This window comes from Chelmon rostratus, chromosome 18 (genome assembly GCF_017976325.1).
Source record: "Chelmon rostratus isolate fCheRos1 chromosome 18, fCheRos1.pri, whole genome shotgun sequence".
NCBI classification, from domain to species: Eukaryota; Metazoa; Chordata; class Actinopteri; order Chaetodontiformes; family Chaetodontidae; genus Chelmon; species Chelmon rostratus.
Window position 1 is genome coordinate 18,834,008 of NC_055675.1, and position 124,825 is coordinate 18,958,832.

At 41.7% G+C, this 124,825-nt stretch overlaps 2 protein-coding genes across 3 annotated transcripts; both read left to right on the plus strand.

The window, feature by feature from the left end:
- The first annotated feature begins 8,824 nt into the window (after positions 1-8,824).
- nudt14 (nudix (nucleoside diphosphate linked moiety X)-type motif 14) lies at positions 8,825-28,841 on the plus strand. Its single transcript, XM_041959205.1, has 5 exons — positions 8,825-8,961; positions 19,918-19,961; positions 24,064-24,128; positions 24,825-25,116; positions 28,371-28,841. Exons 1-5 carry the CDS (start codon positions 8,881-8,883, stop codon positions 28,618-28,620), a joined length of 732 nt encoding a protein of 243 aa, XP_041815139.1. The 5' UTR covers positions 8,825-8,880; the 3' UTR covers positions 28,621-28,841.
- Positions 28,842-46,275: 17,434 nt separating this feature from the next.
- Positions 46,276-90,356, plus strand: jag2b (jagged canonical Notch ligand 2b). 2 transcript variants are annotated; one of them, XM_041958152.1, is made up of 26 exons: positions 46,276-46,588; positions 47,249-47,569; positions 65,718-65,772; positions 70,374-70,631; positions 71,708-71,768; positions 74,440-74,570; positions 75,809-75,928; positions 76,628-76,741; positions 77,068-77,181; positions 78,894-79,007; positions 79,438-79,484; positions 79,602-79,775; positions 83,087-83,249; positions 83,341-83,502; positions 83,997-84,110; positions 84,274-84,387; positions 84,570-84,683; positions 84,848-84,964; positions 85,182-85,209; positions 85,773-85,858; positions 87,065-87,178; positions 87,350-87,465; positions 88,084-88,341; positions 88,450-88,581; positions 89,339-89,489; positions 89,631-90,356. In XM_041958152.1, the coding sequence occupies exons 1-26, from the start codon at positions 46,520-46,522 to the stop codon at positions 90,173-90,175; spliced, it is 3,792 nt and encodes a 1,263-aa protein (XP_041814086.1). In that variant the 5' UTR covers positions 46,276-46,519; the 3' UTR covers positions 90,176-90,356. The 2 variants fall into 2 exon arrangements, with proteins under 2 accessions (XP_041814086.1, XP_041814087.1); XM_041958153.1 differs by lacking the exon at positions 78,894-79,007.
- Positions 90,357-124,825: the final 34,469 nt, after the last annotated feature.

Genomic DNA, 124,825 nt, shown 5'->3' on the forward strand with positions numbered 1-124,825 from the left:
GTAGACCATATGCAGTTTCTTCTTAAATATCAGCATTTTAAACCAGCATGTTATGATTTATATTCATTTATGAATGTATAAAACAAAAGCACACCTGAACCCAAGGGATAACGTGTTAATGAAAATACTTAACCAGATGTTAAATGTATTGTTGCCATATTATATTTCCACATAAATATAATATGTTATCTATATCTGCATTGCTTGGCCAGACCTCTATCAGTGTATGTCCATTTTTATTCAACAAATTGTCGGTTGGTTGGTTGAATAAGGTGCAATAGAAAGAAACAGACAGACTACACAAATAGTGAGGTACCAAAGCTCCGTAGTGCAGTTAGACAAGAATAAAATGTTTGGCCATGAGTTTAATGTACCTCAGGGTTAATAATAATGGCTTTCACCTGAGCACTGAACAAATATTTGTACCACATATTTGGGTAAGAAATTAACTGTTTGAATGTGCAGAAGCTCATCAGCAGAGTTTTATGCACAGTCACTATTTAAAGAGTCTGAGCTCATTTGCAGTAAACCAACAACCTCTGCTGTAGCTGTATTGACAGCCTGCTAACACCTCCAGTCCGCCTCCATTGTTCCTCCCTTCCTCTGGCCTTGGTGGCCATGTTTGTTCACAGAACGGCTCGGGCCGCGTCTTATCATAATTGTCTCGCCGTGCTGCTGGAGTCCAGCTGCGACCGCTTCAGTCATACAGTTAGAAAAAGATAAAGGCGGCGCAGTTTAAAAAAACAAAGCGTTGGGTTTTACAGCAGGTCCAGAGGAAAGGCCTGCATTGAAGCCAAAACACAATGGATTCATTCTTAAGGCATCACTGCGCACTCACAGCACATAATACTTTCACTAAGAGGTGTAAGAGTGAAGCTGTCCAGTCCCATGGTACCCTGGAGGTGGTGGAGTGTGGAGGCCCACTGTTTATTCACTACTGTTTACTGCTACTGCATAACACAGACAACATGCCTGTTCATGAAGTTTGACCCTGCAAGATTTATTCTGTTGATTTGGATGAAAACAAAGACATTATTGAAAAAGAAGTTCATGTTTCTTTGCTGGTCCTTACCAAGCAGATAATATTATAATAAAAAGGCTGTCAGTGTTGTGTATTGATGGAAACAATCCCATTAAGACTAAATGTCACACGTTGACATATTGCTTGATGTGAGAAACAGTGAGGATTCTGACTTAAATAACTGTATAGAGTAATAATAAAGTAGGTCAGTTTTACTCATATGCAAACATAGTCTCTCATAGCCAGACTTCTATCTTCCATCCTTTAAAACAATGTAGACAAGAAACAAGTGGCTTCAGCCAGTCTAATGGCTGCTTTTTATTTTCTTAAGACTTTTTTAAAATGACTTTTATCAGGTGGAGGTCTGTTTGTGATAACTGTCAACCCAGCCGCCGGAATAAATGTGGACGTTTCTGCAAACCACATTGTCGAAACTTTCTTTACGTACATAACTACCAATTTAATTTGGTGACAATGCTGTGGGTGAGGCACAAAGAACACATGGTTAGAGTTAGGACATAACCAGTTTTGTCAACAATCACGGTTAGAAAGTGATGTCTCTTTAAAATTATCCCATTTTGTTGCCAAAAACTCACATAGAGCACATGTTCCAGTAATCTGAATTATGTCACTTGATACCTGTCGTAGAAAAGTTGATATGATACGTATGAAACATGCAAATTTAATGCATCCATTGTTTGCAGAGTTGTACAATGCCAGCATGTCATTGTGGCGACTGGGCTGGATCACACACAGTTACTCCTGGAGAAAGGCCGGGACTAAATAATAAATCAACATTAGTAGTACGGAGACCTTCTGCAGTGGTGATGACTCCTGATATTGATTACATGCTGTTAATGGGACACAGGGAGTCTTGTCCCTGCACTGCTGACTTCAGGCGTCACTGTCCTGTGCTTCCGTTCATCCTCTCTTCCCACTCAAGCCCTCTGCAGATGATCCTGTTAGGGGCATTAGAGGGCGTCTTAATTGGTCCTTCCAGGCAGGTAATTAGCTCTGATGGCATGTGCTCCCCAAAGAGATGCGAATGACAGGGCCACAGCCAAATCCCCTCACCCCAAACACACCCCCCACCCCCCACCCACACACACACACACACACACAAGCAAACACTATGTGACCCGAGGAGCTGCCACATTCTCTGGTCATTCTTGGGAAAAGACAATAGGTCTGGCTTGTTAAAATCGGCTCCCTCTCAGCAGGGGGACAGAGGAGCCGCGGCAGCTGTCCCACAGCATCAAGCTTCAATGGTCCCAGCAGCCTCAGACAGCATCCAGTCCAGTCCAGAGGTTTTTTTTTAAACTTCTGTGGGGGCATATTTACATCTCATTAGCAGGGGGAATACAAAAGACGTATTAATTTAAATGTTCCCTTAATCCCCGTGCTGTCCTGTGGAGAGACTGTTACACAGCGTCCACAGACTGTTCTTTGAAAATTGAAGCATGAGCCTATAAAATATGCTCAATTAAAATGTAAGGAGCGTTTATTAATCAAATTACTGCAAAAAATGTCTTTGAAAAGCTAAATGTGTAACAGATGTTTCAGAGGGCAGCAGAACTTGAACAACCGCAAACTGACATTGAGTGATCGCACGCATATTACACATACTGGATTTCTTCAAGGGCCTGGTGTGCTCCATCAGAACTGCATGTCAGTCGGTTAAATAGCTTCAGAAACCTCATCCACCCCCGCCCCTCTCTAACAGGGCCTGTCCGACCATTACTATAACTTTCCAAAACATTTAGAGCAGCCTCATGCAGCGACTGGTCAGTTGTGTGGGAAAAAAAGTGTGTAAATTTTACTGAACAGCTAAATTAATCAAGAAAATCTTCATGAATTCTCCAAAAATCATGTAGAGTTTGGTAGATGGCTTGTAAAAAATGTCCTCTCTGATCAGTTGGGTCCTGCTGGGGGGCTTTGAACAGCAAAATCTACAGGCTATGGCCCTATACCGCATTCAGTATGAAATAAGTATGAAACAAAACAGCTGTATATTAATTGTAGGAACATTTGAAAAGACTGTGATTAAATATATGTATATTATGTTTTATAATCTATTATTTTGTGTTTGTGTGTGAATTTGAGTGGTATTTTCTCAGAAATCAACCCAAGATGTGCAAATCTTGTGCAAATGTCACCTTTCCTCCATATAAAACCACTATATCTACCACCTGCAAGAATCTAAAACAACATTCATAACATTATTGATTGTTAAAGCATCATTGGGTCTTTAGAGACTTCAAGGATAAGTTTAATTATAAGAATTTTCTTCTCACGTCCCTGTCCATCTATAGCAACTGACTTCAGTGTAACCTCCAGCTGGGTTATATTGAATTCAAACTATTCTCTGCCACAATAGCTTCACTTAGCTTCGGCCGAATGCCATCTCAGGTCTATTTGTATCCATGGAAGACAAACAAGTCAAAACCAGGAACCCCAGCGAACAGAGAGCATTGTGGGTGAGTTGCCTATTCTCTGGTAGAATAATGACGACAAAACAGGAATCCTGACCTTGTTGGGGGGAACACATCCTGGGGCACGCAAGCGACAAGGGAACAGAACAATAATAGCTTTTCCTAAAAATATAAGGGCCTGACAGAGGAGAGTTTCCATTACAATGGCATTGAGCTTTGGATATAGAGGAGGAGGAGGAGGAGGGGTTTCTCCTGACGAGACAGGAGTTCAACACAGATCAGATCCATTTAAAGCTCTGACTGGAAGAGGAGTACTGATGAAGCTGACTCATCCAGCCATGTGACACACACCTGTCTGGATCATTTTACTGTATGTACTGTATTTTATGCAGTTCTCCAGCGCAAACGCTTAAACGCCAGCAGCGTGTGGCCATTTGAGGTCTTCCTGTCGCAGTTTGTTTTGTGTGTCTTTATTTTTTGAACATTTTCACTTTAAGTCTGAAGTTGAGTCACTTCTTTAGGGGGTCAAGTCTCCAGTAAGTCAGTGCATAGATGAGTCAGTGTGCAGGTTTGCCTGCTGCAGCTTGAAGATCCATATGGAACATTCATAAAACCAAACCTATGAGCAAAAGAAGAAGACAGACTACACATGTATGTATATATAATTTAAAAATATTGATTAGAGCAGCTTTAAGTCTGAGTGAAGCCCAAGTCTCAAGTCCACTGTTCTGAATGTCAAGAAAAAACTTCCACCTGAATATATTTATGTACTTTTATATATATCTTGAATGTGCCACAGCATAAAAACCTGCCTGATCAGTTTGTGTGGAACTCAATAACCATCATCCTGTCACCATCATGTCTCACTGTCTTCACCAAGCATCCACCACACGACGTGCAGATGTCTGCGCTGCGTTATCGAGCGCCCTTCTGACACACGGCGCTATTTTGAAATCCAAGCTAGCGTGGGAGGATGCAGGAGCGTCTCCTGGACGAGGCGAGTGGCGGCTGAACGTCCAGACTGCAGGACGGGTGGATGCCGGCCATCTTGACCCACACCCCGAGCCTGCTAACAGAGGTACAGCAGCCACCTTGGCTAAGTGCATTCCCCGAGCCACTGGCCCAAATCCCTGCTTGACCCTGGCTGATAAACTATGCTATGGATAGACCACTGGAGAGTTTTTCCCTTTAAAATGAGGGTAAGTCCAAAGTTTCCACAACAACAAATGGCTCTTTGGGCTACTGCAGTTCATGATGTGGCTATAAAGGTTTTTGGAGCCCCCAAAAAAACACATACTTTCCAACTGACCTAGCACTATGAATTTTATATCAGTCTTTATCGACATTATTTTATTAATGTATTAATATCTTCAAACAGCAGTTAATGGGTTTCTGGTTGATCTCCACAAACGTGAACCGCATCCACACAAAGAAACTCCACAACATTAAAAAAAGCAAACTTCACTGAAATCAAGCTTCAAAATAAAAATAATCATCATCAAAATGTTGCATCAGAGTTGATCTATGTCACATATAAATCAGGATACTGCTGATAATTTGATTTGATTGATAACAGACTAACACTCTAAGATCGACTTTGTAGTTATCGAGATAAAATGACCAATAAATAAGCGAGTATAGAGTATGTGATTAAAGTATTGAAATGTGGTAATATTACTGTAAAAATTCTGATTTAATGGAACAAAAAAGCAGAAAAATGAACATGGGATGGAAATGATTAGATGATTGTCAGACATAAGAAGACAGAGCAGGATGAGCTGTACAGACAGACAGGAAGAGGAGGTTTGGTGGCTTCAGGAGGCTCCAGGTTTGGCGTTGAGCTTAGTCCGGTTAAGTCTGGCCTGCGTCAGCCGTCTGCAGACGGTAATTGTCTGTGACTGCGAGGACCCTGGACCCGCATGTTCATGGAAGGATGGGATTAACACTTTATGGGTGCCTCAGGACCCGGCTGAGGAGCTGATAAGATTTTTGGAGGCCTTTTTGTGGGTGATGCTCAAATGAGGCCCCGGAGAGGCTGCAAGGAAAAGACAACTCCACCATGTAGAATGAAAAACACAGAAAGTTTCACATTGCTTATGGTGACTCTGTTGCACTGAAACAAGTTCAGATGCATTTACAAGTTTCAAGTTCAAAAAATATGATGCCCATAAGACACCAATAAACCCCAGCCCTCTAGCAGCCAACAAGTAACACACTGTAAATATGTTTGGATGCACCACTTGGGTCATGCGGAGGGGTCAGTGAAGACATGTTAAGCAGGCTTTATGTTCATCGCATTTAAAGGACTGTTTCGTCAAGTTAAATTCCACTTTCCTTTCTTTCTTGCACTTTTTTCACTTTCCATAAGTGTCCTCCAGATGTATATAAACACAGTCTGTTTCATGTATTTTCTGCACACAGCATTGGACTGCAGAATAATATATATCAGTGGATATTTGTTTTTAGAGTTTCTGGGTACGTCGGCTTTGAAGAGTCCAAAAAAATCAGCCTTCACAAACCCACAACACTGATTGGTAGCAAATACTTTGACGATGGGACTTACTCTTATACTTTTTTGTGGCTTAGTCTTATTTCATTCTTTTGCCATAGTTTCTCTGTGCTCACTTCTCTGAGTGTGGCAGCAAACCAGAGCAGGGCGACTCCCGCATAATGCTTCAACTCGGCAGCCCCCTCCGTCTTATCGTGCCCTGCAGCTTGGCTGGATCGGTCGATATAAATTGGACGTGCCCAGAGGAGAGACGCCGGTTCCTCTTTTGGGTCCGCACATTGTTTCGTCTGGGCCTGTATTTATTTAGATGTAAATCAGCTCGCAAAAGAGTGTTACGTCCTGTCCTTGTGTAGTGGGCGGTGGACTGGGGCTCATTTGTTGGAGGAAGTCAGCCCCATCGAGATTGGAGCTCTGCAGATTGTTTTCCATTATAAGGCTGTTATTGATGTGAGGGGGTGACATCATGCAGCCTCACCCTTCGAGGCAGGGTTGGTGAGAAAGAGCCCCCACACCCATTTCTTATTCATTACTCAGCACGGTGAGGATGCTGGACAATGATTAAATTGTTGCATCGGACTTGTTAAAGGAATAGAACGACATTATGGAAAATAAGCTTCCGAGTCGCCAGAACAAACAGTGGCATTGAGCATTTCTGCAAGACACGGATAGGTTAGATTTGTGCATTTCCTACGTATCATATCAGTGCTCCTACAACAGGTAACAAAGTGATGGAGTTCAGATTGAACTGTGCATGTGTATGAGCTGAGTTTCTCATAAGGATGAGGAGGGGATGGTAGTGGTGTGATAAAAATATTTTAAGCCAAAACATGATCGTTTCCTGACCATAAAGAAGAGATTTTCGTACCTGAACCAAACCAAATTGAAAATTGAAGTTGAAACAAAACGTAAAGTTTCAACACATGCGTGGTTTACAGAAACAAACAATGCCACTGTTTACTCTGGCCATTGAGTTGTTATCTTAGCTTAGCATAAAGACTGGAAGCTACCTCTGAAGTTCATTAATTAACACGATGTGTTGTCCAATCTGTGCAAAAACCTGAGTGTTGTGGTTTTTGCAGAGGGTTTATGATGAACTGTTTTTTGGCCAGGAACACTAACTTCCTGGAGTCTCCGCATGGTTGCCAGGCAACCTGTCCCTGCCAGGAAATAGTCTGGCACACAACCTCCTGTACTACAACAAATCTTCATCTTTCTCTTCATGTTTAAAGGACAGATATGAAATCGGTATCAATCTTCTCATCTAAATCTGGGCAAGAAAGTGAATAAGCGAATCCCCCAAGCTGTCGGAGTATGTCTAACTACTGATTGGAAAGTTTATTCTTGACCTTGGAAGTTGTTCGACGAAGACATCTTAGAAACTACATTTGTGGAGCTTTCAGCTACATCTCACAGTCTTATATCTGCTGATGAAGATGGTGAAGACCAGTTAAAAGCTCCACCAACAGCCAGTAAGTGGATCTTGTTTCAACCAGTTTTGTGTCCATTTGTAACATTTGTTACAAAGTACAGTGAGCAATAAATAAATAAAATACATAGATTTTAGTCACGACCAGTTGAGAAACACACACAAAGCAGATTTTTCATCTGTTAAAGGGCTTTAATTATGTGGAAATAGATTGGCTGTAATTTAAATGGTCAAAAGCATACACACTGAAATCTTGTTGCATTGCATTGACTGAAAAGGTGCAGCTCATTCTAACACAGAATAACACACAACAACGCTAAACATGCTGTCCTTGATGAATAATGCACTCCCCTTTGGGCCAATTAGTAACAGTGACGTCACCTTTATTTGACCTGTGACTGGTTGTTCCCCTGAGCCAATCAGAGAAACGTTAAAAACACAAGAACCCAGCAGTGTGATGCAGCATCAGTCCTTTGTCTTTGTCTTTAATTCAGATCATCGCCTGTTCATTCTGAACATTTTCGTGATTGCAGACTTTATCTTTTTTTTAAATCATGCCTATAAGACACAGCACCCAGTGAGGATTCAGATGTGGAGTACAGCTAGAGGTGTGGTCCACCAAACTTAACACTGCGCACAAATAAATCTGTACAGGTGGTGCAGTGGTTAGCACCATCAGTGGGACAGTTCTTGGTGCAAAATCCACCTGCTGTCACTGTGTCTGTGTAGCTCTAAAGCACCCGTAGGTGTGAGTGTGAGTGTGAATGGTTGTCTGTCTATATGTGCCTGCCTTCCAACAGACTGGAGACACGTCCACGGTGTACCCAACCTTTCCCACAATGGGAGTTTGGCTCAGGATAAGCAGGCAGAAAATAAAGAAAGGATGGGCGTATAAATGTATGTGACTCTATAGTGGTTTGTAATTGAACCTTGCAAAGGTGAAACAAGAGTTCATAAGATGTTAGCTGACATTTCCATGTATACAATGCGATGTAAAGCGCTTGAGCTTTGAAAATGGTGCTATGCAAACACAGCTTATTACTATCATTATTATTTATAAAAAAAACATTGTTAGAAAGGGGTCAATATGGTTAAATTGTGGTAAATTTAGTTTACTATAGATGATGAAAGACATTTATTTTTATTTTATTTATTTATTTGGATGAAATCATTTACATGTGTCATGTGATTCATTTCACAGACAGATTGACAGTACAAATCAATCATTGTTATTTCAAGTTTTTTTTCATATGATGAAAATCAAATTCTTTTGAACATTTTCATTATCTGTACTATCTGTAATGTCCTTCCATGAATAGCTTGAATCAATGTCCATATAATAAAATTAATCCATCCCTATGATGCTCCTTTCACCTCTCACGGTTCAGTCTCATGTCCTCTCCAGGCTTCCGTAGACATTCCTTCGCTGTCAGTTAGTGAGCGGTGACAGACAACCATCGGTGAACCACCAATCCAGCTGCAAGTGTGAATTATGGAAGAGATAAATAACATTGAAGTCGTTCCGTGCACAGATTCCGACTATCTGAAACCGTTCAGGGTGCACTATAATCAGGTGAGTAATGTCTGCCTGATAACCGGTGATAGAGGATGCTGGATGCTGTAGGCTAGCCCAACCCCCATTCATTTGGCAGCTAGCAGGCTAGCATAACATGAAGGCTAAACTGACCTTAAACACAAACGGTGACAGCAACAATTGGCTTTACTTTAAACGCAATGACAAAACCGCCGTGTTAGCTATGTTTTCACGTACGGTGGTTCAACAGTTGCCTCTGCGCTGGTCATGAAGCCAGAGACAGCTCTAAGCTAGCATGCTAACGTTAGCTTGAAGAGGCTTTTGGTTGAGCGTTACATTAACGTTAGCACATGCTTCACATTGGTATAAGGAGGTGTAGATAACGTGATTTAACAGTGTTGCGTGACAAGTGGAGATGTTTTTAGCGGGTCCGGTGAGACTTGTAGCTGAACTGTCAAATTGACTCCCATGTGAATGCAGCCTGTGTGCTGTAGTGTCTGTAGGTCAGAGGTCTTGACAGTTCAGGTTTACACTGAGCTACATTGCTAATTTGTATGTGGAACGTTGTAGAGCCTTGCCTGTCCATGTCCTGTTGGGAATTTAGAGTTAACACTACTCTAAATGTCTGTTTTACCACACTACAGTAAAGTACAGTACAGTACAGTACAGTCAGCATGAAACACTGCAGGGCAATGTGCATACAGCTCACGACAGCTGGAGTCATTTACATACATATCAAATTATTTAAAGGCGCAGATTTAGCAAGTCTCTTGGTGCTGCAGTTCTTCTCAAACCTGCTTATGCTGACAGACGGCAGCCTCTTGTTAGTTTTAGTTGGTCACTGATCACTTATTGCCAAGTTTTGTTTGGTCTTTTCACCATTATGCTGATTGAAGTCTGAAAAAATGTATTTTACATAGATTAATGAAGTCATGGCATCATATCATTAGAAATAATGAGTATCTGTGCACTGTGTGTTGCATTTTATTGACATTGAATGTGACTGCATGTCAGATACTGCACCTTCAAACCCAAACACATTTTTGCCTGAATTGAGCCTTCAACTATTGCTCACTGATGGGTGAGAGGGTGGACTGATACAGTATGTTTACTTTGGCAAGATTTGTTCTTCTCTTTAAGATGGTATTACTTAGAGTTCGGCTCTGATAGCAGCCATATTAAGCGGACTGGGTATCGGCCATGATGCAACAGATCCACATTAAATGCAGTTGATTTGTCAGTGCCATTATAAAATATGGTGTTATTATGATGTTGTGATAATCCCAGTAAGTTCCACGCAGTGAGGTAAAGAGAAAAATTTGGATTGATGCATCTCTGGTGTGTTTTATGTTCATAGATGCATATGCTTTTGCAGTGCTTCTTTTATAGATTCAGTCATCCTGTGCACCTATTTTTGCACACTCCTACCAGCATATTCTGTTGGTCTGTTCTTCTGGCCTTGTGGGTGCAGGTATAGTTGATATCCATCTATCCATGCATTCGTTAATCATCTATCAGGTTTTAGCTGCCTATCCAGGTCATGGTAGCACAGGCATGGCGGGCCATCTGTGACAGACATCCCCTAAACGATGCATTTTATCTGAGGAGTTCAAAAGCTGTCATATTTCATGTTAACCTTGGTTTGGTTAACAGTAAATGCTCTATATTGTGAACTGCATACAGGAAATTGAAAGGCATGAGACAGTGATCCTGAAGCACGACTATCATTAAAAATCTTTTTTTTTTTTTTAAGTAGGTCTTCCTGCTAAAAGAAAACGCAGTGTGATGACTGTGTGTCCTGATGGTCTCCCACAAAGTGAGAAATGCTTCCTCACCCAAACATAGGCTGCAGTCCAGGATGAATTTATTTTTAGGTTTCAAAATATTTGTGCATCTCTGTCCCTGGCTTTTGTTGTGTGAAATCTGGGTAGTGACTGTGGTGCAGAATAAGAATAATGTGAATAATCGATCTTGAAACTCAGAAAATGCATGGACTTCTGCTTTGCTCGCACTGCAGTTGATAAGATGTTATTTAACTGTCTTACTGTTGAAGTACAGTTCACGTCAGGAGCACAGGGGAACTTTGTTCAGTCTGGGCTGGTGGAAAACACTCTAAATTGTCCTTGCAGTTTATGTTGTTAAGTGACATACAACATAAAGAAACTACAACTGGTGTACAGCTATGATTTGAAGGTGCTCTTTTGTTGTGTTACTTCAGTTTAATCAGAAAACTCAAGTACCGAGGCGCTCATGTAGAGGGGAGCTCAGTGAGGAGTTTTTTCCATTTGGGGTTCACACCTGTGACAGCAGTGGGGCAGGAGGGGGGTGCTAAGCTTGTCAAGAGAATGGCGGAACGGCTAAGACAGCAGATGGACAACAAAGGAGATGATGGTGGACTCCCTCTCCGTCATGTCCTCCCTTTCATCCTCTTCATCTCCTGTGCAGCTCGGGAGGGGCTGTTCAGGGACTCCCCACAAAGGCTTTTCAATCACAGTGAGGGAACATCTCTTCCCCAAACCCTTTATGTTCATCAGTACATCTGCAGCTTAGCCACTGGTCACTAACCAAAACCTATTCACACGCACAGGAACACACTAAAAGTAGATAATGTCATGCATAAGAGGCTCTCTTCATCATTAGTGTTTACTGGTGTTTTGTCTCCTCTCCCTCGTCGCTCTCTACAAAGCAGGTGATTGTCCCTCGTTGACTCTGGGAAACCCCTCTTATCTCTGTTGCCTCTCACTTACCTCGAATCGCGGGTTGCTACTTAGAGCAGGATAATTACCTTCCATTTATTCATTATAATGATTTGAATTATTCATCTGGAATTATTTATCTTGTATAGCTTACAATCCCGGTGGCCCCAGCACTCCTTCAATGAATATGAGATCCATTATGATCTTAAAATGCACATTTTCTCACATGAATAGTTATTTATAAGCTCGACTTTGAATAATGGCAGTAAAATTGTCCTAATGTGTGTCAGTATATGTTTTGTAGAAGGAGAGATGATTGTCTGCATGTCTTTTCTTTAAGGCACGGCAGTAATTCAGTATGATCATTTATTGCCTTTGAACAAAATGAGTTTTTGAAAGTCTGGTTTTACCCAGTGAACATTTTTGTTTGAAGTAGTGAATAACAGGGGAATACATGCTGCCTTAAAAATCCAAGTTACCTGAACTGAAGTTGAATAGTTAACAGCTGTTTTGTTAAACTCAAGGTTGGAGTTACAGAGAGGATTGGCAGAGTCTGAACCCCCTAATTAAGACTTGGACCCACCTGAAAGATGTGATATCAGCAGGTCTGGGAGTTGCAACCTCTATATGTCCCTCGTATCCATAATCAGAAATAATACAATATATTTCCCATATTCATGCCTGGAAGAATCTTGTAACAAGTGTCTACAGATGAATGCTAATTTCAGCTAGTTTCTAACTTTTGCCTTAAGTTGCAGTGTAGCTGACGTGTTAGCTAGCTCAACAAGAAATCCACATTCTACAGGATCTTTTCCACAGGATTCATTTATTTTTCACTTCTGAAGTGTTGTGAAAGCTACTGAAGATGAATAATTCAATATAGTTGCTATTTATGTCATTTACAGTTGAAGTAATTACTTCTGAGAGACCGCTTAAAAGTAATGAGTTACGATGAAAAGTAACGTTTGCGTTACCTTTAAATGTCTGCCTCAATTTTCTTATTCTATATTTTCACATAAGACAAAAGTAACAAGTAACAAAGCCCATTTGAATTTCAGTCACTGTAATGCTGTTATTTAATTTGAAAGAGTAATTAGTTACATTTCTAGTTACTATCAAAAGTAGTGGGATTACAGTAATGCGTTACTCCCAACACTGCCTCTGACTGAGGAGGTCTTATCTTATCTGCTCTATTTTTCTGTTAGATTATTTTCACAGTGAGCAAATATCTGACAATTTTTAATTCCTTTAATGTTAGTCAGGCTCAGGCCTAGAAGCTGTATGGCACTAATATATCTGCCTACCTCTTTGGCATCTTGATAGAGTCTTTGGTCCTGGTACAGAATTGTGTAGGCCTGTGTTTGAGCAGAAATGACGTGTGTGTTTGTTTGTGTGTGTGTGACTTGCTGGCAGTTGTTTTGCTGTAGAAAACGTTCTTGGTGACCCCTGACTATAAGTTGTCGTGTGGTACGTGCCCCATGAACTGGTGCAAAAGCTGTGATCTCTCATAGCCTACAGTGTGTATGCTGTATGATGTTCTACAGTGCTGTAAATTGCCATCAGACATCTGTGCGATCTTATTATATGGGATTTTTAGGATATTTTGCCTTCATGGTATAGATTAATACTGGGAAATATAGCGGCAATAAAAACACCTGACAATTCACGAAGACAGACATTGAGATAGGATCATGAAATGTCAAACGTTAGTGAAAAAGGGCCTTAACAATTTTCTAGAAATTTCAAATTTCCAGATTCCTTGTTTTTTTCCACATATTGAATTTACAGTTGCATAAACTAGGGAAAAGAGGTAAACTTTTACATATGAGTAAAAGTTTGCCATTTTTAGCTCCACTACAAGCGTGGCTCTTTGGTACGGCTTGAAATATTTCAACAACAGTTGGGTGGATTGCCATGAATTTTTGTACAGTCACAGTTCCAGAATGATCCTCTGGCTTTTCTTTTAGCGCCACCATGAGATGGTTTGTGTCTCAACATCTATTAGCTGTATTGCCATGACATTTTGTTCAGACATTCATGTTTGTCTCAGGATGAATCCTAATGAGTCTGGAGTTAATTAGCAGATGTTAGCATGCTAACAAATTATAATAAGATGCTGAACATGCTAAACATTATACCTGTCAATCGTCAGCGTGTTAGCATTGTCGTTATGAGCATATTCGCTCAGTGACATGAGCATGACGATGGTTTAGCCCAAAGCACAGCTGCTAGCATTGCTGCAGACTCTTGCAAAGTCTTGTTTCTTGACAGATGACCACAGTGATTGATCTTTTATCAAAATAGTTGTGATAAATGCTACAGTACTTTACCAGCCCTATGCTGTGAGAAATTAAAACCTGCATGTATTAGGTTAAAACAGAAATAGAGTTTGGTCTTTTCCTCCAAGTAGTCAGTTTGCTTAGGAGGGACACTAACATGTAAATTGACTTGATTTGATTTGAGGTTCACATGCTTGCTGTGGATTTCACTGGAGGACACAGTCACATGAGTGTGTACTTGACGAGAGTGTGTCCTTGACACTGGATTTGGCACTCAAGGCTGGGAAGCACTTACGGTTGTTATAATGCTGCATATCTGTAATTTCCTCATTACTAGTCTATCAGTCGATGCAGGTGCAGATTCTTTTGTCGTTGTGCGTTTTTAAACTCTGCTGATCATTGGCTCACTGGTTGTAATGTGGTGTGATAGCCCTGTCACCTTTGCTGAGGCTGGTGAGAAGACAGAGACTGAAGCTAAAAAGAGAAAAAACTGGAGAGCACATGTTGAGGTTCAAAGAGTGCTATTGTATTTGAGGATGGTCGTTGATTTTTTTTTTCTCCCGTTTCTGCTGCAGCTGCTGGCTTTATCGTGTAGTTAGCACAGGAGGTGTGTGTGTGTGTGTGTGTGTGTGTGTGTGTGTGATGGTTGTTAGACTTTAAGCACCTAAAAGATCAAGACCATACATCCCTCCCTACAATAGCCATTCACACAGGAGTCTGTCATTTCTGATGCCTAAAGCCAGAGGGACCACATTAATTTCAAGGTCCTGTGTAGCCTGTTCCTGCTTCCTTTCCTCTCTCTCTCTGTCTGTGTCCGTCTGTGTCTCTCTCGCCCTCTCTCCCCGTGGGCTAATCTCTCTGTCGTAATCCATGTCGGCCATGATTCTCCATCTCCCCTGGGCCATTCAAGATGTCCCCGCCCCCCTTCTCTCAGCAAGTGGCCCGAGTAATGAGGGGAACCCCACCATCTGTGAGTGGTGACAGGGTACTAGAGAGAATGTGTGTGTGTGTGTGTGTGTGTGTGTGTGTGTGTGTGTGTGTGTGTGTGTGTGTGTGTGTGTGTGTGGTGATGCATTCATGCTGAGTAGTATTACAGTGTGTGGTTGCTGGAAAAGGATCGTGGCATATTTTTAGTGTTTGATCGGTGTGATCAGTCATTGCCAAATTAATTGTGATATCTCCATTTGATTATTGTAAACAAACTAGACCATAATTAAGACGGTTGTTAATCTTTCTCCTAGTCTCTCACTGATATTATTGGCATTGTCGGCGCTGTTGTTTTCCAAAATTAAGACCACATTTTCTTAATCTTGCAGCTTCCTGTTGGAAAGACATTGTTCTGACTTGTTTCCCCGCCCTGGAATCACTTTGGAGGATTTTGTTCTCTCTTCTGCTTTTCACACCTTTCACCATCTGCTGTTACCAGAAATCTGAAATCTGTAGCTCCCGTTTACACTGCAAAGAGAGCACACGCTCCTTGTTTGTGCTGTAAAGCGATCTCTCACTTTGTCTAAGGTGGCTGAAATTGAAAATGCATCTTTTTCTCTCCTCTCTGGCCCTCCAGTCAAACTAAGATTGAGTTTTTTCACGTTACAAATTAAGTTTTTTTTTTTTTTTTTGGCAAAGACTTGATAAATGTGAAAGTGCGGGCATTGTGTGTTGGTGTGAACATGGAAACCAGAACTTAGAAGTGTATCCTGCTTATATCCAAAGTAAAATGATCAGCAAACAGAGTTTTCCATTGTTGTTGTTGTTGTTGTGGGGACATTTCCATGTATTTGCTACACGTCCTCAGATGGTGGCAGTACATGAAGACTTGTGTTGCTTCTTGCAGCCAACAACAGAGAAATTACCTTCTTCGTGTCCCTGGAGTCAGAGTTATAGCGGGGAAAATAGTAGTTACTGGATGCAACTCCAGTTCTATGAGTACCACATATTTTTGATATGCTAAAACTTTTATCACAGTAATGACAATATTGCAATCCATGTGGTAGCTGAACGTGACACCAGTGTTGGTGACGGACTGATATACTGCCCACCCCTTGTGAACCCTTAAGTTTCAGCGTAGTGCTGCTGCAACGTGGACGCGGCACAAGACTTCCTCAACACAAATACGACACAGATCGTCGAGACCGAAAGCAGAAAGTTTCTGGACTGTCAGCCGTCTGAAGTGCTGCTGCATAGCCACTGGAGCTAAGCTAGCTTTCAGTAGCCAGTAGTACTAAACATATCCATTTATTGTGGTGAGGCAAGAGTCAATAGGCTTTTGAGTGAGTTATGAGAGCTGTCAGTGGATGCTTACTAATCATTTACCAAGTGATTGCCTCAACTTTTAACCACAAACCATATGTTTGTTTTCTAAGTATTGCTGCTCTGTTGACTCTACTGAATCCTCCACAAAGCACCTTTATTTTCTCAACATTTATTAAAACAATTACCTAAAGAATGTCAACAAAAGAGGGAAAAGAACATCCCAAAGCTGAGGGCTCCTTGCTTCACTGTTACTCACATGACAACATGATTATATGCTTCCAAAATATCCTATATATAGTACCGTATAGTAGCCTAGTTGTTGTAGCTTCAATGCGCAGTATAATACAGTGTAAAGTGTTAAGTGTGCTATGTAGTAGTGCTATGGAGGAAAATATAGACATCATTTTGACATATACCAGTATTTAATAACTTGGATTTGGTTCTGAGGTAGGGCGGCTTGAGTGTACATCCTGTTAATAAGCTACATTTATCCATTCAAATACCCCACAATTTACCTGTAAAAGGTTCCCTGACAGTAAAAATGATTTGTCTTATACATTATTCAATAAGCACTCTTTACAAAGCAACAAGCCGCAAGAAGTGCGTCTCCCCCGAGTCACGACAGGTGATTTATCACACACACACGCCTTCACGCTAGTTTTTCTTTCACAGAGGAAAAGTGAGCAGGGTGCGGCTGGATTGGCCTCAAGAAGGAATGATGGCGTGTAAGACACTCGCACACTTTGTTGACATGACAGGTTTTTGTCAAAGTAATTACACCCGGAGACTGTCTGCAGGCAGGCAGAGCATCTTTCATGACACAACTCCACAGTGAGGAGTTTGGATGATGTCAACACTTTACTAATGGCTGACAGCGAGAGGAAAGATGAATGGCATCACTTTGGCTTTAGGTTTTACTGCCTTAGTGTATAAATTCCTGCAGTGAGCAGGTAGTAAGCATATGGGCAGACTAAAAGCAAAATGTTGTATCTCTAACACATCATACTTTACATCTTTTCATATAAATGACAGAGAGGGAGCAGATTATCAGATTGGAAAGGGTGACACCTGTGAATATTTTGCAGTTTATTTTGACCTGTGACTTAAATGGTTTATCAATTAAAAATAACTTGTCAGTCTGCTAGTAGTGTCAGCACTATCATGCACTGTGTGTGCACTATCCATGCACCGTGCATGCATGCAGTGCCTTGATAGGCATATTTCAACTATGAGTGATGGTCTGTCATCAAAATCCAAAACCATTTGTGAAGATTCAAAAGCTTAAACCTGCAAAAGTTTAGAGATAAAATTTTTATTCAGTATCAATAATTCAGGCGTGTCACAGCATGTGCACAGCTAAAGAGGAAGAGGAAATTTCTTCTACATTGATAAATACTTGAGCGATAAACGATGCCTGTTTAGATTCAAGTCAGTTGTTTGCAGTCAAGAATTCAGGCGATCTCAGAGAGTATCTCCTCAGCTCAGTGTATAAATGTGCACACAGTAAGCCCATATCATAGACCCGAATAGCTGTTATAGTAGATAAAGGTGATACTATAGCAATACCAGAACCAAACCTACACAAACATTGGCTTCATGCTCTCATTTCACACCACAACATGATAGTTAATGATGCATGAATGGCATTATGCTAGCTTGGCTTCACATTGAGGCCCTGTGGCTGTGACCTGTTGGGTCATGCACCAGTCGTTTGACTGTTTGTTGACATGATTTCGAGGACTTTTTACAAAATGAATCCTCAAACTGAAAACTTAATTGTATGGACTGCAGGTTAGCCTGCTGTTGATCGGACATTGGTCTTGTCAGATGTACTATGGGTTCACACAGCTTAAAAACCCTGAAATGAAGTATATTTTTGAAACTTGAAGTGTGTTGAATTCTCATGTGTTTTTTAGTCTTTTCAGGGAGGAGGTTGTTCAACTTCAACCATTGTTGAGGTTATTGTGTTGCAGTGGAAAGCTGTATGTGTGAGCTTTTTCCATTTAGATATAAATCTGCACATTGCAGCTCTAAGTACATCTCTGGCACAGTGGCACATCCTAACACAAATCCTGTTGCCACAACAGTAGTTTTATTATGTTTGATTCTATCAGTGCAATTTGTTTGCCATTTCTCCTCCTCCCATTTCTTGGGTGGTACTCAAACTGCACCAACACACTTGCATACACGAAGGCACCTCTATTGTAGCTGAAATAAGCCTGTTCTAGTAAAGCTGTCATCCCTGCATCTGAAAGAGCTTGTGGGTGGAGAGGAGGTGTAGCCTAAATTTGAATCAAGGCCATATATCCTCAGGCATTGAAAATGTAGGCCAACTTTACCATATTTATTCAGCATGTAATGTGGAGAGAAGAATATATGCTGAGTTTATGTTTCTGTTTAATTTACATGTCTTTTCTGTACTGGAGTAATTTGCCACTGGACTTCTTTTACCTTTGCTGAATTATGGTAAAGTGACCAGACTCTGCAGGCTCACCCTGGCCATATGTATAAGCTAATCTTTTAAACTTGAAACCAGTAGGCAGAAGTCAGGCCTGTGTGCAGACTTAGCCACAGCTGCAGGCTGCACATCCGAGGATTTCATACTAGAAGCAGTAGTAAAATACGGTGATGAATTCTATATGATTCTAAGTTCTCTTAATACAGTTTTGCACTCTGAGCTGTAAATACCTTTAATCGCTTCACCTGGTTTGAACAAAAATTACCTTGGCTATCGGGACGTTCGCTCGATAGCCCGATGTGTGTGTCCTGGCCCACATGCAGTATTTAAGATCTCTGTATGCCAGAGCAGTTCTTGCTTTCCCTTTTGTGCCAGTCACGCACCTGCCTCGGCAGTTTGATTGTAATTGTGCCGGTGGAAATTTACTGAAGGAGTGTTCAGCTGCACATCTTGCTGATGTGATGATGTGACCACAGGTCATATAAACACTTAGTTGCAACAACTTCAGTCATTTACATTCAATAGTTACAGAACATGTTTTAGTATTTAGTCATCAGGAATCTCTCCCAGCAGCTCAGTCAAGCTTGGACTGCGCATCCTTTTTTTTTTTACTCAGGATACATAGGAAGCCATCCATGTGTTAGCCTCCCAATCACCCACAGTAGTCCATGAGGCCTTGTAAATAAAAATAAGTAAGTTTTGGGGCAATAACAAGACAAAAATGCATAAATTCCCAGTTTTGTTTCACAGGAAGCTTTAAGTTGTGTATTGAATTTGGCAGGTTACCCTATGAGCCACAGCAATGTTAGCTATATATTTCATAGAGAAAACAACACACATGCAATGTTTTTGCCACTGTTTAAAATATGATTTCAGATAATTATTATAATTATTATATTCAGATATTATAACCATTTAAGTCTGCACGTTTCGTTCACATGCTTTTTGCTTAACCACAGTTGATAAAAATCAACAGAGTCCTGTTTGGTGCAGGCACAGTGGTCTTTGCTTTGCATCTGCAGATGTTTCTTTTGGGTGCGGTTTGTGATATTATTTTAACGTGCCCAAGCAAGCATCTGTTGTGGGGCAGCTGATTGCCTCCACTGTAATCATATAACAAAATAAATCAGAGGTCATTTGACATCCTTCCATGCAACAAAGGGAGTGAGAAGTTATGGTGCACTGATTGCATACTTTTTGTATACAGTTCTGTTCTACTCAGTTGTGAAACCACAGTGTTTGAGGATTAAAATAATGTTGATTTTATTGCATTTATTTATGCTGCTTGTTTTGTCTTATTCCTTCACAGAATGGCACAAAGAAATCCTGGGACTTCATGCGAACCCATGACAGGTAGGAATTTCATTCTCTACTGTTGGACGGAAGCAGTGCCGCTATACACTCATTTTATGTTTGGCCACATAAGCATACACAAGAGAGATGCTAACACACAAAACCAGCTCAGAGTGGGTTAGTAACATTGATGTGGAATAGGCCTAACAGCCAGCCAGGCCTCTGAAGGATGTCTGCCAATGAAATAGCTTTGAAATGTAAAAAGCTGCAGGATCAAACTTGTTGCTTGATCCTTGATCTGAAACTGATGTAGCTCTCAGGGATCTGCAAACAAGGATGCATTTGGTGATCTAAGTGGTCTGGAGCTGGATTTGCACCAATCTTGAGCCACACTATCTCTGTATCTCTAAATCTTATATCTGCTCTCCGTCTTTTGCTTTTTTACTTGCAGGATATGTTTTCGTATTTTTACCTATAGCCATTATAAGCAGCTCTCCATTGTATGTATGTATGTATGTATGTATATATCTTCATTCTGTATAACTCTGGCATCTCGAAAAGATGCCAAATACTGGGCTGAGGGTCAAACTTACACAGTTTTTTGGGAACTGGCGCCCTGTTATTCTACTTGGCAATAAATGTCTAAGCTTTGCAGGGGGCACTGTAAGAGAAATATCACACATTTATGTCAAAACCTACTCCCTGTTTTGCCAGGGTACCATAATGCCCTGAGGTAAGTCTTGGGTCATTTAAGACCTCTTTCCTCCACTCTTGACCCCAAAGAGAGGTCCCTGTGAAAAATAGTACCGCTGAGACAAAAGCAGTAAACCTCAAACCTCCAGCAGAACATCCATCTCTCCCCCCCAGGTGGAAGTGTTATTCCCCCTTCAGCATGTATTGAATGGGCCCAGGATTGTTTTGCATTTTTGTTTAAGTGCGCATAGCATTTTTTTCTCAGCAGGACAGTTGTTGTCACATTTCAGGTATACCAGCAAAAAAAATGTGGAAGACAGATTTGTGGATAACAAACTGTGAACTGTTTAAACGAAGAGTTTAGTCCTTTGCTTGTTCCTGAAATGCTTCTAAATGTTGGTTACTTGTGAGCTGCTATAGTTAGGTATAGTTAAATAACAGCGATTTGGTTTGGTTTGTCTCACCAACATTCACCTTCATGAGGTCTGAATACAATTTTGTCACTTGAATTTGTTATCAATGGGGCAAACTGATTACTAAATGTGGATTTCTACGCTTTGGTGGTCCTTAAAGATGTTGGTGTCTCAGTGGCCATTCAGGTGGTTGCTGCTGTTTTACACCATCCATCTATTTCCCACCATTTAACCTGGTTTTGGGTCCAGTGACAACATTGTAAGTGTTTCCCTCTAATGATGTCCTCTGCGTCATATGCCCAAACCACTTAATGTTGCTCCTGTCAACATGAAGGAGATTTCCTTCAGAGCTAAAGACTCACCTTTGGGGACAGGGTGAGGAGTGTGAAGTAAACTCACAATCTAGTTTATTCAGTCATTACAAAGAGTTCATGGTCATAAGTGAAGACTGGAGGGTAGATTGGAAATTGGGAGCTGCACCCTCAGACTCACCTATCTCTTCACCATGACAGTCTGGTACCACACTGACTTCACTACAGATGGCACACCAATCCCCCCATTGATCTCCCACCACAGCTCACCCTCACCCTGAGATACTTTTAATGCCTTCATTTGGGGCATCATATCACTGGACTGGAAAGGGCTAACCCACCATTTTCCGTCACATGTGCCATGGCACTGGTGGACCCTGACCCTCAGTTGCTCGGGTGTGAACTGGAGGTCACAGCCTGATGATACCAACAGAACTGCATTAAACTGTACTGAAATCACCATACTGGATGCTGACCACTCCTTGGCTGCACCTTGATACACTGCATTGGTAAAAAAGCCAAACACCCACCAAGAACTTGAGTCAGTAACTGCCACAAGATGCACAGAGGGACACGGTCATAAACTGCCTCCAAATCTACAAAAACACATGTAGGCTGGATTGGAAAACTCCCATTTCTTTGTTATTTTGACACCTATGTGTTTACGGGAGTGTTTGTGTACTGCTGCCTGTTTATTACTGGAAGTTGCTTTTAATGACAGTCAGTGTATTCAGTTACTGCAGGAAATTTAGAAGAACACAGGCAACACAAAGTGTTTGTCTTTGTACATATATATATATGTATACATATATATATTTCTGCATTCTGCACAATCTTTCAGTTCATTCAATTAAAGAAGGGTTCTAAAAATAAATTTGAAAACCAAAGAGGGTAAATTATGGGAGGAGGAGCGCATTTAAAGACACCTCAATGAGCAAAAGTTTAACGAACAAAAAGAAAATCTCTAAAGTTCTTCTTATTGTCCACTGCCTCATTACAACAAGGGCCTGATGATAACGTCTTGATACCATAAGCTCTGCAGCCCAACCAGTCGTCACTTTAGACCTGTTCCTCATATGTCTGCCATAACCCAGTTTTCCCGCTGTCCAGCTAGAATCCCCGCAGAGAAAGCTTAACGGTGCATGAAAAGTCCTGAGCGTCCGTTAAGCCTGCTTCTTAGTTTAACCATTAGAGATTTTTTTTTTTTCGGCGGGAAGCTGTAGAACAGCAGTAATGGTGTGGAACACCACTACAAGACCCAGACCTGCCTCAGGGGACAGCTTTCATGCCTCAGGCCTGTGTGTCCCACTTTTGAACCAAGTCCTACCACATTATCTTATCCATACTTGTACACTCCAGTGGTGATATTCCCCAACACTTGCAGCTGTAGGTTATCGCTAATGTCAGTACTGGATGTTTATAAAAAGACACTGGGTTTTCACTTTAAATATCTGTATTGAAAAGGGATATTAAATTAGTATCAGCCCAGGCGCTAGAGCAAGAATCATGTTGTAATACCAAAGTCCTGGTCCCGTCTCTCCATGGGAAAGACAGGGCAGGGCTTCCTGCCGCCTCGGACATATCCGCTTTTCCCAACACAGACCCCAGGCCTCAAGTCTCCAGTGGCAGCGACGGTCACACTCAGAGAGTAAACCACCTGTGTGTACACAGTTCACTGGGTGCCAGTGGTGAAGCTTATCACCGTGACCTTCCTTCTTATTTTGTCGCCTGACCCTGCATGTTGAGAGTCGTCCTATAAATCCTGAGTGAAGGCGTCCTCTTATTTCAGAACATTTCAAACTTTATTTAAATGATCACATACTGTAACACATTACTTTTACTTAAAAATGAGTTGACAGTTGAAAGAAGAAAGAAAGAAGAAGAAAGATGAAGTTAGGCAGCACCACGTCATTTTTACCTCGACAGCCGTTGCGGGGATGTGCAAAAGTGATAAAATTGCTGCTACTGTGTTGCGTGTTGGGAAATAGGATCGTGGTGTATTTTGATACGAGTTAGCAGGAAATCAGCAGGCATGGTTGTTTTGACATGAGTCATACAACGCTGGAGTGTGTCGCTGTTCTTGTTAGGAGTTGATCCTTGCTCATACTTTAATTTCAGTTCATTTAACACATCTTAAACCCAGATTACGCTGTCTGCATCTGTGCGGCCGTGAGGGTTAGCGTGATGTAAATTTTGTCATCTGACAAGGACTGCATGTACACACCGTTTGCACAGACAAAGGTGCATCCAGGCACCAAGCGCAGCATAAATATAACCGAGTTTGCTTGACAATATCTGCCCTTGTAGATGCTGTCCAATAGGAATTGCCCAGTAGAAAGGTAAAGGAGGTGGGACAGGGTATTCTGATTGGATGAGACTTCAGTTAGTCAGTGCTTAGTGGTAAATTCAGGAGTTTAGCATGTCCATTTGTCCCAATGATTAGCACTGTTTAAGTGTCTGTCCTTGTTGTGATTGTTGGTTTTGTCAGGTCGGTTTCAGATTCACAAGCATAGAATAATTGTGGACTCACCATCCTGAAACACTGGATGTTCCACTTTCAATCCAGTGACCCCTGACTCCCACTCCCTTCTTTCTGATAGCTTTTAAAAGCTGATCCAGCCATGACCGGCTGCTAATGCTGACAGAGATTACCAGACAAGTGATATATGATGTTGGCAATCTGAAAAAGTTGTACGATTTTATTTAAACTTTATCTCTTCTTTTTTTTACCTCTTCTCCCTTTAGTGTATCAGTGCTGATCTTCAACACCACCTCACACTGTTTTGTCCTTGTCAAGCAGTTCCGTCCAGGTAAGTTTTCACCGCACAAAGCAGGAGACTAATTGTGTCATCTAGTTAATTCATTCTCTTCTTGTCACGGAGCTTGATCTACATTGTTATATATCCACTTTCACAACAAAAGTCCACTACAATCCCTGTTTATTCTGCTGGATCTTACTAACAATGCAGACTCATAAATAGACCACAAGAGGCCCCGTTACAAAGCAGCCTAACCTCCTTTGTTAGGAGTCGCCAGGGACTGTTCCACACCGCAGTGTGCTAAATTCAAGGAAGTCTGGGCATTGATATATTTATTTCCTCTTCTCTCTCATTGCTGTTGGGAAAAAAAGAAAGAAAGATCTGAAAGAAATCAGTTGGTCTACAACCCAGAATGACATTTGTTTTTAAACAGGGAGTGTACAATATATTGGGCAGCTTATTGATATCAGACAATAAATGTTTAGAAATATGTTCTTGGTGCAAGGCCAATAATGAAAAATCACTATATTCAGTATATATTCAGGTTACTGTGATTTTGTGCTTGTATTTGGTATCTGGATGATTACACGTGAATAATATATTGCCTGTGCTAACATTTAAATTTCCCAAATGATCGTCGTGTTATCATGTCTGCATCTGTATTAAAATTCACACGTAGTGTAAACATGTGTGCTTATTCTTACTACCGTGCAGATATAACAGTATTTTCTCTCTGTTCCACACCAGCCGTATACATGTGTGAGTGGGAAAGGACCAAGACGCAGCCGCCTCAGTCTGCTGAAAAAACCGAGGAGGGCGCCGCCGCCCCCGCCCCTGAGGCTCAGGAGGGCCAGTCGGGCTCAGAGGGGGACAGCTCTTCTCAGTGGCCCCCGGCCTCAGCGGGGGTCACCTACGAGCTCTGCGCCGGGCTGGTGGACAAGCCTGACCTCTCCCTGGAGGAGATCGCCCGGCAGGAGGTGCTGGAGGAGTGTGGCTACGATGTTCCTGCCTCTAAACTGAAGAGGATTACTTCTTACAGGTCAGCTGATTGCACATTTGTGTGTACTCAACCTGTAGGAAAACCTTTAAGTTAAAAAATGGTATGTGTAAATAAACTTACTGTATTTTTTTTCGGGTATGGAGCTGTCCGTTCCTGACACACGTTTTAGGACAAGACTTTTTAGTGTCTTTTGAATATCTGCTTTAGTCACTCCCACTGGATTTCTTGTCCCTTAACAATTAATTTTCTGTTGTCCTATTTTGTATCCTATCCCTTCATTTATAATCTCTGAACCACCTTGAGCTATGTTCACTCAGAAATAGCCTACATTTGCAGCTTTGTTTCTTTAGTTTGACTTCTCGTTCTAAAACTCCGGGTAGCATTAAAGCGTCTTTAAAAAGTCTTCCAGTTGAAAAGCTTTCGTGTGTCAAACATTCTCATCGTGGGCTTTAGAGGTTCAGTGTGTAGGATTTAGCAGCATCTAGCAGTGAGGTTGCAGATGCAGCCTGCTGAACACTCCTCACCCTCCTCTATGGTGGACAATAAGAATGCAAAAAACACAAAAAAGGCCCTCTCAGCCAGTGTTTGGTTTGTCTGTTCTGAGCTACTGTAGAACATGGCCGTGCAACATGGCCCTCTGTGGATGTGAAGAGCTCATTCCAAGGCAACGAAAACTACAATTCTCATTTTCAGGTAATTAGACACTAATGACAACATAATTCTGCATATTATGCTCCTTTTCTGCTAATGGATCTCCCTAAATCCTACACACTGGACCTTTAAAGGATGTAGAAAAGCATGCAACGGATTATCTGCGAAAGTTACCGGTTTTCATGGTGGAAAACAAGAATCTAAATATCTACAGAAATGTATGAAGCCACTTGTGCTGCATAATCCACTTCTATACACTCGGGATGTAGGCTGGTTCCAGACCTCTGAGTCACTGCCCACGTCTCCAGCTTCATCACCTTCTTGGCTCAGAGCCAGAAAAAGAGCAACATCCATGAGAAAGCAGTAACAGAAAAATGCCCAAAAACATGGCATGAGACATGGTAGATGAGACTGACGCAGCTTTATATGTAGGCCGACTTACTGAACTAACCAAAATGATGCACTGGACATGTTATTAGCTGTCTATATTACTTTATGGGCTCACAGGTTACATTAGAAAAATACCTGTTCAGGACCGACACCTTCACTGTTTGTGGATATGTCAGCCTGTGAGCCAAAAGGCAACAACTTTGTTTGTTTTGGGGAAGCCAAACATGGATTAGGTAACATTACATTTGCCAGACTCATGGCTCATTCCTCGTATCCTTTAATCCTTCTGTCTTGTGACAGTACAGCACACTGACTGAAGGTATGAACAATAAAGCATAGCCTAAATCTGACCACTAGATTGCCTGGCCAAATACGTTTTTCTTCTCTTGTAGGTATCCAAACAATTCAAGGGATAATAAAGGAAAAGCATTTTAGGTAGCCTGCGTTTTATTATCTTTTATTTTTCATATCATGCTATGGGGCAAACTAGCTCTACACTAAAATACATAAACAATGCTGCTCCCTTGCACCCATTATATAGATCAACATCTGGTTAGGATGCTGGGACATGTAGCTTCAGTCTTAGTCTGTCAGCAGTAAATCATATTCAAGACACTTTTACATCATATAGTTTAAATTTATCTCATGAATCCAGTTTGAAAGTTACTTACATGTAATATATCAAGGTGTGAAAGCTAACTGTCTTAAGTTGGTGAATTTTAGAGGAAGTCACATGCTGATAGGAGGTTGGACTGGAAAAGAGAAACGACAAGTGCTGAGGTTATATAAGTGAGCTGGAAAGAAGCATCAGGGGAGCCGTCTGTCTTTTTTTTTTTTTTAGCTCACTATAACTTGACACAGAAGTTGAAAGATCCAGGAAAAGAACAGTCCCACATTAAACAGCAGCACCTGGACAGCTAAGACTGACAGCTCTCATAACGGTGCTTTTGATTTGACTTGAACGCCTCCTCCGGTTTTGTTGGTGTTGTCTATGACCATTGTTATGTGTGGGCTGCTTCCATTAAATACATGGGTATCGTCTTAACCCTCATGACCCCCATGAGGGTGTGTTTGGCAGAAGCGTCCCATGTAGTCAAGTTCTGTGCTAACAGTAGGCAACCTGAGGTCAGTTTGGTTTAAAGGGCACAGAAATTCCTCGATAGCACTGGTGTGTGTGTGTGTGTGCCCGCGTGGGCTTTACAGCTTTCAGGTGTGTCTGTACAAAGAGTGCACACTGTGTACTACACTGTGTTTATTTAGACACAGTGGATTTCTGTAGTCTAGTGTAGCTCTGATCATTTCTAATTGCGATGCAGTATTGAACCTCAAAGGAGTAGTTTGACATTTTGGGGCAATGAGCTTATTCTCTTTCTTGCCAAGAGTTAGATGAGAAGATCCATACCATCCTCACATCTGTGTTCAGATCTAAATCACATCTAAATCTTGCTAATTCACACAGTGTACTTCTTTCAGGTTAGATTTCATTTTGTGTAAACAGGCCTTAGAGGCTCTGACAGGTGAATTTTCAAAGTTTAGACAGAGCCAGGCTAGCTTTTCCCCCCCTGCTTCCAGTCTTTATGCTAAGCTAAGCTAATCACCTCCTAGCCCCAGCTCTACACTTAGCACACAGATATGAGAGTGGTATAGTTCTTCTCAGCTAACTCTTGCCAATGCAGTGAGTAAGGATTCACTTAATGCATGTTGAGTATTGAGTGAAATCTGTGCATAGCAACAAATATTCAGAGCTGGCAGTAAAGGCTCTGTCGGATTCTTAGCCTTGCTAGTTTTATGTTTTCTCAAATATTTCGTAGTTTAAGACAGCTGGTAGAATTATTTAATGGCTGCTTTCTGTTAATTGGGAACTGAAATGGGCAGAATTTATATGTCCAAATTAGTTTATTGGCCACAGGGAGTCCACACAGCCTGAAAAACCAAGCAGGTAAAGAAAGAGACCATGAAGTTGAATTATGGGTAAAGGATCCAGGTAAAGGTGGGATATTTTGGTCTCTGCTGCACCATTTTTGACATGTCTTTTTATGTAATTATTCTCGTGCAAGTGTCCGTCTTCATGGCAGTGATAACTTGAAACACTGATAAATCTGCATTTGTTAATAAGGGGAAAAGGACATGTACATTCTGAAATGCGAGGTATTGTTTTAGCATCGGTGCTGAGGTTCGGTTGTCGTATTGGACCCAGTATTGAAGAATAATTGCAAAATACAGACACAATTTCCCTTATTCCCTCCGTACAGGTCAGGTGTAGGCGTAACAGGTGCCAAGCAGACCATGTTTTACGCCGAGGTGTCCGACGACAACTGCGTGAGCGCCGGTGGAGGTGAGCCACGGGAGGGAGAGCTCATCGAGGTGGTCAAAGTCCCGCTGCACGAGGCCATGACGTTTGCCTACGACGAGCGTATACCCAAAACCATGGGCGTCATTTTTAGTTTCATCTGGTTCCATAATAACATGTCTCCCAAGTACAAGATCTCCACCAATGTGTAACTAGTATTAACCAACCCTCTTTATACTGTTTGTTCCAAATTAAATCAAGCACTGGCCCAGCACACCACCCACTCTTCCCCTCATGGCTCTTCATCCTGTATTGCCTTTTTGCTTATTGGTACATGATGAAAGGTGGGCCCCTTGTCTTGTTGCCAACAGGTATCTTTAAGTTTTGTCCTGTTTACCTTTTATGTAGTCTTAATATTTTTCCTCAAAACAAATTTGCCATAGCTGGTTGTCACTGGCACTTTTGTCTCTTTTTTTTTTAAATTTACTGTGCCATCTGTTATCAATGGCTGCATATCGCTGATTTCATTTGCCTGCCCTTGATTAAAGGAATACTCCACTGCTTTTAGTAGAGGCTCTTGAATGTTACCTGCATTTATAAAAGCAAGAGAATATTTTAAATACACCTGATGTTGGCTGAGGAAAAAGCCATTTACCATTCAGCTTACAGTCAAATTCCAACTTGTTTCAACCTCCTGCAACAGCCAGGATTCATTGCAAACAAGCCTCGATGCTAACCCGTCATGGTTAACATTTCAGCATGCTAACATTTGCTTTTGGAGCTCATGCAAACATTCCAACTTGCCTGACAGTGTGCAAAGAGAAATTTTGTATCTGATGTGACAATATGAACATATGAACAACGCCTACCTTTTTCTACAACCGTTAAAAGATACAGGTAAAAACAACCAAAACAAAACAGTGGAGCATTCCTTTAAGCCATGATCCAGTAATGCAAAAACTATGCTAGTCAATGGTGGGGCCTTGTAACGATCGAGGTGTCAGATGTGTTTTAACCACCACTTGTTCAAGCATGCCTCAATTAATTTCTCTGACCCACAGCCTTTAAGCAATACTTATCATAGTGCCCCGGGCTAAACAATCACTCACTGTCACTGAAGTCAACTCTCACTCTTCTGGAAAATCTTCATAAAGTCAAACCAGTGGACGTATTAGCAGACGTTTCATTCAGCAAGCAAAGTGGCAAATGTGAGTTCGGTATTGTCTCACTTTACACCTTCCACTGCACGGCGTCGTCGTTCTCAAGCACAATCCTGCACCGGGTTACCGTTTGTCAGAAACACCTTTGACATGGACACATGGAAATTCATATTTGTTTCATATTTGTCATAATTCATGTTTTTTTTCCTGTGATCAAGACAGACTGGAAAAACAGCAGAGACCGGCACGTTAAGGTTACATTTTGAACACACTGATGCAGATTTAGGAGCATATTTTAAAGGACTTAACCCATCTAAAAGATTGCCTCCATCATAATTCACTTTGGAGGTTCAGCGCCGCAAATCTTGGTAGTCATTAACACACAAACCTGATCTCACAAAGTAAATCTCATCAGCAGTTTGCCAAAATCTCAGGTCCAAATAGTCAAACTGTTGGTCATATTCAGGGCGGATCTCCGGATGTGATGACGACCAGCATGTTTTTTTACATCATTATATTTGAAAATCACTTGCAGCTCAAAGGCAACAAAGTCCTTGCCACTCTTACTCCGTTAGTATGTTTCTTCATTCAAAAAGGGCTGGTAGTTCATCAATTAATATGTGAATAGGAAGAAATTTCCCCACCTTATAGTTTTGATAAAAATATGCAACTTCTGAAGCAAAGCTGATGCTGTTTTTAGAAAAATACCACTCACTTCAAACACGTAACGCTTGTCATTATTTATATAATAAGAGAGAACGACACAGATGTTCAGCTACAGTAACGTGAGTGAGAGTTCAGCTCTTCTTGATGCACCTGCAGAGTTTGAAAGCTGGAAAATATGTGTGAAATTTAACGGTTAAGTTGTTAAAAAAAGACCTGCCTGCATAACTGGATGGTTTATTGACTACAAAATCATGAAAAAGTGCTGTATTATTATTAGTAGTAGTATTTGTAAGAGTTTTAAGTACAATGTTAATAACACCTTGAACATAATAGATGTTAAAATCATGATTTCTCCTTATTAAACAAAGAAGAAATTCAAGTCAGAATAACACAGCGAGGTGCAGATGTGTTTGTCTGCACTCTGGTGTGAAAGTGAAGAAATACTCCAGGTGAATGTGAGCATCAGGCCACGAGTTGTTTTTGGGCTTTTAGGCTTTTGTAGGCAGAGGAATAAATGACAATCAAATGTCAACATTTATCTTCTTTTACCCACAAAACCTTGTTTTTCTTTTTTTGGGTCTTTTTTTTTTTTTTAACATTGGTGCATCAGGTTTATGATCTGACTGAATCTCACAGCAGTTCTCTCAGAAGAAAACTGAGCATCATTTTCAGGCATCTCTGTGTGGTTATCTGGTGCCGCTTGACCTCTAAATGCATCCGTCATATCTGCAAAAACAAAGTCAAGCGAACTTGAATCAACTAAACTTTGAAGCCATATTTATGTCCCTCTTTGCCCAATCATTTAGCTTCTTTTCCCTTCTGTCCATCGAATAATGTCCTTGATGAAGGATTGTATCGTCTGCTGGAACTGCTTGAATTAGTTGTCTTTCTCTGATTTTCTTGGAAAAAGATGACTCTCACTTACTAAATTGATTGCAACCAAACCTGATTAACAGTAGACGTCCAACACTAAATCAGATCCAGACACGTGCAAACTGCAGGATGTGTACTGACTCTGGAAAAATGTGGAAAAGCACCTTTGGAAAACCACAAAATAAGCAGTGAACGCCTTGTTAGTTCCACGAGGCATGAAGACAAACAAACAACAACACTTTTAAACATGACTTTTAAACAACTGCACATCATGATAACCAGCCACCATAATATCATTAGAAGTCATTTATGTGGCACCTTGTACTCATCAGCTCATGGCCTCATTCCCTCATTCTTTGTTCGCCTTCTTTCTTTAGACTTCAGTTAAATAAAGTCAACACTTGCTGAGAGACGTTTAGCCGAGAAGCTAACGGAAAGATTCCCAATGGTGCTCACAGTTTTCCAGTCTCGTTCCCATCTAGTATGAGATGAACCCACCGTATGGGATAATGAAGGTGGTCGCTTCGTTAGAAAACGATCTGTAGCCCAGATCTTAAAGGGGTTGGCCATAATCATTCCAAAGTTTATAGAAAAAAAAATCCAATGTGTGTTAAAAACAAATCTCGGTTTGCTGACATGAGGCCGACTGCTTCTGATTTGGCTTGATGTGAAACGTGAGAAAACAAAGCCATTTTAACTTTAGAGGCCAGTCTGTAACTTTATGTGCCTGTCAAACGTGGAGAGCTGCCGTGTGACTTCACCGTTCGAGTGAAGCTGTCGCAGAAACAAGGCCTTTCTTCGCCTTTTCCGTAGGCTCGTCACTGTGGGCGGCATCAGCCAGCAAGCCAACCGCGGTTGCGTACTTCTCCACACCTTCCCTCCAGCTATTATCTGAGAGCGGAGTGCAGTTAGTGAACATCACAGAGGCCACACTGCAGCCTTAATGACTGACACGCTGAAAACAAAAGTGACATTTATAAAAATAGACGGCAGCTGCAAGTGGGAGAGTCTAACGTCTGGCGATGTTGTGATTTCAGCTCGATTGTTGCAGAGGATTCGGTTGCCAAAAGAAACACGAGCACTTCAGGTTCAGCTGGTCGAGCCAGCGCATCTATATAGGCCGTATTTTATTTTTGTTCAGCCTGTAGATTCAAAACTCTCCAGTTGATCAGACCTGCAGTCCATTTTATACTCAGCCATTTTTTTTTATTTCTGTTATAAGCTGTTCAGATGTAACGGCTATGTTTTTGTGATCTTATGTCGCATAAATCTTATGTGTGTTTTTCTGGGTTAAACGCTAAAATTTGACTTTGGAGCCCAGATTCAAAGTGTTGACTTTATTCCGAAGTCGGTAACACTGGTGATCGGCAGTGTTCTTGGAGGTCTTAAAGGAAAAGGTCGACATTTTACAAAACAGGCTTACTTGCTCTTTTTTTTTTTTTTTGCTGAGTGTTACCTGACAAGATTGACACAACTGTTATGTAAAGGGTAAATATAACACTACAGCCAGCAGCTAGCTAACTTAGCTTAGCATAAAGACTCAAAACAGGTGCAAAGTTTGGCTTTTTCCCTCTGTTTCCAGTCTTTGTGCTAAGCTAAGCTAACTGGCTGCCAGCTGTAGCTTCGTATTAACTGAGCAAACTTGAGAGGGGTGTCAATCTTCTCATCTAACACTTGGCAAAAATGCAAACAAGTGTATTTGCCGAAATGTTGAAGTATTCCTTGAAGTCTCCCACGGGGACAAGCCGAGCCTTCCCCTCTACAACAGAAGTAAATGCACTTTTGACAGTCCAGAGTGAGGTTGCAGACTGTGCCACTGGTAAGCCATATGCTACTTCTATTAAATCTAACACAAACATTTGAGGTAAGTAAATGGTTGTAAAATTCATTCTTGCCTATGCTGGATATTAACCGTTAGCCCAGCGTTGGAAATTTCTACCTCCATCACTCAGGCACATAACGAAAATGTTTCGTGTCCGTTTGCTTGCTTCTAAGACGCTGACATATCAGATACTCAGCAACATGTCAGAAATGTGAAAACTCAGCGGTTCTCTGTGACAGAATACTTAATTCATTAGCACCAGACTTTTATAGATGTTCCCCCATGGCTTTGCTGTAGTTGCTTCTTCATCTGTGATTGTTTTTTTGTTCTCTTCTGTTCATGGTTTGTGCGCCGTTTGACAATTTCTTACTGTATCTTCAACGATCACGAACATGTTTTTAAAGGTGCTATGTGTAGTATTCTCTAATTAAAGATGTTTTACTGTTAACTTGGACCATGGATGTGACCGTTCAAACATTACCTCCGGTGATCGACTCAGTATTCGTTTGTTGCATTAAACATTCAGTGATGCTTGATTTGCTCATGAGTCCTGGAAAAGGAACTTGTGATTTTGGATGGTTGCTTCTTTATTGGCACACTGGTAGCTGAATATTCAGAAGCAAAAGAGGGAAGATAATCAGAATTGCTGCTATTAAGCAGTTCATAGTGACTATAATGTGTAGCACATATGTTATTCTATTAGAGTGTAATATTTAGTGAAAATCCTACACATAATACCTTTAAGTGAAAGACGTATTAGGATTTTTCTCATGGTAAAGACATAAAGAAATTTGTCCAATTGTGATTTTTTTTTTCTGGTGTCTTACACTGAATTCGTGTTTTTAAAAAAATATTTTCTGAAGAAAAGTACAAACACCAACATTGCAGTTTTACGAATTTCTCATGTATTTTATGCTTTATTGAAAGTGTATACTCATTGTGGGCAGTGTTTTCAGTAATGTTTCAATTTTGTTAATTTATTACCTAAATGTTAAAATATTTAACTTTTAAAACATGACACTTGGTACAAACATACAGTATATATATTTAAATATGATACTTTGCATGTGCACTAACTGTGTTGGATTAAACTGCATTAAGTTGAAATAAAATGGGTTCCATGCCCAAAATGTCATTTTTTAGTCCTCTATTAACTTTTCACTTTTCAAGCTCATTTTTAGGAGAATGTCACGATTTTGAGCGTGGTTTGGTGACCTCCCAAGTCAAAATGTACGGGTCAGATGTCAAGTTAAAGTAGGAATTTAGTGAAATGCGGTGAAATTGGTTTGCAAAGTCACAAATCATGTGGCAACCTGACCTTTCTACCATTAAAGGGATAGTTCGCTCTCTTTCTGAGAGTTAGATGAGAAGATTCATACCACTCTCATGTCTTTGCATTACATCCGAAGCTGGAGTCCAGAGGCGATTAGCTTAGCTTAACATAAAGACTGGAATCAGAGGGGAACAGCTAGCCTGGCTCACTTCAAAAATCCACCTACCAGCACCTCGAAAGCTCGCTAATTATTCTGCATACAAATAGAAAGTAAAAAGAACAATTTGTGGTTTTAGAGGAAGTTTTGTTCTGTAGCTGTTTCTTGGTGAACAATTTAAGATCCTTCACAATAATCTCCCTATTGTCCACCTTTCTTTCTCCCATACTGTATGATACTGAAAGTTTCAGAAATAGGCCGCTCTTATTTTGGAGGCTAAATTTGTCTCATTTAATTGCAAATCATATTAAGGTTTTAAAGCATTAAGCTGGGTTGTGTTTCCTCATTAATAGTAGATCATCAAAATTCACACATGTTTAATCCCCCTGTTTAGCTTTAGCATAACTGCAGGTCTGTAAGATAAAGTCAGTCAACAAAAAAAACTTAACTGAATGTTTGTGCACTGCTTATAAATGTTTTAAAAGTAAAACTTTTATGTTGGCATGAAGTGATGAAACTTGGCTTCCAGAGGAAACTGGAAGAACAGAGATCAGCAAGTATTCTGTGATTACCCTGAAATGCACAGCACTTCCCCGCTGCTTACATGAATCTGTCAGCAGCCTTTATGCAGCCTGTTGATATACATCACCCGTTTTGCACAAACGCATCCTGGTCAGACTAAACTCGATGTGGATCAGGAAACGGGACGACACATTTATGCAAAGAATCCCTCTGTGGAGACGAGGCAGACTAGATGTAAATTCTGCAGATCTGATCTCGATGAGCGGCTGGATAGGTTTCCCAGAAGCGAAAGCAGGGTTCTCACATTCAGCCGCAGAGAAAACAAAAGCTGTTGCACTGCGGAGGTGATTTTATCAAAGACGATTCAGCAGACGTGTGTGTGTGCAGTGAGTGCAGGGAAGCAGGAAGGACATTTTCTTTCTTGTAGAGTCATTGTTACTAGAGGAGCATCAGGTGTGTCCAGTGTGTATGCATGAGAGTAAAGAAATGAAAGGAAGATTAGTATGAGTAGATAGACTATATGGAGTAGTTTAACACAGAGTGGCCATTAAAATAGGTTTTTCCCCTCAATTCTCAACACGCCTTTAAAAACTACTCTTTCTCTACACATTACTCTGACTATTCCGTTCTTTATTCAAATGCCAGCACCACTCATCTGCTGCTCTCATGAAAGCATGTTGCTTGGGAACAAATTGACATCAGGTCACGCTTGTGCTCCCTCTTACTTCAGTATCAAAACACGCTTCTCCGGTAATGTCGCTTGTGCAGTGCAGCAGAAGCTCCAGACAAGTGCTTGACAGGTTTTTATTTCATTTTCCTGTAAAGCTTTTGACCTTCATAACATTAAGACTGAAAGAGAAATGTTTGACCTCCGGTGCTTGTGTCCTCAGCTTGCTTCTGCTGCTCTGCTCTGTGGTTTTGAAATATGAGTCATCTGGTGGCTTATTGCTGAAATCAGGTTGTGAAGTTAGCCAAGGTGTGTTCAGCTGGACCTTTACATGAACAGGCCTTAAAGTGAGAGTTCAGCATTTTGGGAAAAACTTTTCTTCGCTTTCTGTGAGCTGGTTGAGATGATCGATGCCACTCTTGTCTGGAATAGACCGTGCAATAGCTCAACATTTCAGGAAATGCAGTTAGACGAGAAGATCAACACCACTCTCAGATCTGTGCGTTAAATACGGTGCGAGAACCATAAAGAAATTAGCTTAGCTTAGCAGAAAGACTGGAAGCAGGTGGAAACAGCTAGCATGGCTTAGTCTAAAGTTGTAAAATACACCAAACATGACCTCTAAAACTCACAAATAAAAATACTGTATCATCTTCGTTTAATTTGTGCACATGCAGAGATGTAAAAATAAATATTTCTGGTTTTAGTGGGAGCTCCTTGACACCCATCACTTCCACGCAGCATCTTTGCTGGATGCTTTGACACCCAGACACCAGGAAGTTACTGTGCCCAAATAGTTTTTTTCACCTTTACCTGTGTGTGGATTAATCAATTACAAGACAACATGTTCATTAGTGAGCTGGTATGTGCATTTCTTACATTAGAGAGCTGTGCTAGCTGCTCCCAGTTTTTACGCTAAGCTAGGCTAATCACTTCCTGGCTCTAGTGCCACACTTAATAACTAAAATTGAGAGTAGTATTGATCCTCTCATTTAACTCTCAGAAAGAAATGAGTCAAACTAATATTTCAGTTGATGACAGCAGAAACTTGTGGATGAGTAGAAAATGGAAAGGTGGCTGCCAATCTTAGACATATCCCTCTAGTAAGACAAAAAAAAAAAAAAGCTTAATCTTACAGAGTCTGTGTATGAACAGCAATTCTGGAAATACACCCCACCCATCCATCTGTAAAAGGGTGGTGGGGATGGGTGGATGGATGGGTACTTGAATTGCGTCCCTGTTGCTTTCATGTTGTAACTGGACACATGGGACGTCTGCGTTCTCCAGAGACCATCTGGATGTGTGTGTGTGTGTGTGTGTGTGTTACCACAGCAGATGGATTACCACCCCTCTCTCTGAATGCAGTCCATTCACAGGTGGGAGCTAAAAACCTGCCCTTTGAAGGACAGACAGGATCCACCGCTGCAGTCAGAGGACACACTGATGTGCACAATACCAGAATGATTCCAGCACTCCGACACACTCTCCATCTGTATGCAAATGAGATCTCAGTGTCTGGGAAGGAGGTGTGCTTTATTTACCTTTGTCAACCTGTCTTTATTAACACACCTAATGTCTGTTTTTTGGAGCCATCAGTTTCGTCCATGCACTGTTTGATGTTTGCGGGTTTGGTCCACTCAGCTAGTTAGTAGTTCACTTGAGCTTTTGACTGAGTGCATACTTTTACTGTAGCATGTTTGTAGTTAGATCAAGCTAAATAAACATCCTTTTAACCAGTGGTCACTGACTTTTTGGGGGGTTTTTGACCCTTAAAGTCCTTGAAATAAAATACACCATGCCCTACAGAACAACACTCTGATCTGACGCCACTAGTGACAGGATGACATCGACCTCTAGGTTTAAGGTTTGGTTACATTTAGGCACAAAAATAACTTGGTTAGAGGGAAAATATTGTGGTTTGTGTTAAAAATAAAGACTTCACGATGGTTAGGGACCTGTGTCATCATGGTGTCAGTAATAGCCACATAGCTAACTTGGTCATGGTTGAAAGAATCCAGCAGCCTCTGGTGGTAAAGTCCAACATTTTTTGGCCCGTCCATCCACCCTGACTTACTTCCTGTGCGGACTTTGTGGCACCACATTAAGGTCACACTACTTCCTCCTTGGCTCCTGATGAACAAAAGTCATAATTACTGCTGCCACAAGATGACTTTGTCACTTGAAGGTAAGCACATGTCACTATTTGGCATTTGCTGACAACATTTGTCTTGAGAGGACAGTCTCCTATACTCTGCTTTGTTACCACAGGCTGCATGAGTTGTGACATGTTGAACAAAAGACTGAGCTTCATTCTTTCATAATAGATAATCAAATTAGATTAGATTAGAAAAAATATAGCATGGTGGGTTGTTTACTTATTTCCTATTTTTGTAGGTAATCACGATCCATCAGATGTCACCTGCTGCTTCCCCTTAGGTGAGTCCCCACCACGACTCTGGGAGCCACCGCCAAAAATATTGGCAAATACAGCTGAATCTCCTGATCAGATCAAGTAATCCATCGTTTCTTATTGCCAAACCTACCCTTGAAATTACAACAAGATGTGCTGCTCTTCTGCCCTCATCTCTTGAGCAGTTGGGTCGTAACCTTGGATTAACATGGCATCGTGCTTTGAGGAAGAACAGGAGTGGGGGGGCTGGCCTAAACTGATAAGCAATCCTCGATCGGAACCAGGTGGATAACCACAACCTGTTTCTGTTTTAAAGGGCTAATGCCAAGGTGGTCATACAGGTTTTGCTGCTCTTTTTCTGCAGTGTTGTTAGTCTTTATGCAGCTTCTGCTGGGCCTTATCAGTGACGTAATTTATGAGGCCCTGGGCTGTGCATGCTGGGGTGGATCGGAGGGTTTAGGCAAGTCTCCCATTACGTATCTCCATATGTGGAAGGAGTCAAATAGGAAAGTCTTCTCTGTCATGTTAACACTGGCAAGAAAAGAAATCGAAACATACCACCTCTGTAATCATGCCTTTTAATCAGTGATTTACGGTCGGACAGGCAGCTTTAGGTAATCTGAGCATCATATCTCATCTCTTACATGTTGGTGATAGCAGAGGAGAGGAAGGAAAGGAAACAATAATTTAGGTTCAAAGGGCTTTAGGACGCATCCCCTGCAGCGTTTTCCCAATCTCTAACTGTTGGAGATGATCGTTGAGTTTTTAGCAACAGAATGTAAACATTAGACAAGATTTAGTGTTGCCAGGCCTTCACAGAAAATACCCAAAATTAAAGGAGGTTCTGCATGAGCAACCATTAATTTAGTTGTCATGTCATATATCGAAAAGGTTAAACAGGGACAAAATCAGCTCCAAAGCACGAACAGGAAAAGCAAGACGTACAATATGAAGTGCCATTAACTTGCCTGACTGGTTAACATTGTAACTGTGGTTTTTGTATCTCTGTTCACAAATGTGTGTTGCAGGTGGACCGTGTTATTGAAACCCAACTATGCATTTCCAGTTACTTTGGAAATGTCTGTCACTTTCCCTCCTCAGGACAGTAACACATCACACAGACTGGCCTGTGCTGCATGAAATCTGAGCTCTCGGCATGAGAAAACACAAATGCATACAATACTATCAGCAGAGCAGAACATGAGGGCATGAGAGAGGTACACTTCAGTGTCAGTGGTGACTACATGTCTCATGCTATCGCAGCGTAAATGCCCTTTCCACACACTTGATAGCTCAGTTAACCATGGGAGGTGAAGGATGAAACTGGGTAACTGAAGTCACTGAAATACTACGGCTTCGTTTGTAGACCAGCTTGACAATCTCAGTCTATTAAATTAAACCACTATGTTATCCATCTTTGTCGCAGAATATTGGCACAAGGAGGAAAAACATGACATCTTAAAATGTCTTGTCTTCATAAGGAAACCATGAGGTTGTATTTTTGACAAGTCAAGCAGCCTATGCAGCGTGTTGGTGTTCCAGATGTTTAGCTCATGAAAGCACTTGTTAGGCGACAATGCTAGTTTGGACTGGCCAAGTACTTGCTTGGCCTGGTTGCAAACCCTGCGGTCAGTTATAAGCAGACTTCAGGTAAACGCGGTAGGCAATACGAGGGGGGATTCCATCCTTCTCATTAGCAAAATGTCCAAAATGCATCCCCCTTGTTTAGATGCCATCCCCCTCTCCGTCCTCTTGTAAGCGAGAGAGCGCAGGGGTTGTTTAGTTGAATTTGTTTGTCTAGTCTGGCTGACTCATTGATCCTTTATCTGACTGGGGTTTATCAATTGCCTAACTATGCTGTGTATTGATCAATCCACTGTCCATGGTGCTGAAGTGTTTCAATGGATTTGCATTTGTGCCCTTTCTTGGATCTATAATATTCTATAAACTATATACTACAAATACTCTATACTATATTGTACCTTTTATACTCTAGAAAGTAGATTTACCTTCACAATCAAAGTGACAAGCAGCAACATGTAGTCAAAGAAGAGCAAGAGGATCATAGAGACACACTTCTGCCTGTAGTATTCCTATAGTATTCCTATGATCAATTAGTAGCATCTGTGCTGCTGAAAATAAACCAGATTATGAGCCATGTTGTCCTTGTTCCATCTTGTCCTTGTTGTGGTTAACTTTTTAGACTATTAAGCGAGTTTAAATTTGACATTTTAGCCACTCAGCTGCTCACAAGGTTTAAAGATGTAACAGAAACAAGCTTTCTCGGTTAAATTAATTTTGTATAGTTGGTTTTAACCTTAAAAGTTGTGAAGAGGACTGCCTGCCATCATGTGAGTTTGAAAATTCCACAATCTTACTGTAACAAATTTTAGCTTATCGAGATGCCCAGCGCTAGTTAGCTAGCTTAGATATTAGACGAACTAACTCAATTTAGCTGGCTAGCTTGTCCAATAGCTAGCTAACTAGCTAAATTCAGAACTTTAGATTAAGCTTCATCTTTTGTTGGAGGGATATGTCTAAGATTGGCAGCCAAAGTCAGAACTAGCTCGTTAGCTTACATTTTGATCATGAAATGTTGCCGATTGAGGTTTGTTTTGGCACTTTAAACTGCTGCTAACATATTGTGCCAACAGTGTGGCAGCTAACAAGGTATTTTAATCATTTTTTAAGACTGTGCTCACCAGCATTTGCATAACTGCCATTCAGTGTTGAGTGTTTTGCCTGGCAATCTGCCGGAGGAGCTACGCTCCTCTGCCAGCCTTTGTGCAGAGCGAGCGGTAGTTTCCTCATTCTTTCTACAGCTGATGAACACATGAACACAACTTAATCTTGGGCTACATTTTTCTCACTTGAACAGTGAGGGACATCAGATCTGAAAGCATGATTCATGTGCGAGGAAATGCGTGCTTTTATCTGATTTATCTGGATTTGTTCAAAGTGCAGAGGACAGGTAACCGTGACGTCCTTGGTTCAACTCCGTCGATTTCACTTTCTCTACCCGTGATCCATTTCAGTCTACACAACAATCAAATAAAGGCAGAAAATGCCAGAACAAAATGAACATGATGAGGACAGAAGTTCATGGAATGGAATGGAAAAGTTTGATGCATGAATTCAGGGAAGTGCGTTGTCTTTTTCATGTCCGTGAGTCAGAAAAATAAACGAAATTAATTACTAGTTTAAAGCAGATATTCACATATGTCACCTTTATTAATCTACAATGTGACTTATTAGAATATCCGATGTGAGAAACCTCATTGATCTTTACACCTGATGTATATGAAGATGTAAACAATATGGTTCATAAATTAGCTTTTTTGATGATAGGTGAGGTTAGCTTTGGTTAGGCTGCCTTATCATTTCTCCAGCCTTTCTGACACTTGAACTCTCCATCCACATTCTTAAACTACACTGTGCAGGGCATTCTGCAATGAAAGCTTTTGCTAAAAATGCTAAACAATTCACATAAAATTCAAAATACATGATTATCAGTGGAAAAGAGTGTAGCACCTGTCCAATGCCATGCAGTGAATTCCCAAAAGACTTCAAATACCAACACCAAAAAATGAAAATCAGTGTTATTATTATTCCAGTGTTTTGCATTGTGATCATCATTAAATCTGTTGGAGCTTTCTCTGCTATGGAAGTACTGACAGCTAGCCTTCTGCAGCTCAAAGGTAAGGATGGAGGCCTGGAAACAAGTTCGCCCAATGATGATGAACCCTAGAGGTCACAAACAGAGGTCATCAATTATTTAAAGCTCCTTTTAAAAGACATATGTGTTTGAATTAATTCACAAGGGGAGTAAACTGCTATTAAACAGTACTGTTTATGTCTGGTCCATCTGGACTGACCTCCATAATATTCCTATGAGATCTTGCATCACGTCCTTGCACCCATCTGCACTGTAGAGCACATACACATCATCTTCACTACATATTTAGAATTCAGTATTCAGTGACTTAACCATTAAAGACACTGACGCCACCCACAATTAAAACCCAGAATACATCAGCAAATGAGCATCATCTTAGCAGCCAGTGTGGCGAGAAAGTCATTAGAGCTTGATGAAAAACAGCATGTCTCAACCTTGACCCGTGCCGCCACCATCAAACCCTCCCCAAACGCCACCAGACACACACACACACTGAGGCCCCAAAAGATGCTTAAAGATAAAAGAGAATCGACCCGTCAGCCGTATGTACAGAGACCGGAGATCTGAAAGGAGAAAAGCCATGAAAAATGGATGAGAGAAGAAATCCACTTCACCTCCCCCCTGGAGACTGGCAAACCCCCCACAGCGCTCCCACTCATAATCCCTTCTCCTCCTGCACACACACACTCCTCTCTCTGTGCCTCACACACATGTATGCAAACAGGAAGACAAGGTAGGCGCACACCACCCGAGGCCCTTTGGTAGGTGTTAGCATTCACGAGACGCCAGAGTTTGGTGCTATATCGGACTAATATTAGTCTCAAAACAGTCTCATATCTAAAATCCTGATTTTTCGTTGTTATTTTGCTTATTTCCTTTTGTTGTTTAGATTTCCAGGTAGTTTTTTTATAGATCAGTGTTGTACGTTCAGGCGAAATGTACCCCGGCTCCTCTGGTGAATCACTCAGGCTTAAAGAGATGCTTAACAAATGTCATTAGTCACGGTTTCAATGGCGAGGCGCATATTAGTGAATCATTAAGGTCTAAAGGCTTTTACAGAGGCATTTCCACCTTGACATGAAAACAGCTGTGGGGTAAACACTGAATGCTTTTCATTTTATGGGCAGGACAATGAAAAATGTCTTTAAAAAATTTACATTCAGCACAAGATATTAGTTATTATGCAGCCTGAATTCAACACAGCTGAAGAGTCTGTGCTCGCATCTTTGTGAGGCTGGACTTGAATGCTAACATCAGAAGCTAACACACTGGTGTTTAACAGATTTATTGTTTACATGTTCACCAGCTTATTTAGTGGGTTAGCATGCTAACGTATTCAGCTCATCAATTCCTTTTATCGACGGCGCCATGTTTTTTACAGCAGTTGCACGCAGCAGAACGGTGACGTCAGAGTCAACCTGCTGGAAACGTCCAAACAGTCAAAATGTGGCATCATTTCACAAACAGCAGCAATATGCTTGAACTTCATTCTACACAGCATGATCTTAAATTCCAGGAATGCCATGTATGAATTTGACCACTGCTTCCTAGCCGAGCAGCATGTCCGCTAGTATCCTGTCATGATAACATTAGCGCCATGCACGCTGGCTTAGCAGATTTTTTTTTAATGAAAACAAACGCTGGGCAAATATTCTCTCATTTCATCCATTTCAAATGGTGCCACAGATAGCTCTCAGGCTACAGACGGGAATCAATAAGGGAATCAATAAAGAATCAGATCAATAGGCAGAATCGATAATGGCATTGGTGTCACTAAACTCTTATCCATCCCTGGTGTGGACCAAAGGGGTGGACGAGCCAACCAGCTGACACTGCCACCTCTAGAGCCTCGCTGCTAGCATGGCTAAAAACCCATAGTGGTCAAACACTACAGACGACACACACACACACACACACACACACACACACACACACTGTTCCTTCACCACCTGAGGCCCTTCACTAGGTGTGAGGCAACTTAAGGCACTCACATGTACTTGTGACAGCGTGTGAAATTTTCCAGTCCAAGCGGCTGCGGCTGCTCAGGCTATCGACAGCCTCCTTCAAGGCCTATCTGACGGGCTGGCAGTCGCCTGATGAGAAGGAGACGGAGACATGGAGGGCAGGAGCTGTCACACACACTGTGATTGGCAGCTTCTCTCTCTCTGAGTCGGGGGTGAATTCGGCGGTCACTTACACCTGAGCTGCAAAACGTCTTGCTTCGATTAATGATGAAAGCTTTATTCATAGGGATAGAATGGATGAACAGCTTACATGAGCATGTTGTTTTGTCAAAGTGATTAATAGATAGATACAGGTGACAAGAGTTTTTCACATAGCTTCAGTCTTTTCATTTAAGGAACCACACCCCTGCTTAAATGTGTTCATTTAAAAATGGGGTCACAGTCAAGCAATAGTCAGGCTTCTCATAAGGAAGCAATAAAAATGTCTGTAAATTAACATTATGTACAGAAATAATGCACCGGCCACTCTGCGTCTTTGGTTCACCTGTGATATAAGTACTCATTGGACGCTTTCATGCCTTTCAGGGTGAGAAAAAATACAACCGGTCTCTGTGTTTTATATGTCGCAGCCAATTTACTGCAATCTCCCATACCCATGTTTGAGTATATATGTGTTTTTGGTTCATGTGCTGCTCTCCTCTTTCATACAGCCGCTGGTTTCCGTTTATTACAATGCACCATGCAAATCATCTTAAGAACTTGCTTGAGATATACAATCATCATGATTTGAAGTTTGAAGTTTTGTCATATTATTAAGTCACATTATTTAAATATATATGTTTCACTTCCGTCTTCTGTCACACAAATGGAAGTTTAGGAGCAAGAAAAGAAGAAATCATAGTCAGTATGATGGATTATGAAACTCTTTTAACCTTAAACTGTCGTCCGGTGTGTGAAAATGAAAGGAAGTCAGTTTAATTTTGGAAGGAGGAAAAGGGGGACAGAAAAATCAGAAGCATTAGGGCATGCTGTCAGGTGATGTAAATATCCTACACTGAGACAAGCGTGGAAGCTACTGCAAATGTTTACATCTGTCTCTATATATGTACAGTATTGTTGGGGGGGGGGGGTCAGATGACCTGCAGCTGGGGTTGCTAATCAATCAAAAGAAGGTGGACATCTTGTAAATATGGAGATCAGTTGAGGGTAAACGAGCTGTAATTAAGTACAATTCTGAGGCACTTGTACTTTACTTTACACTGATTTTACGTGAGTTTCTTTGCAGATTAAGATTGTTAATACAAAATATAAATCAATGAATAAATGATCATGCACCATTATGGATTAATCCACCTGAACGTACATGAAGTAACTGAAATTAGCTCCACCTTTACCTGCTGCAACATTAGCGATGCGTACCCATGAATGCATCAGTGATTATAATCCAATGATATAATACATATGATTCTGCACAATGAGTACTTACAGTTTTTGTGCATGAAGTATGTTTTGATGCTGACGCTTATGTAGTTTCACTGAAGTAAAATTTTTAACGCAGGACTTTTACTTCTACTTTTTCTTAAGTAAAAGATCTGAGTAGGTCTTCCACCATTGACAAGAACATACACAAAAACTGCAAATATTTTTTTTTCATATCAAGATTCGTTCAAGACCTAAGAAATTATGAGAACACCAGAATATGAAAACGGAAATGTGTGACATGATTTATTATTATTATATATCTATTTTTGTACATCTTCTGTCCTCATATTACCGGGTTGTAGAGAATGAGGTTAAACGCTGACTGATGCAGACAGTAGAGGGCGCTCTAATCTACTGTAATGAATGGGGTGATGTGAATTGAGCTCCTTGGTTAGTTTGGTCTTGTTACTGAAAAAGTGATGTGTTTAAGGGCAGTTTTACTTTCAGTAGACAATAATTTTGCAGAAACACATGAGTGGAAACATGTTTCTGGCAAGAGGATCAAATAAATTTTAATCACAAGTGAGCCAGAAGTAAATTTTTATAAGCATCATTAGAGTTAAAAAGCAACTAGATTAGGAAGGAAAATCAATTTGAGTCCGAAATTTGAAATCAAACCAACCGAGAGGCATTCAGAACAAATCTTCCATGTAAACTGTCAGTTTAATATAAATTATAATCACATTGTCATAATCAAATCACATCTGTCATCAGCGATTAGCCCACTTTTAGTCGATTTGCGGGACTATTTTTAGGAATTCCTGGTGACAAATTATATTCAAACGCTTGGTGCGAAAAGATGGAAATATTAGAGCGCAAACAATTAATTAAAATGAAGACAGCGGCCTAATTTGAAATAATAACCCTGCACGTCGCCCTATCTTTGCGGGCGCGTTTAATTAAAGTCGACCTCTGCTTTGTCCGCGTGCTGTAATGCGGTTTGTCCAAATGAAGCTCAGGACGAACCCCAGCTCAATTCAAGTTTTGGGAGGAGGAAGAGGAGGAGGTGGAGGTGGAGGAGGAGGAGCAGGGCTGGTGGGGGTTATTATACCATTGTCCGCCCCTTAATCCGGTTGGCTCACAGACTGCCCGCAGGCCAATTTGTAAGTGGTTTGCGGAGCTGCCAATCAAAGCAGACATCCTCTCCTCAGGCCGTGGCTACGAAACATCTCAGTTGCTGTGTGGAGAGATTTGACGGAGGGACACTCCTGTGCAGGGACCATCAATGCGCTGCAATCCGCCGCCTGCTCGCACACACGCATGTAACGCCTCGCTGAAATCCGGACGCACACGGCGGGGAAGACGCGCATGTGAATATTTTCTCCTTGCATGTCAGGAGCGGAGGAACTAGTCGCCGGGTCCGCGGCTGTTTGTCTTTTCTTATCGCTTCTCTCTCCCGCCCCCCCACCACCTCTATGTCACTCTAATTAATCGGAGGCATGTGGAATCGCACCAGGATTAGGAATCGCTTCCCAATAGTGTGCCTGCTGTTGACGTTATGGACGGAGGTAAGGAGGCTTTTATTTTATCCCTCCATCCAGGAAGAAAAATATATTTAATTCTGCTCCACGCAAATGAAATAAATGTTTAAAATTACCTATGTCAAAAGTTGGTGGGCGTGGGCAGATGCGTTTGCTCTCCGGCATTGCATATTCTGCATCACATTAATCGATAATTGAATTACGTAGCCGTCAGTTGTGGAGCATGTGATCATGTTACCATGACAAGATTGAAGTCTGGGGAATTGATACAGGCTTCTCTCCATTTTGGCTACAATGCTGAGAGCCCTCTTGTGTTTTTTTTTTTTCTTAATTTTAATCTGAGGTGGGGGGGGTTGGGGGGCAGAATGAGGCCTGAACCAAGAAGTTGGAAGTTGCATTGCATCAATTGGCTGCTGCAGCGGTGAGAGTAACCTGATTGTCCAAAAAGCCCCCCCTCCCCAGCCTGGGGAGGCTGTGGACTGCTCACGCGCTCGGTTCATCGTGCAACAAATCAATTTGTGATAACTTACCCGACCAAGCTGCATAAGCGTCATGATGATTTGACCTGAGCCAGGCGCTGCTTGGTCCCCTTTACGCACCGACGTGAGCGACCCGCACCACGCTGCAGCCTGTTCGCAAAAGGCCCACATGTGTAATTTTGGTCTTTTTTTAAAATGTTGCTCCCAGGTGTCCCAGTCAACCGGCTATTTCGAGCTGCAGCTGATCTCCGTGGAGAATGTAAACGGCGAGCTGGCGGACGGGGAGTGCTGCGACGGCTCCAGGAGCTCCCAGGACCTGCGCTGCACCCGCGACGAGTGCGACACCTACTTCAAAATCTGCCTGAAGGAGTACCAGATGGAGGTCACCACCAGCGGGACCTGCACGTTCGGAGCTGGATCTACGCAAGTTCTCGGTGGAAATATGTTTTCTTTTAAGAGCGCCAAGAATAACGCGAACAAAGTCGACGACGCTGGCAAGATATTGATCCCCTTTCAGTTCGCCTGGCCGGTGAGTGTGATTTCTTGCTCCAGTTAAGGCTGCAAAAGTGTTTCCTGACACCTACTTGAATGGAGACGGCACAACACCAAACCCCGTTTAGAATTTGGGCAATTTAATGTAAAGTTGTTGATGCACGACACATGCCTGAGGGAAGACATCACAAAAGCGTTTGTGAAAGGTTTGGTGCCACTCTCCTGTTCTGCATACATCAGCTGCATGACAGCAGAGCTTATCTGGAAAAATGTTCAGAACAAGTTTTTTTTTTTTCTGTCATTGCAAACAAGGGCTGCGACTAACTACTATCAATTAATGTGCTGATTATTTGGTCTATAAAACACGAGAAAACAGTGGAACATACCCATCACAATAATCCTAGTCGTCAGATGCCTGGTTTTGTCTGACCCACTGTCCAAAATCGACAAAATAGTTAGATTTACTGCCATGCAAGATCAAGAAAAGCAGCAAATCCTCACAACCAGCAAATTTCTTAAACGGTTAATCGATTATTAAGTAGTCACTCGTCAATTTTCTGATTGACTAACCATTGCTGTTCTAATCACAACCATCTTCCTGAGCAGAAAACTCTGCAGCTCTACACATGAAAGAAGTAGAAATTTTATCCACTTTGAACTGCAGCTCAATGGATCACACTGATGGCAAATGTCCCGTAAACCATTAAGGATTTGGTGAAGTTTTTGGGTCACATGTCTGCCTTTGCAGAGGAGGTGGACCTCATTAAACGGGGCTTCTGTGCAGCATCCTGTCCTTTTGAGAATTGACACACATCACGGCTAACTGATTACATGCTTCACAAGGATCCGATTGCAGCTACAGTGGTTCGCGGTGTCATCTGGGTCATCTTTTAAAGTTGCCCTGATATATGAGGGTTGGCTCTGTTCCAGGCTTGCACCTGCCAAGGCCACGATAGAGTGATTAGCATGGGTGAAATGCTTTGATACGCAGACCCTGGAGGGGGAACTCTGTCACTTATCGTATGGAGAACGGTCATAGCAAAGCTTTCCTTCAGAACATGGCGTTTTGCTGATTCATAAGGGTGTTTAAATGTAATTTCATCATAACACAATCCATCAAGTGGAAATGGATTGGTCCACATTGAATGCTGCTGCCAGTTTTGCTGGATGATTGGGGAAATACCAGGCAAAGCAAAAGCCAATCTAACATAGAAAAGTGGTTTGTGTTGATTAGAGGTAGTTTCGAAAAGCTTCCACATCTGTGAGGTATCTAACTTTTGCTTTTACGCAAGGCGACTTTAAACTGCCAAATTGTCAAGGGAGTCTGGTGTGATGTACGAGAATGGCACGTACTGTATTTGCAGGTGCAGCCTGCTTTGCATATGTTGGATGGATGCTCCAATTAATTCTCTATTATATTGATGAATGAGTGACATAGCGCTCTGAGAGTGAAATAATGTGTTCAGCTGAAGTGAGCGATGCCTCCGGGCGGTGCTTCGGTGCCTGACGCTGCCTCATTTTGACACCTCTCTTCCCCCCCTCTGCACCCCATGGCTTCCTCTCCTGCTGTGGGTGCCAGGTGGCCCCTGGTGGCCCCTCCAGGGCAATTAAGCTCGTCTGACTGCAGATGAGTGATAGTTGATGGATTAGGCATGCGAGTAAGGTGTGCACGAAGTTAAAAGAATCCCAAGAACGAGCCCTGGCGCAGTTTGAGTGAACCTGTTTTAAAGTTGTAAAGTTCTTTGGAGAATGTAATGTAGTGTTTTAGAGCCATTGTTCTGTTGATTCATGTTCAGATTTTTAATGTAGTGGTGGTTTTGTAGGCGACCAAAGGAACTGCACTGTGCACGCTATCTTACTTTGTATGTTGAAGTTGAAATGAAATTAACTATTTTCATAATTGATCGAACATTTTAATATTTCTCTAAAGCAAAAATGCTCATTATTTTCTTTTTCTGGCTTTTTAGTTGTAGCACTTTGCTACTTTATCACATGTGAACTGAATATTTTTAGGTTTTGGGCCGTTGGTTGAACAAAACAAAACATCTGAAGACATCATGCTGGGTTTTAGGCAGTTTACTGTGAGAAATTTACGTTGTTCATCATTTTCTGACCGTTTTTTTAATGTATTTTTGTTTTTTATTTTTGACCAAATGATCAGATAATTAAGAAAACAAGCATCAGAATAACAGATATTGATAATTGCAGCCCTAGGTTGGGTGATCAACAGAAGATTAATGTAATCCTTGACGTAAAAATGGCCAAAAAAATCACCAGTTCAAGCTCAAATGGGAATATTTTCTGGTTAACTTTGTCTTCTATGCTAGTAAACAAGGCATCTTGGAACCTTTGATGGACATTTCTACTCCAAACAACCAAATAAATAATTGATTAATTGATAAAATAATCAGTACATCACCTGCATGCAGTTCCATTTTAGAGAGAAAAAATTTTAAGTTGAGCTGCTGATTGGTCGTACCGTTCTCCTGAAAACGTGGCGTGTTTCCTGGTCTTTTCTGTCAAATGTGTCACGTTTGATCGGTCGTCTTTGTGTATTTTAACGATTTCAGGGTTTCTCGCAGCAGTTTATAGCAGAGGCGGCCCACCTTTAGTGAATTAGCAGCTGCTTTTGCTAACATTTTTAAGCCTCAGGGGAAAATGGCAAAGGTGCGATTTCACACTGTAAAGGCCATATATTTAACGAGGAGGCTGTTTTTGTTTGGACCATCAGTTGGGAAGGTGGGTCAGGGGCAATGTTTTCCACCTGGGCTAACCCTGAAGCTACACGTATATAAACCGTCACATAAACCGAAATAACATTCATCATCACACAGAATATGAAGCACTCGTAGCCTCTTGTCTGTCTCATTGACTGACACCTCGAGGCAGAGGTGAAGAGGGATATTCTGCTGTGTTGTCTCTCTGTTAAGTGGTCCAGGCTGATAACGGTGCACTATTCCAGTGCCAGATGTCACAACAAGCCTGCGGGGTCACTTGCTGTGGCGTTGTCGCTTTCCTCCCTGAAGAAACAAAGATGCAGTGTACTATTGGCTGTGTCATCTGGCCAACTGCCCATTTTAAGCCCCATGGAAACCAATGAGGGCTGGACTCTTCTGTCATCCTGAACCCAGCTTCTGAAACCATCTGAAAGTGAAACAGTGCAGGATGTTACTGGAATATTACATCTCTTTTCGCTCCTTAAATGTTAGTGTTAAGCTGCATGACGTGCCCTTTTCCTTATCTGGGCTACATGAATACAGGTTGTGGTCCACAATCCCATATTTAGACATTTTGCAAGCATGCAAGTATCACGGCACAATCTTGGCTATGTGAGTGTGCAAGCAATTATATTAAATATTTTTCCCACAAAACTGTGATTTTTCAAATTGACCTTGAGATCCTGAGTTATAACCATACCCTGCGATGCCATTTAATTTTCTGAATTGGCACTTAAGCCAATTCTCTGAGCACTTTTCTTCTTCCGTTCCAGTGTAGCGCAGTCGGGCTCAGACAGCGAAACTCATCCTGCGTTTCTGGTAAAGGCTTAATTTCCTGCGAAGACACTGAGACACCGTAGCCTCTTCTCCTCTCGGCCCATTTATCATCACGCTGGTGTGATGCAGCCGCTAATGGCTGATTTTACTCAGATTGCATGATGCTTATTCATTCGTAGGAAGTCTTCCAGCGATTCTCCTGCTCTGGCTCGTCTTGCCGGCGTGCCAGTAAAGAGGCTGAGTATTGATGCTGCTGCCACCTCAGAGCTCAGCCTACACTCAGTGTTCCCTCCAGGCTTGAATTTACAGTAAATGCACGCTGCCTCTGCTTTCTCCTCTTGTGGGTTTTTAGTCTTTTGTTAGGGTGTCGTTGTGGTTGGAATAAACTTCTGAAGCTGGAGCATTCGCCTCATGAAACAAACATGGTTACTACTTTGCATGCTTTTTACCATGAGTGTTCGTGTGTGTATCTGTCTGCAGCTAATCTGCCATGCTAATGGACCAGCAGCCTAATACTTTTTGTACACTTTTATAACTGCATGCTCAAGAGCCTCTTGTGACTGTGATGATTCACGTATTGACTGCTCTGTTTTATACCACCATTGACTGCTGACTCCTTACTCTTACCTGGCCAGGAGAGGAGCAGCAAGCGATTAGCAACTGCTTTGGCTTAGAGTCTTGCTTCTGCGAGGGACAGCGTAGCAGAAGGCATTTCCTGTGGTCCGACAGGCCAAAAAACAGGCCTACCTGGTCCTGTTGCGGGCCACATTTTGACCTTTGTTGTGACTTAAAAGCTCATACTTTAGAAAAGTAAATAAAGCTATTTACTTTCTGTCTTAGATTGACATGAAACAATGAATACCAGTGTCACGTCTGTACAGAGCTGGAGCCAGGATCTGGTTAGCCTGGTTTAGCAGAAAGACCAGAAATGAGGAGAAGACAGGTCACCTGGCTCTCTCTAAGAGTCTACGGGTTGCTAGCAGACCTGCATGGCTAACATCAACATGCTAACATGATCACAAAGACCGTGCTAACGTGCAGATGTTTAGCAGGTGTGTTCACCATCCTAGCTTAGCTAGCATGTGCTAACTAGCACTATATACAAAAGTACAGCTGAGACTGATAGGAACATCATTAGTATGTATGTGTTTCTTGTATTCTCAATCTCTACATAAACAGAAATATTAGAACAAGTTGTGGTTTTAGGAGCTAAACGTTGCAACTGACACCAATCTTCTGGTTGCCTGGCAACGTCGCTGTCAACATGGCCTACCGATAGATAGTTTGTGGTTGTTCATCAGGAGGCAGTGACGGCGCATAAATCCCCCCTTAGACCACAAATTGTTGTTTTTACATTTCTGTTTGTGTTGCTATGAATTAAAGCTAAGCTAAATCTATGCTAACCAGCATTGGCATAGCTAAAGAAACAACAAGCCTACATCACCTCTAAGGCTCACAAATCTTATTTGCTCAATCACTACATAAACAGAAATAGAAAAACTAGTTGTGGTTTTAGAAGGAGCGAAAGTGGTTTAACTGTTGATGACAGCTGTGCTGGTTGCCTAGCAACGTCCCCGCGAGACTGAGACTGCCGGCAGGTACTGTTTATCACGAAAATGAGTGACAGTCCATAACTCTATAAACACAAATTATTGTTTTTACATTTCTGTTTGTGTGGCTTTGGTTTAAACAAACAAGCTCTGACGTGCTAATGAGCAAATTTATGCTAAGCTAGGCTAGTCACCTCCTGGCTCTGTAGCTAATGCACAAAAGATGAGGCTGGTGTCAAACCTCTTATCTAACTCTCTGAAAGAAAGAAAATGAGCAGATGTAAGTTATCAGACAGTGTCATTGGTATGTGGAGCACGCTGTACCTCTATAACATTAACATGGTGCAGCAGTCAGCTGACCAGGTTAAGGCCTGATTGAGTTTCCATTTTGTTGTGCTGCGTGAGCACTTCAGGAGAGGGCGGAAGGGAGGGAGGGAGACACGTCTTACTTCCATTTGATCGCTAATGAAATTGCCGGTGAAATTTCTGTGGCTCTCTCTCCATCCCCGCCCCCCAGCTACACCAGCCGGACGTCCGTTTGATGTGAGCCTGCCTGTAACTGTATCTGCTCTGAACTCGGATATGTATCAGACCTCCCTCAGCTAGTAAATAGATGCACGCAGTTAGCCAGACCTGCAGTCGATCTGCAACAGCCACCAACCTCACCAGGAAACTTAATTCTATCCATAGAAGCGTGAATATTTTTGACGGTAGAGACAGTTTAAAGCTGTAAATCCCTGTAAAAATAACACCAAGCCTCTGGAGTGTATCTGGGATGGTTCCTCCTGATCATCTCAGTAGTAGCAGAGGTATTCATTCACGTTCAACCAACGTGTTTATCTGCACCGACCTGCTGAAGACTGGTTTTCTTGGAACAAACCCAAACGATCTGAATGTTTTTGGCTCGGTGCTCGGTCCACGTCAAACGCACATGGGTGTTGCTGTCATGCTTTATTGGTGCTAGTGTCACGCGTAGTTCGGCATGTCTTTTCCCTCTCTTAGACGTTAGTCAATGACAGATACTTGACTTACTTGTAAATCAAGGTCAGATCTGTTTTACTTCTGCAAAAGTCTGCAGAGTTGTCTTAACAGAAGATACTGCAACACAATACTCATTGGCATTCATTGCTTACGTATCGGTGAGCTTGAAATGAGCTGGTTGGTATGAGGTGTTGTTGGCCGACTTTTGAAGGCAACACCGCTTATAGACGTTCCCGCCCTGATCTGGGAGGTGGTCCCCGATCAGGATAAAGGAGCACACTTTCAGTCTCTCCTCCAGACAGTCCTGATGTTGCACAGCTGGCCAATTGCTGCATGTGGTGTGCGTGATTGTTGGTGTGGGAAAGAGGCAAAAACTGACGAACGCTGCCCTGATTCCAACATCTTTAAGTGTGGGACAGGGGAAGGAGTAATAGATGCTTTCTGAAAATCAAGCATTTAGCACAGGAAAATTCACGTGTATGAAAGGTTCTGAAATCGGCCCTTTTGGATTATTGTCTTCCTATACATTTACAAATAGGAAAAAACATCCTGGTTTCTTGTAAAAGTGTTTGGATTTCCAAAATACTATATAAATAATACACTATTCTACCACTGAATTTGTTTGCACCCCCAAAAATGTACTAGTGTCCCCACTATCATATGTGTTTTCATCATTCCAGTTAATTTACAGTACATTCCAGTATTAAAATCCACATTCTGTGCCAACTTTGAACAACTTGCAACTTGAACAAAGGATCATCAACAATAGGTTTTAAGCTCGTTTTCGTGGGGTTTGATTTTACTCCGCTTTGGAATCTCCACAAATATCAAGTCAGCTGTCTTGATTTCCTTTCATTGTTCTTTCTCGTCGTCTTCCACACTCACACTTGCGCTTCGAGAGATGAGAAAACAAGATCTGAGCTGCATGTGAGGGGGGAAAATCAGGACTGGGACACTTCCAGATCCACTGTGGTGTTCAGTATTAGTAAGAAGTAGGACAGAGGCTTTGACTCTGCACACATACTTTATATCTCCCACCCTCCCTCTCTCCTCTCTGAGACCACGCTTAGCTATATTTTGGATGCACACACACACACACAGACACTCACAGAGCCAAAGGCTAACGTCGGCTGCCATGGTTAGCCACACCTGATGCGGAGCTCGTCAGAGCTGTTGCTAGGAGACAGCTACATAGGCCTCTAGTAAACAATTATCTTTCGTTTCCGTGACTCCCTCCCCCATCCTTCCTCTTCTGGTCCCAGGGCTGGTGCATGGAGGCACACACACACACAGTCTCACCTGTGATTCAGCTCTGTATTGATTGTGCAATTAGCAAGACAGGCAGAAATGACAGCTTTTTTCCCCCCTTCTTCTCAAAGGTGGTTTTTAGGGTCTAATATTTGGATTTCAAGGTTGCAATTACACACACACACACACACACACACACACACACACACACACACACACACACACACACACACAGATTTAGTGTACAGTTTCACCATGTTGTCTTTGTATGTGCTGCAAAGAAGGTTTGCTGTGTAAAAAGTTTTCTTCAGTTTATTTATTATTTCTAATAGAGTAGACAGTAAGACTGACCAATTTGTTCAAATGTTCCACTCACAGAGTGTCTGTTTTCATCATTGAACAGAAAAATACAAGCATACACCTTGTGAGTTCAAGTTTCTCTCTTTTAGCAAGTAAAAATTTCTTTTTGTCCAAACTCTCCAGTATTGCCACCAAGGAGAAGGGTCTGTGTCTTAAAGGGACTCTGCAAGCTTCAAAGAAGCTTTATGATGTGTTTAGTGTGAGAATTCATTTTAATGTTTTATCACTAAGTGGCTTTAATGTCCAGCCCACTCGTCCTGTTTGAATCAAAAAGCTGATGCTTCATCCACAAAGACTGCATGAAATCCGTCTGTACTTTTCCAATAGTACAGTTATGCTTATGATTTTTTATTTTTCTTTAGATTTTAGATTTTTTTTCCATCTAGGTCAATAACTCACCACATTTTGCATGAAACACGTACTATTTTTTAGCAGCACTCATGGTTCCAAATTCCTAGAATTACCTTTTTAATTGAATGCCACCATATTGGAATTATTTATTGTGTATTATTTGTGGTGATATTTTGGCTTCTTAATCCCTTGAGAAATTAACACTTTCTGCAGGGTATTATTGCTCGCAGCATCATTTCAGGACTGCATGTGCTCAGAGCAATGCATTTGATTCATCCTAATGCATTTAATAACCATTTCAGGTCAGATTTCTGCAAAGAGCACAGGATTCATTCAAAATGGTGTGTTATGCTCTTTCTTGCAAGCATCAATAATTAAAAGCGATGTAAAACTGTGAGCTCGTTCCCTCTCACGTTCTCCGGTGTGTACAGTCGGTGGCTCTCTTCTCGCGCCTTCACCGTCGCCTTAACCCCGTGCCCTGATTTCTTCCCAGCAAGGCCTTCCCCCTCAGACACTGCACATTCTGTGTCTTAGAAATCTTACGTACTGTTGCCTGTCGTCGGAGTTTACGAGTCTGACAGACATCTGTGTTGTTGCGTTGCTCATCAACAAAGATGCAGTGTAGTATTGACTGTGTGATCTGGACAGCTGCCCTGTGGAAGCCCGTGTGCACTGAACTCAATCTGACCATCTGACTCTGGCTACGTTCTTAATATTAAATGGAGCTGTGTTGTGGTGCCGGGAAGGAGGCAGCAGGGATTTCCTCTGAGAACACTTTGTTTTGTTCGTTCTGTGATTTCACAGAAGGTACAGCATGTACCATTGGGTACTTTTAGGATCCATAAATTAAAAGGTAGTTTTCCTACTTGGCGAGATGAGGATGTTTTGACCCACTAACGTTGAAGAATCTGTTCGGAATCAGCTGTTTTGTTTCTCATAACTTCCTTGCTTGCTTCAGCTATCACCAATATTCATCCTAATTTTAAATTCTATTTTAACGTTTGCCTTTATTCAGATAATTTGGGCTGTCTGTGATGCTGTATGCATTAGCTGTTTCAGTGACTTTCTACTAATTTTGGACATAATTCTGCCTGTGCCAAAATGCGACCAGTTTCCCTCCGGTACTGTCCTCCTTACCTAGTTAAGTTGCAAAGCTGCCAGTCCAAACTTTATCCAGAAGTTCACTTATATCAACAGTTGTGAACAAAGTCAACCTTTGCAGAACCTGGATTTCTTCATATCTCGTTAGTGTGCGCCTTACCAGTCCGTAATAATAATGGTGACTTCTGGTCGCCTATCGTTTAAGTGGAGCCATCAGGAATTGGAAGAGATGCATCCTGTGGTCACACTGTTTAAAAATCCTCTCATTATTCTTGTTCAGGTTGGTGCCTCTTTGGTATACCACAGTTTAAACCACTGCATTGTGAGTAGCCTGTCATGTGAAGTGGCTTCAACAGTTTTTGATTTGTTGACAACATTCAAATTGGTTTTGAGCAGTCATGGATAGAGAAATGTATTGCACCTACATCCAGATCATGTGGACGTTGTGGGGAGGTGTTGCGAGGTAGGTGGACATTTTTCCATGATGAACGTACAATATGTTCTAATGATGTTTCTTAATTGTTGGCTATAGTCGTTTAGATTATTGATGCCGTTGATTGTGGTCATTCTAAATGGCTCTGGCACCCCATCGTCTTTAGACAACATTCAGCATTCAAGTCTTTTTCTTCTGATACTGCGGGTTCTTGTGGCTGCATTCAGAAGTATGCTGCCCTGAGTAGCATGAACTCGTGACACTTGAGGAGGTTTTATAGTATGTTTGTGTCTGCACTATCTCAGGCCAAAGTGATGCTGTTCAGCTACTGTACCTATAACCATGTACCAGCGCAATGTGTCTTTGCCTACAGTGAATGTAGGCTGACCCTTCATCATCCAACACATCCAATGACCACAACATTTTCATCAGTTACTTGCTGACTAAAGCAGTGGTTGAAACTTTTAACCTGTGTGTCCTGCAACATTGTGCTTGTTATTTCTGTAGAACAGAAATTGCTGTTTTTTTTCTCATTAACAACACAAGTAGAAAAGGCTTCTTTGAAAATGTCCCGTTGATGACTTTGTCATTTAGCTGTGTTGCAGCACACCCGAATGAATGCTGGCAACACAGTGGGGTTCGGCAAAACTACAAAATGTAGATTGAGTACAGTCTTCAAAGGCGCTGCTGTACATTTGACTTGTTAACATCTGTAAATCATCGCTATATTAATTGTTGCATGGGCTGAGAAGACTGGGAGCCTGCAGAGCATAATTTCAAGTTTGCATGCTGTGGCTTGGCACTAGTCTGCAAGTGTTCTTACAACACTATGGAAAATTGCTTGATTGCATAGTTGTCTATTTGATTTGCCAACAGTGAGCAAGTTTATTCCACTTGTAGTATTTTAACAGCATAATTTGAAGTTTATATTATTTGACACAGTAACAAGTGCTGAAGAGGGTTGGAGGGTAGCCTGAGATGTTTATTTTTGTTATCTGTATTCATGTGGATCCCCAACTGATGCTGAATCACAACAGTTATTCACATGTTGTCTGAAAGAGGAAAACAACAATGACAATGCAACACACCTACAATCATGTCCACTTTTGTCAAACTATTTCCTCCCACTCAATTGTTGTTTTTGGTGTATGAGGATAAATGAGTTGAAACATCAGTTCTAGACTCTAGTATTGCGTGAGGCAGCATTCACAGGTGCTGCTGTCAACACATGCTGTCCAACTATTACATGCACAACAGACGTGTAGGTGCGAGTGGTGTGTCTCTGCATGCATGTGGATTGATCCGTCTGTTTGAATACACTGTATGTGCGTGTTGCTGTGGCCCGCCGCGTCCCCTGCCTCTTGTTAAATGAATGGTGTGCAGGTGCTAGAGGCTCCTTGTGGGGGTAATTAAAGCATGTCATTACATGGGCAGTTAAATTGTCACTGTACTGTTGAACCTGTTTGAAATGATAATGGCGCTCGGCTGGAGGCGGTGCTGTATTGCTCTCCAGTCAGGCGCCCTGTTGCTTTGCATCAGGAATTAGCCTGTTAATGTTTCTGAAGCATTTCTATTGCTCTAGTAGCTCTTAGACTTCTTCAGGCAAATTAACACCTGAGGAAGTATGTGACAGATATTGCAAGTCTACGAGAATTGAGCTTTAATCTGATTGTTTGAAACCTTTAAGTTGTTTGTCAGATGTTTCTTGGCACGTGGTGATGAAGATATAAGAGTCTAAAAGGTATTGTGGCACAATTGGATTGTGATTGCCAGGCTTGCAGGAATGGTATCATTCGGATAAGAATAAAAACCCTCAATTTTTGATATGGTAGCAATCTGTCCTTATTAAGTTTTGAAAAACGATTCGATTTTGAAGCATGCAAGAAATTCAGCTTGGTTTAATGTAGTTTTTAAAATTGAGCTGGAATCAGAGAAATTTGACTTTTTTCTAAGAAATTACTCAAATCGATTAATCGATCACTAACAAAGTTGATAATTTTATGGTTGACAACTAAGTGATTAATCGTCATAGCTCTGATGAATCAACCATATTCTTTTCTTGGCAGCTTGAACAGTAAGTTGCTTGGTGACAAATCTGACATATCTGTGGTTTGCATGTGGAGTCATTTAGCTTTTCTATGCAAATGTGCATGTGTTGCTGTTTGGTCTACGTGTTGCATATTCTCGGATCATGCTGGCTAATTAGCGCCAGGAGGGGAGGGGTTTGTTGTATTGGAAGTGCATGGGTAATGACCCTGTTGGCATAGTAGCAGCATGCTCAATGGGCCGTGCGTGTGTGTGCACAGCCGGTATACACCAGCCAGCCAAATGCCTTGCCTTCAGTGCGACATCTCTTGGCACATGACTCTGGCAAGCAATTTGTGTGCAGAACTCGCAGCCCCCCACCTCCCTACCCAGCAGAGATATGACTGTTATACAGTCTGTAACCTGCTCTCTCTCAACCACACATGTAGTAGTAGTAGTAGTAGTAGTAGTAGTGTAAATGAATATTGATTTGCAATTGGCCTTCACTCATTGTCTAGGTTTCATTCAAAATAAACACCATAGAAGCCGATTGATACAGGTTTGCATACTTATTCTACCAGGTTTGATGCTCTGGCATAAGGTAACAAACACTTCTGCCAATGGGATGATGTTTAGCTGTTGTTTTTACTTGGGGAAAGCACACTGGTCGTAGTCCCGCCGACGAGCTAAAAAGACTAGTTGACAAGAAGTTAATTGATGTCATTTAGTCAAGCTAAAACTGACAAACGTTCAGTGGTTCCATCCTTTCAAAGGTGATTTGTTTTCCTGTTTCATATTGTTAAGATTTACTTTGTGCTAGGATAAGCTCAGAGAGATGTATCGTCTTGTTTCAAGGAGACCCCATATCATTAGAAGCTCAATATTTTGATGACTAAAGGGTAAATAGAAAAGTAATCGACAGAATAATAGATCAAATTGTTAAATTCAGGGCCTTGCTCATTACAAGGACATCAAAGGTCCATGATAATTGATGTCAGGTGTGTTAATACGGAAACTGAGATTGTATCTGTCATAGGGTCCTAGACTCTTCCATGGGTATTTATCTATGGTTCTATGGTGGAACTTGGATGGTTGGAGAACTAAATATCCTTTCATATGTCATGCATTTTCATGGTTTGGTTCTATACAAGATTGTGGATCTCCAGTTTTGTCTCCCTGGAATCTTGGGACAAGCCAAGCACAGGAAGGTTTAGTATGGATGTCAAAAGGGTCAAAAACCTTCCAACTTCTCTGCCTGCCAACATCACCATCACATTTGCAAGGATTTTGCCACCGGAGGTCTTTGATCTTTGCCTCTGAACAGATTGAGGAGCTAGACCAAGACAGATTTGCATCTGAGTCCACCCTCCAAGCAGAAGTGACAGGATGCTGGTTCAGCTGCCGTCTACTTTTTCGGCTTTTTATTCTTGATTTGAAGAAGCTACTACCTCGACCCCCAAACAAACCCCTACAAATATCGGAAGCCTCTCTAGTTGTGCTGTCAGATGGTGTCTAGACTTTGTGACGCTCAGCCTGTTCGATGCATTAATGAGCCTTAATATCATTAGGGGCTGATGATACCATATTATCTCTCTTCCAGTTTGTCCTAATGACTAATTAGAATACAAGATGCAACTGAACATTTCAGAGTTGATTAACATAATTTATTTTATTCTATTATTCCTCATATTTTGAGACACTTGTTATCCATTAGTGCCTGGTAAGAATGACAGAGTGCTGCTGTTATTCATCCATATTTTTACCAGTAATTGTAAAGATTGGTGCTTGAAGAAGGTAGAAGATGCATCACATGCTGTTGTGTCCACTGGCCTTCCTCTTCAGCAGGGATGGCAGAGCTTCAGCTCTAGACTCAGCCCTAGTAAAACCAAAAGCTGGGATTGACATCACAGATTAATGAAGATTACATGCAGCTATTACTGGCCACGGGATGAATCGTGATGACCTCATGTCCCATCAGAAGGCAATAAATCAGGAGATGTCAGTGAAACTCCCCGTGGAGGAGCTGGGAAGAGGGAGGTGGGCATTCAGGTCACCTCTCAATGACATGGGAACAGAAATAGCTCAAGGTTACAGACAGTCTTTTTTATAGGGAGCACACATCTGTGAATTTTATACTTACTGCATGGAAGGCATCAAGAAACAAGCTCCCAGGAATAATTCTCAAAGCTCAATCAGCATTCGAGGTCCCGACTTTCCCCAAGAGGCAGGAATGAGTCAATCAAACCTCACATCTACAATGCAGACGCACCCCTCCATTGATACTGAATTGTTGGCAGACTGGGATCTTGCATGGGATTACACACCAGGCCTGGATCTCACATTCTTAGTATTCTTCGAATGCAAACATGCACATCGCCCCACATGCAGAGGGCTGACCCCTCTTTTGAAAAAGAAGCGTGCAGATCCCATGCTTAGTGACCCCAACCTGCCCCAGCTTCCACTTCCCACTGCCACCTCTCTCTGTTCTCTGTCCCTTTTTATTTCAATGGCCACCGTCCACTCATCCATCCGCTCTTCATCTGGCGTGGGAACCTACACCTGTGGCTCTCCTCAGAAATCACCACCACACCCTCTGCGTTCCCCAAGATGGCCTTTCGTGATGGCCCAGATCTCGATCTGAATTCGACGAAATGATGATTTTCATTTAGTGCCATGCGATTGGCTTTATTTGATGGTGCAGCTGGAGAGACAAAGCAAAGGGGGAAGAAAGTGGGGGGTCACATGCAGCAAAGGGCTTCCGGGTTGGAATTGAACCCAGTAAGTACACAGCCTTCAAGCTCCCCACCAGGTGAGCTATCAGGGCGTCCTGCAAACACAGATTCACTGAGTACATGACACATAAACATCCAATTTTTTTTTCTTCACCATGCCCCCCTTCTTGACTTGAAAACTAGGATTTCTCTGAGTAAATCCTCTAATCCATTAGCGGAAGGGCTGGGTAGGGTTTTGGAGATTTGACTGACAGAGGATTCTTCGTGGTCTCATATGAAGTATTTTACACTGTCACAGTTGATGTGTGTGCTTTGAGTCAAGGGAAAAAGGGCAGGTTAATGAAATTAGGATATTTTCTGAGTTGTAGCACAGTTGGATATAAGATTAGGAGTCATACAAGAACCGCTGGCAGCTTTTTTTGACTTCGCCCATGCAACTGTCCTGCCTGGGCTCAGTAGCACACATGCTGACACTAATTGTCCCCGTGCTGACTGTGTCTCTTCATGGACAATGGTTTTGATTGGGATGGGGGTGAGTTATGGTGTTGGGACAAGGGTCTTTGTTCAGTAGCCTTTCCCCCTTCCCTCCCCCACTCCTCCCCTTTATCCCCCTGCCCATCCATCTATCTTGTTCCAACCATTTGGGCAGCTGTCACTTAATCCAGCTAATCACAGACTGGGATGGTCTGTGGGAAACCAGACAAGTCCGTGGCTTTGCTCAACCCAAACATACACTGACTCAGGGAACTGTTTACTCAAGCGTTTACAACATGTAGGCATGCAACCAAGTCTAGAGTTTAGTAAACCCAAAAGGTGGAGATCACAATGTGGCCACCTGCTCTTTCTTTGATCTTTGATTCTGCTTCATATCGAGGTTTGTCTGCAACACGGTCTCATGATACAGGCAGGCATCATCACAAGATTTCCTGCCACTAATGCATGCATTGCCACTCATAGCGCCGCTTATATGCACTGGCATATGCACACACCCACCCACATGCTCAGACTGGGGCAGCTAACCCACCCTTTTATGGTGGGGGGAGGGGGAATGGGTGGAAAGGTCAGAAGCCGAGCTACATGTCGTGGGATGATCCACGTTCATGTCAAATAATCCATCTTTGAGGCCGCATCTGTTGTGCGTCTGAGGTTGGACGGGTTGGCAGAGCTTCCGGCAACAGCAGCACGAGCTTCACCGTTCGCCAAAACCCCCAGACTCACCCCTTCCCTCAAACTGCAACTTTCCTCCTCACCTACCTCCCTACTCCTGCTTAGTTTTGGCCTCTCATGTCTTACCAGTAGCGACAGCCTCACACAGCTGTACCCCCCGTGTCCAAACTCTGAACCAGGCCCTTTATCTCGCCCCCATCCCTTCATCTTCCGTCCCCTCCTCTTGTCACCCATGGCCTTCCACAATAACACTCCCCTCCCCTTCCTCCCACCACCACCCACAGCCAGACAAGCCTACTTAATCCCACAGCCCAGCAGCAACCAGCCTACCAGCTTGTTGGTCCCCCAGATCAACAACACACACACATTTTCCAATCCCCCACCCTGTGATTTCTCTTTCCCGCTTCATTAAAGGAACCACAAGTCCCTCAAATTCTTGCCTTATGCTTTTTTTTTTTTTTTTTTACCACCCCCCCAGGCTGACGTCCTAACAATGACATTACAGTAGAGGTCACAGCAGTCACACTGTGGCTACTACAACTGTCACTGGTGGTGACGTAATGAGTGTTATTTAGGTCAGCTGGTTGCCTAGCAGTGTGCCCTGCAGCACACCAGCTAGATTACTCCTGTGATGCTGGTTAGCTTGGTTAGTTTCCATCTGCGTGTGTGTTTGTGTGTGTGTGTGCTCATGTTTACTCAAACCAGTGTCAGCTGTGCAGAATGTGCAGGTTTTTGCTACATCATTGCAACACATGTTTGCATGTTGCATGTTTTAAAGAATAATTCCCAAATATCAATTAAGTATCTATTAAAATGTGTACCTGCATTGAGAAAACGTAACATTAATATTTGTTATAATGCAGCAGAGTTGTTTTACGTGGTGTCATGGTGATAATACAATACAGGAAGGCTGCAATCCAAACAAAAAACACATCCAATTAAAAAATAATGTAAAACAGAATAAAGCAGCAAATCCTCACAAATAATTTAATATTAGGAATTTCTGCTTGATAAATGCCTTAAAGCATTAATTGATTATCAGATGTGCTGTTGATTCATTTTCTGTTTATCCACTAATTGATTAATCAGCCAATCGTTTCAGCAAACACATTTATCAATGCACCACTGCTGTTATACTGGTCAACTCTAAAGCATCACTTGGTGTAAAACAAGATAATCCCCTTAGCTGCTGATTTACCTCACTGTCTGACAACCAAGGACAAAGCCAGGCAGAGTTTGTCTCGCACAGCTAATATTGGCAAAGTGACCTTCTTAATGGACATCATACCTGCGGAGGCTTTATTTTTCCTGAAAATGTGGTGGAAGAACACCTGCCTTTCTTAACATTTTGTTTTTTTTTCTATATTAATTGTGTTTCAGAGATTGGAGGAGAGACGCGGAAAAAAGTGGTTTTCAGTGGTGGGCTTTGAGAAAACATACAGTCTTGTGAGTGGCTACAAGGCAAACCTTCACATCTGGATCTGAATAACAATTGGCTCTGAGCACCACAATCTACTGTAGCCAATCATAGCATCTTAGGTAGCTACTGCATTGTTAATGCATCAGATTTGCCTAGCTGCTAATATCCAGAGGCTAACTATGATTAGTAGATGTGTCAAAACCTGAATGTTCTTGCACTTGGCAGTTACCTTTTCAGTCACCTTCACCACAACTATCCTTGCGCATCTGTGACCCTTCCCTCAGTTGAACTCCATGACACATCTCAATGCTGTGGCTTCTATGCCTTTTGTTGCCAGCGTTTTTGTATCACAGCTGCCAAGCTTCACTGATGAGCCAGCAGGGGTACACGCAGGTTCATACAATCACATTGCATGCTGAGCCAGAGGAAAGTTGGTACAGCGGTTTCCACATCTCAGTCCTGCTGCTCCTCTGGCCCACTGTTGTACTTCAGGTCTCTTGCTCTTTTATCTCTGAATCATTGGGTTTCATTGGCAACGTAACTCAAGCACACCTCCAGGCAACGGGGCCTGGTTGCATATGAGACTCTGTAGTAGCAATGAAATTGATTTTGGCATCATATGTTTGTGTGTGTAAGCTGATGCTTGTAGAAGAGTAGCATGACTATGGCTAAAATGCTCATCCACATCCTGTCTGTGTGTATTATGAACTCAATGTGATTACGGTAATGATTACTTCTCTGTGGATTTGAATATGGGAACAAAATAACAAAGGCCCTCTGTTAAATCTTCCTTTTTGGTAGCTGAGAGTGGACAATTCATCATCATTTACTCATGACAGATGTGGCAAATTTTGTCAGGTTTACAATAAAAGGTTGACATTTTTTCGACACATCTTAACATTGTTTGCATGGCTATGTCTTGAAACTGGTATAGATTCTGGATTACACTTTTGCTGCATCAATTAAAAGGGTAGTTTCTGTAGCATTAACATGCTGACAGTGCTCATATAATACCTACTATACATTCACTGTGTAGGTAACCTGAGACATCATTTACTGGAATTCATTGGTTTTTTGATTCCTAAGGTGGGGTCATTGTTTCCTCATGTTGTTGGGGAGAGCTTTAGTGCTGCTAAGCTAAGTAGCAGCATAGCCCTGCAGCAGCAAATGGACAGTCATCCTACCTCACCTGTGGCTGAAATGTTACTCATTTAGACTTACAGTACCTGCACAGTAATGAGCAAACTCTTGCACCTTGTGTTTGTGCTTTTCTGTCCATATTCCGCCTGATTTACCTTACTGTCTTTTTTCCTTTCCCTACAGCGGACGTACACATTGATTGTAGATGCCTGGGACTGGGACAACGCCACGCGCAACAGTAAGTCTGAATGCACACACTGGCTTCTGGTTCTGGCTTCTGCAGTCTTGTAAAGTGACATGGACTATAATGGGTGTTTTTTCAGTTTGCATCCATGAGTCGATTCATTCATCCGTCAATCAACAGAAAAGCAATAAGCAGTACTTTTAATAGTCTTTTTTTGTTTTGTTTTGACAGTTTTTCAGGCAACAATATCTAAAATTCACTGATGGCTGCCTCTGAAATGTAAATATGTGCTGGTTTTCTCAGTTTTATATGATAGAAAACTGAATATTTATGGGTTTTTAACTGTTCGGCAGACATAACAGTTTTCACTGTAGCCCCCCAAGACGCTTCATATAGAATATAAGTCCTCGGTTCATCTCGCCGATGTTGGCTCTGGCGGTCAGTTCTGACCAGCTGTATCCTGTTTTCCTTTGGTTATGTCCGCCGGGTGGACTCCTGTACAACCCCCTTTTTCCCGTCTGAGCAGTAGCCCAGTCTGGGAGGAAGAGGACCCATTGAGGACTATAATGTCTGGATGTGTGGATGTGGCTTTGATCTGTGGAGACGGTGGCATTTTTCACGAGTCTCTTAATGCGTTTCTGTGCATGCAAGCATGCGCATGAATGCATTTATATATCCATGCTGTCCTCTCCAGTCTAAACTTGTTCCTTATTTATATGAGGTCACTACATCCTGTTTTGTCCATAACATCAAACACACTTCCACTCATGAATGCAGACAATGGGGAAGAAATAGATTTTGACATCAGAGTGCTTTGATTAGACGGTGTAGTCACTGTTTCTGTTTGTGGGCCTCCAGTAATTGTGTACATTTACAGTAATTAGTTCTGTTGTTTCTGATGGATGTAGGGCCTAACCGTTGCTTGAGACACCGTCCAATTGATTTTCTGCCAACTACTCGCACTTAAGTCTTAGCCAAACTGCATTAAAGTAGCAAAATGGAGCCATTTCTGGTTTTAAGGATGCAAGAAGAAACACATTTTCAGCACTTCTGAATTCACTGAAAACAGTGTTCTTCATTTCATGCCAAAATGTAGACGTAATTTGCTAAAACAGAAGCTCTTCCAGGTTTGAGTCATTTGTTCTGGATTGCATTTGAAAACCACACTGAGGCTGCCGTGAGGTCACAGACATCAGCTGACTTGAACCTTCATGTCACGGGTTCAAGAAACAAAAACGTCTGAAACAAATGCTCCTTTCAACCTCTGTGGAAGATCACAAGGTAGTCCGCCTGTAGCCCCGAACCTCTGTAACAGTGAGTCACAGTAGTGATTGTAGCCTTTGCCTGGCAGGTGGGTCGGGCATGTCGTGCTCGTTATGTTAATTTTTGATGTTTTAATATGTGATGGCACATGCGTCACTCCACAAACATGTAATTTGTAGACACTGAAAACTGTTTTGCTTAATTTTTACCATCCAGATATAACACCGAGGTAACTTGTGTTGAGTTTGTCTTACAAGGGTGAGGATTAATGGGTTTAAGTCAGTTTAAAGGCATATGCAATGTTTCTGCATTAAAATGTGCAAAAACATGTCATGTTCAAACCCAGAGAAATCTGTAATTTTATTCAAGGTAGCGGTGAGTTTCATTTGGTTACCTGTCAATTGCTTCATGTCCCCTTTACCATCAGACTGAGTAAGGAAGCTGACAAACTAGCTAGCCAGAGCACCATTATTAATTTTCATCAGCAATCGTGGTCGTTTAACAATGAAGACCACAACTCCCATGGTCCCACGCTACTTCACGATGTCATCAAATTCCATCTTTTCTTATTGTTTTTGATTGAGAGACCCCCTAGTGGCAGAAATTAGATGGTGCGTGTTTAAAGTAAATCCATTCATATGCTAAAATATGGCACTGCCTCTTGGTTTAAAGAACCCAAAAATGTTCTGAACATAGTGAAGACATTATCACATTATCAAACTGAGAAGTCAGCTTTGGCCATTTTAGGGAGCTCTAGAGTGTGTTTTTTTGGTAGTTAAGGTTTGGTTTGAGGCTTAAATACCTTGAGTCAAGGCTGCAGGATTGTCCCCTTTGCTCTTGTCTGCAGAGCTGGGTCATCTACAGGCATGGCATTTTATTTCATGGTAATGCAGACAGCAACCTCACTGATGTGGTTTTTAGCTAGCTGTCCAGTAGCACTGAAGACTGGATGTCTGCCAGTTTCCTCCAGTCAAACTCAGAAAAAACTGGAATGCGCATGCTTAGATCCTGCTGCATCTTGTTTTGCATGTAGCATAACATATTTTATTATTAACTGTAATTCTTGTATTAAGCTTTCTTTAGCTTTTTAGCGCAGCCCTATGATTTTTAAAGGTCTTGTTTCACTCTGCTCTATCACCTATATTGTACATTTTGAGAATGAAGTGATTCTGATTTTGAGCCCGTTTTTGATGATTCTGACCTTATCAAAATCTTGGCCAGAATCATTTTACAATAGGCAACTTCTACAGTTGAACCGCCAAACACTTTGATAGAAAAGTTGACATCCGACTTAAGACAATGCAGCTGTTTAACCACATCCTGAATGATCAGTCCTAATCTGCAGGACAGAGGTGTAGGCAGACATGGATTAGATTGTTTCGTGGCATTCGTAGTAAGTTTTCACCATTGCCTCTGCAAACTTTTTTTTTTTTTTTTTTGACTGCAATAGACTGTTTTGAAAATGTGTTTCTGTCTTTATTGTCTCTCAGGCCATCTCAAGGTTTCATGCTTTAATTGGTCAATTGGTAAGAATAATTGAAATTAAGTAAATAAAGTGATGGTATAAGTAAAATGTTTGGTTTCTTGTTAAAGTACATGACAGTGTGCATCTGTAGGACACTGGAACTAGTTCTCCAGCCTGAGTCAGCACCATGTCTGGCCCTACGTAAGAGCCCACCAGTGTGCTGGTCCATCAGTGAGATTCCTCTCCTCCAGCGTCATGTCCTCCAGTGTGCCTCTCTTCCCTTCCCCCTGTGTCCTCAGGAAAGGCAGCCGGCTGTTTTCCTTGTGTTTATCGAGCAGGAAGTGGAGTGGACTGGGCGGCCGGGCTCAGTGTTTAGACACTGAGGTAGCAGAGCCCGGCTTGGGCCCGGAGCCCATTGTTCTCTATCTGGCAACTACCGGGGGTTATTTCTGTTATTGTTGCTTAATTCTGTCTGACATTGTGTCAGTCCCTAGCAGAGGAAGGTGTGTGTGTGTTTGTGTGTATGTGTGTGTGTGTGTTCCCTGCTTGCTCACTTCAAAATGTCTATGGTGCATTGCAGCCCAAAGCCATGGAGCAAAGGAAATCACAGACCCCCTATTTCCATAGAGATTGTTTGCCAGCTTCGATCCCACTGTGATAAAGATTGCTTTCTTTCTGGATGCTGGCGCTGCAGCGAGCCAGACAGAGGCCAACTTATTTAACGCGAGTGTCGCTGTGCTAGAGGCTAAATGGTAGCAGGCTCCCGTCATGACAATACACATACAGAGAGCTCAGAGGCACTGGTGATGTGTGCTGTCACCAGAAAATGGATCAATTTGCAGACAATGAATTTCAATTGCATACTTAAAATTCAGTGGGTACTTTCCACAGACACGCACAACACACACACACACCACACACACACACACACACAGTTCTAACAGTTTGCACAGCTATTCTTGTTAGGACAATTGCAGTGACTTCTATACATCTCAAACCCTAACCTTAACCAGGACCTCAGAAATGACATTTGCCTCATTTGGACCTGGCTGAGGTCCCCATGAGGACTGCTGGTCCCGACAAGGTTGGTGTTTATACCAGTGATGGTCCCCGGTAGGTAACAAAAACGAGCAGTCACACACTGTGATATCAAAGTGTCTGTCTGCTGAATAAGAATGTGCTGCTTTATCTTGAGAGGGAGTCACTTTACATGAGAATAAAGGAGCTTCTTCACCATTGTCTGATTTAAAATAACACTTTTTTTAATCTCCTTTCCAAATGCAGTGGCTCTGTTTGACTGTTTGCAGCCTGACAAAACTGCAGTTGTCTGGACTCGTTGCCTTTACCTAAATGTTAACTTGTAGTGTTGTGTCAGAGTGTGGTTTTCTGCTTAAATGTTTGAGGCCAACCCATCCATATCCAGAGTTATCTGATCTTCTGATTGATTACACTAATTGAACCTGCATTAACTTTTTTAGCCACTTGGGGGCAGCAGAAACAGGTTGTCATCACCTTTCAGTCAATATTGTGAACTTGTTTGTTAACAGTTGCTTATTTACGCATCCAGTAGATACAAAGTAACATTAGGTTTTATTTGGAGTCTTGTTTCTGGCCACCCGGCAAACAGTCCTATATTCACTCTCTTTTTGCTCTGTTTTGGTCTCTACCAGCCCCTGATGGAATTATCGGGCTCTTTAGCCACTAAATGCTCCACTATGTTAGCATTTAGTGGCGAAAGCAAATCTCTAACTGTGTCTAGCTGCTGTTTGGTGCAAAAAAAAGGCAGAGACAGTGAACCAAAGGTAAAGGAGTGGAGTGCAGATGGTTTTTAAGAGATGAAGGGGATATTTTAAATGTTAATCTATGTGTTTCTGCAGTCAAATCGGATCAGAATATTCACAACGTCTTGCCCTGGTTTTTGTTTCAGATGAGGAAGAGCTGCTGATTGAACGCAGCGTTCACACAGGTATGATCAACCCTGGTGACACCTGGCAGACCATCCTGCACGACGGGCCTGTTGCTCGCCTCATCTATCGTATCCGAGTGCGGTGTGATGAGAACTATTATAGCAATAAGTGCAACAAGCTTTGTGTTCCTCGGGACGACTACTTTGGCCATTACCGCTGCGAGCCGACGGGGGCTCAGGTGTGCCTGGATGGCTGGATGGGCCCAGACTGCAGGACAGGTGAGCTGCCAACGTCTCGGTAGATGTCTGAGACACGATGCACCCGAGCAGCCTCACGCTGACCTTGACCTGACCTAACTTTCTCTCTAGAGCTGCAGCCATTAATCAGTTAGTCAATCAAGAGAAAATTGATCTGCAGCTATTTTTATAAACATGCTAGTTTTCAAACTGAGATGCCAAACATTTTCTGGTTTCAGCTTCTCAAATGGGAGCGTTTGATACTTTCCTTGAACTGAACTGAATATTTAAACAACTCATCTTGGGCTGTTGGATGTTTTATGAGCATTTTTTTGCCTTTTTCTCACATGATTTTGAACAAAAATGTAATCAAGAACACTTCAGCTAATGATTCTAGCTTCTCAATTGGAAAAAATTGCAGCTTTTCAGTGTTTTTGCTTTTGACTGTTGCGATTGAAAGATATTTTTTTTGTTTGTTTTTTTAGCACTTTAAATACCTTTAAAAGTTTGCAATTATTTGAAAAACTAAGCCGTAGACTACCTAATTAAGATTATCATCAGTTGCAGCACAAATTATCAACTCTGCAGCGTGCAAAGTGCTCAGATTATTTGCTGCAAGTACAAAGTTTTGCTGTTAAAAATCTATGTGCAGGTACCATTTGAAAAGCGTGGTGGAAATGCACCGTCTGCTGCCTGCTTAGGTTAAAATGTGGCAGCGTCGGGGTCGTGCTGGTGGGTGGTGTCAGAGAGAGTGGGGGGCCTCAATAAATCACCCAACTGACCTTAGAAGACGAAGGGTGAAAAGAGGAGGGGAGAGGAGAGGTGCTGGGTTGTTTTTAAGAGGGGGTGGTGTTGTACATGCAGGCTATAAAGTTGTCCCTTCCTCGCCCCCCCCCCAACCCTGGTCAGAGTGCCATGAATTCTCACGTCTTGTTGCACTTGTTAGAAAGATGGCAAACAAACGAGCTTCTCCTCCTCCCACCTTTGCCTCCCTTCTCTCTGGCCCTCTTTCTTAAAGAATAGTTTGTTTTCATTGGAAGAAATATACTGATGCATGTCCCCCAGTGGAATCTAAATAACGCCTTTTACATTCGTCTGTCTGTCTTGCTTTTTCTCAGCAATCTGCAAGCAAGGCTGCAACCTGTTACACGGCAGCTGCTCTGTCCCAGGGGAGTGCAGGTGAGATTAGTGTGAATATCTTTCATATACAGGAACCTTTGGGATCTTTATGTCTTTTTTGCACTGCTGTTATCTGGTTTAGATCCGTATTATTGTACATGCAGTTTTGTTTTGTTGTGTTTGTAGAAGAAAGGCGGTTTCTGTAACAACTGCACGGGTGTCGGATGTCAAAATTAGAGCAACAGAGGAGCTAAATAAATGAAAGCCAAAGGAATGATGGATTTAAGATGCCAGACGGAGCACCTTCACCTGTCGTGGCCTGTTGTTTTTTTGTGTGTGTGTGAGTCAGCCTTTTTCCTGCCTTGTGGGCATCTCCACCTCGGTTCAGAAGAAAAGGGCAATGCCGCGCCTGCCTTCTTGTATTTTTAGCCACCTGAAATCCTCCACAGAATACCAAGCATCTCATCAGCTCTCTGCGGCCCGGACCGAAGAAAGGGAGTTGCCGGTGTTTGAATTTGACCACTGTAAACGTGCTGGGAATTGTCATATCCCCTCCCCATCCGCATTGCAGTCCTCCTTGAAGGGCAGGGGGCAGGAAAGGAAATGAATATCCCGCTGTGTTATGTACGTTTCCCAAAGTGGAAATGACAGTTAGATAAAGTGACGTAGAATCGCCCCATAGGTCTACATTTCCAGGATGTGGTCCATCCCGTCGTCATTTGTAAAATCAACCCCCCCCCCCACCTGCCAGATGGAAAGAGACACTTGCCTCCCATTATTAGGAAAAAAAGGCTTTGGCTCGGAGCCGAGGGGTAACCGGGGATGACCAGCTTTAGGAAACCGCTTCACATTTTTTCATATCTGCCTGCATGAGTGGGCTGCATCCTTATTCCAGTTAGCAGACAGACAACAGTGGGAAGCACCTCATTCTTATCAAATGTCAAGTCGCAGTCAACAGGAAAGGTGGCATGAATAGAAGAGCAGCAGTGAAGAATCTTCCTGCAGCGGCGTGAATTTAATGAAGCCTCGGGTCACAGAAAGCTGGCATTAAATCCCTCGCCGTCCCCTTTCATTGCCTTTATTTCATCACAGGTTTATGGGCTTTGCCTCGCTTGCCACGGCCTTTTAAGAAAACACAAAAGCCCGTACGTGCCTGTTGTTGGGCTGCTGCATTGAGGCTTTTTATTAGCACACATTAGGCTTGTTCTGACATATTTGTCAAAGGCTTGCCGTGTCCCGAGGATCACTTGGGTAAGCAGTGTAGCACACTTTCCACCACTCTGAAGGTTTTGCTTTGACATTCCAACATGTTGGAATCCAGCATCACGCCTACACCCTTAAGGTTTATGAGTAATCGTGATATCAATATGGCCAAGAATTAAGCCCCTGAATGCCTCTTTTGATACCTTTTAAGCTTAAAAAGCAGTAAGCGAGTCCCCTTGCCAAAGTTCTGTGAGTGTTATTGCTACGTTGCTGTCAGACCCTCTGAAGCTAATCATATGCAGTGGAAGAAGCACGCCAAGTATTCCCCGATGCCCCTTCACCCCCTCCAGCCTGGGAATGGCAGAGATTTCCGAAGGCCTCGTCTCTCACAGAGACAGTGGTGCCGTCTGCAGGAGTCTCAAAATAGCAGTCAATTGACAAGACAGCTGGCTCGACGACACCACAGCCTTGGAATAGCCGAGCGCTGTCATGAAGCTGCAGGCGTGTGCACACATACACTGTACACACACACACACACACACACACAGAGTCGTCTCCAGCCGCTCGCTCTCAGAACCGCCGTGCCACCCTGGTAGCCCTCAGCCCCAGACTCTGACCCGAGCACGGGAGCCGCTGGAAGTATTCTTAACCCCTCCTGCCCTGGAATGTCACCCTTCACTAAGATTAGTTGGCTGCAGGCCGTGGGATAGGTTGACGCAGGAGCAGATACGGCGTTAGGTGTGTTTCCAGTGTCGGGCAGGTTGCATCCGAGGACTCGCTTCAGCCTCTAGCAGAAGCTCTTTATCGGTCCTCACCTCAGTGGTTTGAATCAGACCCTAATCGGTATCTTCAGAAAGTCCCCTACAGATGTCCTTAATAAATGTCGTTCTGTGATTCATAATGGTGAAATAAGTGATGGAGGAGCTTTTTGTGGCATCTCCTCTGTGGACTTCACAAATCAGCTGTCAGAAAACAGGAAACTGACTGGACTGCTGGACACTTCTTCACTGTGTTTTCCCCTGATAAACTGAAAGAGGCACAAATCATGTTTTAATCAGGCGGCATTGACTTAATTTGTCTTGGCTACATCCTCAGCAGAAGGAGGAAACACAACAAAATCAACACAGCCTGACTTTTTTTTCCATTACTGGTGATGATTTAGAGCAAAGCTGAAGATGAATGTCAGGTTTCATAACTGAAGATGTTGATGATGATGTGACCAGTTCTAAAAAAGAAGAAACAACATTTTTATACAAGCTATGTTGAAAAGATTTGACCTCCAATAGCACCTTTCAGTAAGATGTGACAGACATTTATTTCTAAAGCCCTTTCATGGCATCACTTCCTTATTAGGCTGGTCCCATTATCATGATTTGATTGGCTAAAGATTGAAGTTCCACATGCAAACAATGAATCTGGGACAACAGCTGCACACACTTGAAGCATTTGACAACCATGATTACGAACTGCCTCACGTTGGACTGTACCTGTTTTTAACAGTGTTCTGCGGTGTCTTTGTTTGTTGCAGGTGTAGCTACGGCTGGCGGGGCCAGTTCTGTGATGAGTGTGTGCTCTATCCTGGATGCGTCCATGGGACCTGCAACACCCCCTGGCAGTGCAACTGCGAGAGGAACTGGGGTGGCCTGCTGTGCGATAAAGGTGTGGAAAAGCTCTTAGTTTTTTTGTTTTGTTTTATTCCATCACCTCCCACTCAGGACGCTGGCAGACTCCTTGTCTCTCATCCTGCACGACCCCTTGAGCTACAGTTGCAGGGAGCAGCAGATACAACAGGAATGACTGTTGAAGAAGCAACGAATCATCATGTTAAATAGTAATGCTGCTGTCATGAGCTTTTTTGTGGCCTGAGAACTCGGCTCATCGGTCCTGGTCTCTGTTGTTAAAGCTAAAATACATCCTTGCCTCCGTAAAGTGAAGTTGAGGCACATTCAGGTTTGAGAGATTTGACCTCATATGAGGTCTGAATCCTCGTCGCTGACTGGAGAACAGCAGCTGGATAGTTTTACTGCCTGTGAGATCTGAGCAGCGGCAGGGACACTCGATCCCCTCGCATCCCTTCGTCACAGAGGGCTCTTCGGGGGATGAGAATGGGTCCTGAGTTCCCCGGTGGAGACAGATCCCTGCTCTTTTATTTACCAGCCTTGAGGGTGACCTGGCCTTTAGCCTAAGGATGGTGTGCAGGGATCAGAAAGGGTTCAGTTTGTTCTGTATCTGGAAACGAGGAGTCTATAACTGAAGGGTAGCCACAGGACATGTGTGGCATCAAGAAAGCTTATGAAGTTATGTCAAAATAATAATATGCATTGTTAAGGTTACACCAGGGCAGCCGTAACAAGCAGAAAGGCCACATTTCCATCATGTCTTCCTCATGTATTATCTCGTTGCGCTTTCTTCTACTGCAGTAATTTAATGGCCCCCAACTCGAGAATTGATGCCACCAGCTTTTTATCTCAACTCCTTAATATTTGCATTATGATAGTGGACACAAATGCACCTTAGTTGGCATTTACTTGAGCTGATATTCTACAAATGTACCTAAAAATTGCACAAAATTTGAATGGAAACCTGACTAGCATCTGTACCTTAAATTCAGCACTTCCCTGCACGATCGGAGGCTCAGTTCAGTATGGTCACCATTGCATGGAGTCAGGCATAAACATAATGCATTATGAATCACAGTACTTGTACAGTAGGTTGGCAGAGGAAGCTGCACATTCAGGATCATGCATATAGAGTTAGGAGGCAGAGATCAAAGTCTATCACAGATGGCGATGTTTTTGCAGAGAATTCAGACAGGATGGATCTAAATTTGGTCAGGAATGGGTGAAATCCTGGGCTAATCACTGACTAAATGTCTCTAATCGTGCATCTGCCCCCAGATCTGAATTACTGCGGCCGCCACCAGCCTTGTGTCAACGGAGGAACCTGCATGAACACCGAGCCAGACGAGTACTACTGCGCCTGTCCGCAGGGATACTCCGGCAAGAACTGCCACATAGGTGAGAGGAGCCCACACGTCCTGTTTCTGTCCAGTCCAGATGATCCACTTTAGTTCTCTGTCAGCTTCCTCCCTCATATTCATTAAGATTATGATTCCTAGGGGGAAAAGTCCTCAGTGAAGACAGTATAATGCTGAGAAACAAAGTGTAGATGGTGGTTGAAATAAGTTCAATGCAAAGTAGAGCTGAAATGATTAAATAATCAGCCAATCAAACATAATCTGCAAATACTACTAAAGAACTAAAGTCCTTTTTCATGCAAACCTCCAAACATTTCTTGGTTGCAGCATCTCAGATGTGTTTATTTTCTGGTTTTCTTCATCATGTATGATTCTTAACTGAGTATCTTTGGGTTTTGAACTGTTGGTTGACTCAAATCAAGCCGTCTTGAGCTTTGAAAACTTGTGATGGTTATTTTTGTCACAATTTCTTGACATTTTGGACATCTAACCATCGACTAATTAAGAGTGTAATCGGCAGATATGTACAAGAAGGAAAAACGTCTATGCTAGTATTAGCAATACGTGCATAATAATGGCACTGCAAGATAAGAAGACAACAGAATGAAATAAAAACATGCCTCACATGAAAACATATAGCTTTATGACAGCTGTAGCATTGGCATTATAACGTACTGCAAATGATTAAACACATCTTTTTGTTTTGTTTCCTTTGACTGCACCCCCTCCCCTCCTTCAGCCGAGCACGCCTGCGTTTCCAGTCCCTGCGCCAGCGGTGGTACATGCCACGAGGTCCCCACAGGCTTCGAGTGCCAGTGTCCGCCGGGCTGGGAGGGTCCGACCTGTGCCAACAGTGAGTCGCTGCGCTGCTTTCAGTCACCTCCACATCGCCGCTTAGTTTTCCTCTCATCTGTCGGCGTGACATAATTCTTCCTCTCTTCCCTGGTAAACACTCGTTTGTGATGTTTACCAATTTAGCACGCTCTTGTTCAGCATCCACTAAGCGTCAATCGTGGATGCCTTGATTAATTGAGAAGGAAACATCCTTCTTAATCAGAACAACAAACCTCTTATCTCCTTCTTGTCCTCTTTCACTATGACCTTATTCAACTAACTAAAGTCAAACACTTCCTGACGAGGAGGACGACGAGGATTGACTTGAAGTGTGTGTTTTCTCAGATTTGGACGAGTGTGCCTCCAGTCCCTGTGCTCAGGGTGGAACCTGCATCGACCTGGAGGATGGCTTCGAGTGCGTGTGCCCTCCACAGTGGGAGGGAAAGACCTGCCAGATAGGTGAGATTTAAGTTTTCACTGCACCTTTACACAACTTCTTACATTTTTGTTTGTGTCTGTCAGGAGGTCGTTTAAAAAAAAGGATTTCCCGTGTTCGGGATTCTTCATTTCTGCAGGGAGATGTGTTTTCTTTCCTGTTTGTTCCATTTCCTAAAACAAATAAATGGCCTCTCTGGCACGCCATCGCTCGCCACTCAGGCGAACTGTGTTTTTAGATTAAAATTGGCAACCAGCAACCTGAGCCCCGCGGCCAGGGTACAAGCTGTCAATATCCTGGACGCGCTGGCAGCTGCATGGCCACCCTCTCTTTTTTTTTTCTCAATGACTTTATGAGCTACGAGCGTGTCTATATCAGGCTGTTTGTTTGTCGCTGGCATTCGTTTCTGTATCGCTCACGTCCCGAGAAGCGGACGTGACCGGCGCGAAGCCAGGAAATGGATTACGACCGGTAAACAAAGTTGGGGTGTGTGTGCGAGTGAGTGTGGTGGAGGGGTTGAAGGTCGGAAAGAGATCCCAAGAGTTCGGTGTCATCTTACCGGCTCGGATCTCAGCTTACAGGCAGCCATCGGCCTCCTGTCTTACCTGGCGATTGTGTGTGTGGAGTTTTGGGTTTCACAGAAAAGACAGGTGTGTGCGTGTGAGTGAGCACAGCAGGACTCCCTGCAGACTGCCCCCCCCCACTCACGTTTCCTTTGGTATCTGAGCAGCGGTGGGAACACTTGTGATGGAGGTGGTGAATGTTTGTGGGTGAAGCTGTGCTGTTTGCACTCATTTCATCCCTTTTAAATAGATGAAGCGGGTAATATTTCGTCACAAAGAAATTCACTTTCATCTTGATGCGATACTTCAGACAACAGGAAATGCTCTATATATCCGAAATTTGCTGCTACTTCAATATGCATCCATGTTGTATTATGGCAATATGGTGATCAGTGCTAGGACGAATAATTAATAGCTTTGCTGATAGACAGCAGGTTTTATGAGGGGTTTGAAGGGAGCATTTTAGCCTCTAAATGGAAGCTTACAGTACAAATAAAGTCAGTGAACATGGGGAGACAAAGAGGGGGAGTTTGACATGCAACGAAGGTCCTCCACCAGAATCAAACATGACATCTGTCTCAAGCCCCAGATCACCGGATTCATTTGTGGACCCCAATTGCAAAACATTAAACATTAAATGTATTTATGTTAGATCAAATATATTTGAGTTTTGGACTAATTCAGGCCTCTGTTTCCCTAATCCTTCTGCATTATTGGCTTGTAATGTCTTGAATTCAATCATTCTGTACTCACCAAGCCCTTGAAAATGAGGTAAAGGAGAAGTGCAGCCTGCAATGCCAGAAAGTTTCAGGACTCACAAGACATAGATTATTAAAACAATAAAATATAAAATTGAAGCAAACAGAGGATGAGGTGTCCTGACTTTTACTTCCTCGTATAGGTGAAGCTCCAAAAACACTGAATCCGACGTTTCCCAGCATGCAATGAACAGTTAAACTGATTCTTATGTGTAAATGCAAGCAAGCCCACCTAAATTTGAACAGATTTGATTTATAACCGTGATTCTGCATTAGCAACAGCGCCAGTTCTGTCGTTTCTTTGTTAGCTGGGCTTCAAAGGTTGGATTTCTGGTGTCTTTTCTTTCTCTTTGTCCTTTCCTTGGTGCGTTTCAACTGATGGACTCCGTCTCCTTCTTCATCCTGCCTTTACAGATGCAAATGAGTGCGCAGGAAAGCCCTGCGTGAACGCTCTCTCTTGCAAAAATTTGATTGGCGGATATCACTGCGACTGTTTTCGGGGATGGTCCGGACAAAACTGTGACATCAGTCAGTATTTCCTCCTTAAAAGTCACTTCTAAATTTCTGTCCTTCCACTGGCGTCTTCCTCTCCTGGCCACTTACAAACGCCTCCTCCTCGGCATACGTAGGTGTAGTTCAGCTTCACTCGCTTTCCCCACATGTGGTAACCCGTTTCTTTCCCGTCTTGGCAAACTGAAGCTCCAGCTCTGCCTTCATCATGACTGAACTTGCATGCCCAGTTCCTCTCTCTGGATCCAATGCATGCCCAGTTACAGTCTACACAAGGTCGATCTGACTCTCTTGGCTTTTACTAGTTGTTTCTTTTCCAAACTTCGACTCAATCTGTGCACATCCCGCAGCGTAGATTACACCCTGATAATGCATAATGTGATAAACTCCCATATGGAAACCATTTCATGTTCTTCATGACGTTTAACCACATCCTCCTCCTCTTCAGACGTCAGCGGCTGCCACGGTCAGTGCCAGAACGGAGCAACATGCAAGGTATGGATGTCTTCATCTTAATCTGCCGTACATCCCACGTCACCCTCTACGTTTGCTCTTCGCACTGCTGCACACACATGCACCATAACAGCGGTTGTTCAACTGTGTCGCCTGTAGGAGGACCTGAGGGGTTACCACTGCCAGTGTCCTCCAGGTTTTGTGGGCACTCACTGTGAAATCCAGAGGAATAAGTGCGACAGCCGCCCGTGCCAGAACGGCGGCCGGTGTCACACGGTGTTGGACGGCTTTGTGTGTCAGTGCCCACCAGAGTTTGCTGGACAGCTGTGCGAGGTGAGTCTCGCGTTCCACGAGATCATTGTGGCTGCAGTGACAGTTTATAAGATGAAAATCTAAAGAAAATGTTGAAACTCTCTGCAAGCCACGATGATGATCGAGTGAAAGCAATATTAATACTTACTTGGCAGCCATTTGGGTTCAGGAGAATATACACAGAGTGAGTTGTAACGTGGTGCAAGTACACAAACGGCAGCAGTCATTACAACACAGCAATCTCAGCCAACTGTCTGCTGCAGTGTGCCAGATTATTACTATGGTCTGCCTGAAGGTTGTTTAGTGTACTCCAATAAGCAAATCCCAGGATTCATGACAAACTTTTGTTGTAATTGATCATTTATTATGACACATCTGTGTCCTTGCTGCAGCCTTTTATATTTGAAGCGCGTGTTTGAAGCTAATGTAGGTTAGCAGTGAGGAAACCGACACTTCGCTGCATCTCTTGGGCCCTGAATGGAGGACATTGCTGGTCAGGACCCAGTCCTGTTTTAGCATCCCTACTATAAATATGAGCCTCTCTGAATGAGGTGATGCTGGATTTCTGCCCACATACTACAGAGCTTTGATGCCTGCTATGGCACGGTGTACATTCCTGCCCTGCAGTGCCAAAACTACAACACCTCCAGCCTCATATTTCTCTGATTAGTATCTCCCCTCAAGTCCAAGAAGGTTTGATTGTGCAATGGTGTTTTTTGGCCAGTCCTCACTCGATTGGTGTCTTCAGAGGAAATAAGGGCAACATGAATCCCGGCGGAAGTCCTTAAGGACAAAGAGCCACACCTGCTTATATGTGTCCCACATATAATTTACTTGGGAATTCAACCCTAAAAGCATTTTATTTTGTGTATTTAGCCACATTAGCAGAGTGGCTCTGTGGATGGCAGTGTTGGTCGGTTGGTCACTGGGTCAGCCACGTTGGTTCAGATTAAAATATCTCAGCAACTACTGGATGGTTGTATCCTTGTGATTTTGGCGACCCCCTGACCTTTCCATTAGCGCCACCAGCAGGTTGACATTTTGAGTGAAATATCTCAAATTTCACACTCAGCTAAGATTAAAACATAAATGGTCATGCATTTTTAGCTTGACTGGATAGCATTATGTTTTAAGTGGTTGGAAATCACAGTACCAGAGTGGGCTGGTATCACTACTGTACTGTATTGTAGCTATTCTGGAGCTTTTGATGACCTCCTATGATCTTCATCAGCAAATTGAGTTTGCCAAGGTGTCACAATCTTGTCAGGAATTGACTGGAAGTGTTTAAAGTGCTCAGGATGATTCCATGGCAACTGGGCAAAACTCCATGTGCTCATGAATTGCGTTAACTGATCAAAAGCTCCAGAATAGCTGCTTAATGGACCTCATGATGAGATATGGATTTCTACCTTCGGTGAACTTTGAACCTCATGTTATGAGCTGCTTTCAGAATCAATAAAAGCATAAAATTTAGTAGTTGCATGTGTATCGTTTTGCTTTAAATGAAGCAGAATGAGATGACTCTGGAATTGCTTTTGTGGAAAAACAAAGAAACTCCACTGTGCATTTCATTGTTTCAATGGCCAGTAAGGTCTTATTGATTCACATGTGATAATGCATTTAATTTTAAATCTCCTGCAGACCAACTCGAACTCTCGAACAATGCGAGAATCCTCAAAAGTCAGTTCATTGCAGAATGTCATTTTTATGTTTGACCACATGTAAATTATAACGTCGCCTTGTGGTTTAAGTAAATTCTCAGCCTGTCTGCTGCAATGAAAAATGCCCCTCGTGCTGGTGCAAACGGTTACATTAATGTGCAGAAGATTGATATCCACTCTTGCCCTCAGACGCGATCTCCTGACCACACACATGCGCACACACACTTAAGAAAAAAAAGCATGTGGCCCTGACACTTAGTGTAGAATAAACTGTGCGTGACCACAGTCTTCACCCACGCTGTTGCCCTATTCTGACTCTCTTGTTCAGCACCTTAAATGGCGAAGGGGTGAAACCCAGAGTTTATGCACAGTAGGCTTCTGTTTACATAAACTGAGAGATTTTCACTCCAACCTCTGAGTTACAGCATCTAGAAATGGCAAAAAGATGTCACCGTGGCCTCTAGTTGGGTTCTCTCTGTGTCACGGTGGTATGACAGATGATTTAGCTTTATTATATTCACTGCTGCTCTGCATGACGTTGGACCAGAGTCGACGATGGTCCTCACAATGGGCTGCCTCTCTCTTGCCTGCTCAGTTTCCTGCTCTCTCTCACTTCTGCCGGGCTTCTGTCTCAGAATAATCTTGCGAGATTAAGCCGAGCAGAGATGTAAAACCAAAAGCGTGGATTCCCTTGATGAGCTTAGGGAAAGTTTCTGAGGCTTACGTTGCTCGGACGCTTACTTTCGATTTGTTCGGAACGGCGGCCTGAGCCGAGCTAAGCCGCTCACCTACACAGACTTTACATCTGCTCCCTCCATCGCTCATTTGGCTTCACTTGTTTTAATTATCACCAAATCACCATTTAACTGAGGCGATGATGTTTGGTAGATTGAGTTAGTATGACAGCTGCAGGCTACAACAGGCTTGTGGCCAAAGGTCGGCTCGGATCGATTGATGCCTGGAAATTCTCTCACCCCCAACGACGACTGTCCATGTAGCTTTTGGCAAGGCACTGCACCCCCATCTGATCCAGTGGAGCTGCTCAATGGCAGCACAGGGCTGTAGTTGCCAGAAAACACTCTTAAACTGGAGTTCATATGAGAAAACAGCTATTCTAAGTCAAACCTGCATTAATAGAGTTTTTTGGCATATGACATATATCACCTTTTTAAAGTTGGGACACATCCATTAGACATGAACGTTGGCCTTCATTTGGAGTCATGTGCCTGGCCACCCAAGTCAAAGATTACTCTTGCTTTAGCTCTGTTTTGGTCTCCACCTACTCCTGAAGGAAATACCTATCTCTTTAGTGGTTAAATACAACATTAAGTTCAAAGTTAGCAGGTAGCATTCAGTCAGTTTTCAGAGCTTTTGCTTAAAACAGCTGTCCACTGCTGGAAACAATGCTGAGAGTGGCGAGACTGAACCAAAACAGTAAAGTTGTGCGCCACAAAATCAAAATAATGAGCTGAAAGACAATAAAATGCTTCATAAAGGAGACGGCTGCAGAGTTTAATGCTCTGTGTATAATGTGAAAGGCGTCGCTCATAATGATGAACCCACAGTCATTTCATCCATCGTTAATATGAAAGTCTTCATTTTTGCAGCTTTAAGTGGCGTTTTTAATTTTCAGTTCTTCAGTTTGACCTGTATGTATCATCTCTGTTGTAGATCTCTAGCTGGTCCCCCTCAAATGCCTGTGATCCGAACCCTTGTGAGAATGAGGCCAAGTGCCACAGCATGGACCAGGACTTCTACTGCGCGTGTCCCGAAGGCTACGAGGGAAAGACCTGTGAACAGCTCAAGGAGAGCTGCCAAACCAGCCCGTGTCAAGGTGACCCAAGTCGACCGAAATGATGAAACCGTATTGAACAAACGAATAGGTCAAAGAAAAGTCATGAATTTTAACTTTTTTTTCCTTGCAGTCATTGACAGCTGCACCGTTGCTATAGCAACGAACGACTCAGCTGGAGTGCGGCACATCCCCTCCAACGTCTGTGGTCCACGAGGACGCTGCATCAGCCAGCCGGCGGGAAACTTCACCTGCGTGTGTGATCCGGGATTCAGCGGCATCTACTGTCATGAAAGTACGTGGGAGACTTTAACCGTTAGATCATACCGACGTACCGCTGAGATTTAAAAAAAGTTTCATTTATTTTAGACAACCATTTTGCACCATCCAGCTTCAAAATGCTGAGTTTTTAAATGATGGATTCATTGAAAAATCCCCAGAACAGCATGAATATCTTGTCATTTGTCAAAACACGTATTTTTAACATGCCAGTTTGGTAACATCCTTTTTGTTTTGTATTTAAACTCCTATTTAGCATCTGTAAGTAGATTCTAACACATTGTTATGTTGTTGTAAGCAACATAATCGTTTTTTATTAATATGATAAACATATGAAACATGTTGGAAAACCATTTCAAATGTGAAAATTTTACATATGCACAGTATAACGTGGCTGTAATCATATCAAATTATATGTAATTGGGTATTGTTGTTGACAGATTCATTTATACACACTTAAAATGACAGCTGCATAATAGTTAATTTGTGTGTCTAACCTCACGTTTTCAGATATAAACGACTGCATCAACAACCCCTGTGCAAACGGAGGGACCTGCATTGATGGCGTGAACTCCTTTCAGTGCTTCTGTCCCGATGGCTGGGAGGGTCGACTGTGCGACCTCAGTGAGTTCCTCTCCTCTTATGTGACTTTTCGTCTTTTCAGTCAGTCTGTGCAGCATGTTAGACAGGAAGTCGTGTCTGGGGTAGAGCTCCTGCTCGCTCTTCTCTGCGTTTTTTTGCGCTAAATGGGAGACAGTTCAGTAAAGATCGCCTCAACCTTTCTCAGATGTCAACGAGTGCAGACACAACCCGTGTAAGAATGGCGGACGCTGCGTCGACCTGGTGAACGACTTCTACTGCGAGTGTGCCGACAACTGGAAGGGCAAGACCTGTCATTCCCGTGAGTTATGCCGACCGCGTGTTAACGAGTGTGTTTATGCTCAGAGCTCGCTGTGGCCCCAAGTCCGCCGCGCCACACGTCTTTTTATATGTAGCGTATGCTATCCTTTCTTGCCGCCGCTGTGAACGGCGAAGATGCTGTGTGAGTGCGTGACCGCAGTGTTTCTTTGTAATCCCGGCCAGGCGAGAGCCAGTGTGACGCAACCACCTGCAGCAACGGAGGCACCTGCTACGACCATGGGGATGCCTTCCGCTGTGCCTGCCCACCCGGTTGGGGCGGAAACACGTGCAACACAGGTGAGGCCTCAGTATGGCGACGGTGGAAGATCGAGGAAGTTCATGATTGATGGTGTTGCTTGCAGTACTCAGGGTTCTTCAGGGATCATTTTTGATGGAAGGATCCAAAGAATTTCATTTATTGATGCAGTCCAACATTGTGTCGTGTTCCTCTCGTCCCACAGCCAAGAACAGCACGTGCGCCTCCAGTCCTTGTTCCAACGGTGGAACCTGTGTGGGTGGAGGAGACACCTTCACCTGCATCTGCAAAGAGGGCTGGGAGGGCCCCACCTGTGGCCAAAGTTAGTTTCTCTCTGTAGCTTTGCACATAACTGACGTAAAAGTCACCATGCTGTCAGCTGTAATGTACTTATCATGTCTTAAAGCCCACATCATGTTTCTGAAATATTTGATCTTAATAGCTTTATTTATGAAAGTTCTGGAAAAAGTGACATGAAATGAACAAATATGTGACAGCTCAGCACTAAATTTCTCCTTTTTTCTCGCTCTACTCAACAGATATAAACGACTGCAACCCTCATCCGTGGTATGTAGCAGCGTTTTCTTGCCTCACACACTCCTGTGGTGTAGCCAAATCTCTCCCCCCCCCCTTTCATCCCCATCGTCTTGCCTCCCTCATCTCCACACTTCACACAGGCTGGAGGGGTGAAGGGTTGCTAAAAGCAGTGGAAGTTGTCCTTAAATCAAGCCTCAAAGGGGGCATCTCTCAGAACAGGGGGCTTGGCTATTGAATAGGATAGAGAAAGGTGGAGAGAGAGGTTTTGGGGGGGGTCCCCACCTACCCCGTGGTGAATGCAGGTGGGGGAGTGGCGGGGGGGCTTATGTGTCCATTCTTCCCATGCGACCTGGGGGGGAAGCCGGGCTTTGAGGAGGAATGGAAGAGAGGCATGATGAGAGGAGGGGAGGGACTGGACACGGCAATTAGCATCTGAAAGGTGGAGGCTTGTATTGATGAGTTGAATTGAGCCTTGTGACCCCCACCACCACCGCCGCCATCACACACACACACAATGAGCTTTGTTGCAGCTGGAAAGGATGTGGCTCTTGTTCGGCCTCATCTGATCTTTTTTTATTTCTTTCCTCTCTCAGTTACAACGGCGGCATCTGTGTGGACGGAGTCAACTGGTTCCGGTGCGAGTGCGCTCCTGGTTTCGCCGGACCGGACTGCCGAATCAGTGAGTAGTGACTGCTTTGTGTCAAAGGTTTTAAAATAAGATCCTGATCCTTCGAGGCCATAACATTACCATAGCAACGTGTTAAGATGAAGAGGATGGAGAGAGGGGAGAAAAAGGAGGCAAGGCAAGGAGGAGATGGACACATTGACACCTAAATGTAAGGCCGGGACGCCGCCCTCTCCCTTTTTCTCGGTCCTTTAACGCCTCAGGGGTCAGAGGTCGTCCCTCCTCCATACTCTCACAGTCACACAAACACACACGGAAGACAAATTACCCAGTGACCCTGAAATTCTTCTTTCTTTGCTCTTTTGTTTCGGCCGGATAGCGTTCACCTTTTCTGTCAGGCTTGAATTTGAGAATTCTCTTCCAGACTGTGTTCATGTGGAATCTGGGTGACAATGGCCCGGGCTTAGCAGTGATTTTGGTGGGAGGGCACAATGGATAGTGTCACTCAAAGCTCAAATAGCCCACGGGCTGGTAGCTAAACGTGTGCACCGTTTATTCGTTTCGAAATTAAATGAGGTGAATAAACCGTACAGTACTGACTTTGTGATTTATTTAGCCAAAACTGGAAGTTTTTGGTCTTACTGGCTGCTGATGAGATGAATCCGAAAGGTCATGAGATGATTTTGAATTTTGCACCTAAATCGGTTCGTTCCGACATCACAGCGATCAATGGATCTGTGCAATATTTTCATGTCGAGTTCGACTTTGGCGACATGCAGATTTGCGCAGTTGACCAAGAGCAAGCCGTCTATATAGTCTTGACGCCTTGTTGTTAGATCCAAAATGAATGAATGGAATATGAACTGCTCCACAGAAGAGGAATGGTTCGCAGACGTTCAAGAGGCAGAAGTCAATGGCATTATCCTGTTAGCAACCAAGCTAATGAGGTATCTGTCAGTTAGCAAGCTTGTACAAATAAACTGTGCAGAACATAGAGAAAGAGGCCCAGAGAGCTTTTCTGACTGACTAGCACTAGCATGCTCTAGCTGGCTAGCATGTTAGCAGTTTGCTAGCCAGGTAGTAGTTTACTGACTAGCCCTGCAAGTAGTGCCTGCGTCACCAAGCTTCTGGACTCACAATTTTTGTGAAGACAAATTTTGCTGTGACACTCTTCGATGTGCCCAGGCCTTTAGTGGACTATAAAGGGTCATAGGATAAGAAATGTTTGACTCGAATTTGGTGCTTTTCTTCCCTTCACAGACATAAACGAGTGCCAGTCTTCACCCTGTGCCTACGGTGCCACCTGCGTGGACGAGATCAACGGTTTCCGCTGCATCTGTCCACTGGGTCGAACAGGAGCCCGATGCCAAGAGTGTTAGTACAACTCTGCTCAATATCACTCATTTATTCACTCCTGCTTTTGTTGATTTAGTCAAACCTGGTGCTCTTGTCTAGTTGATGCAGGGTTATGATTCCACTGATTCATCCATTCAATTAGTTGATAATTACAAGTCCAATTGTCTCTGTCTCTCTGTCTGTATGTAGTCATAGGTATCGGGAAGACTTGCCACTATGCTGGGCTGCAGTTTCCCCACAGTAGCCGCTGGGAGGAAGAGTGTAACAGCTGCCATTGCATCAATGGCAAAGTGGACTGTACAAAGGTAGCACAGGCCTTCTAAAAGCAGTGCCAACACTTAGTGATACATATTCTGAAAGCTTGTTTAGATTAGTAGTTGGTGTGGAAATATATGTTCATCAATTACATGTAAAAGTCAAAAATAATTATATTGTTATGTAGCCTTTTCCATTTAATCTGTTAACTATTAAAAATCACAATGTTAATACTGTTAAAATTATGCTGTGACAGTAGTTTAAGATGAGAGCTGAAACAACAACTCGGTCTATTTGAAAAAAAATAATTGCTAACTATTCTGATAATCCATTACTAATTTGAGTCATTTTAAAATACCAAAACATTGCTGCAGTTCTTTGTCTTTAATCTTAGTAAACTAAATATTTTGGACAAAAAAAGCATTTTGTGGCTTTTAGGAAATGGTCATGGACTTTTTTTGCACTATTTTACATTTTACAGAGCAAAAATTAATGAACTAATCAAGAAAATCGTCTGAAAGATCAATTGATAATATAAATGTTATTTGCAGCCATAAATGAGATGGTAGCTAACATGGTTGTCAGAACAAAGCAGCATGCAGGGTAACACCAGTATAAAGGCTTCTTGAGATTTCATGTGGATGAATAAAGCTGATCTGTGACACCAGGTGCTGTGTGGTCGTCGTCCCTGCCGGCTCCGGTCATCAGACCAGGACCAGAGACAGCAGTCCTGCCCGGCTGGACGAGAGTGTCTGGAGCACAGCTACCTCACCTGCTTCTCTCCCCCTTGCCACGAGTGGGGGGTTTGCACCATGGCTGGACCCTCACCTCCACAAGCAACCACCAAGTGCCAGCCGAACAGCGGGCATTTGGACAACAGCTGTGGCCGCATAACACTTGTTTTCAACAGAGACAAAGTACCACCAGTGAGTCATCCCCTCACATGCAGCTTTTCTTGCTGCAGTCGCACAGTCTTGAACAAAGTGGTGGCCTTTGTGTTGTTACTGATCAGACTGCTTGTGCACATTATGCAGGGAACAACAGTGGAGAACATCTGCTACGAGCTGAGGTATCTTCCCGACACCCGAAGCTTGGCAAAGGACCACGCCCTTCTTCTCCTCTGCGACCTCTCTGACTCAAATCAGGATGCTGTAGATGTGGCTATAGTAAGTGAACAAGCCACACTTAAATTTGAAGTTGTACGTCATCTTATTCTTGGCTTACAGAGTCCACTATACTCTTGTTGTGCACAGTATTAATTATACTTAATTAAAACTACCGAATTTCAGCTGAGAAGCACAGTGTTGGAGCTCTTGTGTCCAGTTTACACAGTTTGACTAAAGGGCTGAGGTGATAAATTTTGTTGCTGAAGGCTTTGCAATACTAAGTAAAATGAAAAGGAATAGCCTGAATTTTTTTGGAAATTAACTTAATCTTACAGAGGATGAGAAGATTGATATCACTCTCATGTCTGCGCTAAGTATGGAGCTGGAGCCAGGAGGCAATTAGCTTAGCTTAGCATAAAGACTAGAAGCAGGAGGAAATGGCATGAATTGTTAACTGTGTAACTATTTCTTGCTGTTTGGATGAAGCCTGGGTAGCTGTTTCCATGTTTCTGGTCTTTATGCTAAGCTAAGACTATCACCTCCCAGTATCTAGCATACGTAATGTACAGACATGAGAGTGGTATCGATCTCTAAGCAGGAAGTGTGAATAAATGTATTTTACAAATCATTCAACTAGCCCTTCAAATCAGCTTATTTATTTATTTTCACTTTTTCTAAACCTCAAGTGTCCCTTTTTGTTTGTCCTCAGAGGACATGACCAAAGCTCAGACACTTTGGCAGCTAAGTAACACATTAAGATTAAGAAATGAAAGCTATTGTGTCTCATTTCTTCCATGTTCTCTGGTTTGGTTCTCAGTCGTTCCAGCCAGAGGATCTACCAGACCACAGTCTGATCCAGGAGACAGCCAGTGCCATCGTAGGCTCCTTGTCCAAGCGGCACAACAGCACCATCATGCTGGCAGTCATTGAGGTCAAAGTGGAAACACAGGTCATGTCCCCTTCAGTGGGTGAGTAATAATTAACAAAGGTGTCCCACAAGGGTTTGTTCTGGGCCCCCTTTAGTTCCTCGTTTATGACTTCTCTCTACTTCCGCTGATTACTCCGTGCTCGTTCTTCATTTCCTCTCTTGTGCATCTTGGTGTCAACAGATTACCTGGTGCCTCTGCTATGTGTGGTCTTCTGCTTGCTCTGCCTCTTCTGCATCATCGTATGCGTTTGGTGGACGCGTAAACGGAGAAAAGAGCGTGAGAGGAACGTGCGATCGGCCGCTGACGACAGCGTGAACAACCAGTGGGAGCCGCTCCGGCTTGTCGTGGGACGCCAGCAGCAGCAGCAGCAGCAGCTTAAAGAAAGCAACAGGGAGGCCGAGCAGGAGCGCAAAAAGCTCATGGGCCCCTCCTATCGGACGTGTGAGGGGGAGGGGGAGGAGGAGGAGGAGGAGGAGGAGGAGACGGAAGGCGAGCTTGAGCTCGAGGATGAGTGTGGTGGAGCAGAGGCGGGAAAGCAGCCAGTAAGTAAGTACTCTAAGACTGCAGTGCAGTCCAGTGGGGGAGTGATCTGCACCCTGCACAGCTCCAGTTCACCCCTCAAAGCGCCCCACCGGACCCCAAGCTACAGCCCCAAAGACAACCGCTGGAAAAATGTTAGTGCGGCCTTGACTGGTCAAAAAGACCTCAGAGACCATTGTGTATAAGAAAGTTAAACAAAGGACTCGCAGTGTGAGTGCGAGGAGCTGCGAGGCAGCAACTATTCTTATTTTTTGGACTACTTTGAGATGAAAAAAGGCTTTGTGTTTTCATAAGCCGTTCTTTGCTTTGTTTCCATGTTTTTGTCACTGTCACCTGAAATGATTTTGGATTCAGGGGGCTAGAGCACAGTGAACATCCTTTTTTTTTTTTGCTTCTGTTCACTTATTTTTCTTTCATTATGTACAAAAGGAGCTGAAATGTAATGATTATTCAGGAGGCAAAAGAAGCTCTGTTCAATTTTGGTTTATGGTATTATACCACTAAAGAAACGATTAATCATCAGAAAGGAGAAAAAAAAAACAACCTGTATAAAGATTTTTGTTTGTTTGTTTGTTTACAGATAATTATGATTTAGTTGTCAGCCGGCTCCTTCTCAGTGTCTGTGGGGGGGCAGATACGCATTAAAAGGACAGTAAAGGAAGAGTTTTGAGGGAAATGGACTGTTGCAGCCACAGTAACAGAGGAAACCCTCCCTTTGCTCTGTCGCTTTCTGGCTTTGCCCACCAATCCACCTGTGGCCGTCATGCGCCAGCCTTACCAAAACACTTGGCCTGGAGGGGAGAGGGGACAGAAACCCCAGTGCCTACTATGTGGCCTTCCATTTTTTTCTCCTGTCTCTCAGTTGTCTTGGCTGAAAGCTCTGTTTGAGGATTTTTTGCAGTATTTGAGTTGGTAGCAAGTGCCTTTCTAAGAGCCGCGTCGAGGCTCCAAGTCGCGCTGCCCAGTTTGACCTCCTTGTTCTCAAATCTCAAAGGGATATAAGTGTACATTTAAAGAGTTCAATTTCACAGCAACGCCATTCAAGGTATTTGATCAAAACAGAAATGAATACTCTGTACATATGTGTAAATACTAAAGGAGTCGCTGTGTATATTTGAAATAAGTAACTTAAAGACAAGTCACACATTTTTATTATTATTATTATTATTATTGTTATTATTATGATTAATATTATTTTTATTTTTTTTACAATGCCATTCCTTTTATTTATGCCAGTCGAAATAGGCACGTTTTATAACACTTCATATCCAGAGTCCCACAGTTAAGAATCTTTACAATGAGGTACCACCTATGAAGGAATTTCTGAAGGGTTTATACATGGTTTGCCGTGAGAACATTTTTTTTTTCTTTTTTAGTAATTAGTTAGGAAATAACCTCAAGGTCACACCCCGACCATCACACCCTGACCTGGTCCTGTCTCTTTCCTGGATATATGTGGTCCAGCATTACTCGATCAGTTCTCAGTTTTCTGGATGCAAATAAATCCCAAATATTTTGCACTTACTTTTCTATATTAAAGAAAACCTGTATTGGCATCGAGACGCTTTTAGCCATAACTGCATTATAAATTAGAACAGAAACATTTCTAACATGGTCATATTTAAAGGGGAAGTCAGACCTGTAGCAAGTGAGGCAAAAAAAACTTCCACTCTGCTTTTGATGGACAGAAACTCCAAAGAATGTTGCCTGTTTGGCCACGCCTCAATCAGTGATGTCACAGTAGGCCTTTTGCCTGACATCTTTAGGAGAGCGTCGACTGTGACATCACAAATAGGGGTGTGACCAGAGTTATAACTTGGTCCTGATTTTCTGCCTGTAGAAAGCATTTGAGCCAGTCTTGAAGGACCGTTTGACTCTCATTTTTAACTTGCCTTCTATCAGAGTTGTCACTGATTTTGGTTGTTGGTTAATCTGGATTTGGTTAAAAAGAGTTAAATTGCATCTTTTGGCAGGCAGCGTCGCAAAGCTGCCAACATCATAGCCTTAAAAAGTTCTCAAACCATTTCTAAACCCATCACAAACCCTTTTGTTTCAGGTGCCTTAATGTAATGAGTAATGCATTATTTGTGTAATCAATGGTCATCTTTTTTTATGTTGTTGGTTTGTTTTCACTATTAAGGAACGTAACTCTTTAAAACATTGTGTGGTGTATAGTGGCGTGTTTTATTCGCCTGAGTAAAGTGCTCTCCTTGTCTCACTTTGCTATCATGGAGATTTCTGGAATAAAACACTTGATGGAGGATTTAAAAAAAAAAAAAAAGGTCCACCATGGCTTTTTGAGTATCATGAATGTGGGCGTCAGTAGGTCAAATGTGGACATCATGCATTAGCTTCATGTTTGGTTTAAAGGCTTTAATGAAGGGAACAATATTTGCAGATGATTTTTTGTTACCATGCAGATGTGTTTTTTTTAAGTTACCAACTCAGTTCAAAATTACCCCTTTTTCATATCATGTTATTGTCTCAAAACGCCATTGTATTTTCTGTAAATGGGACACAGCAAAATAAAGAATTAAAGATGCATCACTGCTGGTGTTAAAAGCTGAATATGCATATTGTATACATTTTATTCTACAAAGGACGCAAGTTAATTTTATACAAAGTGAAAAGGTTTCCATTATTTTAGTGGATGTTTCATTGTTCTAAATAATCATCCCGGTTATTTATTAAAGCAGTTTTGAGACATCTTGATCATGTTTGTAATATTTGGTTTGCAGTACACAACAGTGGAAAAGTACAATGCCTGCCGGAAATGTTACTGTCCAATTAGCATCAAGCATATTTATTGATGGTGTGGTCGAGCTCTAGCCTTCATCAGCAGGTGTCATGGTGATGTTCATAATTTCCTTTCCAAACTTTGAAACACCTTAATATTCAGTGCATTCACCATGGATCAGGTGCTAATTATGCACTGGTTAATCCATTATGTTCACTCAAAACCGTCCTCATGGAAGTAGAACTTGGTGGAGACCAAAAACAGAGATAAAAGAAGAGTGACTATAAAAGAAATATTGGGCTTGCATTTGACAGAAACACATCTACAAATGAATGCTAATGTTGGACCATGTCTGCTGTGTAACAACTTAACAAGAGTAAATTAATGCCATATTTGACCTACTTCCTGCTTGTTCTGAACACATTGACAGTATATGCATATTTAATGTCTCAGAATAATCAACTATTTCACTTATTTATCTCTCTTTATTGTCATTACTGTTAAATTCTAAAACTGAGACAAATCTTGCATGAGTACACACATGTAGGTCATATCCCTCAGCTAATTTTGTATCACAAATTAAGATGAAGGGGGGGGAAATGAATCGGCAGTGTAAACATGGCCTTACACAGCAAGTGTTCTCCACTGCTTTTACATGTCACCTGAACCCAATCATAAGCATAACTTCTCACTTCATGTTAAGAATATTTCCTCAGTAGATAGCAGTTCAGTTTTGGATTATTCAGACCAAACTTGACACCAGCATTGAACTTTTGGAATGTGATTTTTCAAAGCTTTTAACACCAGAAATAAAACTCCTTTCATTAACCTCCATGGTGCTGGTGTGGTGGTAGAAGTCTTTTTTCAAAATAAATTTCTAAATACCACTGCTCTATGTGGACAAAAGTGAACTGCTAAGTAAATTAAGCTCTGCTCAACTTAATTGCTCAACTTGAAATGTGTTAATTATATTGATTCTTAACCAAACAGTCTTATATGTATTTGCACATCAAACCACCTCAGGATTAGGGCTCTAACTGTTGCCACTTGCAAAAGAATTTTCTGAAACCCTGCAGTCCTTGCCCTTGCCCTCTTCTGTGCGGGCCGAGGACGGCCTGGATCGATCGATCCAATAACCTCACCAGCCTCCCCGCCGTCCTGCCATCACTCTCGCTTCCACCACGCCAATAGAACCTCATCTCCTGTTCTGGGCCGATGCAGTCTCCTCCAATGGGAGGCTGGCGTGATCACCCTCGCCACATAAAGATGTGAATGTTTCATGAGTAATGTTATGATGCCGGGCGGAGTGGTGGTGGGGTGGGACACTTTTCCTCCTGACTCCCGTGGGTGCCCCTGGCTGGCGCTAATAGGACCTTCCCTTGTCGGAAAGGCCGGATCGACTTACGCAGGTTTGTGGAAGTGGTGGAGGAGAGGGGGAGGGAGGGATAATGTTTACGGATATATAAATCTATGGATGACTGTAAATTCACTTTACGAAGGGATTAGTCCTGTAGTCCAAGCATTGTGTCATCTTATAAAGGGACATACAGTTGATATTACTCATTTGTGTATGAGAATATTGTTTTGTTTCTGGTGAAATTCTTTTATTGGTGCTTGGTCTCAACTCTCACATAGTATGTAGGCCCAGTCCCTGACTATTAGCAGACATTATATTGAATGTCCAGCATTTATCAGTCAGTTCTCAACATGTCACTTAACTGATCATCACACAACCTGACCAATCTTATAGTGCTGAGAAATCTACTTAAAATGAGTTCTTTGGCTCTTAATTCTGATCATTTAATCAATTTCATGCAGTTTTATACAACTTTTTCACATTTCACATATGTAGCAAACCCCATGTGTTAAATTGGTGGAGTTGCCCTCTAATACTGAAACAAACAACAATCTTAGATCTTCTTCGACAACGATGTTCTTTCTTCTTTGCAACAACCGTTTTTTTTTCCCAGTTTGGTGTGGATCAACCACACATCAACACCTGAACACGGAGCCCTGACCTTGACCCCATTCATCACCTTTGGGATGAGTTGGAACATCTGACCTAATCACCTGACATCAGTGTTGGACCATGCTGTTGCGGCCGAATGGGATCAAATCCCTGCAGCCAGGCTAGTGGTGGCTGTTTTAATTAATGCTCACGGTTTTGGAATGAGATGTTTCCAAATGGGTGTAATGTTCAGGTGTCCACACACTTTTGGTCATGCACTGTATTGTTCTATCAGAGTCCTGGATCAAGTGGTCCAGGTGTATCAAGTGACTATAATTATAACCTGCTAATGCTGCTTTACAGCATGAGGAGAGCTTGCTGAATTGTTTCTTATTTTAGAAGTTTCCCAAAACGGCTTTCAGAAGCCATCAGAGAAAAGTTGAGACCTTTCTGTATTCATCAAGAATTAATAACAGTGACTGCGTGATATTTAATGTTGATATGTTGATACCTGTTATATTGTTTTTGATTTGGTTTGACTTGAATTTAACCTATTTTTGTTGTTAATTCATCTATGATGTAATGTGAAGTAATATTGTTTTGATTCCTCTTTTGTTTCTAATAACTCCTCAGTTTATTTATTGCCATTGCTTGGTTCAAAGTAGATGTGTGATGTGATGCCAAGTTGCCTTTGTGCCTGTCAGCATCAGTTATCCGGCCCCCCACCTCCTTCCACTCCCAGACTGCATCAGTAAACTGACACCAGATTCCAAAAGTGGCTCCTTACAACAGCCAAGGACATCTCAGTGCACTGCATTTGTAAACACATAGTACTACTACACTGAGCTCAAAATGGTCGAAAGCATTCGCAGAGGAAACTGCCAAAATGTAGAGGGCATGACTTCTTACTTTACTGGATCAAAGGAGGGAAGCTTGCAGTCTTTTGTACACACACATGCACCGTCTGTGCACACAGGCAGGCTGCAGCAGACCGACCGCCTGTGAGATGGTATTTTGTGTGTGCTCCGGCTCCCTGTCGCAGCTCGGTACATCTGTTGATGTGGGTCTTTGGGACCATCTGACAGTGGAAGCAGCTGGGTGACGGGATTTTAGGCTAAGCCCTCCGTCCCTTTAAACACACACACACACACACACACACACACACACACACAGAAAAGAGAGAGTTGTGCATCACTTTTGGGGACATTACATTGACTTACATTCATTTCTTGGAGACTTTCCCTAAAAATTACCCTAGCTACTATGGGCCTACCGCTAACCTTAGCCCAAGTCTTTACCCTAAAATTTAGTGCCCACAATGTGACTGTGTAAACACTATTATGTCCCAACAATGTGAGTAATGCACACACACATACAGTCACAAACCAAACATGGTACTTACGGGACAACAAGCTGGCACGTGTTGGTGGACAGCGGGCTGCAGCTGGCACTGTTGCCAGACTGAAGCAGGGAAACAAGCCACAGTGTACTGACTGTATGTGTGTGTTGGCTGGCACTGCAGGTCTGACTTGCCACTGCAGTAACCCTCCAATAGACCTTCAGTTTTCTGGAACAACTGTTCAGTGTGTGTGTGTGTGTGTGTGTGTGTGTGTGTGTGCGCGCATATGTCTAAATAAACAAATGTGTTGAGAGAAAAAAAAGGATTTTTGCAGGTAAACTTTGCAGTTACACTAAGAGAAGTCACTGAATACAAAAAATACTGTATACTTGAAGCTGAATTAAAACACAGCAGCTGGGTAAGGGAGTCCCTTATGATAATCACTTATGATGATCAAAGACTTGAACTAGAAATGTGTCTTATTTATAGCTGCACATGGAAAATGTACAGGTGATGGTATAATATTAAATGGAAACACATGAAATTGGACAGCATCTAATGATCATTTCTATTATTGACTATTTCCTCGATTGAGTGAACAATCATTTGCCTACTATCATGAAAACAGCATGACTGATTCATGAATGCTAACACTTAAGAAACTGATTGATGACTGATTTTTTTTTTTGTCATTTTTACTTTTAAACTCATGGAAATGATTAATTGATTCGAAAAAATGTTGTTGATTGATTTCCATTTGATCATCTTATCAATTAGCTGACAGGAAATACAACTTAAGCTCAAAGTGGCAATGTGTAAAAGGCTGCATATGCATGGAGCTGGTTTTGTACTTTTCATCAAAACAATGGTTACTTTCTCTCTTTGGGACTTTGTGTTCTACCAATATCAGTCTTTAAATACAATATGTACGGACTGTAGGTCATTCTTCTTTACTTCCTATCACTAAATTGTTAAATAACTTTCACCATAAAAAATAAACATACCATTGGTGCTTAGCAGAGATCATTTTGACCATGGTTTTATCGTAATTATACTATGAACTAGCCTGTTTTTTCCTCCCTGCTGTAAGACAGGCAGATCGCAGCCAAGGGAAATCATCCAGAACACACATGTTGGATTCTGCAGAGCAGAAGGAAAAGGTCAAAGGTCAGAGGAGGGTAAACAAACTGTGAATTTGCATCTTGTTCCCTACCTCAGCTTGGAGCCCTTGTCCACACATACACACTTTTGCACACATGCACACATATTCATGATGCCAGCGCATGCGCACTTGTTGGTCTTCTTGGATATCTCTGGTGAGAATCTGGCCTTAAGCAGCCGGTGGTGAAACCAAAGCATCCTGAATATATATATATTCAGGATACATACAGTTGCTGTTGTTTATATGAACACACAGATGGAAAGATGGTGTGCTTGAGACTGTGCTTTTTTTGAGATTTCATCATGTAGTTTTCCTTCTTATGTTTGTCTCCAAATATCCCATGCATGTCTGTTTGTACATGCTCAAGTGACAGTGTGCAGTGCAACCCAACACCGTGTACAGTGATATGCAAGGTCAATTTGCACCTCTCTGCCTGAGTAACATCAGGGAGTGTAAATTACCCTCAGCAGCTACTCTGAAGCAAGTTACAATATGTACACAACAAGAATTGGTTAGGAAGCAAGACTGGTCTCTGAGTACAGTTGTGGCAACACTTGAACACACATAGTGTATGGTCAGTGAGAGAGTAAAGTGTGAGTAGTATTTTGAGTAAAGAATACAAATTATGCTCAGTTTTAGTAATATGCATAAAACACATCTTACAGTTAATTATATGAAAATAATCACAAAACACATAAAATCAGAAGGATGAAATAAGATCAATAAAGCAGCAGCATTAAATACATTATAGCAAGCACTATAAAAGTAGTAAACTACATTTCTTAAAAATCAATACATAGAATGGAAGAATAAAATCCTAAACAGCTTACATAATGTATTTCAAATTCCAAATAATTCCAATAAATAGTTTATTAATAGCAGTCAGAAGGAGCAGCATACGTGATAGCACTTATTAATAAAATGCTGCTTAAACATTGCTGCATCAGTATCATCATTCTAGAAATGTTATATATAATAGTACTGCATATCAGTCACAGGAAACATATTTTCCTGCAGAAGCAGTACTTTTACTTTTGATGCTTAAATTACATTTAGCCAATACCAAACAGCCAAACATTTATCAGGGCAAATGGGAACAGATGAGAAACAAGGAGGGTTTGCACTAAAATATGACTAAATATACTTAGAATATACTTACTTGAATTTGGGGTAAGGGCGTGTCTCTAATATAAGCCGTCTTCAAATAAAGACCTGGTACTGTTGTCACTGCATTAATGCTGTTATCACAAGCCGAACAGTTTCTTTCCGTTTAAAATTAAAAGCTCTCAAGCATTTCAGTGGACAAAATCCCTTCATTTTTAACAAGGCCTTTATTATGAAAATATTTGCAGGAACGTGTTGTGAAAAATGTCAGACAAACGTACTGTATTTACCTCTAAGGTGAAGTGGAGTAAAAGTATAAAGTTGCAAAATACTCCAGTGAAAGACAAGTACCTCAAATTTTTCTCAAGTGCAGTATTTGAGTAAATCGCTAGTTAGATTCCACTACTGCCACTCTTCTGGCTGTAAAATAAGTTATATCGAACGCACCCTTTTAAATATGGCGGTCTATTTGAAATACCAGGGCCCCGTCTATTTTTAGGTGTGTAGTACGCTGCTGCTAAACTAGTTGTTTTCTAACTCTGCCGTGATATTGTTGTAAATACTGGTCGCTAATGTTTATATAACGTTAGCAAGTCAAGCTAGCCTGCCAACAGTCTGACAACGCTAGGCTACTTCAGGACGCCTCTGTGGATTTAAATATATAAGTATGCTTCACTCGCTTGCTAGCTAACTTGCTAGCTAGCTAACTTTACTCGGTCTGTTTCTTAGCGTTGGTCTTCCCAAAGGATTTACTTTCTGTTGAGATGTGTGGGATCCCAGCATCACTTCACCAAGTGTAAGTACTTGTCTTTTGTGCTAATGTGTTTATTGTAACTAAATATTTTGGCTTGTTCGGTCGCGTTTACAGCCTCGGTAAAATCAGTTAATTTAACGTTAGCTATGAAAGCTAACGATGCTGCTTACTTGTTACCTGTTCTCTGGTAGTTCTGATGTGTCTTGTTGGCTCCTGGCTACTTACTCCAGGAGTTTTGTTGCTTGTGGGCAGTATTTGCGTTTGCATAATTTGTGAAATAACCTGTTGTGGCGGCTGAAACAATTTTCTGTTTGTGGTTTGGCAGGTGCATTATGATGCGTTCATGCTGTTGATCTATATGTTGTATTTAAAAAATAGATTTACTGCGCAGCTTAGTTTGTGTTTACTTTGCTGTTCAGTGGAAGAAGAACCACTCAGATCCTTTACTGAAGTAAAAGTAGAAACACCACATTGTAGAAATACTGTTACTGGTAAAAATATGGTGAAAATGTAGTATTGGTATCACAATATACTCAATGTTTTAAAAGTAAGTTAAAAGTACTCATAACATAGAATGGCCCATTCCAGAATCATATTGTTGGATCATATCTATGGATGCATTGATGTGCAGTGTTGCAGCTGATACAAAGGTGTTGCTAATTGCAACTACTTTGCAATCAGGTGTGTAATTTAATCTATGATATTGCACAATAATTTGTATTTTGGTGATATTTTCTACTAGTAGTTTGAATCCAGAGTAGAAGTACAAAGTAGCATAAAATGAAATTACTCAAGTGAAGTACAAGTACTGAAAAACTGTGATTGAATACAGAACAGTACTTGAGTAAAGTACTTAATTACTTTCTATCGCTGGTTGTGCAGCATATTTTCTTCGAATTGTTGCTCATTTAGTAAACCTGGTTTGTAATACTGTGTGTTGGCTATGGGGATTTGCAGTAAGTCCAGCAAAATGAAAACACACTGCACACAACTCTTCTCCAGCTCACCATGCTTTATTCAGCAAATGTTTTTGCCCTCATCACAGGATGCAAACATGACTGTTTTGTTGCACACAGCCCATTCACATAATTAAATCCCTGTCATACTGGCCTCATGGAAAAGTTAAACATGACTTTTTTCTTGTATACAGTAGGATATGTAGTCACATCTTCTCTACTAACATTGGATTGCAAGTATTACAGACGGAAACTTATAACCTTGTTATGGACACAAGTATTATTATTTATGGGATACACTGACACATAAGTTACACAAGTTATTAGAATACCAAAAAATTGTCATGGAAAAAAACACAGCAACAGTAAAATTCACTGAAAATAGGTTAAAGGTGTTGGGAGCCTGTTCCATCTTGTTTTGCATTTGACATGTATGTAGGTGGACAGTTGACAGCCGCAGCACTGAGGGGATAAATGGTTGCAACTGCATTTAGACAGACTGATAATGGAAGCCAGATGTTGGGTTTGGCACGTCACAGAAAGAGTAACCATTTAGTCCCATTGCATCCCCTGTGCCAGTTGTCTCATAAATACAAAAATACCACAGAAAAGTGTTTAATATTGCGTTTTTTGGTTTACGAAAAACAGTTGAACCCAACTGAAGAAAACAGTCTCAGTTTAAAGTATGTAGAAGCTTTCAGTTATATAACATGATCTTCATCTGGTCTGTTTATCAGTGGATTTGATGAATCAAATCAAAATTGCCGTCAATGTGATGAGTTGTAAGATTGATGTAAGGCTCCATGGTGCACCATCACCACAGTGGTTTCCATATATTGACTTATTTATAGCGACCCACCACGATATCAACATTGACCTCCACATATTGATTTTCCTTTATATTTTACTATTTTAAATGACTGAAATATTATGTCATTGTAGAGCTGTGCACAGTTCATTGATTGGCTCGGCCCCTCCAAGCTGGCTAGTGCATCCTGCGGTCCCTTGGCCTCACTCTCTGCCTAGGAGAGTACTTTGCCATGAGGAGAGCTGGTGTTCGCTCCGGAAATCGACCTTAAGTAAGCGGTTGTAGCAACTCGAATTCAGCCAGCGTACTACGTTCATGATAGTGTGAATGTTAGCATGGATTAGATTTTGGTAATGGAAAAGCACAAGTATTCTTTAAGGAGGAGGACCGTCTATTGTGCGTTTAAGCCATTTAGCAACTATTTTCATACTGGCACGCCTACTGTGTGACTCATTCTTGACTCACTCGGTCAATAATGAGTGAAGCAATAATGAATAAGTGATTTCATAATATCATACATTCCCTGGTTGGTTTGGGCATGTCACAGAAATATGTTGCCTTGAGCTATGGCAAGTATAGCTGTGCCAGTGTGCTTGAGAAATAATGCTGAAGAGAAAGTGATTTAACACATTAAACATAATGAAACTCTTTTTCTGAGTTTTCGTTGTACAGAATAGAGGAAATGACGTGTTTTGTTCTTTTCTTCACATTTAAACAGTTAAACAAAGTAATTGAATGAGCAGCCCAACTGCAGCATGCAGGGGCTTGATGCCTTACCCAAGGGCATTTTATTGGAAGAGACAATTCTTGAACTTCCTCCTTTCCCTGCAGTGTTCTCCTTTAATGTTCAGTTAACCAGCATTGCAGCATGAATAAAAGTAGAGCTTCAACTGATGATCATTTTCATGATCATTCATTTCCCTTATTAACTGATGACTTGTTTGTTGTATAAAATGTCAAATAGTGTAAAATGCTTGTTAAACTTTCCAACTCAGAGCCCAAAGTAAAGTCATCATGTCTTGCTTTCACCTTGACCATTGCTTTCGTCATTTTTAAAGAAAAAATGCAAAAAAACAGGAGCTTTTTCTTTATACATGATATACATGATACTTTGTACGTGATATTAAACTGAATATATTTGGGCTTCAAGCTGTTGGCTGGTCAAAACAAAATATTTGAGTATGTCTTTGGACTCGACATGCAATTGTAACAGGCGCTTTTATAGACAAAACTATCAATTAATCGAGGAAATAATAAACAGACTAATCAAAAAAGAAAATAAGCCCTAAAATCATCACAGAGGAGAAGTTGAAACTGGGGAAAATTTGGCATTTTTGCTGAGTGAGGATAAAAGACTAACTTAACAATTGAATATCTAGTGAATTCGAACAAACTGGCAATACTCTTAAATTAATCAAAAGAAGAAGACAAGTTTGGAACGTGTTCTGAACTGAAACCAGAAGAATCTTCCAGAACTAAAATGCAGTTATTGATTAATGTTTCTCCTCTCTGTGGTGATGGAAGGTGGTGAAAGTGATATTCTCCAAAAGAAAAAAAATCAATTAATCAGAAACCCATTCAATACTTAAATCAATTCTCTCAACTTGACACTTGACAGACACGACCTTAGATAGCTGATCAGAGGTCAACTCCATCTGTTCTCAATCAATTCAATTACAATGCCTGAATGAAAGGATAATTAAAAGTTACAGGGGGAATCCCACATAAAGATAATTGATTGCCTTCTTTAAGGCCAATGATCCCTCTCATAATTCCAAGTTACATTTGGTCGCTAATTCAAGTCAGGACCCACCAAATAAGCATTTTTTGATTAGATTAGTCTAGATTTGCAGTATTTGTGTTTGCAGGAATCAGATTATGGAGAATATCTCTAAATGGAGGTTGTGTGAGGTCATGCTAGGACTTCGGTGTTGGCATTGAGCGATAATGGCACAGCTGGGAAGAGCAAGTGGATGGATGTGTCACTTGGCAAGGTGCCCGATGTGACAGCTGACTTAATAAGGAAGGCTTTTTATCCTGCAGACGAACATGTGGCCGATGCTGCAGTAGCCTTTCTAACAGACAGACGGTGTCTCTGCTGCTGGGACCAGGGGGGAGGGGAAAAGTGACCCTGCTGTGGACCCACCTTCCCTTAAGGACCATTAAGGCTGTTGTGCCTTTCTATAGTTCATTATGTCAGATATACTTGATGAATATTATGCTAAATTCACATAAATAACATTTTTATTTGTAAAATTCAACTGCTTCTCTTGACTTTTTCACTTGACAATAACAGACATAAAACTGGGCAGATACTCTCACACTTTTTATTGATTTTTTTATGTTACATGTTTTAATCAGCCTTTCTGCATGGCCAGAAAGTGAGACTTTTATGCTCACCCTGTACGGATCAGTTAGCGGGCCACGATGAATGAATCCCTGGTTGGTTTTGAAAACAATGAGCTGAAAGAAGCTAAAAAGCTCTGTGGATCTGAGGTGAACTGTCAAATGATAATTCTGTGTGTGTTTGCTATTGCAAGAGACACCTTTCACATCACTCATTGTCACTTGACCTGCTGTCAGTATACAAATATTGATTTGTGCTGCCAACTTGTCAACTTTCTATTATTTATTAGTCTATAAAAAGAGCTGTTTGCGCTAGATAAATGGCTTTTAAATGACTTAAACTGTTCACTGAAGATCAAAAATGTATACAAATGTTCTCACTGTAATTTCACCAATGTATTAATCAGTTGATCACTTTAGCTAAAATGTAGATGCAAAATTGCTAGGCAGAAGCAAGAAAAACACCAATAAAACTTGCTCAAGTTGAGCAAGATTTAAGTCTTTTAAAGTGTTTTTTCCTCTTTTGAGGAATAACTAATCTCTAATCTAATTTCAGACACAAGCTAATTGAACAGGTCACTGAGAAAAGGTCCTTACTCAGAAGGATTTTCTGCATCTTTCTATCATTTTGAGGACGACACGAACACATACAAACCAGAGTCAAGTGAGTTATCCACTCACCCACTGCCCCCCCTTCCCTCGCCTGTCTGACTGAGTTCCTGTTCCCATCTACCCAGAGAGCTCAGCCACTGGAGATACTGAGAGAAGAAAAACATACTTTGTTTTTTCATTAAAGGCAGACAGCCTCGTCACAGTGTGGCTGTGTGTGCTACCTTGTTTGATAGGGAAATTGGATCTAGACTTGAGAAGGGAGTGTAATGCGGTTAAAAGCGTCATGAAAAGCCAGCTGTAACAGGATTTCATCCTCTGTGCAGCTCTGACTGACTGCTGCCGTGAGGCAAGTCATTAGGGAAAACCTGCCTGTGTGTGTTTGTCTGCCTCTTGTCTGATGCTGAATGCGTGTAGGAGGTTATACATACTTCAGAGTCTGACTTAGTGAATCTGTCGTGCGGTGATGCCACCTTGTACCTGGCAGAGGGTCAAACATGTCATAACAACTGTTTAATCATGCCATACTGCAGAGGAAACAGTGCCCTGAAGAAAGAAAGATATACAGATAGATGGAATTTGATACGGCTTGATATTGCTGCTAGATGGATAAACATGATACAGTCAATATTTGTGATTGATGGGACATGTTTATTAGATGGTGAGCCGCAATACAGTCAGTAGATGCAGAATGCAGGGATCGCAATGACTGCTACACAAACACAATGTGTGAAAAATAATCAAGAAGTTGTTTCAGGTAGCATCTGTCTTTGTTCATCTGTACACATTTGTCCTCAACACGCGTTTCTTGTCAACACATTTGACCCAGTGAAGTTACCTACTGTGTTCTGCCACCTACAAAGAAACGTCAAACCGAATACGAGTGGTAGGAAAGACTCTTCTCCTTAAAGTCGCTCCAAAATGTGCCGTGGCCTGAAGCTAATGATGAGCGCACCGAAATGTGGTGCAAGACATCTATTCATTCATTCATTATTTGACAAACATTAAAACACTAAGGAGCACATGAATGTGGCTATTGCTGACCAACAAGGTCAGAGCCCTGTTGCCCTTTTGCTAAAGCACCATGTGAAGTTTGTCTCATGTGAGAGGGAATTCTCACATCTCAACATAATAAAAACCAAGTACAGATCTCGTCTGACGCTCACTCGTCTCTCAGCCCTGATGCACATTCACCTGTCAAAGATGACCACAGAGAAATCCGACCCAAAGCCAGCGAATGATCTGTGGGTGGAGACAGCTGATCAGAGGCAGTGAGGGTGACACTGAGGAGGACAATGAGGAGGATTGTGTGTATTAAAACCACATAATGTATGATGTGAGTACTTAAAAAGTTATGTGGGCCCCTGGCAATATGATACAGTTGATAGGTAGATTGATGGATATGATACAGTACATACAGAAATGGATGTATTGCAGTTCATGTAGGTAAGATACCAATGTGGTCAAAAGATAGAAAGATGTCTATCTATGTACGAGATGGAAAATAGCAGATGGATTCAATACCAAAGCCGCAGAGTTAGCCGTGTTGTGGCTGGCTGCTCGCAGCGCGCGGCGCTCGAAAATGACGTCATCCACGTCAGAAGTAGTTGTCTAGAGACACTGGATGTTGATAACATGCCACCACGGGCTCAGAGGGGAATAGCACCAGCATATATTAACAAAATATTGGAATATGAACGAGTTTCGCCGCAGATTATGCGTTTATAGAGGCTACGCACGGGTGCCCCGATAACTCGCATTATACGGATATACGCGCCGCTCTTCTGGGGCTAATTTCTTCAAAACGACTCCAAATGCCATCAAAGTTGTCTGGGTGTCTAACTGGTCTTAATTAATGCTACAAATAAAGTCCAGGTTGTAAAAAACGAAAGTTATCCTTTAAAAGTCAGTCCTTTTGTATGTTTACTGCCCTGCAGGTTCTGTAAATTATGGCAGTCCTGAAGAATATTCCTGCTAAATTCTGATATGGGCTGTTGATTGATAATGAGGGTATGCTCCATAGATAGATACAGTATCATTTGACTGATATGTTTTAATATAGTCGATGGATACATGCTGTCAATGCAAAGACACAGTATGAGATAAATACTGTCAATTCTGTAAATGTGAAAAGTGAAATTGTGGAATTCATTGAAATCATTTGCCCTGCCTTTACTGAACGAATTTAACTGGATGTGCAACTCAGATAGGTGTATCCCTGGTAGAGTTTGTATTTGACAATTGATTATTAATTTCTGTAATTTTTAAAGAAAAAATGGCAAAAAATCCACTGCTCATGCTCTTTAATCTGATGGATGAATGCCTCTCCTCATCAGAAACAATATTAAGATGAATATGTTTGGGATTTAGGTGATTTGTCAGATAAATCAATGGAGATATTGATTTGGGCTCTGGGAAATTGTGACGCCTTCTTAATTATTTTCTGAGATATCGACCAAAGATCTAATCAGTGTAATCGATCTTCATCAGTATGATGAAGATTGTTAGTTGCAGCCCTAGGTGACAGTATGATTTGGTACTGTACATCAAGGGTCGATTACAGGAGGAAACATACAGAATATAGAAAATGTACCTCTGGTCTTCAGTGCTGTGATTTGTCTTGTTTTTAATCAAGAAGCCGTTGTTGAAACATGTTTTGCTGCATTCAGGAGTGTGTTTTTGTGTACCAAGGTGACTGTACACATGCGTGTTTGGTCGAGAACATTTTTAATAGCTTCTTGCCAAGGTCAGCGCCTTCGCTGTGCTATGTGTGGAATGAGCGAAGGCCTTCGCTTGCAGTGCCTTCAGCCGACTCCAGAGAGTCGCGCTCATTGTGTGGCAGCCGAGGGGGAACAAAGACATTTCCACTGGAGGAACTTTGGGTTCCTGTCGATAAGGAGGGCAGCGTTGTGAGCCCGGGCCGTGTTTATATGCTTGTGTACAGCGGGGCTCTACGGAGCAGAGGAGGCTTGCACTTTCCAGACAACAAGTGGTGGCTGTATAAATAGTCACGCTTGGAGAAACATCAAAGGGAGGGAGAGAATTCCACCCGATGATCGAGATTCCCAGCCTGTGTGTGTTTACTGGTTTATGGTTTAGGCTGGGTCTTTATTTTCAAACCAGACCTTTCAAACCATTTGGATCCAGCCACTATTCAGAAATGTCAGTTTGATGGGATGGGTAAATGTTGGTCAGGTGTTCTTAAGGCTAGGTGTTTTTTCTCTTTCCCCTCTACATGAAATGTACTTTTAGCCCTAAATTTTTCCTAATTCCTTATCAATTATGGAAAGTAACCAAGTATGTTTATTTAAGTACTACACTTAAGTACAATTTTGAGATACTTTTAGTTTACTTGAGTAATTCCAGTTTATTCGTCTTTATAACTCAGCTGTAATCACTGGTTACTTTACACATTCAAAGTTTTTACACAAAACATATCGTCATTTTCTAAAATATGACGTATTATTATAGATGAAGAAGCCCATAAAGCAGTTAAAATTAACTCTACCTCAGCCAGCTGCAACATTAAAATGTTACTGACATGCACAGTATGTAATTTCTGCCGCTACGGGTGCCTCATTCAAAAGAAACAATGTTGTCGGCTGACGTAGTGAAGTAGTGTTGAATCATGGGAGTTGTCGTCTTCATAGTTGAACAACCAGAAGAAATTCTATTTGACTTGACTCAGGCAGAACGGGCTCAACAGACGAGGTAATCTGTTAAAGTTTTTATCATGTTCAGCCCTGTTTGCCAACTCCCTTCGTCACCCTCTGAAGCATCATCTGGTGTTTCCTGTGTTGCCATTGACAGTCGACCAAATGATGGCACCGTTAAATTGAGTAACGGTAATTGAGATTTTTTGAGTTTGATCAGAAACTTTTGAGGTTATATAAGTGCACAACTCAACAAAATCTGTGAAATAGGTCTAGTCATTTTTAGACTTTTTAATGTGGAAATGTTACCTACTGTGCGTTTAAAGGATAATACAGTGTGATATTTTGTAATATGATATGATACATAATTATATAAACCTCCTTGAGGTTTGAAGAAACCATTCTTCATAATAAGTACTTTTTACTTCTGATACTTAAAGTACATTTTCTTGCTTACTTTGTTAAATTTTGGATTTACATCTTACAATGAGAGTACCGTTGTCAGAGCTTCTGGACAATGTGACCGCTAACCCCCGTCATCCATGCACTGTCAGACACATTGGCATTCGGTTGTAAAGCCTCAGGGGAAGTGATCCTGTGGTTATTCACAGATCCGTTCTTGCAAGTGCATTCCATTTGTCTTTCCACATCAGACATCATGCATTCAGCTGTGATCACAATAAGCTGATGAGAGACTGAAAAGTTGCCGTAGAGCCAAATAAATTTACACACATCCTTAGCAAAAATGCTCCAGACATGGGGGTAAGATCTGGGTTTAAAACTTGAGGCCATGTGGGCTCTGTTGCCCTCCACAGGCAGACCGTACAGTTACAAAGCCACAGCTCTTCTTTCCTTTTGTACATTTCAGTCACAATAATGCCTACATATTGTACTGTATATTACATTTTTCTCTCCTAACTGTGTGATTGTCTATCAGATGATTGTTCCATGCAGAGGAGATTTTGAGCTGAGTTGATTGACAGTGACATTTGGGCAACTTCTGGGTCTATCCACAAACCCATAGATGTCTCAGATAAATTTAATGCATTTGAGCTACATCAGTCCTACAACAGATACTCCTCTGGTTATTCTCCAGTTTTATCAGTGTTTTAGCTAGTTGTAGCTGACGATTTAAAGAATGTAATCTGTGTTAAAAATCAGTCAGCGCCTGCTATCATAGGTTGTAACCTTTTATGTTCGCTGCACAGATCTGCCTTTGATTTCATGTGTCATATATTTTAATGCCCAACTTGATCTTTATGCAGCTTTAAAGTCCCAGTGAGGCATATTCTTTCAGTACCAGAAAGAAATGAGATCTTTCGGCGCTTTAAGATGCTTAAAGAACTATAAATGCAACAAAACGTAATGAGGTTTAGGTGGTTCTGAACAATCCCTGATGTGTTGTTTTGGGGGTATTACACTTCAGAGAGATTACTAAATAAATCAGTGTAGCCACGTCAGACAGTTGAGAACACAGACGTAAATGTACAAAACACCTGAAATGTTTATCAGGCTTCATGCCAAAGGAGAAGCATTTTTAGACTTCTAATCCTATGAAAATCAAACAGTAGATCAATGACAAAGTGCTGACTGATGGACAACCCTGACAGACAGAGTGTAATTACATAGACTGAATTTATCCTGAACTTCATCTTTGTGACGTCTTTGTCTCTGGATTGTTTGCAGTTTGGGTCCTGGAACTCTGAATTACCTTTTTAACTGCTGTGGCAGATGTGGCTGAAGAATAACAGTTACAATAAACTGCATGTTCTGTTTTGTTCTGACTGGTTTTACTATATATTAAATCACAGATGGTGTTTCACTTGACAAGGATTTCTGTGGCTGTTAAATAGTCCTGAAAGGTCTAAAATCAAAGAAATTAAGGAAAAAAATAGTCTTTAATTTACCATAAATTTGATGTAGGTACTAAATCTGCAGATGATGTGTTGAAGACTTATGGGAAAATTGTCAGCATTGTAGCCTACTGGAAAACATCTAATCGTGTGTATTTGTTTGATTGACTTAAATGAGAGAGTGCCTTAATGAAGTTTTTCATTCGTTTACTTTACATTAGCTACCTACAGACGTTGGCGTCTGGCTGCGTGTCATCTTTTCGTTATCGTCTGCCGTGGTTGCAAGCTAGCTAACAAGCTATGGATGGGGAAACGCAGGCTTAATGACCAGTGGTTGGAGGAAGATAAGTTTTGGAGGTGGTTGGCGCCACCAGGAAACAACACAAGGTGTAATTTATGATGAAAGACTTTCACGTTAAGGACCATGGCGGTGAAAGCTGTTGAATCTCACATAAAATCTGAAAAACACCACAAATACACAGCAGTAACTAGTAGGGCTAATGCCTACATTGTTTGCACATAATTTCCTCTGACCCCTGCTTGTTTGGGTCTTAAATTATATTTAAGGTCTTAAAAAGTGTCTAAAAAGCATTGAATTTGACTTCAGAAATGTGCAAGAACCCTGTTAGCAGCAAAAAATCATTTTTTAGTGGAATATATCGGAGGGTTGGTTTAATTACACCTTCATATAGAAACCACTGTACGAATCAAAGAAGCCTTTGATAACCTGCATTTCCACTGCCTACTGCATCTGCTGGCGTTAGCGTGTGACAACATTAGCTCTGCTGAGATATCCAAGCTCTCTGGTGACATTCACACACTGTCTGCTGCCTTTCCTGCCCACTTATCAGGAGCTAATTGCCAGAAATGTCGAGGAGACAATGTTGCATCTGAACAGTTCATTCACTTATCCTTGTGTTGGGACACAAGCTTTCATGTCTCATATTCCCACGGTTGTGCTACGGGACTTTCCAAACTGTGCAGATGCTAGCATTGGCCTCAAAAGCACGGCACACCATGCTGTTTTTTGAGTCCAGTTACTACAATTTGGAAAAATTGTGCAAACTCTAATTTTCTCAACTGGTGCAACATTACTTCAGCTAGTGAGGGACTAAATCGCTGTTAAGATGCATTAGGAACTGAGTCTTGAACTGAAAACTGAACATTTTATGAATAAGGCTAATGCATTGCTGTCTCTGCACATATGGATGACACCTCTGAACCATCTGTGATAATCTATTTGATTCAGATGACTTTACAGTTTATTTATTTGTTATTTGTTAATTTATTTTTCATTTATTTATTTACAAAGCATACACAAGCATATGTGTACGTTAATGCATTCTGTATGGCTTATAATACAGATGCTGTGAGCGATATTTATGTTCTGCAGGAGTTTAAAAACAACTTCCTCCTCTGAATTCTCGATGAATAAGCCATGAATTTACTGTCAGTCTTGATTAGCAGGTCAAGTTCATGATTCACTATTCACTATTTTACGGTTTACTCATTCACTCAACACCAACAAAAAGATGGTTCAGTGGCACCAACCCTATTGTGCCACTGGATGCATTGACTCAGAAAATGAGTAATCACAGAGCAAAGCCTTAACTGTGTTTAATTGTTCTGACATATTAGCATGTATGGTACATCTAAAACATTAAGTTTTTACATTTTCTCTATTTTAATGTGATCATGCCTTTAACATAAACCTGATATGTCAACGCCAGACTTCAGGCATCCTTCCTGTATATAAACTCAATTGCTGGGGACAAAGTGGAGCAACAACGATTGACTGACAGTGTGATTATAGATTATAGGTGTAATGTTATGGAGTGTTTGTGTTTTTGAATTTCTAAGGCAATACCGTTGGTCCTGAATGCTCAACTATAATCTAAACAAATCTTAAACTATTCTATGTTTAACTTTGCTCTACATCATGTTAGAATTTTTATTTGTACATGTATACAACAGCATAAAAGGAGAGGTCTAAAAAAGAGAATGCTACAAATGAATAAAGCAAGTTTTGGCAAATATTACCAAAAACTACTGAACTAATAATTTGTATTTATCTAGGCCTGCAAAGTGACGTGTGCCATGTGTTTGTTTTCTATTTGGTCTGTATAATACAGCTAAAAAAGCAGGGTGTGAGTGGAAATGGACGGGACTTCACTGACACCAAACCCACATCTGACACCTGATAAGGAGCTCGAGGGCGGCATGGACACCAGCAGGCACGGAGCCAAAGGTACTCGGCGGCAGCACATTCGTGACGAGGGCTGAGAGTGCTGAGAGGTGAGAGGCATGTGTGGAAAGGGGAAAGGCTGATGTCTTCACATTAAGCCTATCACAAGTTGGCTGTGGGTGTCAAGCAGCTGTGAGAGAGGTTGCGTTTAAAGTCATTAGAAAAGTAATGCAAGCTTGCTGTCTGTCTGTAGCCTTCTTTCTCAACCTTTAGTCATTTGCATGTCATGATTTTCATTATTTGGTCAAGCTAATACTGGAAAAGAACACTCACTACAGTGTGCACATGAACACAGATACAAATAAAGACTAATATTTTGTGCTGAAACCACAGTTGCCTCCTCAATAAATCCTGTGCTGACGATTTTATAGTGTTACCAATACTCCTTCCTTCAGTGGCTGTTTTGACCCTTGTTTATTGATTTTCTCCACAGAAGGAGTCAATGCAGAGATGAGCACTACTGCTGCAGCAAAGAGGGTCAGTAAGTTTACAGCCAAAGGAGGGAGGGAAGGATTTCTACACCACACACACACACACACACACACACACACACACACACACACAGGAGGAGAAAATACAGAGAAGAGGAGGCAAGAAGGAAGGTTCCTCTCTCACAGGGAGCTGGTTTATTTTTAAACAGTGGCCTGGGATAACATTTTAGAATATGATAATATCTGTGATTTGGGATGCAGTGAAGAAATGAGTGTAGAGTGTTTGGTGTGAGACTTAAGATGTGTTGTCTTTCCCAGGAAAATGACTCTGTAAAGTAAAAGACACAAAATGACACAAAACAAGACTAGATCATAGTAAAGAGATAGCAGTGCATGGGAGGAGCTGCTGGAGGTGTGACAGAAGCCGAAGCAGGATTATTGCTGCAAAGGGTCTGTAAATTTATGGAGAGCTTCCGGAAATTTTCTGAGGGCAATTAAGCTCGGGAATTTTAGAAATTTTCCACAATTTCCATATAAAAATTGTAGGAGATGGAATATGGCATTCGTGCCATCATATCCCATCAGCCACCTCTAAACGCAGCTGGTTCCTGTTCAGGAACGCTCACACCAAGGCAGGCAACAGGCTGACCAATGCACGAGTTGAAAACCTGATGGCCCTCTGCGCAAACATGAGGCTTTCCCATTAATTAATAAGATGTTAGGATGTACTTGTTTTGTATATGTGCTCATTATCCCAGTGTGGGTCCTGAGTGTCCAGCACAGATGAAGGCAGGCTGGTCAGTACTAATATTGCTGCTAATCATCAGACAGAGGAGGAGACTGCTGTGTAGACATAACATGTGAGGACAGAGGGCACTGTCAACATACAGCCATGTGACTGATAGAAGTTTGTGTGTGCATGCGTGTATGCGTGCATGTGTTAGGAGGCATTCGATTTCATCTACAGTACTACAGTACAGGTGCTTCTGCTAGAATATGTCATGAACTACACATGCTTATACTGACCTCTAGTGTTGGAAATGGTCCATACAGCGCTCCTTTACACATCTTTTTCATTGTCGTAAGCATAACCCTGATTCCAGAAAGCTTTAGGTACATTGTAAATAAAAACAGAATGTGCAATCATTTGCAAACAAACTGTGTTTACTGATGACATATTTACAAAGTGTTCCTGAGCCAATGTAGTAACAAGTTCACAAAGTGGTGAACCTCCCTCCATTTTCGCTTGTGAACGACTGAGCCTTTCTAGGATTCCCCCTTCATACCCAATCATGATATGATCACCTGTTACCAATCAACCTGTTTACCTGTGGAATGATCCAAACAGCTGTTTTTGGAGCGTTCCACATCTTTCCCAGTGTTTTTCTGCTCCTGTCTTGTTTGAAACATGTTGCTGCATCAAATTCAGAATAAGCAGATATTTACAAAAATGTTGCTTATGCAGCAGTATTGATAATAATCCTGTAACATTTCATATGATAAGTTACTCTAACAGGGGCCATTGTGCTGCATAATGTGTGCTTTCACTTGTGATACTTTAAGTAAATGTTGCTGGTAATACCTCAGACTTTTATTTGTAATAAGGTGTTTTAATGTGCGTGCGTGCGTGCGTGCGTGCGTGCGTGCGTGCGTGTATACACAGCTGCTTAATCATTACCAGTGTCCCCATGCAAAAGCAGAACAAACTGCCTAATTAATGGAGCGTCCAGCATTCCTGGCTTTTGTCCTGGGACACAAAGGAAGCCTTTTTGTGTCTCAGCAGTAAATCAGTGAAGTGCAGTCAGTCAGTGACACCTCAACACAATGTAACAGTGATGTTTCTGTTGCCGCCACAGCCACGTCGGCGACTCCACAATCACACATTTCTGACCTCCGTACTGCTTTTTAGGTATTGTTGCACCTACCATGAAATCGAGCGCGAAGAAAGGTTAACTGTTAACCAGCAGCGACGTTAGACAATCAGTAAACAGATGGAAAGTTTTCACCTAGTCTCTTCATGTAACCAGCATCTCCATGGCTGTACCAGAGTCTGTTGGAAGAAATGTATAATTTACAAAAGCTGTTGCAGAGATTGTTCTCTTTACTTTGAGCTCTTTTTCATACTTGGCCCTTGTGAGTCTTTTTAATCTTGTTTACTGAACGGGAGAAGAATTTAATTAGGTTTCACTGAACTTCAGCACCTGCAGTTTAAGCCTCAGAGGGGCATGAGACGCTTTAAGGCACACACATGTGCTCACATGCACTCGCAGCAGGCCGATCTTTGTGCCAAACGTGTCGTCCCACTGAGTGCCGGTTGTAATCGGGCAGGTGGTAAAAGCAGCGAATCAAACGGATCAGAGCTGGAGATTTATGTACCAGCTGGTCAAGTGCTGAAAGTGTGATCAAGGAAAGAATCTGGAGGATGTATTTCAATGAATCCAAACCAGTTGGTGTGTTAGCAGTGTTTAAGTGATGAGGAGTGCTCTGGGACAGATGCACCGCAGCAAACATCAGACTTTACTATCATCAGAGGTCCATTTAGATTGATGCACTGATTGTAGAGGTTAAAGCCATGAATCGAGCAGTAGATTGGTAGAAAAATAAAAACCAGCTATTTTGATTATCATTTCAACATTTTTAAGCAAAAACACCAAACATCCTTTGGTTTCTAGTATGAGCATGTGCTACTTTTCTCTGTTTTATATCAATATAAACTGAATGACTTTGGGCTTTACACTGTCGGTTAAACAGAAAGTATTTGTCACATATGACTTTGAGGAACAGTCATTTTTCACTACTTTTAGTTATTTTAGGGACAATGTGATTAATCAGCTAATGGAGAAAACAATCAGCAGATAATGAAATTACTTGTTAGTTGCCGGCTGACACTAAATTATTCATAATTTGTTATTTAAGTCGCTTATCACTGAAAAAATGTTAATATTCTGTCCTGCTTCTGAAAGGTGAACACTTATTGATTTTCATTATTTTGCATCATTGTTAAATAAAAGATTAGGTTTGAGATTTATTGATTTAAAGATGATTTGAAGGTGATTAATCTGGATAAGATCAATTTGGGCTGTGGAAACTGACGTTTTCAGTATTTTCCGACATTTTTTAAACATTTTCGTTATTAAATTCAACCAAAAAAGTCAATAGATTATTTAAGGATTAAAATGATCACCTGCTGCAGTCCCAATACCTAAAATCATTTAACCAAAACAAAACTAACAAAGAATTAAAACAAGAATTCATTTCTATTGCACCTTTCATACATGCAATGCATCTTAAAGCACCTTACATCAAACTGTATAAAACATTAGAGAAATAAAAAAACAAAAGATTGCAAATGGGGCAGTGTTCACTCGGAAACAGGTAACTGCCAAAAGCCAAAGAACCAAAATAAACTGACAAGGGGGCACTGGTCCATGTAATTAAAAGTGAAACTGATCAATTTTCAACTTTATGAGTGGCTGATTCTACGTTTTAGAGACAAAAACTTTGAGAGATTGTCTCAGAATACGTGTTAAAATGTTAAATCTATGTGAGAGGACTGCTGAGACAGAGAGCAGCATCAGCTGTGAGGACAGAGTGTCCACAGAGGGGGAGCAGGATCATTTAGGAGTGTGGGTGTCTGGTGACAGAGAGCAGTCATTTCCATCAGCCTCATTAGTTAATTATATTGTCAGGGATCCCATTAGTGTTTTAACAGTTCACTGAACTCCTCCCTTTGTATCAGCATCTTTGTGTGTGACAATATAGATGTCTGCTCACCACATGGGCAAACAGAAAGCATTTATTTCTCTTTCAAACAGCTTTTTTTAACGGTGCTATCAAGTTCTAGGTACTTGTATAGTATTACTAATACACTTTTTGTTTTCTTGCAAAGAGATATAAGTAATTATAACATATTGAAAAATATATTTTCCTTAACCCCTTGACTAAATGTATTTTTTCAACAGTCTGATAATCAGACTTAATTTTCACTTAGTTTCACTTCACTATCCATACATTTTATTCAAATCACTGAAAAACTGAGATATGGGCTGCGAGAGATCTGCCTGTGAGCTCAAGCGTTCCTTCAGTTACGTTTAAAAGACAGACATTTCTCTATTATCAGGAGATAAGCCACTTAGATGATTTAAAATTATAAGTGTATGATCTTAGAAATATAAATTACCATCAGTGTGAATGCTGTGGAAGAAGCTCTGCCACAGTGCAGTTTGTAACGTATGATAACAGCTGCATTATAATGGTGCCTGTATAATGATCACACAACGTAAAATACTTGGAAATTTGACCTCCACTGTGATAGTGGTCCAAATTTGGTGCAAGTAAGCAAACCAACCACTAGGGTGCACTGTCATTCTACATGAAAACAACTAGGTTTTAGGAAAATATCCAAATGATTTACAAGCTATGCAGGATACTTTCTGCATGACACTCGGCAAGTAAACTCAGAATTGGAGGGAGCTGCTTCTTTGTTACTGTTCAGTTTGAATTTGTCATTTCCACATGAGGCTACATTTGCTACCAGAAAGCAATTCTCTGTGTTCCAGCCACTGTTTGTTATTGAGGAGTATACAGCTTTAAACAGTAGAAAATGAATACACGACACAGTCCTGCACAGAAATGCTCTCTTGCATAGTGGAAACAAGCTGTAAACTAACATGTCATCATTAAGTCTGATATGGTGAACTGTTGCTTCTTTACACTTCCAACACACACAGAGCATCTTTTTTTATTATTTGTAGCTTGTGACCACCTGACAAATGTATGTCTGTAAATCTCCCTTTATGAGGAGAGAACATCAATAAAATTCATGCTTTTTGTAAAATATTCCAAATTTTAGTGTAAAAAAAAAAAGTGTGAACCTTAAAAATGATCTTAATGTGGGACCTTTAAAAAGTGATGATATGACTGTGTTGTGTTTGCAGCTTGTTTCTGCTGCCCCCACGTGGCCAAGGAGGGAAATCAAGTGGAAAATATAGTTGAGCAGTGCAACTAACAGCAGGTTAACCTTTTCCATCACCAACTTGCTCCCTTACCTTGTCTGCGCTTTATTCATTTCATGAATATAATGAAAAGAAAAGTTCTGTGGGCGTTTTTGACCGATAAGCAGCCTTTTTTTTTTTTAATGAATTTGCTTTAGAAAGAAGGTTGAGGGTTTCATCCCACCTCAGGCAGTCTTCACACAGATTGAATGCCGCACTTAAGAGATTCAGGCTCTACAGATCATTCGATCCATTTGGCTGAGTATGTGATGGTAGGTGTTTTTTTTGCCCTTAGCCGAGGTTAGTTTGTGACTGACTGGTTGGTCTGGCAATGAGTTATTCAAGGCCAGTCTTTAGTTGGAGTTTGATGCGCTGGGCCTTCATCATGCAACATGCACCGAGGACTCTGTTGTCCACTGTGTTTGATCAGGGCAGGAATAGAATAGATTAAAGTTTGCAATATGTCTGAAGCTGCTGAGCTGCTTGTGTTTACCCGAGTATGAAACCAGAGACTAAACTATGGCCAATAAATGAGTCCAGGAGAAAAAACTCACGAAACAAAATAAAATCACATGAACTCATCTTAAGTCTCGTTACTCAGGATTCATTTGCAAATTGAAACTGGATCAAACCATTAAACGGCTTTTAACTTCACTCAGAGGAAACACAATCACTTGATTTTATGGATTCTCAGGGTGGCTTCTGTAATGGAGAAATATAATCTCTGATTCAGCTGAATCTGATTTGAGGAAAACAGACACTCTTGGTTAAGTACCTTGATTTTGTAACAAGATTTAAGGTCTGTCTTGTATTGAAGTCTTTCGTTTGAACCGGAATGAAGAAGATGAACAGATGTGGCTTCGCTGGAGTTGAGATGAATAGGTTTTGTTCTGTGCGGCTGTGTTTTGAACCAGCACGGTAATAAATGGGCGCTGTATGGACATAAAAGAACACTTGCATTCTCTGCTCATTGACAGTATTTCTGAATTCAAAGTTCAATAATGGCGTGGGCTCTGCTTTTGCTATCTCTATTTTTTTTTTATATCCCAGATGGTTTTAATTGCTTTTGAGAAGAGCAGCATTACTCCCACATCACAACGTGTACCGAGAGAGAATGCCAGGCACGGCGCTCTCCAGCAATAAATAACCTCTTCAGCCTGTTACAGGAAACCAGCAGCAAAAAATCTGAGCGACTGACACACACACACACACACACACACCTACAGCGTCTCACACACACTCCTCAACCTTTTCTTTTCATCCAGTCTTTCACCTTTCCTGCTTTTCTCTGTCATTTTCATTTTCATGTTCTTTTAAATCGCTACCTGAGCTCCCTGCAGTCCAGTCACAGTCGGCTCGACACAACAAAGTTTCTGCAGTAGATTTGGGGGATTGCCTGGACCCACCAAAGTGCTCTATGTCAACACTTTCACATGCAGTGTTATTATTAGCCTTATCCAAACGTACGCATTTATTAAAAAAACAAACTTAAATCTAAACAGTGTAATTTTTATTCTACTGTTTAATCTATCTTAATATGCTACGTTACTTTGTTTTTGCTTTTAAATCTTATTTAAATGTCTTTTTATATTGCCATGTGATCCTTTTACATCTTGTCTTAGTGCCCTCATGTCTTATATAAAGCACTATGAATTGCCTTGCTGTTACACAAATAGATCTTCATGACTGGATGCCATTTGGTGTATATTGGATACTACAGTTACTACTGAGGTATGATTGGGGAGCTGACATTTTGTACTTTTTGTTAATACAAAAACACCTACTGTACCTTTGATGGATTTTCTCCTCTTCATTTGGCCACAGCAGTTCTGTACCATGTGGTTAAAAGCAGTCAGGAAAGAAGCTGCTTTTGTTTTGGAACTTTTTCTTGTTCTCACAGATGTGAACAGGCATCTTGAAAATAGGAGCTTGGATTTTTTTTTTTTTTTTTAACGGTCCAGAATTTTCTTTGTCCCTTTTTAGATGTGGTTTAATTTGTAAGGTTGAAAATATGTGTAGTATTTATTTTAGAATATGAACAGAGTAGCCCAATATTACACATAAGATTGTGCAAAATCCATAGTGGGGAAAAACTGTGTATGAAGAGGTTGTAGAACAGTGACTGGTTGAGAAGTAGGCCTCGATTTTGGCTTTGTGTTGCAGTGATTTTACCTCATTGCCAGTTGCAGGGTTTTATCTTAAATCAGTGTTTTTTATGAATGTCTTTCAATGAGAATATGAAGTTACAACAATATGTTAGTCAGCATGCCCCTACTGTGTCCAGGATCCAAAATGATCACCCACCATTCGTCAAATGCAAGTGAGAATCTATGGAGGCCAGCCGCCGTTGGTGATTTGCTGAAATATGCCTACTTCACAACAGACTCTCATTACTGCAACACAAGTTTATGGACCATGTTTTGCTTTGTATTGACTGCATAGTGGTGGTGCCATGCAACATATGACCCTTTGACCCTCGCTGTCCACCGTTGCATCTTTTAGGCCTACTTTGTCTGTCTTGCTACCTTGCTGGATTACCAGTGCCACTGGTGCCACAGAGGAGAATTTTGTGCTAACTGCAAAGACAGTCTGAAAATATGGGGAACAGTGGAAGAACGACTAAAAGAAAATTAACAGATAAAAGGGTGAGGAGACTTTTTATTCACATTGCATCTTGTGTAATTTTGCGACCACTTAATCTATTTTTTTCCGTTAACCAGCCATTGGCAGTTTCATTGCAATCTTAAGTGCATCACACATGCAAATTCTTGTGTTTAAGCAGTCTGTTTTTATCAGCAGGCAGTGCTTCATTGTTTGTTATTATTTTTGACCTCCTGTCATTTTCCACTTCCGTGACGACTGGGTGAATTCCCGCAGTTCAGGAAGATTGTGTTGTTTTCTCACCAGATTTAGTTTGTTTTCATCAAGAGTTCTGGCTCAGAATAAAAATTCTTCACCTCTTTGCTTATTTTAGAGGGTACACAAGCCACTTAGCATGTTTACCTTGTTATTAATTCCACTCTTTCATCTCGCCTGCAAAAACTTTGTGTTGCATATGGACGAATAAGATGCAAAAGCTTCAGATTCAGCCATGAACTAGCTGTAAGTCAGAAGACATAAATCTTTAGATTACAGTGTTGACCTCGACTCCTCTGATCAAAGTAATTCTTCCTGTCTCTTCCTTCCTCTCGTTTTCTGTTTCTTCTTTTCTAGTAATCACTTCGTCCTTTACTATTCTTTCAGTTTATAGAGTGTGTACCAGCAGTCTACAGATGTATATTTATTTTCATCCCACTTTATAAAGTTTCCCCCGTTAGTGGTTTCTCTGCTCATGTGTGCAGGCGGTCTCCTGTCCTTCTATATTATGCATTATGCAACAGCAAATGGAGGTGCAAATAAGAAAAATAGGAACAATAAGGTGCAAAACATGAACGATAAAGTTGCTAATAAGAACAATAGGAAGAACAAGAACAAGGTGCAAATGAGAAGATTCAAGATTTCTTTATTGTCATTGAGCATGACATGTCAATGAAATTTGCATTGCAACCCCCATGTTAGAAACAAGCTAAAAAAGATTAGAAAATAAAATTAAGATACTAGAATAAAATAAACCAACATGCAGTAAAAAAAAAAAAAAAAAAGAACGGAGCAAAAAAATTACAACTGTAGCAAAAAAAATTACAACTGTAGAAGAATAAAGGTGCAAATAAGAAAAAACAGAGCAATAAATTACAACTGTAAAAGTTTAAAGTGTCAGGTGAGATGAGCTAAAAGCCCCCTGCCCACCAAACATCCCAGTTTCTCACAAAACAGCTGAATCAATGGAGGCCCTGACTCATCCCTGCCACAACTAAATTACAGCACATAAACAGTTCCCACACTGGTCAACGTGCGAATCCAGCTACCCAAAATGCAAAGCAGTGGCCTCAGTGTCACCTCATGTGCCAGGTTGCCACAATAAGAGCAACAACTTCCCACTCTCACTTCTACAAAGCTGCCAGCATGTGACGCCTGCCCTGTGCCATGCCTTTAGAGGTCAGCGTGAACCTCTGACCTTGACAAGACCCCTCCACAGCCTGGAGGTCAGGCAGTTTTAATTCCTTGTTTTGATGGTCAGCGTTGGGTAAACAGCGATTGATCTGTTTGTTTATGAACTGTTCGACAGATTGTTTGTTTGGAGAGATGCTTCTAACAGCTCATTTTGGAGAGGGTTTGGGACCTTGGATATTTGGGTCCATGTGACCTGACGTGTAATTGTAGATCAGTTGTTGGATCTCTGGCAGCTTTAATGTTGTATATAAGATATAATACAGCTTATGTAACATCTTCGCTGTAAACAAACAAACAGGGAAATGGAGGGCAGCTCTTTGGGGTTATGAATTTTGAACCCTCTGTGTTCCTCTTACTGATGGATCCATCTCTCCCGAGGCTCAGAGGACTTCTCCTTTCTCTGTGCCAGCTGTTTCCGCACTAAAATCACTATCTTAAAAAAAAAGTTTGTCCTCCCACCATCATTTGTTGCCATGCACATCAGCACTGTGTTTCTAATATAGTTAATGCAATCATGCAAGTGTCCAGGTCAGCAGTGCGCTATACTGCTTTAGGTGCAACCAGAGCCAGTTAAAGGTGATCTTCAGAACTCAGGACACAGCTTGAACCTGCTCACTTTTTAAGTTTTTTCAGACTAATGATGCAAGTTGTGTGACCCACCGGCAATAACACTAGGATCTGGTTACACATGGTACTTGACATGGTTGTAGCTGAGTGAAAAAGCCAGCAAGTTACCCCCGATGTAGATCCCCGAGCTGTCAGCCATAATGGCCTCTCCAGGCGACTACTTTCTGTGCTTACTTTGGAGTTGGACTCGGACACAACCACCGCAAATAAGAGTCAGTTTTTGTAGTTACGCAAAAACAGCTTGTTACAGCCTTACTTTTGTTATGACCCCTTTTGATTTGAAAACCACCAATCCAATCACATCCTGGATTCATTTTCATAAACGTCACCTGCTGCGACAGCACCAAAGCGTGAAGCCTGTGGGAATACACCCCACCAAAGATGAGCCCTCTGCGGCCGCGGAGGATGGCTGGAGCCCTACAGTGTCTAAGCAACCAAAGCTGGATGTAGACTGCGGACAGCAGACAACAGATGACAAAGAACCAATGAAGCTTGTGGCTGGATATGTGGTGGATGACTCTCCGACTGTTGGACAGATCCTTGGGAAAATACCTGTCACAGGCAATTGAAGACCCCTGGCAAAAAAAAATCATTCACTGTGTGTTTCATCTGGCCTGCAACCTTTATGATTTCATAGGCTGCAGGAAAAAAAATACTAGTTGAAAGCCTTCGCTGCTCTTATGGGCAGTTACCCTGACATTTAAAGAGGTGAACACACAAAGTCTGAATTTTGAGGAGGACGGATGCAATTACCAATTTTGAGGAGTGTGCTAATGGAAAAGTAATATAACAAGTAGTGTAACGAAGTACTGTCGACACAGAGTTTTAAGTAAACTAATATTTTTACTTTTGGAAAGAGTAGTGAGTAATAAACTATATTTTTTGAGTCACGAGCCCAAAACTGATCAAGACTGAGCCAAGTAGAAATAATGCACCTTGTGCTGACAGGTACCTTCACAGCAGTGAAGAGGTGAGGTTATGAAAGCACTGGGTCCAAATGTCAGTAATGTTCATTCGTTATGTGCCATCATCACAACTGAGGGTTAAAAGCCCAATTTCAAGGACAAATTGCTCCTCAGGTCCCCATAACCAGATGACAGTAAGGGAGAAGCCATAGTCACATCTTCTGGCACAATTTGCACCTTGCAACCTGCTGTGCGCTCACATAGGTTTAGTCTGAATGTGAAGACTGTAGTCCATTACCTGGCAAAGTCAAATAAGCTTCTGAAGCACTGGTAGGCTGCGCAGACACAAAATGTAATCACAGAAATTGGATTTTAAGAGGTGAGAAATGAGCGCATCGTAATTCTGACAGATTATCTCTCCAGGTGTGGCCGTGGTCCATGACTGGGAAGAGCTTTTTTTTTTTTTTCTCCCAAAGAAAATTACGAAGGTGAAAATGTTCTTTCACATACTCTGTCCTGGGAGAGCAGGTGTAGAGGGGGAATTGAATCTGGAGGAAGTATTCCAGGTACAAGAGCTAATAAATGGTGCATTGTGTTCTATATTACATCTCTAATTGCAACAGAGAGCTTTCTTGCTTTTCTTCATCATTTTTCCTTCTCTAAGAGTTTTGCTTCTGATCTGCAGCACTGATGAACATGCTGATGTACATCATCGTGGCGTCACAGCTTCCTGGGACCGGGGACATAAACAATAGAAGCCCTGTAATCAGCAGAGTGGCAAATTAGCCCAACCAAATTGACATGATGGTGATGTGGAGGCGAAATAGCACACTTGTTTTTTAGGTAGAGAACCCCTGTGTGCTTTCAGGAACATAAGTCCACAGTGAAAATCCCAGAGTCATGCAGGTCAGTGTTCTGAACAAGGAGTCGTACTGTAATATAGTAACACGATCATACTACTACATAACAGTGATGACGTTATGTCAAAGACATATGTCTTCTTTTGCAGAGACATCTACTAAAGTTAGCATGCTAACCAGCTAGCCCTGCCTCGTCTTGTCTGGTATTACCACCTCAAGAGGCGATAGTTGATAGTTTGCTACGTTTCCAATCTCGCTTAGCTTTTAAGAGAGATTGGAAATAATAAATAAAGAAAAAGTTAAGTAAGGAAATATTCTCACACCTGTTTTTCTTATTAAACAGAAAAATACCAATTGTGCACCTTCTGAGTTCAAGTTTCTCTCTTTTACTGAACTAAAATGAGCTTACTTGCCAAGTTAGCTCGTTGTAGAACACACTTCATTCAAGCTCGACAGAAACAAAATGAAACTCACCAAAAGTGTTGCATCTTACAACAATCACAAACTATGCTTTGTTTGAAATAAATCCTTAATTCATTGATAGGAAGTCGGCAAATGTGACTTAAATTCACGTTGTCATCGAACCACATCTTTGTTTTCGCTGATTTGATTGATTGAGAGCCCCCTAGTGGCAGAAATCACGTACTATACATACTGCCTTTGTGAGAAAATACTGAATGGAAACAGCTTTTGTGTGTTTGCAAGAAAACTCCACAATCCTTGTGAGTAATTTTCAAGAAAATAAATTAAGTTTTAATTTTTTAGTTTGTTGTGTTTCTCTGCTTTATATCATTGTAAACTGAATATCTTCAGATTTTGGACTGTTTGGACAAAACAATGGATTTGAACATGCCACCATGGGCTATTTTCCATTATTTTCAGACATTTTATTATATATCATATTGTTATTATCATTGAAAAATCAATATAACAATAACTATTGGTTGCGGCCTTACTTGCAGTTGTATGTATACATTCGTTCCATGTCCAGTGCTCTTGCATAACAACACCAACTAATGTGTAAATCCCCGTTAAGGCAGTTTTTCGTATGAAGATGGTCTCCAGTTCCAAACAACCATCTGTATTTCTAAATAAAAAACTTTTTCTATGAAACAACCAGTAGTTCATTCAACCTTTAATGACACTCAGAAAGAATACACTGAGGAACAAGACCCCCTTTATAAAAGCGAGGAGAAATTTAAAAAAGATGTTAAGTGTGAGCATGTTTTGAGTGTGAGTTATGTTTTAAACTAGCAAAGTCATATGCATTTGTAGTGTTTGCATGATATAATTTACGATTGGATTGAGCCTCCAGTAGATTCCTGATTATTCAGCACTGTTTATTGTATAATGTGCCTTTGCATCATCCCTCTTGATTTAAAGTAAATGTGGCATTGTTTGTTTTTGCCACAACACTTTGCAGCCTGTTTGCGGTCTTGGGTTCAGAATCAGAA

Coding starts and splice junctions, on each gene's coding strand:
- nudt14 (XM_041959205.1), top strand. CDS start 8,881: ATGGAAGAGATAAATAACATTGAAGTCGTTCCGTGCACAGATTCCGAC. Junction 19,962..24,063: donor TTCATGCGAACCCATGACAG/GTAGGAATTTCA, acceptor TTCTCCCTTTAG/TGTATCAGTGCTGATCTTCA. Junction 25,117..28,370: donor AAGAGGATTACTTCTTACAG/GTCAGCTGATTG, acceptor CCCTCCGTACAG/GTCAGGTGTAGGCGTAACAG.
- jag2b (XM_041958152.1), top strand. CDS start 46,520: ATGTGGAATCGCACCAGGATTAGGAATCGCTTCCCAATAGTGTGCCTG. Junction 70,632..71,707: donor GGGCCCAGACTGCAGGACAG/GTGAGCTGCCAA, acceptor GCTTTTTCTCAG/CAATCTGCAAGCAAGGCTGC. Junction 88,342..88,449: donor ACAGAGACAAAGTACCACCA/GTGAGTCATCCC, acceptor CACATTATGCAG/GGAACAACAGTGGAGAACAT.